Source organism: Eschrichtius robustus, chromosome 20 (genome assembly GCF_028021215.1).
Source record: "Eschrichtius robustus isolate mEscRob2 chromosome 20, mEscRob2.pri, whole genome shotgun sequence".
Lineage (NCBI taxonomy): Eukaryota > Metazoa > Chordata > Mammalia > Artiodactyla > Eschrichtiidae > Eschrichtius > Eschrichtius robustus.
The window spans coordinates 40714485-40844798 of record NC_090843.1 but is presented as its reverse complement, the minus strand read 5'-3'; the positions used below and the strand labels follow the sequence as shown (position 1 = coordinate 40844798).

Genomic DNA, 130314 nt, shown 5'->3' with positions numbered 1-130314 from the left:
GTGCCGTCCATCTCTTCTTCATTCGGAGAAGTGCAACGTACCTTGAATAATCTCAAGAGTCACCTCTCTGAAAACTAACATCCATCGTACTGTGTTGGCACAGACTTTGTGTATGTCTAGTATAGCATTTATCACCTAACCTTGCTTGCTCTATCCACTTACCTACCTCATCTTACTTGATTGATGAGTTTTTACTTTCTAAGGAACCAAGACAGTGTCTGGCACATGATAGTCACTGAATAAACACTATTGGTCCTTCATCATTTTTCCTGAAGAGTATTGTTCTACTGCATCTTAAAACTTAAGCCAATCTGCCTTTATCAGTGAGTTGTTTATATATATATCTCCTTTCTAACAGGCCATAACCTCATCCCCTTTCTTCCCAGGTACATAGCACAATGCTGTGCACTGAGGAGACACTCAGTTCAATTGCTTTTGAAGAGAAACCTAGAAATTCACATTACTTTACTTCCCTTTCTGAGTATCTTGAATAAGTAACCAGTTAATAGAGTCTCAGTTTCTTCTATTTCCAAGTTGGAAATAAGTCCTTATTCAGTTGATACTTATAGAAGAAGCTAAGTAACATTAAGACATTTTCCATCCTTTTACCTCCTGGTATGTTTCTAACAATTTTTGGAGACTTTTTTTCTTAACTTGAATTACAAAATAAGAGTGACGTCCATAGCATAAGACTAGGAATGTAAAATGTTGGTTAGCAGTACAGCAAGCACACTACAAAAAAAAATCTAAAATGACTCATTTGTCCTCTAAAACTACATAGTAAACATGCAGCAAGGTGAGAGTCTAAGTTCTGCAACTTAATATAACCAGTTCTCAGCCACAGTACTATTGTATCTACGACTTGAGCTAGATAAAGAGATTCTGTTTACTTGCTAGATAGAGTTATTCAAAATGCTGTTTGGATTTGTGTCCCATCTTCATTTGCCATACTGACATCCTTGTCTGTGCACCCAAATTCATTACTAAAGTAATGAAAAACTAGTTAACTGGTTTTGCCGACCCGTCTCCATCCTGGCGATCAAATCTGATCTTCCTAAAACAGTGTCACTCCCTAGTATGAAACAATGGGTTATAGTCTACAATTTGTCACCATTTTCAATCACATCTTCCCCTGCTCTGGCTGATCTGGTAAATATTTTACTGACCATGCTTGTTTTTACTTCTGTATTTTATGTTTTCAGACTTTTCTCCTTCCCTCTTAGCAGTCACCCTGCAGCTTCAAATCCTTATCACTATCAAGTTAAATTTAATTTCTGAAACTATAAAAAAGCAAGCTTCTAAACCCATATAATAGCTCTCTTCTCTGTGATGCATTTAGTCTCCTCCCAATTTTATCTTATTACTGTTGAAATTTTTGTGTTAACTTTTTCTACCCAGTGGAATTTTTGTCGTATTTGTTTTTCCCAGTGAGCCAAATGTTTACTTGCCAGATAGAGTTCTTCAAAATGCTATTTGGATTTGTCTCCCACCTCCATTTGGCCAAGTTTAATAAACGTTGATTGACAAGAGAAAGAACTTAGTACTCCTTAAAAGCAAAGTGCTATAGAAACCTATTTTACGAACTGTTGGTTAACTGGGTAGATTACTGAAGAAAGTAATAATCCTAACATTGCATCAAATAATTCCTCAGATGTGAAGCTAGGAAATGCAAATTACTGTTGACCCTTAATGCCAGGGTTAGGGGTGCTGATCCCTCCACGCAGTGTAAAATTTCCAAATAACTACAGTCAGCCCTCTGTATGTGCAGTTACGCATCTGTAGATTCAAACAACCGCGGGTTGTGTAGTACTGTAATACGTACTGAAAAAAACAAACACGTATAAGTGGACCTGTGCAGTTCAAGCCTGTGTTCAAGGGTCAACTGTAACTTAAATGCGAGCCTAAGCCAAGTATAATTGGAAAAGTAAATGTTGCCCCCAAAATCAATCTTGCAAAGTCAAAAAGAAAGTTGTTCTGTTGCAAGATGTGCCACACTTCTCAGTACAGATCTCAAGAATTGATGCCATTGTCTCCTAAAAGAGCAGAGGAGTTCCCTCTCTTGCTGCTTTCTCCTGGGTCTCCTTTTTCCATCTTTCTTACTTAAGCGTGATTCTTAAAGAAGAAGCCTTAAATCCTCTCTGAATTTAGTGGTCCTGTATCAGTGAGAACTTCTACAGATTTCTTGTTGGGATTGAATTATTTTGGTTCTTTTTTATTAGTAGTTATCTATAAAGGCATTCACGTACAGAGTGAAAAAACTGGATAGCATTTCCTTGGTTTGGGAATCTTAACATTACTCCAGGACCCTGACCCTGGTCTTTAGGCTGATCGAGGATCAGCTAGCATAAGCAGTTCTCTCAAAGCCAAGAGACTCAGCAGACATTTAGCAGACACCCACAAGTCTTACAAGCACCCACATTCCTTGTGCCATTAAAAATTCTTCCACCCCTTCATGATCAGCTAAAGACAAAAGCATTCTTGGACTAATTGCATTGTATTTTTGCTTTGCTTTTCTTCAACATACTAAGTGTCACATAATGCATACACTTGCATTTTGCCATTAAGTTGTTGTCTAGTTGTCTCATGTATGTTTTATTTCCCCCAGCTACATGGTAAACTCTTAGAGAGCGAAGACTATGTTTATAACTTTTTGACACTTTTTCCAAGATACTCAGTATGTTAGTACATACACACCTTAATAAATGTTTATGGATAAATAAGTACGTTCATGAAATCCTTGGCAGGTGGACTGCATAGCTTAGATCTGATATGCAGTGTGGTCCTCCAATCAGATTGGGCTTATTTCCAAAGTAGTGACTTCAAGGGTTCATGCCCTTTCTACCTTCTTAATGGAAAATTTGGAGGGAAAAATACAAGGACATAGGACAAATACTTCATCATTCTTAATGGAAGTAGTTGTTTTATGAAGTGCTTTGACTCCTTTTAATTCTCAAATGTTATTAGCCTTATTTTGGGGTTTGAGGAAATAGGCTCAGAGATGTTAAGTGACAGGCCCAGAAATTGAATCTATGTTTTCTAGTGACAAACTCCTGTTTATTTTATTACTACATTGCTTTTCTTTTTTTTTTAAAGACAGCCTTTTTCCAGTGGGGAGGTTGTTGGGGGGAAGAGAAGTCTTTGACCCAAGTGATCACCACCTGTAATGTCCACCTGATGCCACCAGGGTGTCCCATGGTGCTGTCTTTGATCCATGTTCTTATCCGAGTTGATGGGGGCTGTTTCAAAGCTGGTGTTAATCTTGTCAGAGTGGCCATGGCCCAGAGCCCAGCAGCAAGAAAGTGGGTCTTTCCAGTGTGCAGTGCACAGCTAGCATCAGAGAAACTTTTGACCCTCTCTGGTCAGGCTGGCCCCACAGATGGATAGCAGGTCAGACAGTGGCCAGAGCCTGGCCAGTCACTCTTACTAGGCTGCAGCCCCACAGACAGTAGCATAAAAAGATTCTGACAATGGGTAAATGTTTATAAACATGCATTTGTTTTGTTAGCTGAGTATACACTTACAAAAAATTTGTATTAGCAAAATAGATCCGATACACAAAACTGGATTGAATTACTTTACCAGTTTTAAAAGCCAGTGCATGGTGACTTCCCACTTTCCAGTTAGCAGTAACAGTCTAGATTATACTTAGCCCTGAGCATACAGCCTCTTAAGCATTAGTTTTGATATTCAGCAACCCTAGTTGACAATCTTCAGTGTCAAAGCTATCACTTATGTGAGAACCAATGAGGTGCAGTCTCATTTAGTATTAGAGCAAGTAGCCCCTTTAAAATTTTCCTTCCCAGTGCTCTTATAAGCACTTTGTATAAAAGTCTTAACTGTTCTATAATTATTTCTTTTCAAATTTTGATTTTTCTACTGGAGGAGATTCTTAAAAGTATTCCAGTGACTGACTAGTACAGTTCCTGGCGTTTAATAGATGCTTGATAAATATTTGTTTACCGAAATAGGATAATAGTTATGGCACAGTTCTACTCATGAGCCATTTTTCTAAGGAGAGAATCCATATTAGGAGGTCTTTGTTTTGTCTTCAAATTGATTAGAATCCATTATGAACTAGGAAGTTAGTCCCTGGGGTGTCCCGGCTGGCCTTTCAAAACCTTGAATATGTCATTCTAGGTTGGAATTAGCACAGCCTGAATTTGGGCTGTATCTGCTGATTCTCTTTAGGTATCATCCGTGCAATATCTTTAGGACCAGGTGTTTACCAGGGCTCTTAGAGCCACCAGGAGAGACTAAATTAAACTTTACTGATTGGAGCTCTTGGTCTTGGGGGTGCCCTTTTCCCTCTCCCTTCCCTGTTTCCCTAGGTAAGTTTCCATCCCAAAATTCCTGCAGTTTTAAGGTCACTGTGGAACAAATCCCAAACCTACCTCTAGTAGTCAAGGTTTCCTTTCAGTTTTTGCAGCTCTCCTCTGGGGGGATGGCTAAACACAGATTGTAGTACCAACTTGGATCCTTCCATATGCTTTGCTTAAGTGATCAGAGTAACTGATCTTTAGCGAAATGAACTTTTGTATAGGACATATATGGGGGATTCCTAAGGCTTCATGAGTTTTGCTTAAAGGTACTATTTAGGTCCTGGACAAATTACTTTAGGAATAAAAGTTGTCAATTCTGATGCAAACAAAAAAAATCCTCTTGTCCCTGAGAAACATAACTAAGTATAACTAGTCATTTAAATAATAAACTAGTTATTTATTTAATAAATTTAGTTTTAATAAATTGGTCTGAAGATATTCTTCCATATGTGAAGAATAAGCATATTATGCCTTTTCCATCTAAAGTGTAAATCACTAAAAGGCAGAGATAGTGTGTATCACAACCCCCAGGATTCCTGTTTCTGGGATTGCCTTGTACCTGATGCTAAGGGAGCATTTTCAGCGGCTTGAATTGAGTACTTGCCATCTGCTCTCTGAGCATTCGCTGCTGAATGAAAGGGGAGAGAAAGTGAAATGAGAGGTTGGGTGGGGGGGCAAGGAAGCTGGAAAAAAAAGAGGTGGGAGCTGGGGAGTTGGCGGGCACTTATGTAAGGTCAGTAAAACAGAAAGCTAGCAGAGGACAGTGTCAGGCCTTGGGGGTAAAGGGCTAATTCTGTCAACTAATTGAGTAGAGCCATGTGTGCTTTGTTAAAGAGACTAAAATTACTTCAGAGAAAAATCTAGATTCTCTGAATCTGACCCATCTTCCTGTGTACCATAGTAAATTGTTCATCAAGTCAAAATCTAGGAATTGTGGTCCTCTTTCTTCAGGTCTAGCAAAGAGCTTACTGCCACTGCTCAGGCAACCAAGGGTGAAATGCTTCAAGTAGTATTTGTGGATAGCTGGTAAGCTTGATGTTTTATTCCCCAGCTTAAGGAGTAAATGCTGAGTACAGCTGTTGTCCCTGTGTAGAGCTTTAACAACCAGCTTGCCAGGTTCCCTGCACCTGCTTATATGCCTGGATCAGATAAGTGACTGTAGAACTTTAGGCAGCTTCTAGTTCAGAGACTTTGGAGTCAAGAAACATCCTTAAAGAAGCAAATCTCTCTCCTGGAGCCTTAGCCAGATCTTATGCTGTTCTGACCTTGTTTTCCCATCTCTTGGCATTGCTGCCTAGAATGGAGCAGCCTACCTAAAGCTTAGGCTAACTAGTCTTGTGATGTCACATCAGTGTCTTAGGTCACCACTGTTCATGTCCCTCACCCAAGGGACATACTACATAGGTTCCTCAACACTTGTTTCATTATTTCCTGTTTCCTTCACTACAAGGAATGGAGGGATCCTCAGTCGAAGATCATATTGACCCAATGAGGCTTTTTTTTTATCTAGGCCAATGAAAGGGCGAGGAAGGAGCACCAACTCAGAAAGAGGGAGCCATAAGATCTGCATGTATTAATATGGTAACTCTTTGGAGACTTCTGAGAAACAGAATCCTATTTGAACTCTGGACTATCCTCAAGTCTGATAATGAAGAAGAAATTGAAGAGATGTTTCTGTTGGGAGTTTGGGTAAAGAGTATTCACTTGATATATGTATGTTTTTGCCCTGCCCCACTCTTCACAAGAACATTTGGACAGGCATTAACAAGTACTAATTTTTATTTTTTTATTTTTTTTTTGCAAATGAATCATTTTTCTGGTAATGCAGATGGCTACTAGCACAATGCTGTTTAGTGTCATTACATCCCTCTTTTTAACCAGTGGAATATATTTGGGGTGGAGGCTATAACCACTGAAAAGAGCTTTTCCTTTGTACCAAAATAACTGCTTATGTAAGGATTTAATTTATGTTTTTGACTATTAGCATAATGTAACTGAACTAAGCTTTGTAGTTGTTGGTTCAGGCCCATGAAGTTTGCGTGACCTGTTAAGTGGCAACTTTTTTTCAAGCTCAGCCATTACCCTGGACTTGGGGCATCTGAGGGCAGGGAGGAACAGGTGTCCAAAGGAGAAATGTTGGTGCCTGAGAGTATGTTTTCCAGTTGTATTGAATTTCTTACTTGGTGTATTTTTGACCTATCTTAGTTTCTTTCCTTCTTGTGTCCTATGCTGTTTTGCTTGCTATTTGTTGGATGTCCTCTGTCAGCCATTCAGAAGTTGTAAAACGGAAGGTATTTCTACTCAGATGCTTTGTGGAAGAAACTGATAGGTTAAGCATTGATTTCTGGCAGCTTCTTTCAAAAAGAGTTAAGGTGATAAATGTGTTTCCATGGCTTTGGATATGTTTTGGGCGTCGCGTCTTGGGTATATGGCCCTTCTTACAAACAATAGAGTGTTTAAGGACCCTCAACTACCAGTTAAACTAAATGTCTACTAGGAAAATGGGTAGGTTTGTTCCCTGTCCCTTTGTTCTCTGTGACTATGTTCCAGCTGTCAAGGAACTTAAATAGGTATTTAGGAAAAAAAAAAATTCTTCGTTGTTTCCCCTTCCTCACCTTACCAGTTAAAACAGAAATAAACTAGTGATGACACTTTAGGTGGTAGAACTGAAACACAAACCCAGCTTCTGACCACATGGGCCACAGGCAAGTGGCTTAAGCCCTTAGTGTGGGGAGGTGGGGTGGGGAGATTACTTCTGCTTTCCTCCCAGAGAGGCTTGTTTGTGTCTCTTTTTTGGGTGGGGGTGGGGGGGGGTGGGTTGTTGCCTTTGGTCTGGTAGAGTGTGTGTCCATTCTCCCCCATTACACTGAGGCTGGTAATACAGGGTAACATTTCTCCCTGGCCAATGTTTTTGGTATTTCTAAATATTGCAGTCTTGCTTTTTACTAGTAGATCTGTTCATTGTCAGTTCCAGCTTTCTTGCATGAAGAGTTTGTTCATTAACTGCCAATTTGAAGCTGCTTCTAACTAGATAGTCTCTATGGACAGTTTTGGATTTGATTTGGTTTTGGTTTGTTGATTAGTCTTTCTTGGGAAGGGTAATTGACAATAGCAGAGATGGTTTCTATGCCTAGGATTCTGAATCTAATCTTAATCCTTAACGTACTCACAGGATTTTAAAATCCTTTCCAAAATGGGAAGGAAATATCCTGTTACTTTCTAATGTTTGCTAAAAGTTGTCCTTGTAAATGCTGATCTTGGTAGGTTTCTTCCTTTGTCATGTGTCCTTAGCCTTTTGGCCGTTTACCTTAGGGCTCTTCAAAGGAGAGGGGGATGGGGCATGGGGAAAACCTGTTATTTGAGAGAAAGTAAGAAGAACTGGCTCAGAGCTCTTATGCAGAGTTCCTAGCCCCAGAATTAATCTAGAACCTGACTTCAGTAGCACCAATAAAAACATCTACTTAGCACCTGTTATATTCCAGGAAATGTTCTAAGATTTTTATACACATTTCTCATTTAATCCACAGTCCTGTCTCTGTGAGACAGGTATTTATTTTGTCCTCATTCTCCAGATGAGGAAACTGAGGCCCTAAAAGATTTAAGTGACAGGTTATACACACTGGGGCAGGGGAGATGGGAAAGAAGAAACTGAACCGGGTGGGGAGGGAATCTGAATTTTATTTGGATGGATGTAGGCACATATATTTTTTGGGTTAGACACCAGACATTTCAGTTATACATCATATCTGGAGGTAACACCATTGGTTCATTCACTGAAAGTTGTTTACAATAATCAATATGAATTTATTGTCTTCAGACATTGCTAGTGTTTTGATTGGACCCCAGTGTAGTCTGTGGAAGCAGGCTTGAGGAGGGGTTCATTTTGTTTGTGGTTAAGGATTTTTTCTGTCCTAAGAATGGAATCTTTGATCTTCCTAATTTCATTGTATTCCTCAAAACAGTTGGAGCTGATTGTTTTTGAGTACTCATTCCAAACTTTTGGATATTTTCTCTGGAAAATATCCTAAGATTTAAAATTTCATCTGAATTTTAAAAGGTTGTTAATTTTTCTTTTTAAGGGGAAAGAAAAATCGGAGCAATCAGGAATTCTGGTTTCATCTCATGGATAGAGATAAAAATTAGCCATTTACCTCAAGAAAAGTGATACTTCTGAATCCCAGCTCTTCAGTAATGAGAACTGGCCTGTTTTTACTTGACCTCTACTTTGTGGTAGTGGGGAAACCCCTCTCCAGAGGTTGTGAGGAGGATTGCTAGAGAAAGGTTTTCTAGATCCCGGGAAAAGAAGTTCAAGAGAGTGCGGCAATATTGTCAGTAGAAAAATGGTCTTCATCAAGTATTAGTCTTACAATCCTGAAACTTCATTTTCACCACAGTTTGAAAGGCATCAAAGTAGGAGAGGCTATACAGGGAAGGGGAAAGACTGAGGAGATGTATTACAGAGACCTGGAAGTGAATGCGTTAAAACAGGAAAGCAGCAGAGACGTGCATTCATTGAATGAAAACAAAAAGAATACCCAGTGTCCGAGGTCAGAGCAAAAAGGTTTTAGTTTACCTAGTTGATTCCTTAGGTTTACATCTTAGTTCTCTCCTTATCTTGTATGTGTATATAAACTTAGGCTTCCTGAACCATTTTATTTCTCTTTCCAAAAGAGACTAATGGACATTTATAGGAGACATAGGGGCCACTGTAGCAGTTTAGCTGAGGAATGTAATCAGAAACTATTCATCATTTTCTGTCCCCTCCTGTCTTAGGCTGACTCGGTTCCCTGATGTGTTACCTGCTTCTGCCACTGATCCAAACTGCAGAACTTCTCATTCGTTCCCAAGGCCTCCAGGCAGTGTCCAGTAGGGAATCAACTCTAAAAGGAACCAGACCAACGTTTGCCAGCCCCTTCATTCTGGTGACTGAGGGAAGAAAAGTGTGGGAAGGTGGTATATATGTGTAGTCGATGGAAAGGAAACACAGACTGTCAAATTACTATACCTCTTCAGTTTCTTTTACCAATAGAATTCTTCAACCATATTATTTTTTACTGTGTATGTATGGGGGAAGTTGGAGATGGTGACCTTGATTAGAATGTGATTTAAGAGGAATAAATGGAGGGAATGAGATAAGAGACAGTCGGTTATGAAAGAGGTTGAAGTCTTGAAATAATGTGACCATCTGTGGAATTTTTTAAAGCCAGCGTTTGCAAAAATATCACTGATAGAGGCTGCCTCCTCATTTCCCGCCACAGGAGACTTCTTGGACTGGAGGCACTTGTTTAATAACAGCTTGTCTGTGATAGAAAATGTTCAGGGCATCATCATACAAAGTTCCAGTAGCAGTGACGCCTACACGGAAGACTTGGAACTGCAAACAGAGGCTGGGGTCACCTCAGTGACAACTGAAGCTGTCCAACCAGAAGTTCGATTCTTGTTTTGGGGGGTGAGGAAGTAGACTGTACTAAAGCACTAAAACAATTTTTTGTCTGTACTTTCTCTTTAATTAAAAAAAAATATTTTTTTTGGCGGGGAGGGGGGTGTTCGGTAGAATTTCACATCATATCTGGAGTTAAGAAGAGGATGGGGAAGCTCAGCCCTTCACCCAAGAATAACCCAGTAATGACACCTCTACGCGTGGGAAGTGTTTCCCTCCGCACAGGGAGGATCTGAGGCTGCACCCCAGTGGGATTCCCTGCTTGAGTTGGAAGGCCACTCAGAGGTAGATGCGTATCCAGCACGAGTGCGGAAGGTTTCGCTGGGATGAAATACCAGAGGGGAAAGACACTCCAAGTCGAAGGGGCTTCCCCCAGTTTGGAGGTAGGGGCTGTGCTGCGCGAAAGGAACTGAAGAGCCCGGGCGCCACCGTGGCCTGTGCCTTCCGCTGAGGGCCTGAGAGGGACGCGATGCTGCCGGGCACCGGGTCTGAGTCACGGGAGCCGGCCCGGCCGTGCCCAGCGAGCCAGCGCCAGACCCTGGCGTCCTCCATCTTCTCTCCTGAGCTCCCCCTGTTCCAGCTGCCTGAGCCACGGACCGCAGCACCACACACCCCCGCGGGGGGGGACGCCGCGCCCCATCCCCGCCCCCGGCCCCACCCCAGCCCCCGCGCGGGGGCCCTGACCCCACCGCCCGCGGGCACTGGCTGAGCTCCGAGGCGGCGAGCGGGCCGCGGGGACGCTCGGGAGGGGTCCGGGCCACTGGGGGCGGCGGCGGCCGGGTCGGGGCTCCCCCCCCGCCCGCGCTCGCCGCGGCGGTGGTGCGTCCCGGAGGTTACCGGAAGTGGCCGCGCTCGGCGCTGCCATGTTGAGGAGCCGCCGCTGCCGCTGCCGCCGCCGCCGCCGCCGCCGCTTTGTTGTCGCCTCCTCCGCCTGAGGAGGCTCCCCGAGCGGGGGGAGTGGGGAGGAGGGGGGTCGGCCGCTGCAGCCATGGAGGCCAACTGGACCGCGTTCCTGTTCCAGGTACGGGGGGCCCCCCCGGGGGGGACACGGGGGGGACAGGGGGGCCGGGCCCGGGGCTGGCGGGCGGGCGGGCGGGCGGGCGCTCCTCCTCCCCTCCCTCCCGGCTCCGCTCTCCGGCCCGGCCTTAATCCCCCTTTGTTTTTCCGCCCGCCCGCCTCGGCGGAGCGGGGCTGCTGAGGTGAAAGGAGGCGGCCTCACGGGGTGCGGGGAAGAGAGCAGGCCTCGGGGTGACCCCCGGGCCCCCCTAGCGCACACACACACACACACACACACACACACACACACACACACACCCTTCCCTCCCGCCCTGAAGGGGAAGGGAGGAGGCCGGTCGCTGTCACCACCCGCGGCCCAGAGAAAGGAGGGCGCCGGGCCGCTGGATAGCGCGGTCCGCTCGGCCACGGCGCGCCGGGCCCGGGCCCGCACCGTGGGGTGAGGGGGGTCCCCGGGTCCTGCTCACTTCCCCCCCCCCACTTCATCCATCTTTTCGCTCGCTCTCCGTTCTTTTCACCTCCCTGTCCTCTTTTTGTATGTGTGTGTTGACTTTATGACAAGCCCCCCCCCCCCGAGTCCCCGCGAATAGCGGGTATCCTTGGGCTCCCCGCCACTCCCCCTTCCCGCCGCCCCCCTCATGTTTACCCAGTTGGGGGGTGTTGTAAACGTGTATCCCCTCCCCAAACTTTTTCGTTGGATTTACGTGTTTTCATTCCCAAGCCTGTGCCGAGCCTTGGCAGCTGACACCCTCTCCCTCTGTCCAGCTCTCCCGCCGTCCCATTCAGCCCGGGGAATCCCCCGGCCGGGGGTGGGGGGGGGTGGCGGGGGGGCCGGGACTCCGGGAGGCCCCACCTTCTCCTGGGGCGCGTTTCTCTCTCGTCCCACCTCTAGCGTTTCCTCCAACCAAGTGGGGGAGACGGCCAGTGGAGAGAGCAAACAAAGTCCGCTTACAGAGCCCCCAGATGAGTCATTCGTGGGGTGTTGGTCTTCACTTTTTGCAAGAAACTTGAAGGTGACTGTAGCCGATGCGTTGGCAGTCCTCTAGCCCGCCCATCTGAGGTGGGGACCCCTATTTGGAAGACCTAGAACTTATTTTTTCCCCACTTCGTTTCTGTTTGCAAACGAAGCACTTAGTGGGCAGTAGTAATGAGCTCACGGGGAAACTTAGGAACCGGAGGTTAGGAAGCTCGTCACTTTAAGTGCATTCTTCCCGCCTCTCTGAGTTATTTTCCTTCTTTGAATAACTTCGTGAAATCCCAAATGCGTAGCTTGGGCGCTTGAGACCTTTTGGAACTAACCAGGAATGGATGCAGAATTTTCAAAAAAAATCCTCCCAGCCACTGGACCCATCCCAGTGGAGTTAATATAAGGAACTGGATAATTCAAACAGTGCCTACTGTTTAGAGATGGTTTATTGTTTTAAGACATATTCTTTCGAATGTGGTCATTTGATTTTTAAGTAATTGAAATATATTCGGGCTTCTGAAAATTGAACATACCCAAAATTACGGAATTCACTAACTTGGCCCTTATTGTGATCTAGTATTGTTTTAACAAGTGCTTTGATGAGCTTGATAATGTGATAAGTCAACTTAAAAATGCATTGGAAAAAAATGATATATAACTAGCTTGCATCCAGGTTGGTGTAAAGGTGGCAAATGCCCTCTCTAGAAAAAGCTTTCAAATGGTCATTTTAAAATATAGGATTAATGGGCCACTGGAGTGATTTTTCACTTGAGGAATGATTTAGATTAACCATATTAAACGTGCTCTCAATGGAGATTGAAAAAAAAACGAGAGTTCTTTATGTAAAGGAAAACCCTGTAACTAATTTTTGGAAAACTAGTTGAAAAATCTTTTGGAATACTTTTATTATTCTTTTCCTGGGGAAAGCAAATGCCAAGCATTTAATGATCAACTGTTTAATTAGATTTTATATTATTTAATATTTTTCAGCTATTAAAATCTTTTTTCCCACCTGATGGAGAAGTGTGAAAGCTAATATTTGATCCTGGGCTTGGCAATGTGTGCAGTGAAAATTGTTGGAAAACTTATAATTTAGAGCCGAGGACAGTTGAATGGGTAAAGAGAATATTTCAGTCTTTTCTCTGGAAAGGTATGAATAGACTTACTCAGTTCCAGTTTTAAGTAATTTTCACTGGGGAAATGGAGAGTTAAACTCTCTCATTTGTTTCCTGGATCATCCTGTTGAATTTATATTTTAAAACAATTTAATACCTGCTTGCTTTCCAAATAACCTGGTGGAAAGTGAAAGCCATATCTGTTAAAATGTTTGATGGATGATTCTCCTAACAGGACATTCAAGATATGACTCACTGATGCCAGTTTCCTTCAGTACAAAATCTTTTACCCTCTGGCACTGGAGATTTCGTGGTGCCATATTCTACCACCCCGGGTGATGAAATAACATTTCTGTTTTGTTTTTTGCCAGCCCCAGAAGAGGAAAGCTTGGGCAGGGTTAAAAAAGCCTTGCAGTTGAAAGAGATGGGAGATAAAATTAAAACTTTGGTTTGGTGATGCTAGTCAAATAAAAGTCTACCCAGAAGTTATATATTTTTAAAAATCACTTAACTGAAGGCAGGCCATGGTTGTTATTTTACTCTGTCTCTCCCCCAGAGAACAAGTTGGGGAAACCCAGTTCCCCTCTTAGAAGGCTTCATATAGAAGTGTGGGGATCCTAGGAATCCTCAGAGAGTGATTCCCGTAGTGGGCGAGGCATTCTACAGCATTTCACCCGAGAAGCAGGGACCTGGTGTGACCCTCCTGTGAGAGTGAGCTTCAGCAATGCTGTAAAAATACTTTATGTTGCCACAGACATCTGAATTGGTAAAATGGCAGTAAGTGCTTTTAGTACTCCATCGAACTAATGGTTGTTTAGAATTGAAAAATGCCTCTAAACACTATAAGTCTGAACTTTGTCCAGAAGATTTGCTTTCCCTATTATCTGATCTGTTAGCCTTTGAAATTGTATATCTTGAGCTATCTTCAGCTATTAACCGTTTGTATACTATACGGAAGCTTGGGCATCCTACAGCCAGGTTGGAAAGGGGGTACGATTAGAGTCCAAATTCTATAAAGTTTTACTAAAGTCACTTGGGTAGACCCTGACAATTACAGGAGCTCCATAAATTAAATTAAAAGTGGACTGTAATTCAGTATGAGCCCTAAGTCCAGAAAGATACTCATAAGTAAGCACACAATTTCTATGAGTACTTCCAGGACTCAAAGGAAGATTCAGTCAAAATTATTAAATTGAAAGTGGTTAACTCTGGATATGACACCTCCTGATGATTTAGGGAAGTCTGGTTCTAGGCTTAGCTGTTGTGCTGCTATCAAGTAAACATGGAGCTGTGTGTGGTAATGTTCTTGTTCATCAGGAGAGGAGCTCTGTGTGTGTTTGTCTGTCTCTGTATTTTTTTACTTAATGGAATGTAATGTAGAACTTAGATTATAGAGTGAAAAGGGTAAGTAAGTGTCTAGAGTGTCTGAGATGATGGGATGGGCCATTCCTAGGACATTGTATGCTTAAAATATTTAGAACTCTTACCTCTGAGTGCATGTATCCTTTTAGGATGACAAAACTCAAGTATAGGGCCTCGAGCTCACTGTCAAGAGTTTCAAAACTAATGTTGATCAAATACAACATATTAGGAAGAACTATTTCAGGAATTTTTCTCCATCATTTTCTAAATGTTTATCAGTATAGAGGTATGGAGAATTTTGGAAGAATCAAAACCAAGTGAGTAACTACTCATAAATACCAAGAACCTGACCCACAATGAAATTTTGGTTTCAGTGCAGCTAAAGAAAATTTCCAAGCAGTGTCCAGCTCCCAGTTTTGGAGTGGAAAAGCACTTTATAACAGCAACTGTCCAATACTTTAACTAGCCCTACAACTGCTAGAAGAAGATGAAAATGAAAGGAATTTAAATTATTTATAGTTTGTTTTCTCTTATTAGTCTGAGTGTAGGGTTTAAACAACTAGTGTTGCTAAAGGATGCAGACTTCTAGTGTAAGATTAAATGAACTGAGAAACAATTGACAGGTGTTTGCTGGGGGCTGCCTTCACAGATGCCTTCCAGGATGATTAATAGCAGATTCCATTTCAACCAAATCTTTTAGTAGAGTTAAGTGAAAACTTTAAAAGTAAACGTAACCACTAGCATATGTATTCAGAGACCTAGATTCCTTGTATTACTTAGCAACAGCCTCTTTCCTCGGTCACTGAGAGTTTCTGATGGAAGGGGAGAGACATCTATTTTCCTAGGTAAAATAGACAAGTAGATGATTACATGTCTATATGTGTATGTGTGTGAGTGTGTGGCTTGTGCATTACTGCAGTAAGGTACTGTTAAATAGTTAAGTCTGGAGTGTAATTTTTTTGACAAGTTATTTAAACTTGGTTTCAGCACTGACAGACTAACGCAGACTCATTTCATCAGCTGGTATGTCCCTTATGAACCAGGGTGGTGTGTAGTTTAGTCAGCTGTTTGAAAGCAAGATCACTGTCAGCAACTTACTCGCAGAAGTTTTGTGTCTGTGCAGTGATTTTAATGCTTTGTATTGGGAGCTCTGAGAGTAGCTAGGTGGTTGCTGGATCTCTGCTGCAGAGAGTAGCTTACAGGCTCCTTGATTGTTTCTTCTGGTCTCTATTGTCTGGTCTCTATTGTCTGAAGCATGTTGAATTTTGAAGGTCATTGTGAGAGGCTGAATTTCTGAAGTGTAAATGTTTGGTTTTAGGCCCACGAAGCCTCCCATCACCAACAGCAGGCAGCACAGAACAGCTTGCTGCCCCTCCTGAGCTCTGCTGTGGAGCCCCCTGATCAGAAACCATTGCTTCCAATACCAATAACTCAGAAACCTCAGGCTGCTCCAGAAACATTAAAGGATGCCATTGGGATTAAAAAAGAAAAACCCAAAACTTCCTTTGTGTGCACTTACTGCAGTAAAGCTTTCAGGGACAGCTATCACCTGAGGCGCCACGAGTCCTGCCACACAGGCATCAAGTTGGTGTCCCGGCCAAAGAAAACCCCCACCACGGTGGTTCCCCTTATCTCCACCATCGCTGGGGACAGCAGCCGAACTTCGTTGGTCTCAACCATTGCAGGCATCTTGTCAACAGTCACTACATCTTCCTCGGGCACCAACCCCAGCAGCAGTGCCAGCACCACAGCTATGCCCGTGACGCAGTCTGTCAAGAAACCCAGTAAGCCTGTCAAGAAGAACCATGCTTGTGAGATGTGTGGGAAGGCCTTCCGAGATGTGTACCACCTCAATCGGCACAAGCTCTCCCATTCGGACGAAAAGCCCTTCGAGTGTCCTATTTGTAATCAGCGCTTCAAGAGGAAGGACCGGATGACTTACCATGTGAGGTCTCACGAAGGAGGCATCACCAAACCCTATACTTGCAGTGTTTGTGGGAAAGGCTTCTCGAGGTACTGCATTTTGCTTTGCTTTTTTTTCATTATGGTGTCAGTACGATCTCTGTGTGATCTGGAAGGTTTATGTGAGAATAGATATTTGCAGGCCTGTGTTATTAGAGGAGATTGGTGACAGATAAAGTATTACACCTCCAGGTCTAACTCCAGTTTGGTGTGGCTGACAAGTGGTGACATAGTGATTAACTTACTATTTCATTTAAGAAGTGCCTTGGTGGACTCAGGCCTTCTTTCGGCACATCAGTACTTCTTATCACTGCGAAACCATTAGTTTTCAATTCATTTGGGTGGCTGGACATGAGATTCACTGCACAAATCAAAGAAACATATCCTGGAAGTTGGGATGACCTTGGAATCTCTTAAAACTTTTAAGAGAACGTTTTTTTCCATTTTTCTGTGGTTACTAACATTTCACTAATTTTCATTTTTAAAGGCTTTTAAAGTTAATGTAGTAGCAGTTGTCTCTGGCAAGTGTTAGGACTAAACTTTGGGTATTTTGTAATTGTAAAGAATCAAGACCTAATATGATTTGATGTTGACTAGGAGAGAAAATTAACAGGTAAAGGACTAAGACTTTTGTTTATGGTAAGAGAGGTAAGGAGGCTTGCACTGGGGGGTGGGGGAGTTGGTAATTCTGCTAGCTTTCTTTAAAATGTCCCCCACCCATATCTGCCAAGCATGTAAACATCACAGTAAGTAGCATTTCTCTATGTGTGTTCCATTACATCTTCTGTTGAAACTCTCTCTTTCACAGGCCTGACCACTTAAGCTGTCACGTAAAACATGTCCATTCAACAGAAAGACCCTTCAAATGCCAAGTAAGAGTTAAAATGACTTATCCTTAGTGTAGCACTTAATGCACATTATCCAGAAGGTCTGAGCCAGTCAAATCTCACCTTTCTTGAATAGTATTAAAATCACTGACTTGAGTAAATGTGGTCCATTTGAATTCTGGTTTTATAAAATATAAATGACAGCTTCTGTTTCTGTGAGGCAAGATCATTTAAAAATGTAAATGTTGTTTTTGTTAAGCTACATTTCATTTTCCTTGGGCAACAGTATTTATTGTTATAAGAAAAAAAATTTATTGTCTTGCAAAGGTCGTTGTTTATTTGAAATGAATAAATGAATGAAGTGTTTTAAATTAACTTCTGGGCTGATGATTGAGGTTGTTCTAACCGTAATCGAAGAAAATATGAATTTTCTCCCAAATGTTACCCACTTACTGGATTTTTGTCTGCTATCGCCAGATTGGAGCATTCTCTAATGACATAAGTTGTGGTAATGAAAAGGTTAAGAATCTTGCTAAATGAAATGACCGTGTTAGGCGTCAGTAATTCTGGTTTTTTGCTGGAAGTCTTTTTGTGCTCCTTTCAGTTAAATTTGTTAATGACTGATTTTATTAAGTAAGTGATTTGAATTCTAAGAAAAATCCAATTGGAGGAAGGAAGCTAGTGTCATTGAGTGATTACCTGCCATGAGGCCTTGGGCCAGGCTCTTAATTCACCAGTAATTTTGTGAGGTAGGTATTATTTTCATTTTACAGATGAAATAAATTCAGATAGGTTAGCTAACTTGCTGAATATTACATTGTTTAGTGAGTCAGGGAGCTGGATTTAAATCTGGGTTTAACTGACTCTACAGCTCACATCTTTTCACTACTCTGTTGATATTTTTTTTCTTCCCCTCAAAATGTAAGCATACAAAATTCACCAGGTGTTTTATTGTGAGTACAATTCTAGGTAACACATGCAATTAAAATTCAGCTAACTCAGTCTGCTTGCTGACATGAGTAGGGTAATACCTAGAATATAACGTACTTTAAAATGAGTAGAACAGGATAGTCTATATTTAAAAAAAGTTTTCCTCCCTCATGCAGACGTGCACTGCTGCCTTTGCCACCAAAGACAGACTGCGGACACACATGGTACGCCACGAAGGCAAGGTATCCTGTAACATCTGTGGGAAGCTCCTGAGCGCAGCATACATCACCAGCCACTTAAAGACACACGGGCAGAGCCAAAGTATCAACTGTAATACATGTAAACAAGGCATCAGTAAAAGTAGGTGACACTTCAAATTGTATTTCTTTTGCGTTTCAGATTGATGGAACCGAGATTTTTTTCTTTAATATATTGAAGATATTTTCACATGTGTTCTCAGGACTATATTAACGTTCACCTTACTTGTTTCCTCCTGTTACTAAAGTATGCAAACACGCGTCAATGGACGGTGTATATTAGTGTTGGAAATACACTTTATGTACATGTATACAGGCAACAGTGATAAACTCTCCACTAATTTTGCTTTTAATCCTGTACTGTCTACTAATAACGTCCATGTTAGAAGAGCACAGTTTCCCTGCAGCTGTTTTTCAGTGTGTCCCTTCTTCTATGGGGTTTGAATAAAAAGCTTTAGTGTGTTAGGATTGTGGCAGCAGAAGCCATACTAGGAAGCTGCATCTTATGCCAGGCAATTTTAACTGTTGTTATTTAATGTTAGGAAGATTCTCAGGCATGAGTGCCCCCTAACTCCGGATAGTATTAATAACATGTCCTTCATAACCTAAAGGTAAAAGCAGTGTTACATAGTTTTACTTCTCAAACCCAAATCTATAGAGAAAAGGGATAACGTACCCATTTGAATGTTTAAATGCTTTGCTTACCTTAAATTCAGAGTTGAAAAGATAGAATATTCCAGGGACTTGTGGATAAAATTCAATACTTGCATTTACCCAGGCTTTTTTCTAAGATCTCCCTAACCACCAGAAGAAAGTGTTTTCCTAATTCTGTATTCTATTATATATGTACTTCATGCAGCAGAAACATGAGATTCTCAGAATAGGTGGCCAAAAGTGAATGGGAAAGAACGGTTAATGTGTTTCAATCTCATTTGTTTTTGCTTCTTTGTAAGTACATTGGATTTATTATCTAGCATTTGTCAAACTTTGTTAACTTTACAGAAATTTACTTTTAATGTACATCGTTGTGGTCAGGTAACTAAGTATGTTACATATTTTGATGAGCATTAATTATTCCATGCTAATATTACCCAAGTTCCATTCTAAAAGATGCTTGCTTTTTAATGTAGCAAAGAATTCTTTTATGTTGGTTTTCCCTAACTCTCTGGACTTTTAAAATTTATCTATTTTGACCAGTAGAGACACAGCAGCACAAAAGATGTACTGTAGTAAAAAACTATCCGGTCAAATGATAAAGATCATGGAGGCATGAGGAGTCAAAGTATCTAAGTTCGGATTTTGAAAAAATAGCCACACTTTTTCCAGGTAAATCTAGCGTTTCTGTCTTTGTCTTTGGAGCAGCGTGCATGAGTGAAGAGACCAGCAGCCAGAAGCAGCAGCAGCAGCAGCAGCAGCATGTGACGAGCTGGCCAGGGAAGCAGGTAGAGACGCTGAGACTGTGGGAAGAAGCTGTCAAAGCGAGAAAAAAAGGTAAGACGAGGCGTCCAGTGCTCACAGCCTGGCTAGTGTTTTTACCTAGTGTGCAAGTAACAAAGTAAAACAGCCACAGCTTAGAGAATTCAGCTTCGTGGAAACGCTTTTATGCTAGGAAATACCTGGTAAAGTTATTAGCAACAAAGCTTCCAAGCTTCCAAATAAGTTTTTTTTACTAGGAAATAAAAATTCTTAGTACTTCTTGTCAGGTTCTTTCTTCTGACTTAATTTTGTTACACATTTGTAGCCAAATTTGGTCCTTTGCTATGTATGCTCAGAGTTCCTTTTTATGTTCGTTTTTATGTCAACCTCCGTGCATTAAAGGCTCCTTTTTGTGTTTCTACAATAGTCCCACTCTTAAAGGTAGATGAAATATCCTCATGTGTACATAAGTTCATTTTCTTACAACTGTGTTATTTTCTGCTCTTTAGTGTTCTTTCTGAATTGTATTATTTATTACATATTTCAGACTCTGTAATGCTGATGTCTTTTTTTTCTCGGTCTCACCCTTAATCTAATTCAGTCTGTCACTGGGGCTGGCATTAGCTTAACATGTATGTACTTCAGTTGTTAGTGACTTTACTGTAATTGTTACTAAAACTGGGAATGGTTTGCTTTTCTCTCATATATACCTTATAAAGAAGCGGTTGGAGTATCAGTTTTCAGCACTGTTTTTTAACTTAGTAGTTGTAGCTTTGGCTTCTGGACTACTGTGCAGCTATTTCAGTTAAATAATTTTGTCAGTGTATCATCAGCCACAGGACAGATTCCTAAATTCCGTTTTTCCTTCCCCACCCTTGTCATGTCTTACTGTTTTATTTTAAATTCATAAGGAATCCCCTGCATGTAGGCTCTGCTGTAATTCCTTTGCTGTGTAGTTTCTTCCATCCTTTGCGTTCATGTAGTGCAGCTATTCCCTTCCTCAGATCCCTTCTAAACATCCTGTACTTGGAAAAAGATAAAAGGAATAGCTTTTCCATGTATCTACTGGCATTGGAGGAAAAGAATGCAGCAGCTCAGATAGGCTTTCCACTTTGCCTCAGGTGCTGCTTATTCCTGTCTTCCAGATGAATATTTGTCATTATTTTGATAAAATGTTTTGTGATAAGAGAAGGGGTGGAGAATGGCGGGTAGGAGAGAAAAATTTATATGTGTGTATGTGCCGTGATAATTGCATAGTGGGTTGAAAGCATATTATGAAGGATGTTTTGCTCAGAGAAGAAGTAAAAGTGTTTAAGTTACAGAAAGGGATAGGGTTAGATTAAAAAGAAAACGAAGGGGAGGTGGGGAGATGGCACACCCACCAAGTAAGTGAAAGCTTACTTGGTGAAAACAAGAGGAGAATATTTTTAGCATGCTACCATCACCTCAGAAGTGAGTTGGTTTTCTCCCTCATTCTTTTCTTCTGCACTCTTCTGTTTGGTATTGTATTTCAGTGTGCTTGCACAATAAGACTCAGTTGTTTAGCTCATCTTCTGATCTGCATGAAACAAAATGCTATTGTATTCCCATTTGTTGCATGAATCTCTTTGGAAACGACCACTGTTGTTAGAAACTTCTGTGTTCATGTTAGTAAATGTCACGTCTGGGGGGAGGAGAGACTCCTGACCTGAAAACCTGAACTTGAATCAGCACGTCCCTTTTAAATATTGGGCTTAAATAAGGTAATATAAGTTTCCAAACCTGGATGACAATCAGATCACCATCTCAGGAGCTTTTTAGATAGATAAATTTCCCAGGTTCCATCTAAATCTCACAATTGAATTTCCTGGGAAGCAGTTTTTTTCAAAAAACCTCCCTAGATAAATGATTTTGATCATCAGCCAGGTTTGGGAATCCCTGATATAGAGTATGGAACAATGCCAAGGTTACATCATGCTGATCAAGGAAGGGCTGCTCATTGACTCGGGTCCACCTGAGGTGATATGACCATGCGTGGCATGCGGGCAGACCTCCATCTTCAGTCTCAAATGCATTTCTCCGTTTTGACAGCCAAGTCACAGCCAGCACCCCCATCTGTCTTCTTACTGCACTTTTCTGACACACCAGCAGGTGGTGCTGAATTTTGTTGAGGGGTGGTGTAAGGGGTGTCACCTCTGAGGGAAGTTTTCCTTAAGAAGTGCCCAGGCTTTGCTGATAACAAGGACCACGGTCCCCCAACTCACTGCAGGGTCTCCTAGCCTGGCTAGTCCCCCTTGGTCTGGCGGGTGGTGTGTGGAATACGTACAGTTAAATGACACCAGGCATAAAGTAGGTGATTATGTTAGCCTCAGAAAGAGAAGAAGAAACGGGAGTGGGGAGGACAACATAAACCTACTGAGGGATACTTGTTCATTCTAAACAGCGTTAAGAAACAACCAGAAACAACAGGATTATTTAACTAAAATGATTTTCCTAAGACCAAAATAAACAGATGATATTAAAACAGCTTGTTTATCCATCCCTACTTAATGGATTTTTAAAACCTTAACAGAATGTGGCTTCACCTGTGAGAAGGCTTTAGAGTACATAGCATCGAGGACACACACCTCTCTCTGCTAGTTACAGTGTGCCTTGTGAGAAGATTTTTCTGATGATCTGTTATTGTGTAACCATCTGCCCAGCTCTGTGTAAACAAGCTCTTCTAGCCTGGCCTGTGGGTGCTTGGTTCTTCCCGGGAAAGTCTTTAGAATTCAGAGGAACTACATGGAAGTGGTAGTGAGAATACTTAGCCCTACTTGATATCTCTGCCCCCCAGAGTGCCTTGCAGAAATTACCTGATCTTCCAGCATCACTGTGAGGTAGGTAAGTAAATCTAAACTCCAAACCAAAAGCACCAAGGCTAAGCCAGTTGCCTCAGTCTTGTGAAAGGCACAGCATCAGAAAAGAGATCTGCTCTCATGCTGGGATTCCTGGCCCCCAGTCTTGTGCTCAGAAGGATCCTCCCTTCCTGTTGACCACAGGGTAGAAAACTATAATTTAATTTATTAAATGTTTGTCCTTTTTAATTAAAAGAAGTTGATTCAGAAACTGAACTGTGTTCACTGTTTTGAGAATCTAAAGGCCATTTTGTCTTCTTATTTTAGAAGCTGCTAACCTGTGCCAAACCTCCACGGCTGCTACGACACCTGTGACTCTCACTACTCCATTCAATATAACGTCCTCTGTGTCGTCTGGGACTATGTCAAACCCAGTCACAGTGGCAGCTGCAATGAGCATGAGAAGTCCAGTAAATGTTTCAAGTGCAGTTAACATAACCAGCCCAATGAACATAGGGCACCCTGTGACTATAACCAGTCCATTATCCATGACCTCTCCTTTAACACTCACTACCCCAGTCAACCTCCCCACCCCCGTCACTGCCCCAGTGAATATAGCACACCCTGTCACCATCACGTCTCCAATGAACCTGCCCACGCCTATGACTTTAGCTGCCCCTCTCAATATAGCAATGAGGCCTGTAGAGAGCATGCCTTTCTTACCCCAAGCTTTGCCTACATCACCACCTTGGTAAACAGTATTATAAAATCAAAATATGGGTTAAAGTAAATATTTACCAGCAACTTTTAGTTTATTAAAGCAAAAAGTAAACCATGAAATTGGGAGATTTATTACATTAGTTAATAATAGTGTAGTAGCATTATTCTCCAATTTGGCTGGGATCGTTCAAAGTAGGGTGTGTATGTCACGTATCACTGGACCACTTTAGTTTAATCAGAAATTCCTTTTAGCTGACAGCATTGCTTAAGCAGGATAGTAGTTGGCAAGATGAAACGCCGGAATTAAAACCAATCATAATAAAACAAAACCCATTTCAAAATTAAAAAGCAGCATTACTGTTTCTGATCCCAAGAAATCATTTTATTCTGAACACTAGCAGAACTCTTCTCCCCATATATACAAGGTGGATGGCTGATCTTAACCTGTTCTAAATCCACGGATTGAGAGCTAGTGTAAAATTGTCTGTGTTTATTGTTTTTATGAGTAAATACATGCATTGTCATAATAAAATGCATTTCAGAGAATATGCATTTTACCTTTGGGAATATGTTAATTTCAGGCAGCATTCCCTATGGGAAAGGTGATACCAGCTCTGATATGCAAAGCATATGATAATTTATCATTCTATCTTCAACATATAATAGGGATTGTGACCTGATATTTGGAGATGTAAATATTGCTCAGCATACTAATCCTGATGGAATATAGCATTGTAGTTGACTTTTTTAAAAAATTTAAAAAAAAAAACAAACAAAATATACTCATTGTGTTTTGGTAAGAAAAGGCCGCAGCTGACAGAGGAGAAGTCAAGTGTGCGGACAGGCAGACTCCTAACAAACAGAGGCCAATGGGACTCCTATCCAGGGGTCAAGGAGTACTTTGGAACAGTTAAAATATATTGCTTTAATTGGAAGACGCTGGAGGCACTGGGATGTGATATGCCCCTCTCTCTCCCAATCAGAGTCTGTTGATATTTCAACAGGGAAAGGTGTGTTAGTTGCTCACTAGAGTTTATGTCTTATATTAAATTGTATACAGTTTTTATTCTAACCACTAACTAGGTAGTATGCCCCTTCAGAACAAGCAGAGTGTATCTTTTTTTTAATTTCTCCTTCTGTTTCTTAATCAAGTATTGTGCAGATTTGTTCAACTTTGTAAATATGGACATCACTTTTTTTTCTTTGAGAAAACACTTGTATCAGCTTTGTCGGGTTTTCAGGGAGACAGCTGTCTGCACTCCCTGCAGAAATCCAGCAATGATTGTGCACGTTAAGACATGTGCTTTTTATTTCTTAGCAGGATGTTTTATCTCTGTACATAAAGTAGAAACCAAAAGCTAGGGAGACAGATACTCTTTACACCATCATGCCACACATTAATGTTTTTAAAGCATTGTGTTTTGAAAAAAAGTTACTAAAACCAAGACGCTGTGATTTTTTTTTTTAAGTTGCAATATGTTTTTGGGTTTTTTTCCTTTTTTTAATCTTGCAGTTAAGAGAAATGGACATTAGTTGTGTTAATCTTGCAGAATGTTTGCAGGACTGACTATCAAACTGGATGACTTCCATTTATACCCCACTGTGTCAGTTCAAGCATCAAAATACCTTGCATCTGAGGCAGACTTCCTACATCAGGGACAGGTATCTGTGTGTCATTATACAAAACAGTTCGAGGGGGTTGAACTACGTAGTAAAAAAAATGAAATAAATAGTACTTAGTGTAAAATAATTTTATAAATGATCTTTTGTACTTTAGGACATTAAATTGTACAACTTTTGTATATATAAAAGCTTAGGAACTTTCTGTTTAGCAGGAAGGCAACACATTCCTACACTTTTAATGTATATGTTTGTTATAATGTCCATGTAAACATGCCCTATGTTTGTGCCTTTTAATTAGTTTGTCTCAATAAACAAAATGTAGAGAAAAATATGTAGCTATGACTTTGTTACAACTGTTCCTATCCACAGTACCAAAATGGTTTGTTTTTAATATGTAGAGCATTATGTGTGGACTACTGGAAGGACTCGTGTAGGGAAGGCCCAGGCGTGGCCCTGCTGAGGCCTGGATTGGGCAGGTCGTGGCCACATTTGGAGGAAGCCAACGTTTCCTGGCATGCAGCCCCAGGACCGGGTTCTGGCTCTGCCTGCTGGGACCTGCCGTCTCTCTCTGGCTGGGCTGGCAATCACAATCCTCTATGATTGAGACGGCCCCGGCTTCCTCCACAATGGCCCAAGGAGCAGTCCTCAGTGGGGGCAGGTGTGGACCCTACCCCCAGGCTAGAGTGTGGTCGTCAGAACCCTGAAAGTATTAGTTCTTTAAAAAAAAAAAAAAAAAAAAAGATAAATACTAGGAATGATTGCTTTATCAATTCATTGTATAATAAACAGGAGTGAGGCTTCATTGTGTATGACTTCAGTTAAAATGATATTTTGTATGCATTCTTTATTCACCTTAAGCTTGTCTGCAATAATAAACCCATGTCGTGTCTTCTTTTTGGGAGGGAGAGAGTTGGCAGGCTGGGGGTGGCAGTGGGCCACTGAAAGCAGGGGCCGAGTAGGTTGTGTGGTGAAATTCTCCTGTCTTGGAACTGGAATTGAGTTTTGATGCTGATGAACTGATTCAACCAAGTGTTGAAGGCACGACGGCCACCGCTCACGAAAAAAGCAGAGAGTTTGTTTTTCTCTTCTGGTTGTAACCTGGTTGAGAGCTTCCCCTTTATCAGATTGGCAGCTAAACAGTTGTATTAGATCATCCTCAAATCTGACATCCAGCCTGTTACGCTCTAGGGCTCGCTGCTTGGCCTACATTTGCCTTTTATTGTGTATCCATTTCCCTCCTAAGGTGTGCTCCTAAACGAAGGTTTCTATGTAAGCAGATGGATGATTTTTCCTGTCAATACCAGCACTGTATTACTAACATGCAAAAACTGCAGATTTATTTTGACAAATTAAAGTTAACCGGTCACAAATGTTATGATGGATTGCTTAATACCTCAGAAGCTTCACCATTTCGCCATGATGATAGAGACATTTTTGAAGCACTGCTTCTCCAGGTGTACACATCTTGATATTGGGCTGGAGAGAGAGGGAAGGACTAACGTCAGGCCAGTTTGACCACTGAGAAGGGAGAGTAGAAATGCACCAGACTGGCTGCAGTAAGAGAAGTAACCTCCACCAGTCAGCTTGAGTAAAGCCCAGAGCAGGTGGGTTTCAAACATTTCTTTGCATGCTCTAAATCCAGTTTCTTTACTTGAAAAGGGTTTTAGGCCAGGTTGCCTACCCATTTATGTTCGACTAGATTCATCAGATGTCTACTGAGTACCAACAATGTGCCAGGCACTGTTAGGCGCTGAAGGGCATACAAAGGTGATTAAGACATGGTTGCTGCCTCCAAGGAGGCTAAGAGAGAGATGACAAGTACCCGAGTGACAGTACCACCAGACAGCACATCAAGATGGATCTGACACCAGTTTTAAAAAAGTTTTGGGTACCTACATCTGTTTCATATATAATTGAGGCTTTCTAAACTTCCTCTGATAATTGCTTTCGTCTCTTTATTGACTCAGTGAAAACAGCTGGAGGAAGAGTTCCTTATGTTGCTTTTGTCTGGAATGGGAAGTGTTATTTCACTGAGTTGCTAGTTAACAGTCCTGGCTGTCCAGGTGTTTCCACTCTTCTCAAGGGGCCCTGCTGTTTGGTCCTCTCTGGAGAGACCTGGGTTCGGGATGTAGAGGGGATGGTGGAGGTTTTCCCTGTAGTATCCTCAAGTATCGTTGCATGGAATGGTAATCACTTTCCCCTCCCAGGCTTAATCTGGCCTTCAGTCCTGCACTCTTTCCTCTCTAAAGAGTCTTGTAGCCTGAAAGAATGCCATCTGTCCCCATTTGGGCCTATAAATCTCCCCCACAACTGATCTGACCCTGGCAGATTACTGGATAATCTCTCCCTGTCTTGTAAAAGTAGGGGCCAGGCAGATCAGTGCATTATGGTTCACGGCTGAATACTGACTGAGTTTGTGCATTGATCTAGACTCCAGCTTCTCTTGGCTGCTCACTTTTGGGCAATCAAAGGCCCATGTAGTTCCCAAGAAAGGAATGGAGGGAGGGTCAAGGGCTCTGCTTTGGATCTTTGTGTGATCTAGCCCTCCCCTTGGGCCAGCCCATCAGGGGTTGACTAGTTAGCTCTCTTCTTCCCAAGACAGGCACTTGACCCAGATCTTGGCCTTGGACCATGAGGGTCAAGTATTCTTTCCTTTACAAAAACTGCCCTGTCATGGTAAGGGAATGGAGTTTCACACTTCAGATTCTGTATCACCACTGACTTGCATCATAGTTTCAGAAATTTTCTTCATCCCTGATGATCTTTAAGTTGACATCCCACCTCCTTCCCAACTGTTAAATATCTCTTTGAAGAGTACATAGAAGAAGAAGAACTTAAAGTCACTCTTCTTATTGGAGTAAATCCTTTCTGATGTATATAACTACCAACCATGCAAGAAGAATTCTCTTGGATGTTTTGGTAAATTTATATTGTTTATGGAGTTTTCTCAAAGTGAGGTCCACCTGCATTTGGCTGTGTCAGCCCTTTCACCTGAATGTCATTTTTTCCTAAATACACCTATAAAGAGCCTGGGCAAGAACTAATAGGCTAACAATGGACATTTGAGGACAACTTCTCATTCTGCCAGTGAGCGATTCCTTTGGCACAGCAGCTAGAGAGGACAAGGAGACCAAGGGAAATGGAAGGGACATGCCCTTCTAGTGACTGGTCCAGCAGCTCTGTCTGGCAGTCAGTGCCCAGGTCCAAGGCTGGGAGGAGTAATGTGCCAATTCCAGAGGCTGCTCATGGAGAGGGGAGCCAGCCTCAGAGACTGGGACAGGAAGCTAAGTCTTTGTCAACCTCAGGGGCAATTGGGGGCCACCAAAGCCGTGGTTCTTACAGAGTCAGCCTAAATCCACTCAGAGATCAGGCTTGAAGGAGCCTGGATCCCCAAGGCCCTTGGTCGTGAGCCAAGAAATTCCTAGCTTTGTTAATGGTGGGAAAGGAGCCAGAGAGAAATTAGCTTTGCTTATGAGGTGAGGGAGAGAAGGGAAAGGGGGAATTTGGAGGTTAGAAAGAGGCCCAGGGAAGGGGGAGAGAGAGAGACTTTGGAGAAATTGTCCTTGTGCTTCCTGTGGTGTCATCTCCACCCTGTCCCCCTCCCCTTTCCATGCATCTGCCCCGCGCTGGACATGATTACTCAGAGGACCCTGAGACAGGCTGCTAGTCTAAGCCAGCTGTGATGATTTCAGCTCCAGTCAATGGGCAGAAAAGAAGACATGCTCTTCTTAGCCAGAAAAAGAACAAAACCAGTAGCTGAAGAAACAGGCAAGATTCAGGTGATTAGTAGGGAATCCCCACCTGTGGTGGGGACCCAGGAGCCACTTCCAGCTGAGGAGGTAGGGGTTCCCCCTTCCTGAAATCCTAGAGCTTCATCCCAAGAGAGTAGGCCTAGACTCCAGGGTGGCCTGTCCCACACAACTGAAGTTCTGCCACTTTGCCAACACCAGAAAACTGTGACTGTCAAGGATGTCTGAGGGAGAAGACTGGGGAGAGGGTGGAGTTGTGGAAAGAGGAAGGAGATAGAACCTTTGTATATTCTGTCCCTTAGGCCTAGAATGTCCTCCCCCAAGCAACCCTCCAACACATTTTCTCTGTTGTGAACCACTAGATATCCTTCAAAGTCTAATTAAAATGTTGTTCCCCCCGAAGCCTTCCCTGTAACTTTTAGGCAGTTGGTTCATTCCTCCTTGGTATACAGGCAGAATTGGGAGATACCCAAATAAAGTGGAGGTAGTCCAGGGCCCCGCAGAAGGGAGGCTAGTTCCTAAGTCGGACTGTATATTCCAAATGTTTTGCCACATCCCCTAAATCTCTGGTTCCAAATTAGTGGGACCACTGCAACCTGCTGCTGACTTGCCCTTGTATCAATGAGTCCCAATGTTCAGGAAGCCCGAAACACAAGGCACCAAGTACCAAGGCCAGAAACAGCAGCAACAGGTAAGTGAGGCCCCCAGAAGATCCAGAGCAGGGCAAGACCTGGCATAAGGGACAGCTGGGAGGTGCTGTAATACAGGGTTGCAATTAAGAGCAGGGGCTTGGAATCTGACAGGCTGGGGTGTAAATCCAGGCTATGCCAGTTGGAACTGTGTGTCCTCGGGCAAGATACGTAACCTCTCTGGCCTCAGTTTCCTCAGCTGTAAAGCAAGGATGATAATAGTTCCAACCTAGTAAAGTTTTTGAAGATCTAATTCATTTAAAGTGCTTAGTACAGAGCCTGATACAGAGGAAGGAGCCTCAGATTCAATATACCCACCCCCCTCCACCTGGTCCTCCTATACCCTATGTAGTAACAGCAACATCAATTCCCTCAGAGGCACCAACTGTGTTCTCCAAAAGAGCAAAGGAGCTGATTGCCTTCCTTCATGGCTTCCCCATCTCAGACGCTGAGATTCTGAGGATCGGCATCCAGCATGGGAGCCAGAACCTCATCTCGGGAAGGAGAAATTCAGATGGGAGACACATCTGACCAGCAGCTAATTGAAGGCTGCCCAATATGTGGCAGGGAGGGCTCAAGTTACACCGAGGTAATAGTCACCAGGTTGGGAGACATGGAAAATGTCAGGATATGTGCCTATCAGAGAAGTCGTTCCATCTCACGGCATTCCCCAACATGCACTATATCCAGAGAAGTCGCCTGTACAGTTTCCCTCTGCAATCTCACCATCCTGACAGAGTTAGTTCTTATAGCTTGCTGCTAGCCTGGCACGGGCCTGACCTCCTTCCTTCCCAAGAGGAAAGGGAGCGCCACCACCTACCCAGGCAGGATGTCGGCGAGAAGCCTGACATGACATACTTCTCAGACCTGCTCGCTCCGAAATCAGCCCTCATCAGCTCCACCTGTTTTCCCGAAGGCGTCCTGGACTCGGCGCTCTGAGAGAGGAGCCCCGCAGGGCGCGCGACAAATGTGGGTTTTGTCAGGGCTGGGTCAGTCAACCTACTACGGTGCCCAAACTGCCAGGCCTAACATCCGATGCCCTCCACCGTTTGGCCAAATCTACTTCGCCTGCCTCGTCTCCGCGGTCCGCGCCCCCGACCCCGTCCAGGGTAGACTAGGGTTAGAGCGGAGGCAAACAAACAACTCTGGGCGTGTCAGCCCCGCCCCGACTAGAGCATTGCGGAGCCGAGATTGGTTGATGTCTCCTGCGTTCTGATTGGTCGGGTGCGGGTGCTCATTCAGAGGGAGCGTTGCTCCACTCCCGCTGAAGTTTACTCCAATGCTGCTTCACTTTCTACACTCTGCACAGTAGTCGTGCACATTCTATGTAAATAGATAAAATTAAGTTCTATGATGTGCCTCCCAATATAGTGTTGGCCCCCTGAAGGATGGCCGAATCTGTCAGTTTATTGTATTCTATTTCCAAATCACACACGTGCCGGTGAATGGACAGAAGCTGCAGGAGAGCTGTGTTTTGCCTCTCGGGGTGAGGCTACGGCTTATCGTGGGATGCGGCTTATCCCGGGATGCCGTTTGCTGGGTTAGCTTTACAGAAGAGCCATTTTCCCAGCACCGATCCTTTCTATCATCTACACTTATATTTCACATTTCCTTGCCTTCTGTCATGCTGTTCCATATGGTAGGAATGCTTTTCCTTCTCATTCACTTTTTTTTTTTTTTTTTTTTTTATAATGTGGTTAAATATTCCTGCTCACTAGCTCCTCTGGAGAAAAAGCTGATTGCAGGGCTTGGCAGGGAAAACAGGGAAAGTGAACCTGGAAGAGTTATGAAAAACTTTTTATTTGGAAATAATTTCAAACTTACAAAAAGTTGCAAAAATGAAAATAATGCAAGAGACATCCATATACTCTACCCACATTCACCTATTGCTAACATTTTATCCCTTGCTTAATCACATATGGGCTCTCTCTTTCTATATAATTTTTTTTTTCCGAACCATTCCATGGTTTTTTTTATACATCATGGACCTTACCCCTAAGTACTTCTGTGTATATTTCCTAAAAATAAAGATAAGCTCTTACACCACAGTCGAGTTATTAACTTTCTACATTTACACTTATATAATACTTTTATTTAATTTACCATCCATATTCCAATTATGATCTGATTATGTCCTTGAGAGCATCTTCACGCCCAGGACAAGGCCTAGTCTAGGGTCAGGTGTTGCGTTTAGTTGCTGTATTTCTTTAGTCTCCCTAAATCTGGACCATTTATATAGCTGGCTGTTTTTAAAAAATTACAGACCCCTGCTTTTTTTTTTTAATATAACATTCTTCATTTTGTGTTTGTCTGATGTTCTCCGTGATTAAATTGAGATTATGCATTCTCAGCTGGAATACTGCTGAGGCAATGTGTCCTCAGGATGTCATATCTAGAGGCACATGACGGCCCTCTGTGCCTCATAGGTGATGTTACTTTAGATCACTCAGTCAAGACATTGCCTAGTTTCTCCATCATATAATTACTGTTTTCCCCCTTGCAACTAATAAGAAGTCTGTGGGGAAACACTTTAAGACCATTCAAATATCCTGCTCCTCATCAAAATTTCCCTCTAGATTTAGCATCTATTGAAGGTCTGATCCAGTCTTTATGGTGATGGTGGAAACATCTCTGCACAAGGAAGTCAGGATGGGAATGTATCAAAGAAGATGGGAATGTATCAAAAGAACACAGGAGCCAGCAAATGGCCAAATCCGGAACAATCTAAGCATAAAAATAAATAATGATAATAATAAATTATAAGCTCTTGGGAATTCCCTGGTGGTCCAGTGGCTAGGACTTGGCGCTTTCACTGCCATGGCCCGGGTTCAACCCCTGGTCCGGGAACTAAGATCCTGCAAGCTGTGTAGTGCAGCCAACAACAACAACAAAAAAATTATAAGCTCTTGAAGGAAAGGAAGGATCCATGAAGACATAAGTAAATGAATTAGTGTATCCTGCTGCTCCTTTAATTCTCAGTTCCGCTTTCTGGGGAAGCAGCCCTGCAGTGGCAGCTGTGCCCCTTAATGCTGTCACACCAGCTGTGCTGCTCCTTTGACCAGCCACCACCAGGTGACAGTTCCCTGACTAGGGAATGGAGCTGAACTGAGCCCTGGGCTCTACCTCCCCCTACCCCAAAGGGAGCAGGCCTGGCAGCCTCAAGTGTGGGACCTGGGCTGAAGGTCTGGACCCCAGGAACCCAGTCCTGTTAGGGTTGTCTTGCCCCGAGGGGCTCAGTCCTGCTCCTTGGGGAGAGGTTTCTATCTTCCTTTTTAAAGAGACACCTGGGGGCTTCCCTGGTGGCTTCCCTGGTGGCGCAGTGGTTGAGAACCTGCCTGCCAATGCAGGGGACACGGGTTCGAGCCCTGGTCTGGGAAGATCCCACATGCCGCGGAACAGCTGGGCCCGTGAGCCGCAATTACTGAGTTTGCGCGTCTGGAGCCTGTGCTCCGCAGCAAGAGAGGCCGCGATAGTGAGAGGCCCACGCACCGCGATGAAGAGTGGCCCCCGCTCGCCACAACTAGAGAAAGCCCTCGCACAGAAACGAAGACCCAACACAGCCATAAATAAATAAATAAATAATAAAAATAAAGGAATCCCTTAAAAAAAAAAAAAAAAAGAGACACCTGGTGAGTGAAATCTCCCTCAAAGATGTCACTCAGCCCTTTAGGGTCCTCCACCCACCACCCTGGAACTAGCTGTGGTATAACCCCAGGGAGGCTCTTCCACTGAAGAATAAGACATTTTTGCCATTTCTCCTATTGCCCAGAACCTGGCTCAGGGGCTGAGGAAGTAGTGCCAGCTCCCTCTCCTTCCTTTCCTGGCCGTTTACTGGTGCAACAGAGGTTCCCTCGCCCGAAGCACGAAGGAGCCCTCCCCAGAACTGCAAGGTCCAAAGGCTCCTTCTCCACCTGTGACCCTGCTTCCCAAGTCCCTCAGGAATATGCATCCTGCCCCACCCCCAACCTCCTCCATGGATCTTCGTCACTGGAGAGAATCAGCTCTGAACATCTGGATGAAACTGATCGCAGGCAGACCTCCTTGGAATTAAAAGAATGACAATAAGTAGAACAGGCATTATTCATTAAGTGTATTAGAGTGACGAGGAACAGACTTTGCAGCCAGACCACCTGAGTTCCTCTCCTGCCTCTGCGAAGAAACTTGGGCAAGTTACGTAATCTCTCTGTGCCTCAGTTTCCTAGTCTGTAAACAGGGCCTAATGGTAGTACCTAGCACAGGGCCGTTGAGGAGTAAATGAGTTAACAATGTAAATGTTAACTGGTATTATGGGTTTAATTTATAATTATTATAATTGTTATCTCCAGGGGTATAGTGAAGTGCATGGGCTCTGGAGTCACAGGCTGGGTCTGTGTCTTGGTTCTATCACTTATTGCTGGACCTTGGGAACACTTTTGACCTCCCTGTGTCTCAGTTTCCACATCTGTAAAACAGAAATGGTAATAACGCCTGCCCCTTGGTGTTTTTCTGAAGGCTAAATGAGCTAAAATGTGCAAAAATACTTAAAACAGGGCTAGACATTGTAAACGTTCAAGAAAATTTATCATTTATTATTATTATTTTTAACCTAGTGGGGAGAAAGGTGATATTCTTATCATCATTTTAGAGATGAGGGACTCAGAGAGGTTAAGTAATTCACCCAAGGTCACCCAGCTTGTAAATGGATACAGCTGAGATTTATTTGTACCCTGGTCTGACTGGCACGAAGGTCTGGGCGCTTAGCCACTATGCTATACTTAGGGGGTTTAGAGGGAGTTTAGGAGGAAGAAGGAATCTGCTGCTTCAAGCTGGGATTGCACATTTAACCTCTGTGAATGTTTAACTCCAGGCTGGCTTTCCCCAGGAGCTGGTCTGGTGCAGGACCAGGGGACCTCACTGCCTCAAACTCTTGGCATTGTCAAGAAAATAAAAATAAATGTTAATATTCTCTTTTTAAATTCAAGCTTGTGCCTGCTCCGCAGATTCTTTAGTGTGGTGTTCCGGACCATCCACTGTCACGCCCTCCTCACCTTTCCAGCTTCATTTTGCTATGTTACCCACCACCCACCCTGCACTCTGGCCACAGTGGATATTTACCCACATCCAAATATGCCTCAACATTCCCTCCTCCGTGCCTTTGCTTATGCTGTGCTCCCAGATGGGAATGCCTTTATCCCCAGTTAAAATCTTTTTCATCTCCTGCCTCTTTTGCACAGCGCAAAAACCAGCTTTTCAAAGGTGCTCTCTCTGACCGGTCCTCCATGAGAATTAACCTTTTCCATCCTGGGCATCCCCAGAGCCCTCTGCTTACACCTTGATTTTAGTAAGTGTCACACTCTGCCTTGTATTATTTTGCTAGCTGCTCTGTATCCACCTTGCCCTTAGATCTGGAGGCGGGGTGAAGAGGGGCTACATATTGTTCATCTTTGGGGTCTCAGTATGAGTACACAGGAAGTCAACAAAAATGGTCATACAACTGGATTGAAATAACCTAAGTTAGACAAAGTTACGGAGGAAAGTTACTTATATTTAACTTTCCTCTTTGCAGTCATATATAATGATTTTGGGGGGCGGGGGCCACACTGCTCAGCACGTGGGATCTGAGTTCCCCCACCAGGGTTCTGCCAGGGATTGAACCCGTGCCCGCTGCAGTTGGAAGCGTGGAGTCTTAACCACTGGACTGCCAGGGAAGTCCCCATACATAATGATCTTGAAAGCTATATATATATATATATATATGTGTGTGTGTGTGTGTGTGTATATATATATATGATTATAAAGGAATGTATGTTCAGTGTGTAGGAAGTTTGGAAAATCTGGGAAAATACTAAAAACACTAACAGTAAAAGTTATCTATAAAACCCTCATCCAACAGTTGTTAACATGTTGGCATGTTTTTTTCTATGTTTATAACTAACTAAATAAAAATTACTAAATTGCCTCACATTGCATATACTGTTTTGTAGCCTTCCTTTCCCATAACATATTTTGAATATTTTAATAGATATTTAATATTCTTTAAAAACAACTTTAATGGTTGCACAGAGTTCCATTTATCTACACCTAATCTCCACCCCACCACCTTGTACAGGACAAGCTGACAGCCTCTGAACAGAAAGGCAGGACCCCTGGAGCCTTACAAACAGTTACCAATGAAGGGAAGACACATGGTTTTTGTAAGGGCAAACCAGGCATGTCTCACCACCTGTCAGAAGTCAGTTCTTTGGCAAATATTTACTCACTCATGGAGCCAGCCAGGCCTCGGGCTGGGAGGTGCGGGCACTGAGACAGAAGACACCCCCTACCTCCCAGGAGCTCGTTCAGAGACCAACTACAATACCATGCGCTTTATAGAGGCTGGCAGGATGGACAAAGGGACGGCATGGGAACAGTTTGTTACGCAAGGGCAAGAGGGTTCAAAGGAAGTGCCACAGGCGTGACATTGGCAGGGGCACTCTGGGAAAGGGTAAGGGTCCCAGGGAATCCTCCTCTCAGGTGGGAGTCAGACTGGCAATCCCACAGGCATCCATTTACTGTCCTAGAAGGGGGTCACTTACTCATTTGGGGGGGCCACTGTTTCCACGCTTCACCCATGTGTTCTTTCAAAACCCCAAAGTGAAATTACCAGTTCTTTAAAAGTTTCCTCTGAGTTTCTTAGTCAAATCAGTGAAGATGGAGCAAGGGATAGGATGACGCAGATTATCTGGATGTTTACCCCACTTCCTTTCCCACTTTGGGCCTTGTTAAGCTGCCTTTGGTGGTTCGAGGAGGGGAGGGGGTCCCCTGATGGCTGGGACCATGTGGTTGCTTCCAAAACCTCAGCCACACGCTCTTGTCACCATTCAGGCCTGCCATTTGTCCTCGCTGGGGAACTCCCCAAGGGAAATGTCCTGTTGGGGGAAGGGCCTCCCTAAGGCATTTAAATTTCATTCTCCCAGCCCTGGGGAGTCACCCACATCTTTTCAACAAGGCAGAGACATCACCAGTCTATGCTTTAGAAAATAACTGCAAGCATTGAGGAGGACCGATTGAAAGGCAGGGGACCTGGTGGCCTGAGCACTGGGAATGCAGAGGGGAAAGAGTCCAGAGAAATTCAGTAGTAAGCCCAAGTTTACTTAGGGGTGTGAACGTGGGAGAGGAGAAAGGCAGTGTGTGAAGTTGGTGGCTTGAGTGAATGGGATGTGCCCTCTCCCAGGACAGAGTATTCTGGCACAGGAGATGCATAGATGAAGGGCTCCAGACCAGCCATGCTGAAGGCGAGGCAGTTGTGGTGCAGCTTGTCCAATCAGGAGTTCAAGAGAGGGGGCGGGTGCAGGAATGGGCCATCAACACACTATTATACCAATACCAGCACTTATTGAACATTTAAGGTGCTAGGCACTGTTCTGGGCACTTCACGTGTGAATTTGTTTAATTCTCAGCACAATCTTTTGAGGTAGGCACTGTTGTGAGCCCCAAATACAAATCAGGAAACAGGCACAGAGGGAGTTAAGTAACCTGCCCAGAGTCACGCAGCAGCAGGTGGCGCGGTCAGGGCTTGGTACCCACTCTGCTCTCTTCCCTCCGTGAGAGCATCCTGGGAATTGCAGGATTTATGGAAAAGTGAAGAGGACTGTGCCCTGGCAAAGCCCCTGAGGCAGGCAGAGCTGAAGTAATGAAGGAGTTGGTGGGAATTCCCTGGCGGTCCAGTGGTTAGGACTCGGCGCTCTCCCTGCCGAGGGCCCAGGTTCAATCCCTGGTCGGGGAACTAAAATCCCACAAGCCATGTGGTGTGGCCAAAAGGAGAAAAAAATGAAGGCGTTTGTAGGAAAATCAAGAGGATAGGAGGCCTTGGGGGTGAGAGTCCCCTCAGGGAGGAGTTAACGGCATCCCAGGTGACAGGCGGGCCCAAGGGTGAGGTGGGGAGGAGGCCGGTGGGTTGAAATGACTGGGAGCCACTGGTGCCTCCTATGGAAAGGTGTCTCTGTTATGATGGGGAAGAAAGCTGGATTTCGAGGATTGAATGGGGACTGAGGAAGCAGAGAGATTATGTAAGGTTGGTTTCTTCTTAGAGGAAGCCTCCTGATGAGTGGGCAAGAGAGAAATAGGGCAATGGTCTGAGGGTAGGGCAGGGTTGGGGTAAGGGTGTCTTACCAGGGCACATTCTGTAGTGTTTGTGGGTATGAAGCGGGGCGGGCTGCGGGGCGGGGGGAGGAAAGAAAGAACTGGTAGAGTTTCCTGAGGCAGGCAGGAGCGTTGGGCTTGAAAGCAAAGGGACATCTCAAGCTCTGAGATGAGCAGAGACAAGAGGGGCCCGAACCAGGGTAGAGCCAGGGAAACAAAGGATGGGGAGAGTGAGGAGGAAGGAACAGGACCCCATAACCAATAGATTGCAGGGGAAGGGACACTTCGGACTGAGGTTTCCAGCTATGAAGCCGGGGTTGGGGTGGGGGAGGCTTGGGAAGGAAATGCTCTGGACCTCTTGCCTCCTTGCATTTGGGGTGTCCAAGGGACCTGCAGGTGGAAAGCCTCTGTAGGCAGCTGGGTGTGAGGGGCTGGAGCCCAGGAGGGTGGGCTGGCCTGGGGTCCTGGGGAGCATTCAGCTCAGATGCAGTGGTGGGAGCAAGCGAGGTTACCCAGTGGGGTGTGAGAGGCAGGGAAGGAGTCTGAGGAAAAGCTTCCAGGAGGACAGCCCGGAGAGGAAGAGTATATTACCAACGCCTAAGAAGTGTTCTTCAAGGAAGAGCGTCCATTACGGTGATCGGTTTCATTTGAGGACTATATGAGTGATACATGAAAAGATTTTGTGAGCACTGGCCTCCCAGTGTAAACAGCGAAATCTCCAAGTTTGCAGGTGCATTTTCCCAGCTCCAAAATGCCAAGGTGACAGGGAGAGGAACTGCAGAGGGATCTTGCAAGTAAGCAGAAAAGTGACAGATGAACTGCACTGTGGGCAAGTGTAACATAATCTAGTGAGGAGGATAAATCCTGAGCTCTCGGTTACCACTTTGGGAAAGGAGACAGGAGTCAGCACGGAGGCATGGGTCAGTCCCTCCAGATTAAGGGTCTTTAACCTGGGGTCTAGGGACCACCTCCTGGAGTTTCAAGGGCCCCCAAAACTGAATGTACCACCAAGTGAAGGGGCCTGGGGACGGGTGGGTGGGAGAAAGGAGATCCCCGGGAGGGGGCTGGGAAACTGTCCCTGGAGCTCAACTCCGCACGCTAGTTACTGCTGGGCCTTCCCAGAGGCTGTGGTTCTGAGGTTTCTCCCTCTCCCAGGTTCCCAACCTGCTGAAGAAGCTTACCCTCGACATGCAAATGATGGAAACACATGGGTGTCTGGGGCACTCTGGCTCGTGGTTTTTACCTTCAGATGTCTCTGTGGCTGAGCACGTTGATTTGTCTCAGCCGGCTAGGGGACTGCAAGCCCTCAGGGGAGGAGGGGAGAGGGAGCTGTTCCCTAAGATCTGTACCCAGATGGGCAAGTGGGTCTCTAAGGCACGCTTATCCAGGAGGAGGGTGCAGGCCTTGGCAAGCTGTCTGGGGGCAGTGCTGGAACTGCATTCTGGCCTTCGTCAGCCTCAGATCCCTTCCTTAGGTAGCTCCTCTTCAAAACTGGATGCTTGGCAGGTCGCCCACCACCTGACCCACCCTACCCAGCCCCCAGTTGGAGTCTGAAACTAAACCATGTGGAAAAGAAGAGCCAAAGTTGATTTCCCATTTATTAAACAAGCTCTTCTGTGGGAGATCTCAGGGCTCAGACGCCCCTGAAGTGACCTGGTATGTTTGAGAGGAGATGGGGAGATGGCAGGTGGTATCTGATGGTGTGAATGGGTACTACTTTGATTTCTTGACCTCCTCCCCACCATCTCCTTTGACCTCAGCCTTTTATTTTGTTTACTTTCCTGAGCCCTTACTCCCGGGGTGCCTCCGTCCCCTCCACTACAGCTGTCCCAGGTCCCAGATGCGCGTCCACATTCTGCACCCTCTCGGGCAGTCCGTCTCTTAGGTCTCCCCCGCCCCCAGCCGAGGTCTCTGGTCTCCCTCCTGGCGTCGCTCCCCGAGCAGGGTGGGGCAGGACGCCCCGCACCCACTCTGCCCGGGACCGAGACTCCCCGCTCACGCCTTCCGGCCCGCCAGCCGGGAGTCCTCGCGGCTGCTGCGGGGGTCCGGCGGGGATCCGCCTCGTCTTGGCCTGGCAGCCCCCGGCCCCCGCGACTGCGTTACTGGCGGACCCCGATACCGCTTCCCTCCTGTCTCCGAGGGGTCTGTATCGGAGAGGGTCTGGGGGCCGCCGCCCGGCCCGCGCTCGGCCCGCAGTCCCGCTCCTCCCCGCGTAGCCCCACTTGCGGCCCCGCGGCGGCCGCGCAGGGACAGCTGCATTTCGCGCCGCCCGCCGCTAGGAAGCCGGCCGCGCCTCGCTTTCCCCGCCTCCCGCGCCCCAGCCGCGCCGCCGCGCCCGGCCCGCCGCCGCCGCCGCCGCCGCCGCGCCCCTCCCCCAGCCCCCGGCCCCTCCGGCCCGCGGGGAGCGGACGCGCGCGCGGCTGCTCGGTAAGACCTCCCTTCGCTCCCCGCCGGCGCCGCCCGGCCCGCGCGCGGCCCCGACCCGGCCCGGCCCCACCTTCCCGGGCCCGGTCGCCGAGGCGCCGCCGGGAGGGCCGGGCGGGCGCGAGTTTGATTCCCTGGGCGGCCGCCGCGCCTGCCGGGAGCCCGCGCCGCCCCAGCCTCGTGCGGCGGGTCCGGCCCCGCATCCTTCCCGAGCCGCCGCCTCCTCCCGGGCCGCGGGCGCGCGGGGCGAGCGGGCACCTGGGGGCTGGGAGCGGGGCGCGCGGGGAGAGGGGTGGTCGCGGGCGGGCAGCGCGGGGAAAGCGAGCGAGGCCTCGGCGAGCCGGCGCCGCCCGGAGCCCCTTCCCCGGCCGCTCCCCCTTGTGTGTATGGGCGCCCCTCCCCGCTTGGCCCGGGCCGGGGTTGGGGGGTCGCTGGCTGCTCGGCGACGGCTGGCGGGTGGTGGGGGTGGGGGGCGGGGGGCGCCTGCCGGGGCCAGAGCTCCTTTTAGGAAAAGGGGAGGTTCGCTTCCTGTCCCCGCCGATGTCACAGGTCGGCTCAGCTTTTTCTGGTTCCACCCGGTCCCCTGGGAGCTGCATCTCTCGTGGCTCGGCCAGGGAAAGTTCACCAGGCACTGTCCCCGCCCCTGCTCCCCCCCTCCACCTCCGGTCCTACATGCCCGGGGCTCTAAGCTCCAGGGGGTTGGTGTCGGCGCTAATTCTTTATTTCCTCTTCATTTTCTGGTTGCATTGTTGTCTTACACCTAGCATGGGCTTGCCCGTTTCTTTTCCCGTTAAAAGAAGTTTTAGTTCCAAGAAATTTATACTGAAATGAAATTCCTGGAGAGGAATTTGATTTAAGCGGAGGGAGGTTTTAGATTTTCCTTGTTGTGGTGAGAGTGGAGGGTGACTGGGAATTTATTAAGTTGTGCTAGAGGTGATACAGGATACAAGACCTTCTCACTCCCCACCTGACCCTCAGGCAGGAGCATCGCTGAGCACGGGGAGGAAGCCTTCCTGTTAGTTATCCTGCAGCACCCTGAGCCACCGGCTCGGGAGAAGGGACTCAGGGAGGTGCTTGGGCCTCTCATTCCTTTTCTTTGCCAGGCATGCTCATCTTTACAGCCTGGGTGGAGCTGGCCACGTGTGCCTGAAGGAGGTGAGGGACACCAGGAATTCTCTCATGAAGGAAGTTGTCTCACCATGAAATTTGGCCCCCTTGGGATCAGGTGTGAAATGGGTCCCTTTCTGTTGTTGGCAGTCGAGGCCTTTGGAACCTCAGTTTGAATGGAGGATGGCATCCCTGGGCTGGAGAGAGAAACCTGGCTCAGGTCACCAGGAAGCTGGAGGGTGTGTGTGGGACCCCACCCCAGTTCACTTTCTGCAGCTGGAAAGAGCAGGAGACAGGGGATCAGGAGTGGGGCCTCGGGCCTGGGCACATCCTTAAATAGGAGAGAGACCTTGGGCAGCTAGGATGGTCTAGGGATGATGATATGACGGGGTTGGGGGGGGGAGGGGCTTGGGGCCAGAGTTGGGGTTATGGGTCCCTTTGAGAATCTGGTGACAACTCTAACTCCCCCCTCCCTCCCTCTGACACGTGCATGTGTGTAAGGACACATTATGTATGCAGTATCTGAAGGTCACTGTGCCCCTTGGAACTGGGGCCCCTGTTGAGACCCCTGATCTAGAGTCTGTGGTCCAGCCTAGGCCATTCAGAACAGTTCCCTCCTTTGTGTCGGGTCAGTGAATAGTCCCAGGGTGCGGAGAGCAGACCTCTCAAGAGGGCTTTTCTCATGACCTGCCGATGCAACTTTGGGCTGTGGCCATGGAGACCTGGAAACTCTGGACCAGATCCCAGCTCCCTACAGCTAGCCAGAGGATGGGGGCCAATGGGGTGGCCCTTCTCCAGGGGCTGATTTTGCTGTCTATGTGGTGAGAAGGTTCTGGGCACTAACTGGGCCAGGGCCACAGAACTGTTGATTTAGAGGTAAATACAGGGACTAGGGTGAGGGATGGATATTCTGGTGTTTCAACAGAATAGGAGCCAGGTGCTTTAATAGCCCCAGCTCATTCTTGGGGCCACGGGGTTGAGGTGGGAGAAGGTGCTTCAGTGGAGAGTGTAAGTGTGAAAGACAATCCTCCTTTTGAGGAGGTCTTCGGGCAGAGTTGTTCAAGGCCAGGATCGAGGTATTGTAGGTTCCTTAGATCCTTCTGGACTAGGCAAGTCGGGGCCAGAGGGAATGGCTGTCACCATCCCCAGTGCACCCCCAAGGAGACCTGGCCTGCCTTTTCTTTCTTAGCCAAAGCTCACTGGGCCCTGGGCTGCTGCTCAGGTGTTGGTGGCATTTATACTTGTTGGGGATCTGGAAGAGCCTTTAGTAGGGCCTGCTGTCTGTGACTTCTCTGCTTGGTATTGAGAAGCCCTTCTTAGGTTCAAGTGCCCCCAGACAATGGTAGTTCAGATTTTTTCTTTGCCTAGCAAGCAGTGTTGAGCATGTAGTAGCACTCAGACTAGTTTGTTCCTTCAGAGCTTCCTACATTGACTTTGCCCTGATGGATTTCCCCAATCCTGGCAATAAGCAACATAGGCAAGTGTATTCTGGAGCCTTGGGGGGCGAGAAGCTGGGAGTCAGACAGGGATCACCTCTGACTATACAAGGTGGCCTGGAGGAAGTGATGTCTCCGTTTTGTTGGCTCTTAGACTTAACGGGAAGTGAGAACCATGAAGGGCTTTGGAGACACTGTGGTCCAGTGGTCACTGACGTGGAACTTGGAAGTTGTGTTGGTGGGATGTAAGGGTCCCGTTGTGGTGACTAGAGATTCACATACATCGGTGGCCAGGGCTTATCTGTCGGCGGCTGCACCGGCTGCCACAGGTTGGTGAGTTTAGAATGCTGGTTGTGTCGGCTCACTCAGTTCTTCTCTGATGCTCTCTGCTTTTAACCTCCCAGTAGGCATCTCTGATGTGTCAGAGTAATATAATGGACTCCTAATAATGCAGCTATAGCTCTTATCTTTAAAACAGGTCATAAATGATAAATAGAGTAACAATGCCTGTCAACATAAACTCCCTTTTCATAAAATGTGAAATGCACTGAGGAATGATTGGTGGGATGAAAACTTTCCAAATCCTTCTAACCTTCACCCCCAGGAGGCAATCCGGCCACTCTGTGCCCATTTCCATAATAGCTTAGTGGTTTAGAATGCAGGATCTGAAGTTACATACATATCCCCAGTTGCAATTCCAGCTCTCCATCTTACTCTATGACTTTGTAGATGCTTCAGTTTCTCAGCGTTAGAAAAAATGAAAGGAGATCTATGCCAGACAGAAGGTATTATTATTATTATTATTTCTTCACTTGGGTGCTAATGTTCTGAGGCTTCTTATTGCTAAGGAAGATCTTTGGTAAAAACTAGAGGCTGAGGCTGGCTTTTGGAGGGGTGGGATGGGGTAGGGTGAGGCTTAAATTTTGAGCAGAGGGGAGATGAGGAGCTGAAATGTCAAGGGATGACAGAGAAACATAGTTGGGGGCAGAATGACTCGGCGTTCTTAGCCCTGCTGTGGAACCAACTCTTCTCCCTTCTCTTTGGAGAATTTGCCCTCTAAACTGGTGAGGGTGGGGTGGGGGGAGGATCATAATCAGTAAAAAGGGTTGAATGGCTTTTTATTTTTATTTATTTTTTTATTTTTTTAAAGTCTTTTCTTTTTTTAACTTTTTTTCTTTTCTTTCTTTCTTTATTTTATTTATTTATTTTTGGCTGCATTGGGTCTTCATTGCTGCGTGTGGGCTTTCTCTAGTTGTGGCGAGCGGGGGCTACTCTTTGTTGAGGTGCGCAGGCTTCTCATTGCCATGGCTTCTCTTGTTGCGGAGCACTGGCTCTAGGCACACCGGCTTCAGTAGTTGTGGCGCACGGGCTTAGTTGCTCCGCAGCATGTGGGATCTTCCCGGACCAGGGCTCGAACCCATGTCCCCTGCATTGGCAGGTGGATTCTTAACCACTGCGCCACCAGGGAAGCCCGAATGGCTTTTTATATTAATGCTAATATTGGTCCTGGAGGAACGGGCAGAAGGGGCCTGGAGGAAGGGGGTCTAGTGGGGGGAGGGCAGGCCCAATGTCAGTCAAGAGTGGAAGCTGCCAGGGGCAGGTCAGGGGTTCTGTGAAGCAATAGGCTTGGGAAATAATAATTCCAGCTCTCACTGAGCACTTGCTGTGGGTCAGACCCTGTTGCAAGTGCTTCTCGTGGATCAGCTTATTTCATCCTCACAAGATCCTATGAGATATTATATCTATTTTTCAGTGAAGAAACGGAGATATAAAGAGGTTAAATAACTTGACCAAGGTCACATGGCTAGAGACTGGCAGAGCCAGGATTTGAACCCAAGAGGCCTGGCTAGAGAGCTTACATCTTTAGAGAAAGTCTCAGAGAGACCCCTACTGAACCAAGGGCTGAGAGGTGGGGATGCTGGGTGGGGGGATTGGAGGGGTTACGTGCTCTTGGTGAAGGGATGATAATGCAACATTCAAGTATCACTGGGACGTGCCTGGAGGGTTCAGCCTAGCACAGCCTACTGAGAACCACTGGCTAAGTGCCAGACACTCTCCTGGGGCCTGACCCTGAGTACAAAGGTCACTAAGACATGACCCCTGCCTGGGAGATGGCTATAGTCTAGTTGGGGGGATAAACACGTCAGCCTAGAACTCCAGCTGCCATGGCAAATGCTGCACTGAGGCGAAGCGCTGAAGAAGGGGATGCTTTTCCAGCCAGAAGAGGAGCTGGGACAGGGAGGGCTTCCTGCAGGAGGGGGCACTTGAGCTGAGTGAGGGTAAAGGTGGCTGCTGCCCCATGGGCTTTTTTTTTTTTAATTAATTTGGTTGTATTTCTTTGTTTTTTTTTTAAAATTTATTTATTTATGGCTGTGTTGGGACTTCGTTTCTGTGCGAGGGCTTTCTCTAGTTGCGGCAAGCGGGGTCCACTCTTCATCGCGGTGCGCGGGCCTCTCACTATCGCGGCTTCTCTTGTCGCGGAGCACAGGCTCCAGATGCGCAGGCTCAGCAATTGTGGCTCACGGGCCTAGTTGCTCCGCGGCATGTGGGATCCTCCCAGACCAGGGCTCGAACCCGTGTCCCCTGCATTGGCAGGCAGACCCTCAACCGCTGCGCCACCAGGGAAGCCCCCCATGGGCTTTTGATCTGACCACAGAGTATATCGTTCTCCCACTCTGTGAATTCTGAGTAGAACCGAGGGTCAAATTTTCTGGATCCTGCAACACCCTTGCCTTATTTGGCTACCTTGATGCTTTTGTGGTTTTTAAAGTCACCTCCTATACAGCCTGCAGTGAACATGCTGAAGAAGAAATAAAAATCTTGTAAGAGTTGTTGCTCAGAACACAGTGATTCGCTCTTGTCTGTCCGTACTTAGAAGCAGAACCAGAGGCAAATGAATGTAAACTGCAGAGGAAGGACTCGAATAAGGTCTCAGGACAGTGTTGCAGATAGGATGTGAGATGTGAGAACAAGTGACTCACAGGAGCGGAGGGGAATGGCCATCCCCGAAGGTCTTCAGCAATGGGAACAAGTTCCATTTGTCTCTGTGGTTTAAGAGGTTTCTTCTGGAGACGGGAAGATGGAGTAGAGGCCCCTCGAGATCTGTGTCAGCTCAGCAGCAGGAGGGGAAAAGGAGCTGGAATTTTTGAGCTAGAATGTTGCTCAAATCTGGCTTCACCCCTCATTTTACCATTGAAGTGACTGAAGAATGCCCATCACCGTACGTGGCTCATTCATTCATTAATGAGCCAAGACACAAACCACATCTGCCCAACAGCTGTGTGCTGGCCTGTGTCAATCCCTGTCAGAGGGGATGCATTCTGGGGGCACTCCGCAGCCCTAATGGATGGAGTCCACGCCTCGTGAAGAGGGCTGCAGGAGACCTGCAAGTAGTTGACCGCTTGTTTGGCTGTTGGCACTAGAGAAAAGCTTCAGCTCCTACTCACAAGATGTTTCTGAGAATGACCCAGTCGGAGCTAGCGGTCATCTTATTCACCCTCCTGGCCCAGCACCTAGATGAGCTTCAGGCATACCTACGGGGCCTTCAGTAAACTTTGTTGAATGAAGAGTAAATAGCAGACGATCCACAAGTTATTACTCTTTTACCAAACACTTGTTGGGCCAGTGCATTTACCATTTCAATTCTGTTTTGCCCAAGCCAACAACTGAATCATTACATGATGCCCCCAGCAACAGAGAAAGGCATCCAAAAGCATGCTGGGGGCAAGAATGATGAACAGAACAGTTTGGGATTTTTCTCAAAATGTATAATTCTTTGAAAGGGTTTCAAGGGCAGACATTATGTTCATTTATGATGACTTGCTCTTTTTGTTTGTTTGTTGTAGTTGTTGTTTTTGTTCCCAGCATGAAAGTAAAGGCTGCATTTTTTGAATTTAGGAAAAGCATGTGGTCTAGCCATCTAAGCTGCATAGCAAGCAAGATGGCTGCAGAGATCTCCGAAGGGAGCAAGGCTTGCTCTCAGAAGAGAATCTGCTTAAGAATGAGCCAAACATGAACCGATGCTGGAAAATGAATTTAAAATACTGGGTGGTGAACTTTACTTCCTGGGGTGAATATAAATTAACTTGTGCAAATTAAAGAAAAGCAGCAGCAGCAGAAAACCCTGTGGAGGATCTCTTGCTTCCTCCTGCCTATTCATTAAGGAAGCATCGAGTTTTAGCAGGCACCTGCAGAACTCTGTTTTTCCCGGCGACCAACACGCTAGATCTGGAGCTCTGAGGAGAAGATTCTTTGTGGTCGTGTAGGGTGATCAGGCGTAGGAAATGATTTCACTTCGTTCAGGTCTGAGATTAGTTTCGGTTTCAGGCTGTACCAGGAGCCGAGTGAGAGAGAGAGAGAGAGAGAGAGAGCACGCGCGGGAGCTAGGGCGAGTGAGAGAAGTGAGCTGGGAGAGTCTCACCATTGGCTGCCACTAGTGGCAAGGTGGGTGGGCAGGGAACTCCTGTGCTGAGCAGGGAGAGGAGGAAGATGAATCAGAGATGGAGTCGGGGAAGGCGGCCATTGAGCATGTGTGTGTCTATGGGCTGGGAGGCAGCGTATGAAGGAAGATATCAGCAGGTGTGCACAGGCAAAACCCCGCACAATTACAGGACTACTGAGCTGGGAGGTTGTAGGGAAGCTGTAAAACACGGATTACCTGGATGAGGTGGGTTTGCCATGAGCAGGTGCAGAGCTGAGAGGTAAGCCAGGTGTAAGTGTGCCACGAGGCCTACACACACCTTGTACCAGTATCCTTGAAACTTGCGTCTTCTTGCATTTGAGTTTCCTTAAAAAAAAAAAAAAAAAAAAGACCAATGAAGGTTTGAGAGCTGATAGTTGAGAACTTGCAGACCTTTGCAAGTTGGAGCATCTTCTAAGACGCTGTCTTCAAGCTGTCGTTTTTCCTGAGACGGTTTGGGGCCAGTCTGGTGGTTTCACAGGGTATCATTATCCTAGAAAATCAGCACTTTTCCTCCCCTGACCGGATCTGGGTGAGGCAGACACAGATGTTTCATCCCACCTTAGCAGTGCTAGAGCATCATTGCATTTTATTCCTCGAAGTCAGAAATTCATTTTATTTCTAAAAGAGAGAATCACTGAATTTCAAAGCCAGAAAGGATTTCGAAGATCATCCAGACGGCCCCTAGAGGAATTTGTGGTCCTGGGTCATTAAGCACCTTGAAAAGAACTATGGTATGTAGTTAAGAACTGCAAGTCAGACTGCCTGTGTTTGAATCCACCCTTGCTAGTTGCTGCTGTGTTCTTGGGGCAAGTTGCTCAAGCTCTCTGAGTCTTAGCTTCCTGACCCATACGATGGGAGTAATAATATCCCCTAATGGTTGCTAATGAGGATCACTTATTAAGCCCTTAGCACGTGCTTGGCAAATCGTAAGTTCTCAGTAAATGTTAGCTGCTGCTACTGCTGCTGCTGCTGTTATTATTATTGTTATTATCATCATTTCATGAAATCACGTGGCTAGTTAGTGGTAGAGCCAGGGCTCCAGTGCTAAACTCTTTTTATTCCTAGTTCTCTCCAGCGTGGCCATAAGATGATTTCATCACCGTCTTGAAATACACAAAGAGCACTGATGAAAGTACTTGTGTAGAAATCTTCTAATGAATGAATGTTCATAATAGAGCTGGAAGAAATGGGCTCAATCCATGTATTAGATATAGTTAGACTTTGGGCATGAGGGCATATGTTTCCCAAATAATCTGTGTCCACAAACATCCTTTACTAGTGTTCAGAGGTTTCCTAAATGCCAGAATGGTTACCTCTGCTGGAAAGGTTGGGGTGTTTCTCAATATTTTTGTTGAGCTCTCCTCAAAGTGGAAACATCCATATCAATGAGCTGTGGTGGCAAGCAGGCTTTTGGGTGTAATGGAAATATTTCTGTAGCCTGGCTGCTATTTATCAAGGGTGAAGACAGTGCATGTTTTGAAAAGACTACAGGCTTGGTGGAAGTCTACATGTCTTAGGCCAGGCCTGCACAAATGCCTTCCCAAATGATTTGCACTGACCTTTTTTGCAAATTGCTGACAGCCTGGGAGCCTCCCGAGGGAGCCTGAACTATTGTTGAGGTGGGTGTGATCCTGGGCCTTGAGGGGTCTTTTGACACCTTTGGTGAGGTGGTACAAGGCCGTTTTGGTATATTTTCTTGGAATATGAAAACAAATGGAAATTAATTTCGTTTGGCAAATCCTGCAACATCCCCTTGAGTTACTGCCACTCTCTGGGGCTTATAGAATTGAAATCTGGTTTTCATGCTGATTCATGGGACTTCTCAAATTTCCACGCCTGAGGAAGGGAGCGTGTTAAAGTGTGAAATTTCTGAGTGTGCGATTTGGAGTCCAAGATGAGAGATCCAGGCTGAGCTCTGCCATGTATGGACTGTGTCATCTGTGTTGTTCTGAGCAGATCACTTAATTTCTTAATTTGTACTTTTCTTGAGGTTAATCTATTATTTTTTTTTAAAAGATTGATTGATTGATTGATTGCTATGTTGGGTCTTCATTTCTGCGCTAGGGCTTTCTCCAGTTGCGGCAAGCACGGGCCACTCTTCATCGCGGTGCGCGGGCCTCTCACCATCGTGGCCTCTCTTGTTGCGGAGCACAGGCTCCAGATGCGCAGGCTCAGCAGTCGTGGCTCACGGGCCTAGTTGCTCCGCAGCATGTGGGATCCTCCCAGACCAGGGCTCGAACCCGTGTCCCCTGCGTTAGCAGGCAGATTCTCAACCACTGTGCCACCAGGGAAGCCTGAGGTTAATCTATTATTGTACCCCGGCAACAAATGGCTTTTGAACACATCTGTTAACTAGAGCTCTTAATAATAATCCCTATTGCACTAGATGGTTGTGATGGTCTAATAATGATAACATTTTTATTATGTATTTATTGCATGCCAGTCACCATCCTATACATTTTGGGGGTATATATTTATTTACTCAGCTCCGTATGAGTATAGTATTATTTACCACTTTCCATATGAGGAGACGGAGGCTCAGAGGGTTAAGTCAACGTGCCCAAGGTCACACAATTAGGTAACTGAGGAGCTGGGATCTGAACTCAGAAAGCCAGGCTGCTGAGTCTGTAGACGGTGTTTCCAAGAGGGCTTTGCTGTTGTGTTGTACTCCTTACTCCTTGACTGTTCCTCTTCTTATTTGACAAGCTGAGGGAGGGATAAGCTGAGCCTGGAGGTAGATTAAGTGTACAGATCACAGTGTTGGAAAGAATGAGGAGATGGAGCATATGAGAGCTTTTTTTGGAGTTATAGGGAAACAGCTGTTTCTAAGTTTGGGACAGAGCTGAAGAGAGCCGACAGGGACAGAGAAGGACATTTTCTGGGTGGACTTTTACTCCCTGCCGTGATGGGCTGCGCTGTGGATTTACGGGCCATGTGTCTCTTTGCTCTCCTATCACATTTTATTTGGAAGCCTGTCTTTACATCCCAACTCAGCCCTCAGCTGTGACAGCTTCAGAAACTTAGAACTAACTGCCATGGATACAGATCGCAAATTCTTGAGACATGAAAGGCAAGGTGAAGGATGGGCTTTTTAGTGGAAGTTCTTCTTTGTTATTGCATTTCTGTGAAATGCATATGGGGGTGAGCCATGGAGTGGCTGGTGTTCAAAGGAGAGAGAATTGGGAACTTGGGTGACTTCCTTTCTTCTCATGAGTTGACTTAAGAGAATGAATCATCCTATTAGCTTTCATCTTGCAAAAGAAGAAAGAAAAGAAAGCACGAGTGAGTGAGATGGCATTTGACTGAAACCAGAGGCCTTCTGTGTGGGTATCCCAAGGTAGAGGCCGGGCCGACACACAGGGTCTTGGTGGCTCGAGCCAAGGGTGAGATTCCCCCAGGGGCTTTGGGAAGGGCTCCCAGCTTTGTGCCACTGCCACCTCCAGCCCTCTCCATCCCCGTGAGGCTCTGGGGAAGGAATAGGCCTTAAGGGGAAGTAAATTGGGGGGTGTGTCATTTTTAAATGGCAAACCACTGGTGAAATTCATACATAGCAGTGATAATTTTGAAGATAATAATGTAAAAATTCATACATACAACTAGACAGTGCAAACATAGTTTTTGACCTTTAGGGACGTGAATGGCCACTTGGACTCCACCCCGTGAAGGGGGGTGGGGCCCTCCCGGGTGGGGCCCTCCCTGTGCTAACACCTGATTCCCCTGGGACATCTTTGGGGACATCTTGTTCTCTTTAGAACTCAGATAGGAGCCTTCCAGGTGTGAGTAGTCCCTGTCTGCCCCGCCTCACCCAGAAGCCACCCTGTTTGTCTCTGAGTTTGTGAGGAAGCTGAGGGGCACATCCTTTTCTGAGCCACTCTTTGTGACCTTTCTGTGGACTGTCATTTGGATTGTGAGCCGAGGCTGGAGTCCCCAGAGGAATTCGAAGTCCACCTGGGAGGGAGGGATTGCAAGAAAACTCCCTCAGATCAGCCCCCTGGAAGCCCAGTTTAGGAATGGTGATAGGGCAGCTGTGTTTTCAGACACCCTCTGGCTTCATGGCGAACTTTCCCCAGAGCGGTTGCTTTTCTCCGCCAGGCCCCGCTGCCCCCATTTTGCCTCGTTTTCCTTCTTGCCCCAGCCATCAGCAGTAGCTACTGTTAACAGCTCCCATGTGTAAGAGGACTCACTCGTTTCAAGCATTTCACTTCAGTCATTTAATTTAGTCCTGTACCAAACTATGAGCCAAGGATTATTGTCTTTTTAGATGTGGGAACCAAGGCTGAGGGCTACGGGGTAAAGTGACGTGCCTAAGTAATACAGCCACTTACTGAGTGGGATGTGGTTTTTTTTTTAAACTTTATTGTAAAAATTTTCAAATATACTCCAAACTTAGAGAGGCTAGTACAGTACATTCCCACCGACCCATCACCAAACTTCTTCGCTCCTTGTGGAGAAGCCCCTGCTCCAGTGCTTCTGGGGCTGCGGCACAGAGCAGACACCTTTGTGTGAATTAGAAGAAGGGACCCTTTCTTCAGGGTATGCAGCTTGGTAAGCAGAGCGTAGGCTGGATTCCAGCCCCATTTGCCCCTTTGGATGGGCACCTTGTGCAGTGAACAGCCCGCACAACTGTATGTGGTGGCCCCTACCTGCCTCACTGCTCTCCTCATCTAGCTTTTGGCAGAAAGAGACAGAGTGATGATTTCTCTGGTTGGCCCTCAACTACATGGGGTCAGGGGAAAAAAGCTCAGGTGTTGGGGACTTTGGGGGCTAAAATAAATTAAACAGGGGTGTAATTCCCAGAGGAGATAACTCTTGCTGCAGAGGAGGGTGAGGGCAGATGAGCTGTGTCTTTTGCTGCTGTTTTCTACCAGCCACCTGCTCTCTTGATGACTCCTCCTTGATGCCTTCTCCCCTCTGTTCTGTGCCCAGGGCAAGGGAGGCACTTGTGTGTGGCCGCATGGCCGGCAGGAGGGGAGCTGGTAGAGCCCAGGGTATGAAAACCTGGTGCGAACTCAGCCTTGGCTGCTACCCTCCTGGAGTCGCTGGGACAAGCTGTCTTTGCCTCCTGGAAGCTTACCTTTTCTTGGGGCTCAGTTTAGCCAGTGGCTGGGTGGGAGGTCCTGCTTTCACACCTGTAGGACTGCACGTTTTAGTCCCAAGGTAGGGCCTGTGGGTCACCGGATAGGGAGCATCTTGAGGAGAGGGATTGGGTCTTTTTCACTACTGTGCTCTTGGCTGTATGTACGTGTTACAGCATCTAGACTTGGTGTTCTAGAAATATTTGTTGAACAAATGAATGTTAGACAAACAAATACAGCATCCTGCAGACCAGAGAAATGTGCTGAAGGGCCCCGGTTGAATGATTCGTGTGTTTCAGCCAGGAGAGAAGCTAGATTGTGCTACAGTAATAATCAAACCCTGACATCCCAGTGGCTTGACACCATCTAGGGTTCATTTGTGCTCATGGAAAGTCTGACGTGGGTTAGACAGCCCTCCCCCACCTGTAGCCACACCATCTGGAATATGGGGCCATCACAGTTCCCCAGCCCCTGGCTTTTAACTGCCTTAGCAAGGAACTGACACCTGTTACTTCTGTGTGTATTTAATTTGGCCAGAACTAGTCACATGGCTCCAACCTAACTGCAAAGGAGGCTGGGAAATGTAGAGGGGCAAAGGGTTGTCTTCATGGTTTCAAAGGAGAGGATTTTGTATTTCTTGTCTCTGGCTTTAATCCACTGGAGTGCCTCCAGCCTAATCACTTATCCTCAGTTATCTTTTTTTTTTTTTTTTTTTTAACACTAACAAGAAGGGAGCACCTGCCACTTTCTTTAATCCAAGGAAGGAGGCAAGAGATGGCACTGAAGGAGAGTCACATCGCAGGGATTTTAACCTCTCCTTTACTACATTTTGGTCATGTGATATTCTTTTAGTCACTCCACCTTTGTGAGCCTCTTTCCTCATCTGCAAAAGGAGGATAATTATCCACCCATCTGTTAGTTCAGACTCTACTGATTGCAAGTAACAGAAACCAGCTTGAGCTATTTGAAGCCACAGCGGAATGGAGGAATCAAGGGCAGGAAATACGGCTGGCCTCCCAAGTGCCTGGAACCGCAGGATGCCACTGCGTCTGTGGATGTGTGCCAGATGTCATGGGTCCTCGGCCCCCAAATATACCCATCCTCCTTCCAGTAACCATCAGACTGAATTGTATCTCAGAACCTTGATTCAAATTCCTGAGGAAAGAATCTGATTGTTCCTTTGTGTCAGCTGTCTCCTGCTGGTCCAAGCAGTGAAGGATCAGGAACACATGGTCATTGGTACCACCTGGCTTGGGGGCTTTCCCCTGTGAATGGGGGTGGGAGCAGTCCTCAGAAAGGTGCTGGTGCTTACCTAGTTCAAGGGTTGTCGAGTTGATTGGATAATGTCTGTAAGAGAGCTTTGAGAACTATAAAGTGCTGCATAAATATGAGCTGGCGGGGTGGTGTGGGATTTCTCGTTAGGAATCTTGGAGATCGCACTGTCCTGAAGGGGGGTGGGAGAGATTATAATGCTGTGGGAGAGGATTTAAGTTTTGGTGGAGGCAGGGGAGCTGTTTATTGGAAGGTCACGGAGCAGAGACTGGAGGGAGTGGACAGGACTAGCATGGGGCATTGCCAGGGGTCAAGCTACGTTTATAGGCCATTAGACCGTAACATTGTAAAAGAGGGAGTACTTTGAGTGTGCTTTCACCTGTGTAAATACGGATGCCTCGGTAGTTGAAACTGTGATTGTGGAAAGGATGTTAGCCCAGATTATGGCATTTCAGTCCTCGTCCGACACTGCCCCAGTGGGCTGTGTGACGATGAGCAAGGCTCTTCCACCTCTTTGGGCTGAGTTAGTTCTGCTCCTTGAGGATGCTGTGTGCGGCATATGCATAGGCCATGTAACGTGGGGATTCCGGCTTGGAGTCTGGAATGAGACAGCTGGGTGTGAATCCGCCTTCTTCACTTGCTAGCTATATGACCTGGGGACATTTCCTAACCTCCTCCAGTCTGTTTCCTCACTTGTGAAATGAGGATATGCATAGTACCTACCTCATTAGGTTATTGTGAGGGTTATATGAAATGAAAGCTCAGTAAAATATTAGCTAATATGATTAACGAAAGCCAAAGCTGGCCGATGCCAGGGACCTGTGGCCGTGTGGTAACACTGTGTGCTCCAGGCCTCTTGAGTCAGAGTGAACAAGAGGACTGTGGGGAGGGAGGGTGGGAAGCTGGAGGGGGCTGGGCATCGCCCACTAGAGGCAGTCTAGGGGGCTGATGCTCAGGGCTTTCTAGTAATTCAGTTCCTCCCTGGAGGCCTGCGCCCTCCTCCCGACCTGCAGCCGCTTCCCAGCCCTGGCGCTGGGTGGGCGGTTGGCTGGATTCTGGAAGTTCATTGACCCCTTCCCTGCAGTCCTGGGAGGCCCTGGGTCTCAAACCAGATACAGGTTTGGGATTAAAGTGCTTCCCGTGGTGAAACTGCAGATCCTGGCGAGTTAAAAAATAAATGAAGAAACCCTTCCGACCACAGAGCAATTTGAGGGCTGAATTATTCAGAGGCCCCGCTCCCTCTGGCTTCTCGGAGCGGGGGCGGGGGTGGTGGTGGTGGGAGGGACCGGGAGGAACATGGGTCTGGCGAGGCTGGAGCTGCCCGGCTGCCGCCGTCAGGCCCGGGGTCCCGGCGGCCCGCGGCTTCAGGCCGAGGTCGAGCCCGAGCCGGCCCCTCCCGACCTCCCCGGCCGCTGGGCCCCGGGCACGGCGAGAATGAATGACAGAAAGAGGTCGTGCGGGTCCCTGTCCCTGTGAGCGGACGGCCGGGCGGGGAGGCGCCGCCGGCCTGCTCCCGGGGAAGCCTTAATCCCCTTTCGTCCCCTTTAGGAGGATGTTTTCTGATTTGAGGAAAATCGGCGCTTCCAGCAGCTGCGGGGTGCAGGAGAGGGGTGTCGGGGGCCCGCGGGGGCCCCGGGGAGGGGGTCAGGACGGGTGTCCCGGCGCTGCGCCGGCTCCGGGCTGCCAGGAGGACCGTGGCCATGGCAACGCCGGCCGGGCTGCGGTCAACACGGGCTTTCAAAGGGGGCCTTGTTCCCTGTGGGAGCCCTTCAGTTCCAGCCAACGGGCTTTTCAGACCCGGGGAGGAAAGGGGGGCAGCGGGGAGGGGGTGGCCTGTTGGTGAGGAAGTGTCACTCCGGGTCCCCCCCTCCCCCGCCCCCGGGCTTGTTTCCTGGAGGCCCCAGTTTCCACAGCTCCTGCTTCTGGAGAATGAAAAGAAACGTAAGCATGAGGAATGTGTTCAGTCTCCAGGCAACAGGGTGTGTGTGTCTGTGTGTAATTGAGGGGAGGGAAGGAAGCTTGGAGAAAAAAAAAAAATCACTATCCTGCTGGCATCCTAGAATGGAAGGCCTCGGTGTCCTAGACCAGCGGTCCCCAACCTTTTTGGCACCAGGGACCGGTTTTGTGGAAGGCAGTTTTTCCACAGACGGTTGGGGGGGTTGGGGGATGGTTCAGGCGGTCGTGCGAGCGATGGGGAGCCGCAGATGAAGCTCCGCCGTCTCGCCCGCCACTCACCTCCTGCTGTGCCGCCTGGTGCCTAACAGGCCGTGGATGGCTACCGATCCGCGGCCCAGGGGTTGCGGACCCCTGCCCTAGACGGATTTTAGCAAGCTAGCCAGGGCCACCTGAAGCAGATCTTTAAGACTCACTCATCCTTTGGGCAATGAATACCAAATGAGAAAATATCAGAGAAAATACTAAGTCATTCATTAAGTGTAATGTAACCAAATGGCAATTTATATTCTTATGTATTAGCCAGTGAATTTTAGTGAGAAAGCTGATCTTGGGAGCTTGAATAGCCTTTGCTGTCTTTGGGGGAGCTTGGCCGCTGGATTTCCCTCCCTTCATTTTGTCTTTAACTCAAGTATAAAAATTGGGAAGAATGGCATGTCTGCTCTCTAAGCACCTATATCACTTTTAAGGTATTCTCTATACATTTGTTAATGAATGTGTGAATGATGAATGCATTTCCACTTAGGGCGGCTAGGGGTTAATAGATCAGATCTTCTCCCTTGACACTCCATCCCTCTTTGGCCTTGTCCGAAGAGGTGGCCAGCAGGGGCAGCCTCAGGTGTGGGGAGATGGGGAGGCAGGACATGAACTTGACTACATCAGTTAACTGTTAACACTGGCCAGGCCTCTGTCAATCAGCTCTCCAGATCCCCCTGGGGATCCTTGAGCGAGGTGTGGGGAAAGATCCTAACCTTTCCAGCTCAGAAAGTAGCTGATTCTGGGCCTGCATTTATTTTCAGGTCACCGTCAGCCTGAGGAAAACCGTGTTCAATCAGGCAGACTGGAGTTTCTACTGCTGCTGCTGCCCCCATTCTGGTCAAGAAAAGTGGGGGATCAATAAACTTGAGTATACATAGGTGGGCGTCTTGGCCATTTAGCAAATGGTCCTCACACCCACAGGAGGGCATGAAGGGGGGCTCATTCAGAGGTTGGACACTGAGACCAAAATCAGGTGGCTGCGTTCTCATCGGCCCCCATCTCCTCTGTCCCCTCCTGCTTTTGAGGTTTGGAGGTTGTAGATTCTCCTTGTCATCTACTATTGCATCTGGGGGAGATGGTGCCATTTGAAGTGGCTTCTTCCTTTGAAGTGGGGGTGGAGAGGGCTCAAGAACTTTCCAGACTCTTCTGATTAGCATAAAATAGACACTGCGTGGAGCATTGTCTGGAGCTTTGTGGAGAGAGGGGAAGAAAAGATGTAGTTCATGCTTCTGGAGAGAGTCAGTCTTAATGGATGAGTCAGCCAGCACATTAAAGCAACATTAGGGCCTGTAGAGTGACAGACATTCTTGTTTACGTATAGAATCTTAGACCAGAATCAGAATGTGTGTGGGGTGGGACCCAGGCATGGGTGAGTTTTAGAAGCTCCCCAGGTGTTTCTCATGCACAGCCAGGGTTTCCGGCCATTCCTCCAGTACAGTGTTCGCAAATGGGGATGATTTTGTCCCCTGGGAGACATTGGCAGTGTCTGGGGACGTTTTTGGCTATCACAATTAGGGGTGGTAGTACTACTGACATTGGTGAGAGCATCTTGTACGGAAATAGCACATGGCAGGGTTTGGAGGTAGGAGAATGTTGTTTGCTTTCGCAAAAAAGAAGGAGCCTCGTGGTTTCATGAGAGTCAGCTGAGATCCGGAGTTGGTTTTTTCAGCCTGATTTTCCCCAGAGTTGGGTCTGTGTCTTGTCCAGACACTTTTGGTTCGGATGTCAAGCCCCTCTGACTGTGTTTGCTGTGTGTGTCAGTAGCCCTCAGGCCTTTCTGCGCCCTGTTGTGAGCCAAGTCAAGGAGCCCCTGTCAGGTACCATCGGCCTCAAGTTCCCAGCCCCACCCTCGGGCTGACTTTCCCTAAGTCCATGCGTATGTGAAAGCTACTGTGCAGAAGCTCGCCTTCCCTCTGGCTCCAGGAAGACGCAGTGCCCCTTGCCTTAGTTAATGGCTTGGCTTCATGGCCCCTTCGGTCATTTATTCCCTACTTCTTAGAGAAGAGTGAGGAAGTGTCCCTCGTCTTTCGTGTCCATCATGATACCTGACACGTGGCAGTTGCCCCATAAATATTTTTGAATGAAAGAGTGAATCCCTGAATGAGTGGGAGATCTGAGCATTTTACTGTGAATTGCCCCTTTAATAAGTACATAGTCCTTCAGTCCTTGGGCCATAAGTTGAATTAGGAGAGAGAGATTGGTAATAAGGAGGAAAGTCTCTACGGTCAAGAACTTCCAGGGAATAGGACAGGTAACCTGAAGGAAGTGGGAACCATTTCCCCTTGGAGTTCCCCTGCTCGTGGCCCTTTCTGGCCACGGGAGTGGCCACTGAGGAGCCATTTCTGCCCTCCTGGGATGACCCAAACACGCGTGTGTGGTAATCCTCCCAGGGCATCAGCGTCCGAGATCCAGCTGCAGGGTGGCATGAGCAGAGCTGAGGCAGGAAGCACAGTTTAATCAGAATACCTCCTCTTCTCGGGTCTGGTTATAGGTAGCAAATGCTTCAGAGCCGCTCTTCTCTGCCCTTAAGGCCTTGTTTCTGCAACTCCGGAAAAAAGGGCCCCTGGTGTCCCAGGCTCAGGTTGGGGTGGGAAAGGTGTGTTGCTAGGGCTGCCTGTGATGGGAACCCGGTCCCATGCAGGGCCTTCTGCCCCCTCACAGAAAGTCCCGGGGGGAGGGCCTGTTCTTGGGCCCTTTGCTGGGCTCTGGCTGGCTTTGTCCGGTGGAGTTTCTGGAACCAGCCTTATCTGTCCCTGTGTGATGTGCAGTTAGAAACTTGCTCCTCGAAGTCGGGTCCCCAGACCAGCAGCACCCACGGCACCTGGTTAGAAATGGAGAGTCTTGGGCCCCACCTTGGGCTGCCCAAGTCAGTCTGCATTTTAACAAGATGCCCAGGTGGTTTGTGGGCACGTAAAAGCCTGAGGAGTGCCTTGCTAGAAGACTGCTCGCTGAGGGGGGCAACTGAGGGGGTGGCCTCATTTGAGTGGCATAGATGCCCGTCTTTGCAGAGCGCTTTAGGACAGTGCTTCTCAAACTCTGAGGTGAAGGACAGGTGGTTTATTTCATTCTTTTGGGGACGGATATGTGGCCCGATGAGCATGACCCTCTGCACAAGTCTTAACTGGTCTATATGCTTTCCCTGTTCAAAGAGACAAGTCTGCCGTCGCGTGCTTGAATGTGGTAGCAATATCAAATTGCTAGAAACGTCTCTAAATCCTTACTCTCTTTTCCTGTGCTTATCTTGCCAAGGACCCACGACTAACAGATCCTGAATGGTCTGCAGACCTGCTTTAAGTGGCCCTGGTCTAGGGCCCCATCTTTGGCTCAGATAGACTTGGGTTTGAATCCTGGCTCTGTCACTGAACTTGCTGTGTGTTCTTGGGCAGCTGTTTAGCCTCTCTGAGTCTTAATTTTGTCATCTGTAAGTCGGAGATAATAATGCCTCTGCCTCATAGGGTTGGAGTTAGGGTTAAATGAGGCAAGCGTGGGTGAAGCACAGAACGCGTGCTTGATAATACTGGCTGTCAGCTGTGGGTAGCAGCAGTATTGTTACTGTTTGCTGTCTTGGAGCATCTGAAAATGAGGACAGTGGCTCCACTTAAGGAATACCATTGCTCTTAGATAGACAACTGTCTTTAAAAGTGTAGCAAATTAGTTTGGAACAGAGACTTTCTTCCCCCTGTGAATTTCTGATAGTTTGGGGCTGCTGGTAATGTATTTTCCTCTATGTGAATCCAAGCAAAACCAAGGATCAGAATTGGGACAATGTTGGAACTTGTTTTGCAGCAGTGGAAAGAAGTAATAAGCAGTGGGTAGGAAAGCCCTTTCACCCGCAGGGCCGGACTGCTAACTCTTCCCTCTCCTCGCCCACAGTGTATCTCTTGGATACCCTCTCCCAAGCAGGCCGGGTGGATTTTCAGTGCTAAGTTGCCTAATTCTAAACTGCCAGTGCATCGTCTCTTTGCGGAGAAATTCAGCTTCCCTCTTGGATGTTTCATCAGAACAGGGAGGTGAAGTGAAAAAGTAGAGGACTCAAGTTAGAAGATCTGTGTTCTGGAGTCAACTTAGCAAGCACTGATTGGGGTATCACCTCACTGGCCCATGTTTGTTAAGCTCTTTTTGGGTTCCAGACCCCTCTGATAATCTAAAGAGAACTTTGACACCCTCCTTCACCCTGAAGAGTGTATGCACACCCAAACACATTAAACTGTGCATTTGATGTCGTTGGGGGGAGATCCCTGGACCTCATCAAAATCTCAAGGACCCTTGGCTAAGAAGCTCCACAAGGCTTGTTACTAGTGTACTAGAATATCCAAGTGGCACGTTTTGGAGTCAGAGTGCGGGGGTCTGAATCGTTCCTCTGCTGCTTGCTGGCTTGTTGAACTTGGGTAAATTAATTATCTCCTCTAAGCCTCAGTTTCCCCATCTATAAAGTCGGGACAAGGATAGTACTTACCTCATAGGGTAGTTGTGAAAGTAGATGAGGTAATATTTGTCAAATGCCTGTGTTGCATTATTACTGTTTAGCTTACAGAATGCCCCGTTGCCCTCTGGAGGAATCCCACCTTGGTAGCAAGAACTTGTGCTGTGCTTATTTGAGAGCAAACAGTATTTGGACTGAGACCATGAGGCTTTCCTTTGGGTGGGTGGGGAGTGGCCCCCTGACATACCTCTGGGAAATTTGGAAAGTTGGGCAGCTTTGGAGCAAGGCTCCTAGAAGCCCTCGCGGCCCAGCTGCTCCCATTCAGTAATTTCCATGTGCCATTGTTGGTTTTGGCTCCAGGCTGGAGATCCCTGCCTCTGGAGCTTCCCTGAAACTAGACGCCCGACCCAGAGCAGCAAGGAGGAGGGGAAGGAAGAACAGAGAAGCAGACTTTTTTTTCTCTCCTTAATTAACTCTGGCTCTTTTGCTCCCTGGGCTTTTGGGCTCTCGCAGCCCCAGCAATTAGTGGGAGTGTTAACTGGGGTCAGGGCAGAGGCCGGCCTTCAGGGAACTCCCGGGGACAGTACTGGGGAGAAGGAAGTGCCTCTCAGGCAGGAATGAGGGCTTTGCCTCTGGCCGCCTGGGCCACTGCCCCCTTTTAGCTGAGCCACCCCCAGTTCCAGCCCCAAGTTCGAGCTCAGCTGTCCCGGGAGAATAGCGAGGAGCTAAAGGATTCCAAACCTCGGCCCCCACCTACCGGGCCTTAATTACATCAACGCACAAAGCCGGGGTGGCTGCTCAGCCTGTCCTGGTGAACAATCGCATCCTGTTCTCACGGCCTGTTTTCCCCCAGCTGCCCCTCTCTTTCATCTCGGCCTCTTTCCCAGGGACGCGGGGCTCGTTCCCAGGAGGCCAGAATCTGGGTTCTAACCTTCTTACTTCTTCCCTAGTCTCGCTGGTTTTGTTTACTCCTTTCTCCCTTTCCCTTTCCCCTCCTATGTTCCTGAGGCAGCCCCATCCAGTCCTGTGTGTGGGTGAAAGGTGTGAAAAAAAATGCATGTGTCTGTTTTTGCTTCTAATTTGCATGTTGTCATGAGAGAGAAGCAAAATGCCCCCACTTTATAATGACGCCCCACTAGTCATAATGACACCTTCCATTTGTTTAGAATTTGATAGTCTTAGAAATACCATCGCATGCGTTTCTCGTGGATCCGCACACGTTTTGATGCAGTAGCGAGGATGGGTACCGCTTACACCTAATTTAGGGGAGTGAAGCGGCTTGGCACCAGCCCCATGGCTAGGAAGCCACAGAACAGGGACAAAACCCGGGTCTGGACCCGGGCCCTTCCTACCCCCTTGGCTTCCTGAGTGTGGGCCTTTTTCAGTCCACCCCAGGGTCTCAGCAGAAACGCCTTGGGCAGGAGGACGTCCAGGGCCGCCCCCACCCCGCCCCCCGTCAGTGATGGTGAACTTGAGCTCCTTGCCGGATGAGCTGTGAGTGCGAGTGAGGGGCCCCTGAGAACTGGCATTTCTGGTCTCTCCACTTGACTCTGCCCCTTCCCCAGCTTCAAGGGACAAGGACATCAATTTTTTCCTATTTTACTGTTGCTATTCCAGATACTTAGGTCTTTAAAAGCTCCAGAGGGCTTCCCTGGTGGCGCAGTGGTTAAGAATCCTCCTGCCAACGCAGGGGACATGGGTTCGAGCCCTGGTCCGGGAAGATTCCCACATGCCACGGAGCAGCTAAGCCCGTGCGCCACAACTACTGAGCCTGCGTGCCACAACTACTGAAGCCTGCGCGCCTAGAGCCCGTGCTCTGCAGCAGGAGAAGCCACCGCAATGAGAAGCCCGCGCACTGCAATGAAGAGTAACCCCTGCTCGCTGCAACTAGAGAAAGCCCACGAGCAGCAACGAAGACCCAACGCAGCCAAAAGTTAAAAAAAAAAAAAATCTCCAGAGAAGGAGCTTCTCTAGTCCTGTCCACATTCCAGTGTCTCCTGGCCCTGGCCCGCAGCCCAGGCAACTGACCCTGTGATTGGGACGTCTCAGTAAGCAGGACGTGTGGAAGCCGCTTTCTGGACCTGGGCTTCCCTGCCCAGTTGGGTGACAGGCCTGCAGCCCAGTCACAAGGCAGCAAAGCACAGGCGGCTGGGTGACTGTCGGGCCCCTGGGAGGATCTTTGCTTGCAGAACCCGGCCTGGTTCAGGCGGCACAGCCCCTGTAATTAGTGTTGTTTTGGCGACAGCTGGTGCCGTTCCTTCACTTTAAACCTCTTCCCTCCTTCACATTTGCACAGGGCTTAGGGACCTGACATTCCCCCTCCCGCCGGCATTCCCAGGAGGCTCCTGAGCCCCGTATGGTGAAGCTCGGCTCTCTTCTGTCCTTGTGCTGGTGGGGCTTTGCAGCACAGGCAGGAATCCTCGTCGGCCGGGAGTCTCGAGGGACACTGGAGCCTGCAGTGGCAGCTGTCTGCTGCCCCCAGCCTGGGGCAGAGCACCTGACTGCACTCTTTCGGTAGGCGCCTTTCACCAGAGACCTTTAGAGTGCTTTAAGGGTTAAGGGGCTTTTTGTTATGTTCCCTGGAGAATTCCAGCCCCTTGGGAAGGGTCCCCCACTGGCCCAGGTCTGAGCACCATAGCCCCGTGGCCTTGGACTGCAGACGTGCCTGTTCCGTCTCATTGTGGTGAGCTGCCTCGCCTGGGCTATGCCGTCTCCGCAAGTCTTCATCCTGACTCCTCAGACACACGGACTTTAGTCAGAATGTGCTCCTCTTGTAAATCAACTGTCCTTCAATTAAAAAAAAAAAAAAAAAAAAAAGAATGTGCTCCTTTGGCCCCTGTGTAGTTTACATTCTACATTACATTCCAGAAAAACTGGAAAATGCTTAATTTCCAACAAAAATGATCATTCTGATCATTTAAATAGTGCCACCAATAACATTTGATTGTATTTCCCTCTGTTCTTTATTTTAATATGCATAGATTCTTAAAAAAATTAGTTGTAATCTTACTGATTACATACTTCTGTATGTAGCTTTTTCATGTAACACTGTAGAATGAGCATTCTTAATGAAATGGTGTGGTTTTAAAACATTTTCAGTGGCTACACTGTTGCTTCCTTGTGCATTCCCTGTTGTTCCCCCCACCTCCAGCTTGTCTTTACTTTAAGCCTCAGAACTTCACGGAGCTGGATGGTCAGGAGCCACTGTCGGGGTTGTATGGGTGTAATATTAATCCAGAGCTGCCAGGGTGCTGGGAGGAGGGGCCTGGGGCCTGATGGGACAGAGGCTCCCAGCATGGCCTCTTTGGCCCTTGGTGCCGTCGTCCTTGAACGGCCCCTGGCTGTTTCAGGAAGCCTCCGTGACTTATGCAGGGGTGAGGCGATGGGGCACAGGTTCAGGTTGGCCCTCAGGACCCATGGGTGCATAAGTTGAGTTTCATTTCCAGCCTTGGGCCTGGCATGGTGGCCCAGGTGCCAGGAACATGCAGCTGTGGCTCAGCTCTGTCTCCTTCCTTGAGCTGTTGGGTTTTTGGACCCTAGCTGTATCCCACAGCCAGGCCTTCCCCTGAAGGCTCCTGTACTCACCCTGGAGTCGTCAGGTGCATTTCACCCTCCCCTCGAGGGCCTGGGGACCGCAGGGGTCTGGGCTTAGCCACCTGAACGTCAGGACAGACACCAACCTTTTCTCCCAGTATCTCTTAACTACACTTCTGATGAAGATAATGATTAATAACAATGCTAACAAGCATCAGCCTTTGTTCTTGGAGACCCAAAGCCACTTTCAGTTCTGTTGATTTACACCCTTTTCCCTTTCTTGTGAAAGGGTAAGTTGAGGCATCGAGAGATTTAAGAGTTTTGAGCATGGCTTCCGATCCTGACTCTGTCCTCTGTAAGTTCCGTTACTTATCCACTGAGCCTCAGTCTCCTCATGTGTACAATGAAAGCAGTGATGCCTGACTTGCAAAGTTGACGTGAGGATCAAATTAGCGTATTTCTGTAAACTTCTCTGGCACATAATAGGTGCCCAGTCAGTGGTGTGTTGTTGATGTTGTTTAGGGTCACAAAATGCACCACCCTCAAAGCCGGAGGGACTTGCCCATCCAGCCCCTTCCCAGCTCATGTTTCCCTGGAGTCCCTTCAACTGTGCACTTACCTAGCCAGCTCCAGGCAGGAAGCTTTCCTGCTTGGCTGATCAGAGGAGGCAGGCTGACCAGAGGTGCAGTTGTTTTCAGCTCCTTCTGGATGGGACATGGTGCCAGGTCGGGCCATGCCCTCCTACACCCCGCCAATCTGAGTGAAAGTAACTAGGACCCTTTCCTTCTGGCTTTTGTCTTAGATGGTGTTGAGAAGGCAACTCCACGGGAATGCAGGATGCGGTGTCATGATTAACTTGCTAGTGTGCCTTTGTGGCCACGCTTGTCTGCAGGCTCTTGCTAGACCACCCCTCCCCGCCTCACCCACCACCGCCAAAAAACAACAACATGAAGCCAAAGAGAGAGTCATCAGAGGACAAGTTCTGGTTCTGGGTCCTTGTGCCCCAGTCTGAGGGCATATAGTTGGCTGTCTACTTCCAGGAGGCAGTGAGCTCTAGCCTGGCTAGACAGAGCCGGCCTTTGAGACTTCCAGAGAATAATCTTAAAAACTTGCCAGCCATCTGCCCAAGACCTTGAGTTTTGGGTGCCATTCCTCCTGAGGCCATGAACCACAGCACTGGCATCACGTGGGGGCTAGTTGAAAATGCAGAATCTCAGGCCTCATGCTAACCCTACTGAGTCAGAACTTGCATTTTAGCAAGACCCCTAGGAGATTCGTGTGCACATTAAAGGTTGAGAAGCAAGGATTTAGAGCACAGTTCTCAATCACAGGTGCACGTTAGAATCACCTGGAGAGCTGGAAAAAAATGTACGGATTCCCTCGGGCCTAATCCACTCCACTGAATCAGAATCACTGGGGATAAGATCTGGGCACGGGTATTTTTATAAAAGGAAAAAACTTTTCCTTAGGTGATTCTAATGTGTGACTGGAGTGGAGAACTGATTTAGACAGACCTCTGTCTTTGGGATGGATGGTCCTGAATGAGATGATCATGATGGTAATAGTTGCTATTTACTGAGCTCCTACTCTGCATGAAAGGCCTTATTCTTATCTAGAATCTTCTTTTTAAACCCGAAAGGTGCCGGTTCTCTCACTGTCTTGCATATGAGAAAACTGAGGCTCGGAGAGGTGAAGTTAGGTGCCTAAGGCCATGTAAGTATATTGGGGCTGGAACTGCCTGCCTGGAGGCTTCTTTTGCCATTACTTCACTGTAGCTGAAGCTCATAATGGTTTCGAAGGGCCTGGTTCTCACTGGAAAATCTGACAGGGGATTCTTTTCTGGCTCAGTTTCAATGATACCTTCAGACTGTGTGGTTTTAGGATCATTCAGTTTGAGGAAAAGCACAGCAGCTTTTAGTCTTCAGATCTGTGTGTCTCTCAGAATGAGGGGACAAGTTGCAAAGGAATGATGGAAAAATCTTAAGGAAAAGGAGGTATTTCCAAAGGTCTTAGAGAACCCGACCCAGCTCTATTTATTTTAAGCTAGCTTTGTGTGTTTGAGCGAGTGCCTTTATCCCTGTGGACCCAGACTCCACCCCTCCCCCGAGACAAGCTAGGGGAGAACTTGCTGCTCTTTCCAGTTCTAAGATAAAAGTGGGGAAACTAAGGCCTCGGCCAGAGTGAGCCAAACTGTGGACCCTCAGAGCAGCTGGGAGGCAGCGCCGGGGCCGGGGCCGTGTGTGGGGAGGCATGGAAAGCACACAGAGGGGAGCATCTGTGCCCCAACACAGCATCCCCGAGTCCTGAGCCTGCAGAGAAACCCAGAGAGGAGCAAAGAGAATGGGCAAGATGCTGAGAAACAGCCCTTTCTTTCTGTGTTTTGAACCACGTCCAAACCTAACTTTTAAGTTCGAATAAGGATTTGAAAATCAGCCTGGGGCTCCCACGGACTCTAAATCCAGGTTGCTGTGTGTGTCTTCCTTATAAAGTCATGGACTGTCTGTGTTTGGGGAATGGAATGAGTGAGGGGGAATGTTTCACTGCTTTCTTTCGTCGCTTTTCCTTTCAAGAAACACAGCACCCTGCCCTTCACACGGGCCTCTGGTGCATTTCGCTGCGCGGTTGGTCCCTGCACCCATGCTGTGGGGCTTGGAAGGGTGCGTGGGGTGACCCCCCTTTATAGTGGGGGAAACACAGGCCCACAGATGCCAAGTGAGAGCCCTGCTGTCCCGAGGCAAATTAGGGGCAGAGCCTGGCCTTGAATCCAAGTCTTATGACTACAAGCCCAGCAACCCTTTTCTTCTACCAACACTTCCCTAGGGACCCCCTTCCTGGCCTTCCGGGGAACTGTCATTCTTTTTTTGAAAAATTGTGTAACCAATAAACAACTCCATTCTTTTTATTAAAAATTTCAAATAATACAAATGGCCTGGGACTTCCCTGGTGGTCCAGAGGCTAAGACTCCATGCTCCCAAGGCAGGGGGCCCGGGTTCGATCCCTGGTCAGGGAACTAGATCCCACATGCTGCGACTAAGAGTCCACATGCCGTAACTAAAGATCCCGCGTGCCACAACTAAGACCCGGTGCCGCCAAATAAATAAATAAATAAATATTAAAAACGAAAAAAATAAACAAATGGCCCCCCGCTTCCACCACCCCTTCTCCCCATCCCATACCACTCCTCAGAGGTAACCACTGATGAGTGTTTGACATGAGTCCTCCCAGCCCTTTTTAAAATATGCCTTTTGCATGTGTCACTGATGGATTATTGTAACCCCTAAGCACCTTGCTTGCTTTACTTGCCAGCTGTGTGTGTGCACGTGTGGAGAAAGCAAACATTCTATTATTACCTTCAGCAAGATAAAACCAGGTTGTAAATCAGCTGGACTGGTGGTCTAGAGCAGGGGTTCTCCAACGGGGATGTGCATGGGAATCAACCGTAGATGTTGCTAGAATGCAGATTCTGATTCAGTAGGTATGGAGTAGGCCCTGGGATCCTGCATTTCTAATAAGGTCCCAGTTGGTGCAGATGCTGCCAGTCAGAGGCCGCACTTTGAATAGGGAGGGTTTAGAGCAAGGCCTCTGGAACTGAACAGACCCACTGGGCCTTTAATCTCTAGCCGACTGAGCTGGGCAAGTGTGTAAGCTTTCTGTGCTTATAAATCGAGGAATAAGAATGACACCTTACCAATAGGATTGATGTGAAGACAAAATGAACTGGGGCCTGTGAAGCACCTAGTCCAGTGCCTGGCACATAGTAAGTGCTCAGTAAGTATCAGTTATTAGTATCATCTGGAGACAGAGACCATCAAGTTGTCCAAGCCAAACAGAAAACACTTGCTGGTTGGCTACTATTTGGTGCTGTTCGTGCCGTGCACTTCTCCATTATTCATTTAATGTTACCATCATCACATCAGGTTTTTTTTTTTTTTTTTTGGCTGTGTTGGGTCTTCATTGCTGCGCGCGGGCTTTTCTCTAGTTGCGGAGAGCGGGGGCTACTCTTCATTGTGGTGCACGGGCTTCTCATTGAGGTGGCTTCTCTTGTTGCGGAGCACAGGCTCTAGGTGCACGGGCTTCAGTAGTTGTGGCTCGCAGGCTCTAGAGCGCAGGCTCAGTAGTTGTGGCGCACGGGCTTAGTTGCTCTGCAGCATGTGGGATCTTCCCGGGCCAGGGCTCGAACCCATGTCCCCTGCATTGGCAGGTGGATTCTTAACTACTGCGCCACCAGGGAAGCCCCACATCAGGATTTTTAATATGTCTCATATGGTATTATTCCCATTTGCTTATGGGGAAACTGAGTCTCAGGGAGTTTGGGTGTCTTAACCAGATCCACACAGCTAAGAAGTAGCAGAAATAAACTTACACCCTGGGTCCAGGTCGAATGCTTGTCATATGCACTGCAGCTGCTTTCTCTTGAGAACCTATTACTTTCATGGCCCAGTGGGTGGAGTGGAAGCTACAGCCTCTGAGTGTGGCTCCAGGGAAGTAAAGACACAGGCTTCAAACTTTTTTTGCTCCCACACCTGCCAAAAGAATTTTGAAAAACTGTATCTCCTTACACATTTAAAAATTCACATAGAAAATTTTTTTCTCATAACTTTAAGCAGAGCGTATTTCCAGGCTTATTTTGTCAAAGCCTAGAATGGCAAACTCAGCCCACACAGTTATGGAAAATGTCTGCCGTAATTCCTAACTGGCAAAGCTGGACCTCGTTGTTAGACCGTCAGCCAAATCATGCTTTGTGTTGGAAAAACTCTGACTCCATTTTTTGATTCAAATAAATGTGTTAAACAGGTGTCCCTGTGTCAGCTTCCTTCCTTCCTAATTCTAAAATAAACAGATGGGTAGATAAGCTAGAGAAGGTCTTGGTAAAATAAGGCCAGCTCCCTTCTCAATGTCCATCCTCAGGAGACTCCTCCCAGGAATGCTGCATTCTTGAGTTGTCCCTTTGTTTGGTGGCTTTTACCAGGGCAAAGCACCAGGGTAAAGTTGGGGTGGCTGGAGGAATGGGCCTTTCTTCAGGGAAGTGTTGAGGAGGGCCACCTCGAAAGAGAGCTGGTGGGTTCCGATGGTTCCCAGCACATTGTGGAAGGACACCATGGGGAAGTGGAGGTTTTGGAAATTGATTCCCTGAAGGCCAACCATGTCAGGAAGTCCCCGAGTTTCCCAGGTGTACCTTGGTGGGCAGACCACTGAACCAGATGCCTCCTAGGCTTTTGCTCTGTGAACGTCACGTTGCTCAACCCAGAGCCTGTGGATCTCTGTGAATCTTTGGAGCTGGGACTGAGCCTGTTCCCCCCGTGGGCTCCCTGGTGACAACCCTGGACCTTGCCCCACGTTTCTTCCCCGTTCCTCTCTCTCAGCGAGGTAGTGGGGGACTTACACTATACTGATGAATGGCAGAGAGGTAAACTGAGGCCCAGACCCAGTGAGTGACTTAATGGCCACAGAGCGGTCCACGTACCCCACCAGGAAAGCTGGCTGGCCTTCCCAGCGGAGGTATCACAAGTCAAACAAGCCTTGGGTGTGTCAGGAGAGCTGGTCCTCAGAGTCCATCCCCCGCTTCAGTGCAACTCGCTTGCATTCTCTCCTCCTCGGCATCTCTGTCTGTGAAATGGGCTGATGTGGCAGGCATTTAGCCTAGTGTTCACAGGCTTTGAAGTTGGGCAGACTTGTATCTGAATCCTGGCTCTGCTACTTACTAGCTGCGTCACCTTGGGCAAGTTACTTACCTCTCTGTGCCTGTCTCCACATGGGTAAATGGGAATAAGAATAATGTCTCCCTCATGGGGTGGTTGAGGAGATACAGGAGACAATGGCTAGTTAGCATGCTCAGGAAATATTCTTGCTGTTGCTACGCTTGTTTCTTGTTCCTCGTAGGAATTATGAAAAAGACCCAGTGGAGTGAAGGCCTGGTTGAGACTCTCCAAGGGCAGGGCATCCCTCCCCAGGATGGCAAGCACATTCAAAGAGATGCTTCATAAATGTCACCTGATAAAGGGTGACACCCCTACCACCTGCTGAGCCTGCTGCTGGCCTCCTGCCTTCCTGCTGCCCCAGGGCACAAGGCTGCCCCTTACTGCTCCCTGCTTTTCCTCGCAGCCTGATGGCTCTGGGGCCACCCCGTGGGGACCTGTTGGACACTCTGCTGCCCGCCTCCTGTGCTGTGCCCTTCCTGGGGGACGGGACACAGGCACTCGAGCTCTCTTGCCTTCTGTTTGAAAGCTGCCCTGGCTCGATTTCTTGAGGGCTTCTCCCGGCAAATGTTTTAGAAGCACAGTCTTGTCTCCACCCTTCTATGCCTTCCCCTTAGGAATTTTGTCATCTTTTCTAACAAACTTTCAGCTGGAAGTTACTCCCTTCTCCTCCTCCTCCTCTGGCCCACAGAAGTAAATAATGAAACAAAGCAAAGCTCCAGTCTACCTTGGGCTCTGGCCCTTTCAAGGAATCCCTTTGTCAAGCAAAGAATCCTTTTGTAAAGTGAATAATGATTCACTTTGGACTTCAGTTTGGGTTTTTTTTGTTCAGGGTCTTTCTCAAGAGTGGGGGCCAGGCTAATTTGTAGGCTGGGGGCTGGGGGGATGGGCGCTGCCTCCCTCTCTACCTACTGAAAGGGCTCCCGGTTTGGCTGCTGCTGTTCTGGTTACCTGTAATCCTTCCGATGTCTTCCTGTCAGGGCTCTGGCCCGACAACATGGATCACACTGGCCCAGAAGGTGGTGACGGTTTGTGTTTCTCGCTCTGTTTTGTTCCCTTGCTTCGCCCATCGCGTCTCCATGGAAACAGGCGCAGCCTTTATGTTGCCTTTGCTTTGGGCAAATTGATGCCTGCCGACTGGGGATTTTTCTTTGCTCTCCACCCTCTTCCCCTCTTTGGGATCAAAGGGGAAGGTGGGGACCGCACAGGAAGACTTGCAGTGGCCTGGAGCTCCCAGGTTGGGGGAGCCATAGTCAGTCCTCCAGCTGGGGACCCGTGCCTGGGCCCGGCCTGTGTGGTGGAGCCTCGTGCGTCATGAGGCCATGGGTGGAGCGAGTGCGCCATGATTTATAGACACTCAGCCCCCTCGGGCCCCACCCCCCACCCCCATACTCGCAGAGGCAGCTGCTGGCCACTTGGGGCGGGAGGCTGGTGGGAGAGCTGGCACCTGCTGATCCTCTGGCAGGAACTTTGCACGAGGCCTTTAACCTTTCCAGGCCTTGGTTTCTCCGGGGAGGGTGGAGACATTTTGAACCTCTTTGATACTGTGACCCCTTTTACCTTAAGGAAGCCCCACATCTGGGTAAACTGCAAAATCATTGTCATATGATTGTTCTATGGTAAATAGTAAATTCTGTGTTTGACTCAAACCAGTGAGTTGCCTGGTTTGAAATTAAAGTTCAGAATTGGGAGCCTCTCTTTAGACTAGACTGAGCATTTTGCATGTGATCCAGGCTCCCAGGTGCCCCCTCCTCCTGCCCAGGGTGTCCTGCATTCCCGGGCTGATCACGGCAGGGAGACTGCTGTTCCAGGCCAAGGCAAAAGTGTTGGCCTGAGCAGCCCAGGGCAGGGCAACAGCAGATCTGCTCTGTGTCCTCACGGACCTCCCAGCAGCTCAGTAGCGAGTAGGCGAGGATGGCCCAGGCAGGACCGGGCTTCCTGAGCAGTTTTCTGCCTGAGCGGGTTGCCAGCCACACTTCCTGTGGTCATCTCGGGCACTGCTGGCTTGACAAGCTATGTTATCCAACAGGCGAAACAGTAGGCTTTTATCACTCAGTACCACGCTCGTGCCAGCTTTACTCACTGGTCAAATACGCCACCTCCACGCTTCATTTCAATATCGGAACTCTCCACCCATCTGCTTGTCAAATTTAGCAAAGGATGTGTTTAACCTCAGATTTGTGTTGTCCAAAAGCCTCCCTTGAGACTGGAGCTGGAGCCAAGATGTCTGAGGGGAACTCCGAGTGTGTCAGGTGATGCTCTCGTGGTGATAGAGGTCAGGCGGTCCAGTCTCCTGCTGCAGAACAGGCACTTGCTGGAGTGATGCACTGTTCGGGGGTCTCTCCTGGGAAGTGCTCTTTCTAACACCTCTTTACAGTCAAGAAAGTTTCTTCTGGAGTCTCACCTAAATCCCATTTTATTTGGTCTGTCTTTAAGAAAGAGAACAGAGAGCAAGTAGCCTTAATGCTTTACCCAAAGACCCGTACAGCTCTACTCAGCCTTGGCCAAACACACCTGATTTGGGAGGGTCGCCTCCCTGCTCTCTCTTGTTCCAGCAGAACAATGCCCGAGTTTCCTGTTGGTAAGACAAGGAGAGTGGCAGCTGCCTCATTGGGTTGGTGTGAAAATTAAATCCCGTGGGGACGCACGTCACCAAGTGCCTGGCGTATGGTCCATTTTCCATCATTCCGGTTAACTCTGAATGCATTTTCTTTCCTGCCTACTTTTATGCCACCCAGGGTCCCTGCTTTTCCTCATAGCCGCTCCTGAACGAAGCCCCCTGGGCTGGTGGGACATCCTCTCACTGGCCCAGAGCAAAAAGGCCCTGGATGGCACCATCCCTGTCCCTGTTTCTAAACTGACCTCCAGGAGCTCCCAGTTGGGACTGCCAACTCCCGGGCTCTCCCAGGGGCTGCAGCAGGGTCCCTGGTACCTCACTGAGAGAGGCCTTCACCAATTGGCCCGTGGACAGCAGCCTGAATCTCTGCTTTGTCCGAAGGGTGACCCCCAAGCCACAGGAGCAAGGACTGCAGAGGGAGCTATTTTTTCCAGGTTTTACTCTTTTTTCTTTTCCCTTTGAACCACAGGTACCATGGCAGAGTGGTTGAGAGCAGCGACTCTGGAGCCAAACTGCCTGGGTTCTCACTCAGCTCTGCCACCGTGGCCGCCCTTCCCTCCCTGTGTCTCAGGCTTCTCTGTGGCACATAGGCAGCGCTAAAGAAAATATTTGCTATAATTTCCCTAGAGTTTTGAAAAGTGTGCCATTGTTTGATTTAAAATTTCCTCCCCTCCCTTTCTCCTGATCAGCATAAATATACAGGCAGACCTCAGAGATGTTGTAGGTTCGGTTCCAGACCGCCGCAATAAAGTGAATATCGCAGCAAAGTGAGTCACACACGTTTTTTGGTTTCCTAGTGCATATAAAAATTATGTTTACACTATACTGTGGTCTATTAAGTCTGTAACAGCATTATGTCTTAAAAAAAACAATGTACATGCCTTAATTAAAAAATACTTCACTGAGAAAAAAATGCTAAGCATCATCTGAGCCTTCAGCCAGTCACAGTAGTAACATCAAAGATCACTGATCACAGATCACCATCTCAAATATAATAATAATGAAAAAGTTTGAAATATGGTGAGAATTACCAAAATGTGACACCGAGACACAAACTGAGCAAGTGCTGTTGGAAAAATGGCACCAATAGACTTGCTCGTTGCAGGGTTGCCACAAACCTTCAATTTGTAAAAAACTCAGGTGAATGGCAATGAAACGAGGTCTGCCTGTACATATTGCTTACCTGCTTTATGCTGGGCCCTGAACTAGGCGTTGGGGACAGAGAGCTGAATGAGACCAAAAAATGCGTGCTCTGTCAGGGCCACCAGCTGGCACATTGGTAACTTTGATATCATGTGACTAGTGCTGCCATTTTGATGGTGCAGCAAGAATCTAACAGGCCCAGGCCATGTGGGGGAGAACCAAGGAGTGCATCTGGGAAGGCTTCCTGGAGGAGGAGGTCTGTGTTCTGAATCCTAAAATTGCAGTTGGTCAGGGTGGGGCTGTTAGGGCCGAGGCGTTAAGAGCGCAGGACTAGGGAAAAGTGCTGGGATGGTATGGTGGCCAGAGGAAGGAGCAGCCCAGGACTCAGCCACACGTGGCTGAAGCAGCAGGTCCCTAGAGGATTGGTCAATCTGTGTGCAAAGGAGGTTATCTCCTCTCCAGGATCAGATTTCTGGAGTGGGGAACAGAAAGGAAGGGCACCTCAATACTGACATTCCTTCTCGCCTCCAGCTTGTCTCTGAGCTCCCTTGATGTTTTCCCTGCAGCCACTGTCCCTCCCTCCCCCTCTTTGAGATAATGATTTGCCACTCACCTCTGAGATAGTGTATCTATCCCAGATACACTGGGAGGGGCCCAGAATACCCCTGAGCCTCTTTGACTTGCTTGGGGTTTGGGGGACAAGGATTGTGTGCACCTCAGGAGATTCTGGTTCAGTAGAGGGTCCTGGACCTTTGCCTTTCAGAAGCTCCCTGAGATCCTGCTGCACCCCTCCACCTGAGAATCCTGGCTTCAGGGATGCCCGAGTACCTTTAGGGTTTCCGCACCCCTCCACCTGAGAATCCTGGCTTCAGGGATGCCCGAGTACCTTTAGGGTTTCCGCACCCCTCCACCTGAGAATCCTGGCTTCAGGGATGCCCGAGTACCTTTAGGGTTTCCACACTGAGGCGCTGATGGATCTTCCCTGCCCAGTCTCCTTGCACTTACTCTTACTTTTACGAAGTGGCATTGTTGTTGTTTGTTTTAAATCTCTCCTTTTATTCTTCCGACAGTGATCTCTATCATCTTGTTTTTTGGCTTTACTACTTTTTAAAAGGTATTATTAGATAGGGAAACTGGGGCACAAGGAAGTAAACGTTGTCCAAGGTCATGGAGAAGCCAGAACCTGCCTTACAGAGTCCACGGTGTCTTCAGCCTGCTGAATGTCTTGCTGGGCAGAGGGCCTAAGGGTCCCGAGCCCCGGGTGTTTGAAGAAGCGGGGAAGGGGGTCTGCTCCTCAGACACCGTAGTGTTTTCTTGCCTCCCTCTGCTGGGTTCCAGGCTGGCACAATCACGACCATTGTTCCCAGTTGCTCTGCCCGCCTGCCTGGACCATCTGTTCTCCTAACAATATCTACCCATAAATCCTGTCCCCGACTCCAGGGTGGCTTCGCTGGGGGACAACGAAGCCTGTGACCGGCAGCCAAGCTTTTCCCATGGCTGCACGAGGGTGCGTCCACACCTGTGTGTGCTTACTGGCGGCACCAACACCTGCCTCTCAGGCCAAGGTTGTGTGTGCGCAGCGGTCTCCAGGGCTGCAGTTGGAAGGGCTCCTCACAGAGCCCTTTCTGCTGTAACCCACGCTACTGTAAATCTTGTTCTTTATGAAAAGAGATTTTTATCTTGTGTATCCTGGCATACAGTAGGTCCTCCCTAAGTGTTTTTTGCCTGCCAGTGAATGAATGAGTGAATAATTAGAAGCCCATGTGTAAATGTCACTGGGGTGTCTGTGAATGAAACAGACCCAGTTTGCCTGGTACATGCAGAACACTCCCTGGGTGGCATGGGGGCGCTGAAGAAGCATCCCTCCCTGAGTCTGCCCTGAGGAGCTGGTCTGATAGAGGGAGACAGCAAATGATGAGGTGCCACCTTGCCCGTCATTCCGGCCACTCAGTGCTCTCTCCCCTCTTCCAGGCCACCAGACCGCTTTGAGTGCTGTGGCCGATCTGGAAGAGCAGAGGGGGATCAATATTGGCCGAAGTTTCCAGAGACTGCCTCATGGAAAAGGGGAACCTGAGAGGCTCTTGAAAGCTGGACAGGCCTTGTTTATGAGGACAGAGGAGAGGTGCAGACGGCTGTGCTCTGTGGTCCCTGAACCAGTGGCATTGGGGGTAGGGCCCAGCAGTGTGTGTTTGACAAGCCCTGCAGGTGACCCTGATGCTCACTGAGTGTGGTGACAGCTGATGCAGAAAAAGGAAGGGGTCTGATCTTTACACAAGAGACTGAGGAGCTGGGAAGTGACCTGGCGCGTTTTAGATGAGTTCTTCTTTTGGCAGCACAGAGAAGAGACAGGAAGGAGACAGGCTGACCAGCCAGGAGGCATCAAGGGAAGCAGGCTTGGGGTGCAGAGGATCCCAGCTGGGTTGGTGGTGGCCGTGGGAGCAGACAGCAAAGCCAAGTGTCCTATGACAGGAGAGTAGACAAGCCTGGTCACAGATTTGATCTCGTGCCACACTTTCAGAGCACTCTTTTCTTGAAAATGTTTAAAAATGATTTGTCCCCTATCACATTGTTATATGCTAATTGTGGAAAATACAAGAAAGAAAAAGGGGGGTACAGAATTCCACCACCATCCAGGACAACTATTGATACATTGGAGTATTTCCTTCTACTCCTTTTTCCTATGCATCTTTCCTTTATGTAGTTGAAAGCATACCATATGTATCAGTTTGCATCCTGCATCCTTTGCTTAACAAAATAGCGTAAGCATTTCCTGATGTGCTTTGAGGCTGTCTCTTTTTGTTGTTGACAGGAGGGCCATAAGATGGGCAGGGTGGCACTGGTAAGGAAGCAGTTACTAAGGCTCAGGGAGAAAAGGAAACTTGTTCCATGAACTTCAGATAGTAGGGAAGTCTGAAGTTAAACAGCCTGGGTTGTTCAGCTCATAAATTACAAGGAAAAAAAGGGATGAAGGGGGAACCTGTAGATTAAAATAGACTTTAAAGACAATGTGCAAGACTTAAGTATAGTGTTCAGGCATGCACATTTGAGGGTTAAGAAATGCAAGGAAGTGATTACCATGCAAACAGTTTGTGGCACGTGGAGAGGGTTTTGGAGCACCTGGCAGAGTTTCATTTCTTGACATGAGTGGTTGAAAGGTGTTTGCCTTATGATAATTCATTCAACTTACATGTATTTTGTGCAGTTTTCTGTATCTGTTTTATTTTTTAAAAAAGGTTGAAAGGAAACAGGAGCTTGCTCAAGGATCTGTGTGGCAGAGTCAGGACCAGAACCCCTGTTCACCGGTCCTCCCTTGGGCTTCATTTCCAACTGTTCCCACCCTTTGTGGGTTGTCTGCTCACCCACCTCCCAGCCCCTAGCTCCCAATCTGCAGCTTGCAGGAAAAACTGCAGATTTACAGCTCATTTTGGTTGACTTTCAGGGCCAAGCTGAGACAGCCTGGGGGGAGAACAGGGATTCCCCTTTGACTCAAATGGGGAAATTCTTGAGGAGATCAGTTAAGTCAGGAGTGAAGCTGTCTTAGCCGTTTCTATCATTGTGTGCGGTGTTGTGTGTTGCAGAGGCAGGAGGTGCCTTGACAATTTCTCTCTCTCTGGTTAGTTCAAAGATACAGGCTCAAGCACCCAGGCTTCTGTGTGCTTTCAGACTCCCTTTTCATTCATTTCCTTAGTCTGGCGCATTGGGTTCCTGGAAACAAATGTTTTTTTTTTCTTTAATAAGCACTATCCCTCCCATACCCCATCACCACACACCCTGCCTCAGCTGCCCTTTTCCTCTGACTCCTTCCCAGAAGCCCAAGGAGGCAATGCAAGGGCCACCATGGGGCACACCCAGGAGAGGGGACAATGGATGAGCCCTGCCGATGCTAAGCACCCCCTTCGTCCTGGCAGGGCAAGCGGGAGAGACTTTTCTGAATCAGGTCCTTGAGCCCAGGGCCCTGCTGGTTCTGAAACCAGACTTGGGCTCCTAGCTGGATTCCTGCTTCTCCCTGCCTGGGTGTCAAGTTTCACCACGGGAACTGGGCCAAAGCTTTGATCTTGGATGAGGCCAAGGACACCAGTGGGGAGTGGGCCTAGTACTCACCCTAGCTCTGCCTGCCCAGGAGAAGGGGGTCTTTGCACTTGCCTGCCCTTCCCAGAAGGTTGTGGAAGGGCTTTTCTGTTGGGGATCAATTGTCCACAGTCCTTGGTCCCCCCCAGATCATTGTAATGAAGCCCCCCAATTACGGTACACCAGGACTTCATGCTGCTGAGGAGGAGGGCTCCCCTTAGGTTCTGGAACAGCACTGTCTGATAGAACTTCCTGTGATGTTGGAAATGTTCTAATATACGTGCTGTTCAACGTGATGGCCATTGAACACTTGAAATGTGGTCGCGCGACCGAGGAACCGATTTTAAATTTTATTTAATTTTAAATAATTAAAATTTAAATTTATCTGGCCACACGTGACTAGTGGCTACCTTCTTGGGCAGTACAGTTCTGGAAGGAGCGGGTGTCTGAGAAGGCTATACTGCCAGCTCCCCTCTTGCCTCTGCGCACACATACACACATTACACATTTCAGGAAGGCCCTGGATACAATGTCCTTTTTTAAAATAATTAATTAATTAATTAATTTTTGGCTGCGTTGGGTCTTTGTTGCTGCGCGCGGGCTTTCTCTAGTTGTGGCGAGTGGGGGCTACCCTTCATTGCAGTGCGCGGGCTTCTCATTGCGGTGGCTTCTCTTGTTGCAGAGCACGGGCTCTAGGCATGGGGGCTTTAGTAGCTGTGGCCCGCTGGCTCAGTAGTTGTGGCTCACGGGCTCTAGAGCACAGGCTCAGTAGTTGTGGCACACGGGCTTAGTTGCTCCGTGGCATGTGGGATCTTCCTGGGCCAGGGCTCGAACCTATGTCCCCTGCACTGGCAGGCGGATTCTTAACCACTGTGCCACCAGGGAAGTCCCTATAGTGATAATATTGTTATGAACACTGGTGTTCAAATGTCTGCATCTCTGCCTTCAGTTCTTTTGGGAATATACCTGGGAGTGGAACTGCTGGATCATATGGTAATTCTGTGTTTAACTTTTCAAGGAACCACCAAACTGTTTTCCACAGCGGCCGTACATTTTATGTTGCAGTGTACCTTTTAAAATAATTCTTAATTTTTAACTACAAAAACAATGCATGTTTGTTGTAAAAACTTCAAAGGATGCAGAGGTACCTGAAGTAACGATGCAACCCTCCCTTTTAGACAACTGCTACTTAGTGTTTGGTGTGTATCCACTTGGACCCCTCCCTGTACATCTCCAGATATACAAGCATACACTCAGACATTTCAGCAAAAGTAGTGCACGGGACACCTGGCCCTGCCACTTGGTTTTTTTCCATGTCATCCCATGTTGCACCTGAAGTTCTCGACTGTGTGCCTCTCTGTTCTGTGGATGCACCTTGTATCATGTATCGGTTCCTGGGTAGTGAGAGACAATTCTCACAAACCCTATGCACTCACAGCTTCGCACATGTTGGCTGCCAGAGCTGACCTTGGCACTTGGGAGGCCATGCAGCCCAGAACCACCTTCCCCATCAGTCTCAGCTTTTCCCAAGTTGCTCTACGCTTGGGGCAGCTAAACTAGCTGAGCTGTGTTTTGTGAAGGAGGGCCTCCCACCTGGCCTTATCGAGCTGCAGCCTGGCGTGGTACACCCTCCCCTCTGGGAATTCTGGGAATCAGCCTCCTTTGAAGTGAGGAAGTAACTTAGAGCTGGGCAGAGAGGTGAGCTGCTGCTGGAGAGAGAGAGAGAGTCCAGACTCTCGCAGCATGGGGCGGGCGGGGTTTCTCTTCGGGGCTCTGAGAAGGAGCCTGTGGGACCATCAAGGCGTGCTGTGCCCTCACACACTTGGAAAGACCCAGCTTAGGCCTGGCAAGAGGCCACCTTTCAAGCCAGGGACCAGCCTATCTTTTGCCAGCACCTTTTTCTGCAGAGCCCCAGGCAGCTGGTGGGAGAGTACAAAGAGGCCTGGAAAATCCACAAACTGCATAATCAGCCCCTGCATCTTGGACGCTTGACTCTGTTTATTGCTTCCTGTCCCCAAAAGCCCTTTACAAACAGAGGGGCTTTCAGGGGGGTGAGCTGGACCTGGTGGGTGGCCTGCCCCTGCCAGACGTCCCACAACTCTGGGAGCCGGCAGCTTCCCTAAACAAGTCCACTTTCCTTTCCACTTCTCTCTGCCACCCCCAAAGGGAACAGGGGGTTGTCCGAGAGTGTGAGAGGGCCCTAACTGACAAAGGACAAGGGTCTCATTTCTACCAATTTCCTTGAAGGCCTGGAGGTTAAGCTCTAATGAGGTGCAGGAGGGGAGCAGGGTAAAACCTTAGCCTCTGACTGACCCCTGTGAGGTGGGGAGGGGAGCAGGGGGTCTGTTCCCTGGGATCTAGGGATGGTCCTGTTCCAAGGGCAGTGGGACTCGCTCAAAGCTGTTTTCTTGTTTGTATTACATTTTTTTTTTCTTTTTGGCCATGCTGCGCGACTTGCGGGATCTTAGTTCCCTAACCAGGAACTGAACCCGCGTCCTTGGCAGTGAGAGTTCAGAGTCCTAACCACTGGACCGCCAGGGAAATTCCCTGTATTACATTTTTTTTAAACAAATTTATTTATTTTTTATTTACTTATTTTTGGCTGTGTTGGGTCTTCGTTGCTGCGCGTGGGCTTTCTCTAGTTGCGGCGAGCAGGAGCTACTCTTCATTGCGGTGCACGTGCTTCTCACTGCGGTGGCTTCTCTTGTTGCGGAGCACAGGCTCTAGGCATGCAGGCTCAGTAGTTGTGGCACTCGGGCTCAGTAGCTGTGGCTCGCGGGCTCTAGAGCACAGGCTCAGTAGTTGTGGCACTCGGGCTCAGTAGCTGTGGCTCGCGGGCTCTAGAGCGCAGACTCAGTACTCGTGGCGCACGAGCTTAGTTGCTCCGCGGCATGTGGGATCTTCCCGGACCAGGGCTCGAACCCGTGTCCCCTGCCTTTGCAGGTGGATTCTCAACCACTGCACCACCAGGGAAGCCCCTGTATTACATTTTTATAAACAGGTTTCTCCTTGTTGACTGACTTTTCTCCCTTCCCTTCCTCTCACCTCCCCAACCTTCATCCACCCTGTCCCAGAATTAACTAATTCACTTCAAAGCGTTTCCCACCACTGCTGGTGGCTGAGATGTGACTCTTTCAGGGAAGAGCTACAGCCCTGAGACGTTCACCTGGACACTCACGGCTGGGGGTGCCCGTGAGGGCTGTTTGCTGTGCTTTCCTTGCATCTGGGAGACATGGGCAGGGTGGGTGTGGGGGGCACATGGTTGGAAGAGGGATGCTGTGTTTTGGGAAGAGGGGCATGTAGGAAAGCAGTCGCCCAGAGCTGGGGCTGCCCCTTCCAGCCAGACGTGGGGCGAACTGTCCCTCTCCGACCCGGGGCTCCCGCTGTGGTCGGGCCGGGGTCGGAGGCCTGAGTTCCCACCCTCCCTCTGCTGCCTGTGTGCATCCTCCCTTTGCTTGGCGTCCCTGACTTAGAAGCCGATTGACCACATAGCCCTGATTTACCCCTGTTGAAAGGCCTCTCTGATATAAAAAGCAGAGGGGATGAGTTGGCCTGTGCTCTCTGTGTGGACCTGCCGTATGTGAGGGTTGTGGGTCTGCTTGTACTTTTCCGCAGGGGCTGTCTAAGCAGACTTTCCACGTGGGACCTCTGTGTGTCTGAGCCTGTGCATTTGGTTGTGCAATTCTGATCCTGCCCCACCCTCCCAGCTCCTTCCTGAAAGTGAAATGCTACAGTCCTTGCTCAAGAACAAAGGCTTGAGCTCAGCCCTGCATGTTAATGATTTTCAAGTGTGGCCACTTCCTCCTGCTGGGCCTGACTCACTCAGCTGCTGCCCGCTGTGGTTGGGATGGAAACCCAACTTGAAGAGCCCAGGGACGGACAGGGGGGCCCTGCTGGGGGTGGGAGCCGGAGCCTGGCAGGGTCCTGTTGGCCCTGGGACCCCTGTGGCAGAGGAGGCGTATGGCAGGACCGGCCTGCTCAGCTCTGAGCTGGGGTGCACCCCCTTCTTTTCTGTCTCCCTGCTCCTGGCCAATCCATGCAGCCGCTTCTCTCCTGCCCCAGGGTGACCCCACGTTCCCAACCCTTCTGGAGCCTCAGTTTCCCTTTGTGCCCCATGCAGAGATCAGAGGCTCCCCATTATAAGTGGGGTGACAGTGCAGTGAGTGGTTGGGAACATGGGCTTTGCGGTAGAATCCTGACTTAGCCGCTTGTTATTTAATTCCTCTGTGCCTCAGTTTCCCCATCTGCAAGATAACACCTCTTACCTCGAAGGGTTGTTGCTAGGATTCCATGGAGGTGAAGTGCCCAGCATGGTGCCAGCTGAGCCCCTGCTCTCGGGGAACAGGCCCAGCCTAGAGCCTGGCTTGTGGAACTCGCCCCCGGCACTGGAAACTGTCAAGTGCTGTGCACATGTAAAGCACAGTCATTTGAGGAAAGTCATCACGTTCAGAGTGAGAGAATGATCTATTTCAGGGTTTTTAAACGGCTGGGATCAGCAGACCTTGGCTACAATTCACAGATGTTTCCCACTGTGGAAGCTGGGTTTTCACTCTTGCCTTTCCTGTCGGTCTTTCCTCTTTGGTTATTTTGCACACGCACACGGGTTCCCCCTTTGTGCCACACCAAGGGGGCATGAATCCGAATTCACCCCGTGTCTGTGGGCTGTGGGTCTGAAAAGCACCACGGCTCCTCTGGCAAAGATTCATAAACCTTGAAGGATGAGTCAGTCCTGTTTGCCACCAGCAAGAAGTGCTTGAGCACTAGCTGAATACCTCGTGTTTTAACTGTGCTCATCAAGGAGCCATGGGACTAAGGAGTGTCCAGCTGCTTTGGAAAGGTCCCAGCAATTGCTGGACTGTCCCCATTGTCGCCTCATACCCCTTAAGTCTGGGTGACTTGCAACCCATTTGTAGGCTGGGGCCATTCCGGCTACAGCCTCTCTCCGACCCAGCCCTCGTGCCCATCCCACACTGGAAGGAAGGGAGTGCAGGGTCCACACATCCCCGGCTGGCAGCTTCCCTGGGAGGGACAGAGCGGCCACGAGTTTGGGCTTGTGGGGCGATTTGGCAGAGCATTTGTTTGATGACTGTTGATTAAGCCCAGGTGTGTGGGCCTAATGTTTACAGAATCCTGATTGGCTCAGGCTGGAATGAAAAAAATGGATATTCAGGGGAGTAGGGAGGTGGCATGGATAATCCAAAAGCCATTTGTTCAGGGCTTGGAGCCAGAGATAAGGTATTTTTGCCGATCTCCCTAAATCAGCCAGATAGGAATTCTTTTTAATGTGTGCCTACGGTGTACATCGGCTGCTCCAGGGACTGAACAGTCATGAAACTCAGCTCAGACAGCTGTGGACCATCTGGGGACTCAGGGCAGACACAGAGGATGCCAAGAATGAAAGGGATCTTGAAGATCATTTAGTCCTCCTTGCCCATTTTTCAGATGGGTACCTGAAGGCTCAGGCAGCAAAATGACTTGCTCAAGGTCACTTGGCCGGTCAGTGATGGAGCTAAAGTCAGAATCTGGGGCTCCAAACTGCATCGCTCTGCAAGGTAGTGGTCCTCACACTTTACTGGACATCCAAAAGATCTGGGGAACTTGTTAACATACAGATTCCCAGGCTGTATCCCCAGAAATTCTGATTTCATAGTGGGGAGAAGAATATATGTCCTTAGCAAACCCCTCAGAGGAGTCTGGTGAAGGTGGTCTCCACCATCCTCTGAGCTACACTGCTATAATGCAAAGGGCATTTGCTTTTAGACTGATAGAAAAGCACATTTGCACTTCCCAAAGCCACGTGAGCAGGCCGGTAGCAGTGCCGGGAACAGGCAGAGATGCAAACAGCTCTGGTTAAACCTAGGCTTTAAAGCAGGTTGCAAGAAACTGGTGTTGTCAGAAGACTTGACAGCACGCTGGTTTCTTTCCTGTGAGGCCGTGCAATTTGGATGTGGTGCAGCCCTGGACGACCTTTAGGTCACACATGACGACTCCTTGTCCCTATCTGTAAAATGGCTCTGATAACGGTAGAAGGTAATAATCTGCAGTTCTAGATTATCGTGAGGATTAACACAGTGCACGGGAAACACAGCCCAGCACTCAGTAAATGGCAGGTTCTCTGATTACTAATTGCTGGGGGGGAGGGAGGGGAGGGCAGGCCTCTGCTTAATGTCTTTATGGAATGGATTTCTGCTGAGGATGTCATTTGAGGACAAGGGTTCTGTTTCTGTAGCTAAAGAAAGGGTACAGGTCCTTCCAGCCCTGTGGGACTGGGAAGCAGCCAACCCCTTCTGCAGAGGTGTCGTCATGGTTTGTACCTAGCTTGGTGGTGCCTTTCTCTGGCTCTGATCCGTCCCCCACCCCAACTCATGTCCTTGCATCTCTGGGAGGTTTCGGTGATGGGGAAGGTCAGACTGAATAGGGACTCTTTCTCTCCATTTTCTAGGGATGGAGACTGAGGCCCCCTGGAGGCAAAGAAGGCTGGTTCTAGGACCGCCAGGAGCTCCTGCCCCTTCCCCTGACTGTCAGATTTGAGGGCCAGGGCTACCAGCCCCAGCGGGCCTGCAGCCCTCCTTACACTCCCATCTGGGAGTTGGTTCTGCAGGGAACCAGGAAGCTGATGCCTTGGCCAGGGTGTGCCGCTTCCCAGTTCTGGTTCTGGACAGATTTGCTGCAAATCAGGTCAGCCTGACCTCACCCCTCACCACTGATGCACCTGACGCTGTAAAAACCATTCTGGGCACATTTGGGGAAGAGAGAGAGGGATCAGGGCCTCATCTGGCCCTGCTGTCAGCCTAGCGAAGGGACGGGCTTGCAGGGTGGGCCGTGGGAAGGCTGAGGGTGCGGTCAGTGCACGTTAGCGTGTGTGTAGGACAGTCTGGCTGGAAGAACACAGCTTCCAAGTTGGGTGAAGAGAGGAGTGGACTGAGTGCCTGGGCTGGGCGGGAGGGTTCAGGAAAACCTAAAGGAGGGGAGCGTGGCCCCTGGCTGTGAGGGCCTGCGGCATCTGTAGCACCTGCCGCGCAGTGAAGGCTTTGAGGGAGCTGGTGTATGTGGCACACGCAGGTGCATGAGCTGTGAGTTGCTGCGCTGGGGTGCACGCCCACACGGGGACAGGGCGCTGGCCCAGGACGCCCCAATCTGGGTTCAGATCCCAGCTCTGTGGCCACTGAGCTCTGACCTCAGGCAACACACACCATCTGGCAGGGAGAGCATGGGGTTTCTTCCTGAGGGCATATGTGGGCACGTGGGTACTGGAGTTGAGCAGTGTGGGTGAGGGAGGGCCACAGGTGGGGAGGGATGCCTAGCCCAGCGGTGGCAGAGGAGGGGCGCGGGGGAGGGAGCAGCCTGTGGCTGGGGAGAGTAGGGGGCCTGGTAAGTGGCTCTAAACAATCCCATCTGCTGTCTGGGCCGGGTGGAATTTCTGATGGTGTCCAGGCTGCCTGCCTGAGGGGGGTGATGGCCCTCCAGCTGCAGCTGCCTCCTGCTGTTTGAAGCTGGGCCCCTCCCCAAGCCCCTGCTCCCCAGCCTGGGGCCTGCATTCCCCAGCTGCTATAGGAGGCACTTCTGAGAAGGGCACTCGGTGAGCCTGCGCTCCTGCTGCCCAGCCCGGAAGCCCCTCCCCGGGGGCAGGCCCCTGTCAAACTAGCGCAGCCCCCAGCAACAGCGGGAGCTCCACGCAGGGGTCCCAGAGCACCCCAGCCTGAGGTCCTGGAGGCCCCTGAGAAGAGCCTTCATGCTGCACACTCTCCCCGCTCAGGGCCAGATTCAAGATCATAACCCCAGGGGCTTGCCTGGTGGCGCAGTGGTTAAGAATCCGCCCGCCAATGCAGGGGACACGGGTTCGAGCCCTGGTCCGGGAAGATCCACATGCCGCGGAGCAACTAAGCCCATGTGCTGCAACTACTGAGCCTGTGCTCTAGAGCCTGTGAGCCACAACTGAGCCCACGTGCCACAACTACTGAAGCCTGCGCGCCTAGAGCCCGTGCTCCGCAACAAGAGAAGCCACCGCAATGAGAAGCCCGCGCACTGCAACAAAGAGTAGCCTCCGCTCGCTGCAACTAGAGAAAGCCCGCCAGCAGCAACGAAGACCCAACGCAGCCAAAAAAAAAAAAAAAAAAAAAAAAAGATCATAACCCCAGGCCTGACTCCTGGGCCAGGCTCTAGACACAGGCAGTCTTACTGACAGCTGCCCCGACTGAGAGAACGTGATCCCCCTCAGGAACCTGTCTGAGGAGATACAGGTGTCCCCGTTCTACACATGAGGAAACGCACTCAGAGATGTTCCACTCACCCAAGCAGCAGTGATCAGGATGGAAGCCGGGGTTAGCCCGGAGCTCAAACCCACCCTTAACCACTGTGCTCTTACCCCAGACACAGCGCTGGTAAAAACCAACTTGTGGTTTCCCCTCCACGGGGAGCTTCCTGGCTAGACCCCACCCCACTGCGCGGCTCCGGTGGGCCCTCCACACTGTGGTCTGACCTCTGAAACAGCTGTGGCATCAGCCATCACCTTGCCCACCGGGAACCTTTGTGTACCCTGCAACCCTACCAGGAGCTAGCCGGGGCCCTGGCCCTGAGGCTGAGGCTCTGGAAGCACGTGCGAGGCAGGACTGGGGAGGGCTTTCCAAATAGTCCGGGTAGGAAGGATGGAGTTGGGATTCTAAGGATTACAAAAGTTTTAAAGCCCTGGAGGCTCTGTGCTTTTAAGATTTTTTTTCTATCATCATTCAGTTGTTTTTGGTTTGGTTTGATTTGGTTTTTTAAAATCAGAGAACAGTATAAGACGGAGGTTAAGAAGAGCATGGACTCTGGGGACAGATTGTTTGGATTCACGTTTTGGCTCTGTCACTGACTGTGTGACCCTACATAAGTTATTTAAACTCTCTGAGTCTTAGTTTCCTCATCTGCAAAATGAGTATGATACTTGCTTTACTGTGGGGCTTTGATGAGATAATGCATGCCACGTGCTTAGAAAGTGTGTGGCACATAGTATGTGCTCATAGATATTTGCTATGACTATTATTAAAAAGTAATTCATGTCAATTGTAGATAATATGCATATGCAAAGAGAATATAGAAAATCACTGGCAGAGCTATCATTTTGATATTCTTTATAGGTTATCTGCTTATTTTATAATTTTTAAATTAATGAACATGAATCAAAATTTAAAAGATACAAAAGGATTTACAGAGAAAAGTTTCCATGATCTGTCTCTTATGACCTAATTCTCCCCAGTGGAAGCCTATATTATCAGTTTCTTATGAATCCTTTCAGAGCCCTTTCCCTCACCCTCTCCATATGTAGACATACACATACCATAATGCACTATAGTATAGAGACTATACTTACTTTTCTGTGCCTTGCATTGTTCCCCTAAGCAATAGGTCTTGGGCATAGAGACATACAGAGATGCCTCATTTCTGTTTACCATTGTATAGTGTTCCATTAAATATGTTACATGAATTCCATAGAAGTGGAATTCATGGAACAGTGGGTGGGTGCAAAGTGTGTGCTAGTGTGGGGTAAGGGGACAGGAGTTGGGACTTCTGTTCCCAGGACCCTCCTCTGCTCTGAGCACCCCTCCCTAATCTTGGTTCCTTGGCCTGGACTCCCTGGGCATGCTCAGATACTGAATTACGTGGCATCACTGACTGACCACCCGTCCCAGAGGCCCAGAGACATCTCCTGTTTCTGCCCAGACTTCAGGGCTCAGCACCAGACCATGCAGGCCCAGCCTGTGGAGGGGCCTTCAGCTTAACTGCCTGAAGGACATGCCCGGGGAGGGGCAGCTGGCCCCTCTTTGCCAAGGAGCTGGACCTGGGTCAGCAAGAGCTCATGCCTGGAGCCAGCCCAGCCTCACTGCCTTGCACCTGAGCTGCCAGTGCCCCCTTCTCCCAGTTTGGGCCATTGCACTTGGTCCCAGGTACAAACACATTCCTGCCAGCCCAGAGGGGCTCCCCAAGGCTGCAGCCCCTGGGTGGGGCAGCGGGGAGCAGCTTTCCCTCTGTCAGCTGAGGTCTGATCTCCTCCCAGGCACCTGGGTTGAGTGTCTTGGCTGAGCTGGTAATGCTTGTTGATGGAGAGAGGGATTGTTGTAGAAATAGTCCCAACCAGTTCAGGTAGAGATGGAAAACAGTTGGTTGCCCAGGCAACTGACAACCTTGACGGAGTAGAGAAAAGGTATTTGTGAGGAAACTGCCATGGTTCTGTCTTTCCTTCTGGTAGGCTTTGCCTAGACTCCTTCCTCCTCCCTTCTTCCCTGGACATGAGCATCAGGCACCCCCAGCCTCTCCAGGGGCAACTCTGCCCCGTTAGGAGTCAATTCAGTTCACAGTTACTGAGTTCTTGCTGTGTGCCTGGCTCTATGCTCAGCTTCGGGAATGCAGAAAGGGGGTCAGGCCTGACGGATTAAGAGTGTCAGATCTGGAGTCAGATCAGTTGGCTGCTTAGCTGTGTGACCTTGAACAAATTCCTCGACTCCTCTGTGCCTCATTTTTCTATCTATAAAGTGGAAATAGCATTAGTAATATGTACCTCTTAGGGCTGTAGAGAGGATGAAAAGAGTTATTAACATGCATAAGGCACTTGGAATAGTGGTTGGTACATAAAGAAGCAGGCGATAAGTGTTATGTTAGCATTATTGCTATTATTACCATCATTCTACCAAGATGAGCCGAACAAATGACATGTTACTCATGCCTGAGGAGCTTCATCTTGGCTCTTTTCAACTGGAAGGCAGAGTTGACTTCTCAGCCCTTTTACAGCAGCCAAGCCCAATGTCTGGGCCTCAGGAACAAAGATGAACAATGGTGTCCTTAGAACTGAATCTCTGGGGCCAGTCCTTTCATAGGGTAGGGACCTTATTAATTTCCTTTGAAACTTCTTGCCCTAATCCACACCCAACAGCCCCCATCAGCTATAGACCTTCCCACAGAAGTTGAAGCAAGAGAGAGAAAAATTAGGAAAGAAAATATCTTTTTTTCGGTGTTTTTCTTCTATAGATTTTTAAAAGATATTACTGGGGTAGGTGGATTTCTTTTCTGCCCCAGCCTTAGATTGGACTAATTGATGGGGGATGGCCCAGAGAGGTAAGTGGCTAACCCAAGGTCACACAGCCGGGCATGGCAGAACTGAGTCTGCCTCTCCCTCTCTTCCTCCTCCTCTTCTCTTAGGTCCAATAAGGCCTCCTTTTCCCGATGGCCGTGCCCGAGGGTCCTCTCTGCCCTTCCTGACACCCCCCCCCGCCCCCGGGAGTGGGCACAGGTGCGGCTGCCCAGCAGCTCCCGGTGCCTCGGGAATGAGGCCGGCTTTGTTGCGGCCCCAGCAGCTGTGGCCGTTTGAGTTTCCATTAAGCCGTTTCCGCGCCTTGGTCTGGAGCAGGAGGCTCGGCATTTAAAGGTCACCCGGCTTTTGAAGCTGCAGTGACATTAATAGCTTGGGAAGAAAACAAGACTGTGCGGGGACCGGAGGACAAGGCGCCTCTGTCAGGGCTGCCCCCCGCCCCCCCTCCCCCGCTGGGTGCTCACGCGCATACACACACACTTACACACTCGGACACACACACACACACAGACCCTGACAGCCTCTCTCTGTCTCTTGTCCCGCCCTCCTTTCTCCCCTTTTGGGGCCTCTCCAGCTCAGAAGCCAAGAAGCTCAGGCAGACTTCCCTGTGCCCTGCCCCCATCACGTCTGAGGTGACAATTGGACATGGATGCAGCTGCCCCAGGCCCAGCAGCCTCTCCATTAACACTGCCATTACCCACTTGAGGTTTCCCCAGGACTTAACCATGGTTACACAAGCATCCCAGGGGTCATATGACCTCATTCTGGCCCTGCTGGCTTTTGCAGCCTGGATTCCTAATGAGACAAAATAAGCCTGGGCCTGGTCTTCTCATACGGGAAATGAAAGGGCTGGCAAGCAGGGTGTATCTTGCTTGCCAGTTCTAATCACTTGGTAGTGGCTTGCCCAGAGTGCTGGGTTGAAAAGGCTTCTGAGGCTGTGTGGGTTCCATAGGACAATACCTAGATGGATTAGTGATGCCTGCCAAGGACACAGGATATAAATTAGTGGCGTGTGTGCCTTGTATTTCGCACCTTGGGAATAAATTATTTTGAAACTCTTCCAGTCTTGGATTCTAAGATCCCTGGAGTGGCTGGGTGGCTCCTCTTCCTTTTAGTCAGCCTGAGAGTGGGGGTGGGGCTGCTTTTTGAGTTCTTGGAGAGAAGCTGATCTGTATTGCCCTTTCCTGGGAGCAGCTGTGGCCTGAGCCCTGGGACACCACCTAGTGGCCTGGAGTGGTAGTGCCATTGGGCTGGGCCCAGATCTTATGCAAGAAGGGACAGCGAGTCCCTCTGCAGGCTGTGATCACAGCAATTACAGATAGATCACAAGACCCGGTCTGTCCCTGTCCCTGGGAGTTTTCAGAGGAGGGAGCCTGGGGTGTGCAGGGACAGAGCTGGCCTCGGGTAGTCACTCCAGAAGAATGGGGATGGGGGGGCCATGCAGAGAAGTGCTGGCAATTGGGACCTCTGGCCTCCCAGCCCCATAACTTCCTCCTGAGGCCTCCTCTTCTAACCCCCACCTTTTGGGGTTGAGTCCTGGTCCTCCTGGGAGGCAGCAGAGTATCAATTCAGGTGTTGGAGGGGGTCGACCTCCTGCCCGCTGGAGCTGTCGCTGGCTTGGAAAGAAGACCAGCAGACCAGCCTTGTGTGCCAGGGAGGAGGCCCTCAGGCCAGGTGGCAGAGGGCTCAGGCACCTTAACCGTGTCACTGAGCAGCCTTGGCCTTGGTCGCTTCATCTGTGAAGCGGGGTAATAATGCACACCCTGTATAAATGATAGGTTTGTTGTGAGGACTAAATGAGAATGCAGAGAAGACAGGGCTTCACAGGGAAATGAAGAAAGCACCCCGTCCCCACCGTTAATATGAGCCGGAGAAGGAAGAGAGGGGAAGGGAACCCACAGTTGCTGCGCCTCAACTTCTTTCCTTCCCTTCCTTACTTATCCGCCTGATAAGTTACGTTGGAGCTGCTGTTGGACACCCATGTGGAGGCAGCAGGTCGGCTGTGCAAATGTGGAGTTGAAGGGCGTGTTCCCGGGAGACCTCAGGGCGAGAGACATGTGGGAGCCAATATTCGGCGTGTAGACAGTATTAAAGCTGTGGGACTGGATAAGATCACTCAAGGTTTGAGTATAGCTCAGGAAAAGGGCCAAGACCTGGGCCGGAGACCGCACCAACCTGTCTCGTTGGGTGCTTCCTATGCTGAGGCACCCGTATAAATTGTCACAACACCCCTTCCACGTAGGTATGATCCCAACTTTGACAGACGAGGAAGCTGAGGTTCAGAGAAATGAAGTAATTTCTCCAAGTCACACAGCCTTACCAGGCCCAGGCAGAATGGGAATCCATTCTGGCTCCTGGGCTCTCACATCCCCCATGTGGGCCCTACCTGGCCCTGCAGGAGACTGGCTGGGATGACCTTGGACAAAGTCGGGAGAATGACTCTCCAACTCTCAGGCAGCTGGCCCACCTCCCTGGGCCAGGCTGGGAGTGACTCAGGCCTTGGCTGTCTACGCACGCTTGGAGGGAAGCTTGGCTGTCTGCCGCCCCTGCCAGGCCTGGATTCCTTTCTGGGGAGGCGGAAGGCCTGGCTCCCTGGGACCTGGGGGAGGACAGGTGTGGGGTTTCTGCTTCCCAATCCCCAGGTTGCTCACTACCTGTGAGTTCAGGAGAGCCTCTGAGTCTGCCTCCAAGATGTCTAATGGGCTCAGCAGGTTAGATTCACTTCCCTTTTCAGAAGTCAGGGGTTATCTCCCTCTGTTTCCCTGCCAGTGCCCAGCAGCCAGGGTTCAGAGAGGCAGCGGAGTGATTTCCCCAAGGTCACAGAGCCAGTTCTGGGGCAGAGCCAACAGACCCCCTCCCTGCCCTCCCTCCCCCAGTGCCGTCTGGGTCACATTTCCTCTGCTGGAATGTCAGCCAGGCTGTGCCGTCTCCTGAGCCATTCTGAGGTTCCTCGGCTCCTAGCCCTGCAAACCTGACTTGGCATTTTTGGCTCTTAGGAAATGGGTTCCTAATTCTGGCTTCTCTACACACTGGCTGTGTGACTTTGTACAAGTTACCTAACTTCTCTGAACTGGTTTCCACAGCTATAAAGTGGGGACAATAACATCTATCTCTGGAGTTGTAAAAAAAGATTAAATGTGAAAGCGCCTGGCACAAGCTCGTACACCTAAGCTGCCTGCTTCATTTTTTCATGTGTTTTAAATTTTTTTTCATTTGAGCTGTGCCGGTTGTAGAAGGCAGCCTGGCACGGATGACTCTGACCCTGAGGACAGTCCTTCTCCCTGCTCCCAGCCACGCTGGCCAAACCTCAGCCCTGGCCTCAGCCTCTGCACTTGAGCTCAGCGAGGGCTGGGGAGATGGTCCTCTGAGAAGTGGGGGCCCTCACAGCGGCCCCTCCTGGTGTTAATTGTAGGCAGCCTGGCTTTGGGAGTCCGTGGGTCCTTGCAGAGTCCTATGAAAATGGCATTTCTCTACACTGAATCCTGTTTCCCATTACCGTTTCTGAGCCACTTTCTCCTCATCCACAGAAACGCTCCCTGATGGAAAAGTCAAGGCTTTACCGCTCCTGCTCTGTGTCCTGGGCATCTCCTCTGGTCCTGGGTCTCGTCTCTTCATCTGTAATGTGGAGCAGGCTGTAGAGTTGTCGGCCGTTTTCATGTCGCGGCAGACACACAACGTGCTCTTTTTCAAGGCTTTGCACCTGGGGTAAATGGAAGCAGCTGCTGCGGCCCAGCCTCCCCTGGGGCCGTGAGGATCAGTATCTCCTTCCCGAGGGCTGACAGAATTTCGGGGGTTGATGCTGGGGAAGGATTGCCTAGAATCCCCCGCCCCATCCACTCCAGGAGCAGCTTGGCTGGCATACCAACTGCCCCTGGCTCTCTGCCGGCCTTGTGGGGCAGTGGGAACAACAGTCACGCAGCTAACCACGTTCCAGGCACTGTGCTGAGGATTATCCTGTTTAATTCTCATGGAAGCCCCATTCGTATAGGTGAGGGATTGGGCACAGAGAGGACAGGGGACGGGTACCAGGTCCCACAGCTGGAGCGGCAGAGCAGGAGTTGCAGCCTGGGGCTGAATCAGGGCACTTACTTAAATGGTAGGAGGGCAAGAAGGTTTCTTGGGGGCTTCCCGACACTCAGGCCCGGGGCCCGAGGGACCTGTAAAGAGGGCTGTTAATGGGGAAAACGTGGACCCCATCATCTTCCATCTTCCTCTGTCAGGGGTGGATCAGGTCCTGGCCTCTTTCTCCAAGGGGCTGCCCTTGGCAAAGTGAGGGCCAGGTCCCTCAACCTCTCTTACGAAATTACTCGAGGGGGAGGGCGAAGGTGGTGAAGGTGGCCGACTCCAGAGGCGTTAGCACAAGGCACTGACCCCCATGTGTGATGACACCAGGACAGGAGATTGCAGCCCAGGGCACGGCTTCTGGGGCCTCCTGGCCCTGAGGTCCTTGTTAGAAGCCTCAGGGCAAGTTTCCAGAACGCAGGACAAAGGCAGACACCAGGGTGGAGCCCCACTTCGGAGGGTGTTTTGGCAGCATCCTCTGACCTTACAGTGTGTCAGGGCGGGTGGAAGGTGTGGGTGAGGGGAGTTGGGGTGTCTAAAGCCAGCTGCGGGAGGCCACGTCACACTTGACTCCCCTCCCGTGTTCATCCTCATAACACATTTCTTGGACTGATCATTTGAGGTCACTCCTCTGTGCTTCCTTGTGCACTGGCTTTGGCCTCTCTGAGCTGTGACTCGCTCATCTGGGAAGCGATGGGGTGGAGGAGGTTGGATAATAAATCATACTTCACCCAGTCATCAGAATGCTACTCAGGCATTAAAGACCACAAAGGAGATCTCTATGTTCTGACATGAGAAGATGGCTACAATCAATAAGTGGAAAAAAGGAAGTTGCATAGTAGAATTTATGGTCTGATCACATTTCAGTAAAATGAATTCATACATATGGTAGTATGTGCATAGATAAATGTATCTGCATGTAGATATTCCAGTGTTAAGAGGTTTTCTCTGGGGGTGGGGGGGGGATTATAGTTTTGTAACATCAGTGTCCGGAGGCTGCATGGGGCCCATGTGCTTCTAGTTTCCTGCCCTTGAACACAGCCCGCCTCCCTGGGACTAGGCAGACACCCACCCAGCAAGCCCCAGAGCATGAGCCCCGGACAATTTCCACGTCCCTCAAAGGAGGTGGAGGTTTGAAGGAGATAAGAATCTCAGCATGGTGACACTGGAAGGCACTGGGGGACAGTATGAAGCCCCATTTTTACCTGTGAGGGGACTAACCTTTAGGGACAGAAGGAATCAGTGGTAGTGATGTGTCTTCTGGCCTCAGGGTGAGGGAGGGCGCTTCCGCTGCACCTTCCACACCCTCTGGTCTGATCTTCCTTTCATCATCAGTTAACTGTGGAGATCATGGCAAGGAAGATCATCATGCTGATTTGCTCACACCAGCTTTTCTCTATCATCTGTTAAGATGATGACCCCAAGTACTAGAAAAGGACTTAAGAATATCCTTTGCTGGAACAGTCCCTTAAAAATAAAGCTGCCGCTTTTCTACAATTAGCAAAATTACCGTACATCCTGGGATAAGCATGAGGAAGTCCGAACTTGTTGTTTTTAGACACATTCAACTCTCAGTTACCTGCACTAGCAGAAGTGCTACCTTGGAAGTGATTTACAGGCCTGGTTCTGAGTGGGCTGCACCGTGTTCTGCTGCAGATTTACTGGAGCTCTGCACAAGTGGATGCCATGATGGTGGGGCCCTGAGGTGAGGGAGCTAAGGAAAGCAGAGACTGGATGGGGCTGGAGACCAGAGGGGGAGGACATGGCCTATACAGAGCCCCTCCTGCCCCAGTCAAGTCTCTAGGAGTCCTTGGCAGTGTGTGCAGTGGTTGAGACCAGTGGCTCAGGGGCCATAGTGCTGGGTTCAAATCCCCGCCTCGTCCACTTTCTCAGGTCTGTGCCTCTGCATAAGGGGGATAATAGCACCTGCCTCATAGTGGTGTCAGGATGTAAGCCCTTACTAACTGGTAAAGAGCTGTGACCGCAGCTGGAGAGAAAGCAGAAAGAAGCTGTTCCCCCGTGGGCTTGGCGGGGGTCGCCCGAGTTCGTTGCATTCTGCCCCTGACTCTTGTCTCCCTCGGTTTCAGGTGGGATGGTCCGTGGAGCCGGACCCAGGATGCTCCCGGGGTGTGGATGACCAGCCGCCCAACCCCGCACGGCCCAGGCCCGGATGCCGCGCCCTTGTCTCCTGACCCGGGGACCCCGCCCGTCGCGGGACTGAGCTTCCCGAAGCCGCCGAGCGAGCGGCGACGGCACAGGGACCCGGGGGAAGGGGCTCGGCGCCGGCGGGAAACATTTTCCCCCAGCGGCTCGGCAAGATGACCAGCCTGTTCCGCCGGAGCGGCGGCGGCGGCGGGGGCGGCGGCGGGGGCGGCTCGGCGGCGGCGCGCGGGGCTGGGGGCAGCGCGGCCGCCTCGCAGGAGCTCAACAACAGCCGGCCCGCCCGCCAGGTGCGCCGCCTCGAGTTCAACCAGGCCATGGACGACTTCAAGACCATGTTCCCCAACATGGATTACGACATCATCGAGTGCGTGCTGCGTGCCAACAGCGGCGCCGTGGACGCCACCATCGACCAGCTGCTGCAGATGAACCTGGAGGCGGGTGGCGGCAGCGTCTACGAGGACAGCTCGGACTCGGAGGACAGCATCCCCCCGGAGGTAGGGGCACGGCCCCGATGATTCCCAGGAGCTCCAACAACTGTTTGAACCTCTTAGAGGACTTGGGTTATACTCCTGTCTGGGTTCTACCTAGCAAGCAGCCTTATTTCTCCCAGGGAAACGTACCCAAGTCAGCCCGTGGCCTTAATTTATGGGCAAAAATCATGCGGTCACTAAACAACACTGAGCACTACGCTGGGGCTGTGCCAGGCACGGTACTAGACCCTGGGTCAGGGGTCATCAGAATGAAGGAGCCTGTTCACAATGTAGACACCTGGCCCCCACCGCAACGTCGCGAACCCCACTTCCAGGCTGGAGCTCTCTGGTCTGTATTTTCTGAACTTCCAGGTACCCGCTAAGGCCAAGTCAGAGTTTCTGCCCTCACAGAGTTCACAGTCCAGTGAGGACTAGAGGCAGGTGTCAGGCAATGGCAGCCCGGAGGGGTGAGCGCTAGGATGGGAGAGATGAAAGCAGCAGAGAGGAAGGGATGGCTTCCCAGAGGAAGAGTGAAGAGTGAGGGAAAGGTGTGTGGGCAGAGGGAACGGCTTGTGCAAAGGCTCAGGGGTGAAATAGAGCAGGAGTCGTTAGGGAAATGGCAGCAGGACCTTCTGTCAGGATCCTAGAGTGAGCAGAGACCAGGAGGCCTTGCGGCTGAGAAAGAGTGTGGTGTGTTCTGGAGCGCAGGGACCCGTGCAAGAGAGCTTGCGAGTTCAGTTCCTCTGACCGAGGCGCGAGCGATACCCAAGCAGTTCCCTCCTCTCTCCAGGAAGGTGGCTGAGGGCGAAGGGACCACCCCACTGCATCAAGGCCCACTTGCTGGGTGTGGCCAGGCCTCCTCGGCCCCTCCAAGAGCTCAGTAGATGTCTGAGCCCCCAGTCTCAGCAGGACCTGCAGTGCTGGGTGCAGAAGGGGCACTCAGAGTCTTTCAACGAGAGGGTCACTGCCCACAGGGGCATCTGGGACATGCAGCCACGGACAGGACGGAAGGACCCAGCAGATCGGATTCAGCTCTGTTCTTCACTGAGTCCCAGCCTGGGCCAGGCACCATCCTACATGCTTTAGGTGTATCATCTCTTCGAATCTTCATAAACTTTGTGAGGTGGCGTTATTATTACCCCCGTTTACAGTGGGAAACCTAGACCCAGATGTGGTCTCAGAGTCCTTCTCAACACAGCCCTGCAGGTGGCCATTCTCCGTTAATCAGCGTCCTCCTGCAGGGCAAAGCCCGCTTGCTCTTCCTCCTATAGGGCTGCTGCCTGGGAGTTCTCCCTCCGGATGGAGGAGAAGCTCTGTGGGCAATGGCATCTGGCTCATCCCTGTGTCACGTGCAGCACCCCGGACAGTCACTGCACATAGCAGGCACTCGGGGAGTATTTGTTGAATGAATGAATGTTGCTGCTGTCTGTGCACGGCTTTCTTTAGTCTCTTTCCCTGGGAGAGCACTCCTTGGCTCTGCCTGGATTAGCCAGTGGAGGGAGTTTTGGAAAAACCAGATCTTCTTTGTGAAAGGGAGGTGTGTGTATGTGTGTGCAGATACATCCTTTAAGCGTGAGCTGGAAGGAAAGTTCTCTGCAAACGCTGACCCCTTCCACAGTCTCATTTGTTCTGACCGTCTGGCAGGTAGGATCATATTTCCTTCTCTGTTCCGTGGCACCCACAGCCCTGTGACCCTCCGCAAAGCTTGCCTGATGCCCTAGATGGGCCTGCACTGTGTGCACTTCTGTTTTCCCAAGAATCTTGCTTTCCAGATTGAGCCCCTTCTCAGCACCCCTCCTTGGCTGTTTCCCCAACCCCCCATCTTTGGAGCTCTGCGTGGGCCCATCGGCAGGCGGTTCCTGAGCCCGCGGAAAGTGCTGCGGAAAATTTATGAGCAGCAGCTGGGCTGACGATAACTGCTGACTGGAGAAAGCCCCCTCTCTGGGGGCTGATGGATGGTGGGCTGGCCCGAGGGGTGTCCTTGCCACAGAGAAATATCTCCTGTCAGATAAATGGCCCAGACCTTGGCCCCCAGAGCACCTGGCAGGCATCCATCACCCACATGGAGTTAAGCCAGGAAGCCACAGAACCAAAAACTTCAGCACCTTTAGAGCCAGAAGAACAGCCTCACTGTGGCTGGTGGGGGAGGGGGCGGGGCGGGGCGGGGCGGGCGGGGTGGGGAGACCAGAAACATGGCTGGGGTTACTTCTCCCTGGAGACTGGGGATCAGCCTTTCCGGAGCGTGCCTGGCCTGCTGTCTGCCTCCTTGGTGTTTCCTCATTCTGCTCCAGGAGCCTCTGATGAGCGTCTGGCTCCTGTAGCCCCAGGAGGCCACGCTGAGGACCAGGAGCGGCTGAGAGGGGAGGAAAGCCCCCCTGCGTGGCTGTGGAGGCCCGATCTCTCTGAACCTGAGGGGCGGCCGCTATGGGCCCCAGTCAGAGGAGCCCCAAGCGGCTTCCTTCTGGGAGAAATTCCTCCTGAGCCTTCCCCTCCTCGCCCGTCTCGCGCAGACCGGCTTCGGTGGGGGGGGGGGGGACGGTCCAGGCCAGCCACTGAGGGGGAGGGGCTCAGCCTACAGGCCCCAGCGTGGAACCTGTCCCTTAGAGCGGTTGTGTGCCGGGCACCGGAGGTTGCGCAGGTGTGTGCCAGTGAGCAGGGCTGGAGTTGACAGTGTTCTCTCTCTCTCTCTTTTACTTGTGGAAATTTGGGGTAAGGAGAGCAGTGGCCCGAGAAGCAGCTGCATTCTTCTTTTTCTGCAAAAGCATCTGTTTAAGTACTTTCTGCCTCAAAGGAAAGAACGTTAGTGCATTCCAGAGCAGGAGGCCTCCTTGGGTCAGGCTGGCTGTGTGTGTACAAAGCATGGCAGTGTGTGTGTGCTGGTGGTATAGTGGAGAGCACAGCTGCCTTCCAAAGCACGGCAGTGTGTGTGTGTGTGTGTGCGTGTGTGTGCACTTACTCACCCACCTGCCCACCCGCTGTGTGGTGTCCCTTTGAGACTGGGTGCCTGGGCATGGCTGGGCTCGGGCAGAGATGTGCAGAGGCATCTTAGCAGTGATTTCTGCAAATTCACTTGGGGTTCAATTTGTGGGCCAGTTGACAGCCTCTGAACCCTTCCCACGTTCTTTGGTCTTGGAGGAGATGGGCACAGAGCTGGAGAGGAGGGCGCGGGGGTGGGGTTGTGTGACCTGGGCTCTCCAGGTTGGAGAGGAGGAAGCCTGCTCCAGACGCCTTTGCAGAAGGGTTCAGGTCAGTCCATATGGCAGGAAGCCTGGCCTTTGCCCAGCCTTGGCCTCTCCTGCCCCTTTTTCTGGCTCCTGGATGAGGAGAGGAGGCCAAGAAAGAGCCTGGGCTCTCCCTTTGCTGCTGTCTGCCCTGAGAATCCAACCTGGGTGTGCAGGCATTGTGTCTGAAGGAGGCATTCTTGCTGTAGAGACCACATCTAAGTTAAAGACTCGGTTCTAGAAACTGTGTGGCTCTTGCCATGTTAATCAGTCAGCCTGGGCCTCAGTTTCCTCATCTGTAAAATGGGGGTAATGATCCATAGCCTACTTTGCCAAGTTGTTTGAGCTTAAGGTGAGATAATCGATGTGGAAGTACTTTGAGAGAGGGTAGGAATGATGTTAAAGTTATTTATCAAAAGTAACACAGGGACAGAAGAGTCCATGAGTCACACATATGCAGCTCGGTGAAGTTTCATCAGCACCTGGATCAAGAAACATCAACACACAGATGGAGGTGTGCTTTATATTTCTTAAAGAATTATGTACCCTAAAGGAATTTGTAGGGACAGATGAGTTTTACTTAAGAGTTCACAGATGTTTTTGCTTCCTCTACATCACTTTGTATGTGATTGTTTTTTTGATTTCTATTAAAGGTTTAATTTTAGTCATAGTCTTGACAGATGATATAAAATCATCTAGATAAATATTATTATATTTAATATACTATATAAGTTATTTTGCTAGCTGAGTCCAGGAAGAGACAGTAATGGTAGAACTCTAGTTTTCAAATAAGTATAGAAAATCAAAAATGGAAATTGAATCATGTTTCAGTTCTGACAATAAATTCAAATTTTGTACAAATCAAAAAAAAAAAAAAGAAACATCAACAGAGCCTGGAATCCCCATTGTGCCCCTTCTTAGCCTTCCCCACCCCCAGAGGTCACACTGCTCCAACTGCAATCCCAGTGAATTTGTTTTGCCTGTTTTATCCCCCCAAATATTTATTTATTTATTTCTTTATTTGGTTGCGCCGGGTCTTAGTCACGGCAGGCGGGCTCCTTAGTTGCGGCTCGCCGGCTCCTTAGTTGAGACACTTGGGCTCCTTAGTTGTTGCCTGCGAGCTCTTAGTTGTGGCATGCATGTGGGATCTAGCTCGAACCCAGGCCCCCTGCATTGGGAGCGTGGAGTCCTGACCACTGTGCCGCCAGGGAAGTCCCGTGTTTTGCCTGGTTTTGAACCTTACTTGGATGGCTAATGCTGCATGGAGCGTTCCTCTGGGGAGAAGTGCTTTCACGTCTGCTGTGTATGTTGGAATCGTGGGCTCAGGAGTAGCCCATGTGCTGAGCGTTAGTACAGGAAACCAAATGGTTTTGCAGAGTGCTGGTTATATCACTTTACACTCCCACCAGCAGCAGCAGAGTTCCCTTACTACACATCCTCGCCCACACTTGATTTTGTCTAAATGTTATTTAAATTCAAGGAAGGATTGTTAATATTTCTTTCTTTGTCGTCTCTGATACAGATTTTGGAAAGGACCTTGGAACCTGATAGCTCTGATGAGGAGCCCCCGCCTGTGTACTCCCCTCCAGCCTACCACATGCACATGTTCGACAGGCCTTACCCTCTGGCTCCCCCCACTCCACCTCCCCGGTAAGAATCCATCTCCTCTCAGAACGCAAGGCAATGGGGAAGGGGATCAGGGGTTGGGATTGAGTACAAACACAGTGGGAAACTTGACTGGACCCTTCAGTATACTATTCCACCAAGAACAGGCTTCTACTGCAGCAAGAGGCATTTTAGCTAGATACCAAAGAGAACTTTCAAACTGTAAGGATTGCAAGAGCAGACATCCACTAAATTCCTGCTCCAGACTAGGTGCTATGCTGAACACCGGACAGGACATAGAGATAAACGACGCTCAGCCTTTGCTTTCTGGAAGTTTATAGTCAAGGGAGATGCAGAGTGGGGATGCCAAGCACGTGGAATGTGTACTGACACTTCCCCTCCTGAGCCCATGGCAAACATTACTAATTGGTCACTGTGCTCTTTCCTGCGAAGTTGAGACAGAACCCCAGAGTCCTCCTCAAAACAGCACTCCCAGACAGTCATCAGTAATTGATGGAATGGATTTCTATTTGCTATCCCTGTTCTAGGGATGTTGTGGGGATTTTTAAGCAATGGGAGCAAGTAAGTCTCTTTTTCTGGGGTAATTCGATAATTGGAAGCAGAAGAGTTAGGTCCCTGGAGACTTCGTCCAGATCAGGGACTCTGTAATTTGGAAGTTTAAAATGAAGCTGGTTGCCAGCTGGGTCCCTGGGTCTCTGAAGTGCTTGTTTTTCTGGGCTGTGTGTTCGAGGAGGGCCGTTGGAGCCCAGGTGCCTCTTTTTCCTGGAGCTGCTGGTCCTGAGACTAACTCAGGCCTGGGGTGGGGAGGGGTGGGGGGACAGGATAGGACGGGGAACTTGTTCCAGTGGCTCTTCCCTTCTGGGGATCTTGGGAGCCCCAGACAGTGGTGGTGGAGAACTCTGTGATCATACAGGTATAGATGATAATAACACCTACCATTTACTAAGTGCCCTTCAAATGCCTGAAACTGACAAGGTTCTTTACCTACGCCATCGCATTCAAACCATCTAACAATTTGTGAGGTAGGCACTGTTGTCATCCTCATTTTACAGATGAGGAAACTGAGCCTCAGAGAGGTTTCATAACTTCCCTAAGACTACAGAGCTGGGATTTGAAGCCAGGTCATTTCTGACTCCAAAGCCAACAAATGCTCTTCCCTGCTGTGTCCTGTCATCCCCCTAATGAGAAAAACCTCTGTGATTGCAGCTCAGGGAGCTGATAGAGGCCCAGAAAGTTATGGGGGGGAGGAGGAAGCATTGTTTCGAGTTAGGGACAGGAGCAGAGCTGAGGTCCTCCATCACAAGTGATACCAGAGGCTGTAATGGGACAAAGCAGGGGGTAAGTGGATAGGTCTGGGTGAGATCTTGGCAGGACTTGCAGCCCAGGATGGGTCATGATGCCCAGGGCTAAATGATTTTCCTTTGACATTTTTTTAATATCCCAAGATGCTTTTGCAAAAAGTTCAGTTTCTATTAGGCAGAATAGTTCTACCTATTTTTTCAGAAGGGAAAACTGAGCCCATAAGAGACAGAATCCCATTGTAAACCTGGCATGGATATCCTGGCTGCATCCTCCCTCCCCTCCTCTGGGTATGGTGGGGTGAAGTAGGGCAGGGGTAGTGTAGCCCAGTGATGGGAGCCCCAGTTGGGGGCAAAATGACCTCAGCACTAGACCAAGGCTCAGGAGGTCTTGCTCATACCTTTAGACAAGTTACTGCCCTTGCCTCAGGTTCAGGGGCCTGACCCGGAAATGAAGTCTTCGCTGGCCTGGGGGTGGATACAGGGAAGAGAACTTAGTTGTGAAGTCAGACAGAGGCAGAGTGTTCTCCCCACCCCGCCTCCTTTAGCTGCCTAACTTCTGATTCTTGAGGTGCCTTTGGCTCACTGCTTAACCTCTCTGAGCTTCATTTGCCTCATCTGTGAAATGGGAATACTAATCCCCACCTCAGCACTCTTGTGAGGGTTGAATGAGATGTTGTGTGCGGGGCCCTTAGCACAATGCCGGATATGAACCAGACCTGTCACCAGCGCTTTACTGCTCCCTCCTGCCCCTGGCTGCACAGTGGGCCTCTGGGGTCAGCTCTGACAGTAAACATTGAGACGAGGGGTAAGGCGGCCCTCAGAGCCCAGTGCTCAGAAGAGGCAGGGCCAGCCTCTGAGCACGTGCCCCTTTGCCCCGGGATGGCCCTGCTAGGCCCAGATCCACCCCCAGCCCATTTCCAGGGCCTCATTCAGTCTCACCATCCAGGACATGCATTTCCAGCGTTTATGGAGTCACCTGAAGCATGCAGGTGCTGAACCATGTGTGATACAGAGATGAACACAGCCCCGCCTTGACCTCCCAAGGAGATCAGGGTCTGGGGGAGGCACAGACGCGCGGCAGGGTACAGGGAAGGCAGCCTAGAGGAACTGATGTCCAAGCAGTGACCTGGTAAAGCGGAGGACAGTAGGGCGTTCCGGGCAAAGGAAACAGCATGTGCAAGGGCCTGGAGGCAGGAAAGAGGGCACCATCTGAGGGAACTCCAGGAAGTATGGAATGGCTGGGTGAGGCTGGAGGGGTGAGAAGATCATGGAAGCCCTTGAGGGTCCTCCAAGGAGCTTTGACCTTATCCTCCAGCCAGGGGTTTAAGCTGGAGAGTGACGGGGTAAGGTTAGTGTTTGAGGAATCTCTCTCTGGCTGCTGGGGGCAATCAGATTCGAGTGGGGGGGTTGGGGGCAGGAATGGCCTGGCTCCCTTCTGCCACCTCCAGTCCCTGGGGTGCCTTTGAGAGTGAAGATGGAAGAGGGTTGGGGAGCTGGCCCTGCTGGGGCGCAGAGAGGCAGGCTGATCCCAGGGGAGCATGCCTGGAATGCCAGGATTCCTGGGCCCAGGTTTTCTCAGGATGATCTGTGTGTTCCAGGACAGGCCTGACCCCATCTGGGCCTCCATGTCTAGTCTTTACCAAAAATCTTGCCTGGAAGTCTTGTTGCTGAAATCCTTCTGGGCTCTGATATTCTTTGGGTAAGCCTGGGGGTCTGATGGGGCATGCAGTTCTAGTTCTGGGGTCCGGAGGCAGAGGCTCTGGGCCAGGAGAGCCTCCCCAGCCTTCTCTCTCCTTCCCCTCGCCCAGCCTGTCCTTTCCTGAATGAAAGACAGGCTCTGAAGCCCAGAGGCGCCCCTCCTCACAGGCCACCTGCTGTTCTTCCATTGAAATTACAGCCTTGGAAGTTTTTTATTTGCCTCTCAGCTCATTTCTGACATTCCTTTCTGACCACAGTGGAGTTGCCTGGGCCGCCTGTGCTCAGGGTCCCCCTGGCTCTCACAGCTGTGGGCTGACCTCATCTCAGCCGGTTCCAGGGCAGGGGGCTGGGCCTGCCCCTGCTCCAGGACCGCGGGCCCAGCAGCGAGGGACACTCAGCCTCCTGCTCCCCGTCCCCCTCCCGACTTGGGTTCTCAGTAACAAATGGCTAGAGGGGTCCAGCTGCAACTCCGGGGCTCTCTCTCCATGGCTTTCCTGGGTAGCTGTGGGTGTGATTGAGTTGGGGTGGGCACCGATGTCCCAGATGAAGACCCTGAAGCTGGAGGAAGGGTGCCGGGGTCGACCAAAGAAGGTCCTCGAGTCCCAGAGGGATGGGGTATCCACCCCCTTGACTCTCTGGCCCTTGGAGAAAAATGAAGCCGCCAACAGTGATAGGAGGTGGATGAGCGATGGAGAAGGAAAGGCGCCCAGGAATGGGAGTCCCGGGCTCTAATGCAGGCTCTTCTCAGGACCATTCCCGCATCTGTACAGCGAGAGGGGCCCTGGGGTTCCTTGGCTCCTGTCTGAGCGCTGAGCTCCCACCAGGCACTTAGCGGCTTGTTATCCTGTCTGCTGCCGCCCCCGCCCTTCCCCCTGGGCAGCCAGGCCACCCGCCCAAAATAGAAAAGGAAAGGAAGTTATTTCCATAGTCAGGGGCAGCCCGGAAAAGCTCCCCTCCAGTGAGGGGGCGGGCGGGATTCCTGGAGCTTGAGACCAAATCAGAGCCAGGCCCGAGAGAGAGTGGCTCCCGGCCCTCGGCTGCCTTCTCTGTGTGTCATTTCCCTGATTCAGCAGAACACGTGTCCTGCGGTTGCCACGCTGCAGGCTGCCGAGGAGCTGTGGGGAGCTCCTGGCCAGGCCCCAGGCCGCCCTCAGGCCAGGACGGCAGGGCGGGAGGCCGGGGGTCAGGGAGGCCACGTGCCATGGTCTCCTTCCTCTCCTCTCCACCTCGCTGTTGGCCTCTGCCTTGGCCCAGGAGAGCGGTTCCCCAGCGCCACTTGGAACAAGGACCCTTCCAATCCCACACCTCCATGTGCCTTTTCAGCACGTTGTTCAAGACAGCCTCCCGAGGGGCTCCCACGCACCTGGGCAGGGAGACAGCAGCTGGTAGGAGACTGAGCCCCAGAGGGGACAGGGTCTCACCCAGAACCACGTGGCTGGCTTGTGGCTGCGCCAGAACTGGAGCCTAGATCCGCTTACCCTCTGGGGATCCTGGTGTCCCCATGTTCCCCAACCCTAGCAAACCAGCACTGGGGCGGGCTGGGCTGCTGGCAGCTCTGTGTCTGTTCACTCGGAGCACGCCTGGCACTCAGCAGCCAGGAGGAGCTCGCGTCATGCTAGATGCTAGGGATAGAAGCATGAAGGGCCATGACCGCCATCCATGTCAAAATCCACAACGCTCAACATGAGCGCCGGCAACACAGAGCTCTCTAGGCCCAGAGACCTTGAAGGCGCTGAGTAGTTGAACATCCAGTGCAGTGGAGCCCAGGCCCAGAGGCTGGGGGTCAGCCGAAGCCTGGTTGAGAAGGGGAGCTAGCGTGCTGGGCCTTTGTGCCAGGGGCGGCGGAGGCCACGGGAGGCTCTCCAGCAGGAGTGCCAGTCTGAGCAGGATCTTGGTGTGATGGGCCAGGACACCTGTGTTTGGGCCTGACTGTTCCCTCATCATCACCTCTCGCCCTGCAGCATCGACGTGCTGGGCTCCGCGCCCCCTTCCGGCCAGAGGCGCTATCGGAACTGGAACCCCCCACTGCTAGGCAACCTCCCCGAAGACTTTCTCCGCATCCTGCCCCAGCAGCTGGACAGCATACAGGTAACGGAGGATTCCGCCGCCCCTGGCCTGTGCAGCAGCTCTGCTTGCCCACACCGTTCATGCCAGCCAGCGTCACTCCCTGCTGTTTAAGCCCAGGCGGAGATATTTCTGTTGCCCTGGGTTTGTAGGGAAAGAACACTGAACCACAAGCCTCATTTCCTGTCTGGGCCTGGAGGTTTCCTCTTCTACCCAGGGAGGTGACAGTCCTGAGGACGCTCCCTGGCTGCAGCCATCACCCCAGGCTGGAGGGAGGTGGGCAGGGGCGGGGGGTGGGGAGCTGTCAACGGCAGAGGACCAGAGCACCTTCCTTTCCTCCCCTGGGAAAGGGCCAGGGTGCTTCTCCCCAGAGGCTGGCCCTTTGCAAGCGGTCTCCCCTGAGACAGCTTAGACAGGGAGAGCTTTGAGTTTGGGGACCCTGAGCAGTTCGCAGATCACTCTTCAGGACTATTCAGGTTTTGATAAAGGAAGGGGGGGGGGTCCAAGGTGGAGGAGGTGGGGAGTAGTTTTTAAGCCCTGGCTGCTTCCTCAGCAGAGAGCGCTCTGGCCTGTTAAGTTAGATAGGAGGTGCTGGCCGCAGGGTGCGGCCACAGCATCCTGGGAAGGACACGTGTACCCCCAGGTGCGCGTGGATGTTTGTGCAGCGCGCGTCCTTGTGAGTAGGCGGTCCACATGCTCGCTCCCTTCCTCAGGCTAACTCCGGGGGCTCCAAGCCTGCGAGCACAGAGGGAGACCGGCCCCTCACGGCCGGGCCCGGACCCCGGGACCAGGAGAACCGCTGGAAGCAATACCTGGAGGACGAGAGGATCGCGCTCTTCCTGCAGAACGAGGAGTTCATGAAGGAGCTGCAGCGCAACCGCGATTTCCTCCTCGCCCTGGAGAGAGGTGGTGCCCCGGGTGGGGCGTTGCGGCCGCTGCTCCGTGGCTAAGGAGGGGCTGATGTTGGCTTTAGCCTTGGGGCTCAGGAGAGGCACTGAGCTGGAGGTCAACTGAGCTGTTGAGTTATTCTGGTGGGAGCCCCAGAATTCTGCCAACAGGGACCTGAGTCCCCAGCCACCCCTTCCCTCCTCTGGAACTCAGAGAGAGAGAGGGGTGCCCTTCCCTTGCTCCCCTGCCTGTCTGCTCTGTGCCAGGCACTGGCTTCGGCACCATGTGTCTGGAGCTCCAGGAATAGAGTGATTGGGTCCGTGGGTGCCAGAGAGGGTGCCTCCCTGAGCAGAGGACGTTAGAGCAGGGGCTCTTGAGTTTTTTGGGTGTTTGAGTTGTCCTTGGGCCCAGCACTCTACTCTCCCCAGCCTGGCTGCCTTCCCCCTTCAGGGTGGGAGTGTTTGACGGGGGTACAGCGAGGGGCCTGTGGGAGAGGGGTATGTGTGTGTGCGTGCGTGTGTGTGCCTGACTGTGTTTTGGGGGAGGGAGCACAGTGTGCAGGGAAAAGTCTGGCCTGAGACACAGGAGGCCCAAGGCTGGTCCCAGCTCTGCATTAAAGGTGCTGGGGGTCTCGGGGTCTTTCCTTTTAAATGAAGGGCTGGACTATCCGATTTCCCAGGGACCTTCTAATTTTGGCATTCTGACACTGCAGGTGGTTGTCAGGGCAGTAGTTTCTGTATCTTTGAGGGTTCTGGTTCTTTGAGAGCCCGTAGGTGTCTTGTGTGCACATATTCCGTGTGTGCGTGTGTGTGCATGTGTGTGTGTGTGATTCTGGGGATTTGGCCTCTAACAACCTCCTGCATCTCAGCGCAGGCTGCCCCTGGGTGGGAGCTAACTTCCCTGACCAGAATGTGCTCCTTTTCCAGATCGATTGAAATACGAGTCCCAGAAATCTACATCCAGCAGCGTAGCTGTGGGAAATGACTTTGACTTTCCCGCTCCTGTCCCAGGTAACCTTGCCTTCCTAAGAGAGAGGCCTGGAGGGTGTAGGGGGCTCACACCCTAGCTGTGGTTTGCATATTTGGAGTTTGGGGGTAGGCTGAGGAAACAGGCTGGTGGGGAGGTTTCTCCTTCTTCTCCATACTCGCCAAGAGGGAGATGGCCCCTCCACTCAGCAGCCCTGGGTTCTTACCAACCCAGCGGCTGCTGCAACCCACACCCGGGACTGGCCAACGGGCTGGCTGAACTCCTTGGAGGTGCCTGGAGCACGGGCAAGAAGGGGACACACCACACCACGTAATGTCCCACGGGGTGTCGGAGGTGGGGTGGCAAGGGACTCAGAGACTGGGTCACTGCCCCGGGGGAGCTTATGGTTTTACTGGGAACGAACACTGGAGATGCATCCAAGAAACAGGCAGAATGAAGCAGCAAGGCTGAGGACACACTTGTTAATTATGGCAAAAACATGTTGGCGGGGAAGGGCAGGATCAATCTGGGAAGAGTTCATTCATTCATTCATTCATTCAGTAGCTGGGGAATATCTGCCACAGGCCAGGTTCTGCCTTAGTGTTGGAGGAATAGAATTGGAAGCTTCATGTCCAAGCTGGTGAGAAGCAAGAATTGCCTCAGTGGCTGAAGGAGGGCCAGGGGTGGACAGCAGGCTGCTGGGCTGCACGGACGAGGGTCAAGCTGGAGCTGGGGACACCCTGAAGGCCCCGGTTCCATGCTCGACATCTGGACTCTGCCTGTGTGTGTGCACAGTGGCCCCTGGTCAGCCAGTGCCCGCCACACACACACAGGCTGCCCGCCTCAGAGGAAGAATCCGCAGCTCTTGCCCGAAACAGATCTTACATCGCGTGGTAGAATGGGGGAGGGGGGCAGAAGGATGGGGAGCTCAGCTGATCCCAGCTTGAAGAGAGAAAATCCTGTCGAACTGATTCATAAGCGACAGGCTGGGAGCTTAGGTCCCACCAGATATGCATCTGGGGGTTTAACAGCAGCCTCTTGTCCTTGATCCCAAATTAACCATAGACACCGGGACCGCTGAGGTGGATCAGAGTGACTCACAGGGACTTAGCAGGCAAGGTGACTCGGGATTAGCGTGGGAGCTTTAGAAGGGCAGTGAGGGACCCAAGTGGGTGCTGAGTGAACGGGGAGACTCGGCGCACCATGTCGGGATGCAGGCAGGCTGGCCACGTGCTGGTGAATGTTTAACAGCCTGTCGGGGTGCAGGGGGAGCCCCAGTGCTTAGCATCTGGTAGCTTCCATGGTGCAAACACTCCCATCCTGGCTGATTTCAAGCTACCAAAGGGCCTTCCCGGAATGCAGAGTGGTCAGAGGAGCGGACAGTTGGGAGCCTGCGGGAGCTGGCCCTCCACACGTACAGACCAGACCACTGACTCTTTTTACAGAAAAGGGGAGAGTGAGGCTTGGGTGGGGAAAGAAATGCCCCTTGAACCCCGGTGTCCTCCTTGCTTTAAGCTCCCTCCCGGTTAGGGCAGAAGCCTTCTCTTTGCTCCCTTCCTCAAGTGGAAGGGTGGGCTGAGCCCCTGTCCTGTGGGGACAGCCCTGACCCACCTCCCCGGGCCTTGGGCAGCCACTGGCCCTCAGAGGTGTCTTCCGCCTTCCAGGAACCAGCGACAACAACCCCGCTGTGTCTGAAGATGCCTTATTCAGGGACAAGTTGAAACACATGGGAAAATGTGAGTCCAGCCCACGCCCCCTCCCCAGCTCTTCTAACACAGGCCTGTGGCCTCCTGGGAGGGAGGGAGCCACCCGGAATTTTAATGCAGCTGACTCTTGGTGAACCAAAGTGACATTTTAATCACGGGCTGGCTCCCTCAGCTTTCCTGCCTCACTTCCCTGTGCAGCTGAGTCTGGATACAAATTAAGTTTTAAATCCTCTTGAGCCATCTGTCTGCAGAAAAATAATAATGTGCCGGACACCGCGCCCCCCTGCCCCTCGCCGTTTTAGAGTTCACATTCTCTGTGGCTTGAGGGGGCTTGGCCGGGCCGGGCCTGAGTGGGGAGGCCCAAGCTAAGTCCACGTTCTGTGGGTGGGCGGTCCACCGGGTCAGTGGCCCCTTCCCACAAAGTCCTGCCAGCCGGGTCACGCCTTCCCCTCCACCCTACCCGCCAGACACACAACCATGCATGAATGAGGCTGCCATCCTTTCAGGCTCCATTTCAGAGAAAATCTCGGATTAGTCATGGAAATCCCAGAACCAACCCTGGAGGTGGAGAGGGGAGAAGGGGAGGTGGCAGGAAGAAAGCCAAGATGCGAAGCCGTCTGTCACAGCTGGGGAAGGAGGAATACCCCGATCTCAGCTGCTGGCTGCGGTCCCTGGCCAGGCTCTCGGTGGCCTGTGCTGCCTCTGCCGGCCGACCCGGGATGGCAGCCTCACTCCGCCAGGGCACCAGCCTGACCCCGGTCTGCGATTGCTGTCACCTCTTCCCCTCCCCCACCAGCCTGCCCACCTGCCCCAGTCCTGGGGGGCAGCTACCTGCTGCTCTGGCTGCCGGCTCACAGGTCTCTCTGCCCCTAGCCACCCAGAGGAAGCTGTTTGAACTGGCCAGGGCCTTCTCGGAGAAGACCAAGATGAGGAAGTCAAAGAGGAAACACTTGTTGAAGCATCAGTCGTATCCTTTCCAGCCTGGCACTGGGTGGCAGCGGTGGATGCTAAGGGTGCTGAAAACCCTGGGCTGGACTCCCTGAGGCTGCGTCCTCCCCCGGAGTGGGACCGGGCCGTGTGACTCTCCCCTCTCCTGCCGTGGACCCTGCTGCCAGCCTGGCGCTGCCCTATCTCTTGACGCCAATGTTGACCCCCATCACCAGGCATGGGGAACAGGCCAGTGTAGGCCCCCTGTAGGCTCAGAAGTTGTCCTACCACTTTTTAACTTTTTGTTTGGGGTAATCTGCATCGTGAGAGAAAACTTCGTCCTTCCGTGGAAATCAGCAAACCTTTTCCTAATTTCTTTTTTTTTTTTTTTTATAAATGTATTTATTTTATTCATTTTTGGCTGCGTTGGGTCTTCGTTGCTGCACGCGGGTTTTTGTCTAGTCGCGGAGAGCGGGGGCCACTCTTCGTTGCCGTGCGCGGCCTTCTCACTGCGGTGGCTTCTCTTGTTGCAGAGCACGGGCTCTAGGTGCGCGGGCTTCAGTAGTTGTGGCTTGCGGGCTCCAGAGCGCAGGCTCTGCAGTTATGGAGCACGGGCTTAGCTGCCCCACGGCATGTGGGATCTTCCTGGACCAGGGCCCGAACCTGTGTCCCCTGCTTTGGCAGGCGGATTCTTAACCACTGTGCCACCAGGGAAGCACCCCTAATTTCTTAAGTTGGATTGATCCACAGACCTTTCCACCTCCTCATTTCATGTGTTGGCCCTGCCTTCTCACTCTTAGTTCCTCCAGTAAAAATATGGTTTTCCACAATTTTACCCAGACTTCCATCCATGCTTGTCAAACAGGGCCCAGGATATTATTATAGAAGCTGAGCAGCCAAAGGAGAACAGGGAGAAGGTTCCTTCTCTGTCCCTAGAGATGGGAGCCGGGTGAGAGAGTCAGGGCCTGGCTGCTCAGGTGACCCCAAGAAAAGGAGCCTGCGGGAGGTACTGGGGAGTTTGGGGGGATAAGGCTGGTGCGGTGAAGGCCTCCTGAGCTTGGAGCGGGGGTAGAAGTCCAGGGACAGGGAGTGCCCACCCACCCCTGGGACAGTTTTCCTGAATGGCCCGGCAGACTGGGGGCTGCGGCATCAACAGCCAATCTCCTGGACGACGTGGAGGGCCACACTTGTGGTGAGGCGGGGAGGGCAGGGAAGTCGAGGCTCTGAGTTGCCTGTGATGGGTGGTCCTCCAAGAGGAGGGCCTGGGTATTTCACAGGTGAACCCAGACTGTAAAGGAGGGGACACCCAACCTGGGGGACATATCAGGGTTGGTGGGCAGGTGACCCAAGGAAATGGGTCCCCCCACCCGCTTGGTCCATATTGCCTCTCCCTTCCACTCCTGAAAGGGGCCCAGCCACATCTCCACCTAAATCTTTACCTGGAGCACAAAGTGCCGAGTGCTGTTTCTGGGGAATAGTCTCTGGGGTGTGAGGGGACAGACAGGCCCACCCACATGGAAGGGCCTCCCCTTGAGAACCAAGCGCTGGGCAGTTTCAGTGTCTGGGGCCCAGAGGCCTTTCAGCGTTCATTCAGTCCCTCCCAAAGGCATGTGGGCCAGCAGACACTGCCTCAGACCTTCCCAGGCCCACAGCTGAACCCTCATCCTCAGGCCTCAGAGCAGAGGAGCCCTTTGATGGTCAGGAGACATCCAGAAACAAGGGCTAGAAGGGCCTTGGAGGTCATCTGGACAGTCCAACTTCCCCATCTCATTTTATAGATGAGGAAACTGAGGGAAGAACTTGTCCAAGGCCTCAGGGCTCATCGATAGAGACAGAGCAGCAGCCAGGGGTCCTAACCCCGCACCATGCCCAGTTGCCCCTCACCAGACCCACGCATCGCCCCCGGGGATCAGCGTGTGCCCTTGGCAAACAAGGGTGGAGAGAGTGGGGTGAGCTGTCTTGCCCAGCCTGGGGGACGTGCCTGAGTGAGGCCCTGCAGGGTGGAGGGTGAGGTGCTTTCCTCTGCTTTTCAGACGAAGACTTCCGGGGAAGGCGACAGGAGGTGCCCAAGGTGGAGGAAGCACTAAGGGAAGGACGGTAAGAGGTAAGGCGCAGGACTGCCCTGCCCCACACCCCAGCTGTCTTCCCCGAGGTCCAGAGGCATCAGGCTCAGGCAACTAGATGGCGCAGGTCCGGGGTTTTTTCCCTTGTTGTTATGGCGGGGGACGTGTGCATGGGGGAACTCGTGTTTTGCATTATTTATTCATTTGACAAAAGATAATCACACCTGCCTGTGCCAGATGCTAGGAACAGGAAAAGAAAAATCAGCTTTGACCTTGAATAGTTTACAGCACAGTTGAGAAGAGAGTCCAGGATACACACAGCACACTAAGAACAATTTAAGAAAAACTGAGATGGCCTCACCCGGCCATGTCCACACAGAACTCTGCCATTGCCTCTTGGGTTTTGGTGGTGGGGAAGATGAGGGAGCGGCCCCTCTCAAGACAGCTCTGTTTCTGGCTGGAGCCATGGGCCTCCAGGCTGCTTTTCCTCCTCTTTCCCTGTGCATCCCTGGGGAAGAAACAGGGAACGTCAACACCTCCTCCAGGGCTCAGGGGAACCTGCCCCTCTTCCAGCCCCTCCCCCATCAGGAAGCTGCCTGCCTACCCTGCCCCCAGCCGCTGTCCTGGTCCCAGTGGTCAGCTATCTACAGGGCTTTCTTGAGCTCATGGTGTGGCAGGTATGGCTGTTTCAGGCTATGGAGAAATACTTGCTACCCTCAGGGTAGCTGTAGTGGAGGGGAGAGACCAGGGTGGGGAGGACACAGCCAGGAGGAGTACAGGCACCCTCTCCTCTCAGCCTGGGCGGCTGGCCTTCACATCACCTCTGGTTGAGTCGCCACCCTCCACCAGGCCCTTCCAGACCTCTTCTGTTCTCTCAGGCTCTTCTCACCCATGTTGCTGCACCCATGCTTCCCAGGTATCCAGAATGCTGAAATAAAGCCAGCCGGGGGGAGGACCCCCGCCTCCCCAGTGTCGCTGCCACCTCCTTCCCACTGTTCCCCCGGGAAACGTGCTGGCCCAAAGCCACCCCTTATCAGGACCTTCCTTATCATTTCTTTCTTTCCTGAATCTTCCAGCTTTTCCCTTTCCAGCTCCTTCCTCAAGTCTACATCCTCCTCGTCCCATCTTAAAAACCAAGAGTCCTCAATATTTTCCATCATCACCCAGTTTGCAGAAAAGTGCATCCTCCTTCACCCATTGCCAGCTGGCCGCCCCCCCACCCCCGCCACCCCCAGATTGACTCAAGATCACCTGCCAGGTCCTGGGCCTTTTCCTGTTCCGCATCCTCTGGTGCTGTCTCTGCACGCCGTGCCCATCGTCTCCCTTGAAACTGCCCTCCCTTGGCTCCTGTGGCCCCAGGAATCCTGGATCCCCTTTCTCTCTGCCGTGGATTCTCTGTGCGCTTTTGGGCTCCCGTTGCTCCTTCCACTCCCTCAATCCCCGCTCTCCCCGTAGCTCTGGGCTTGACCCTCTTCAAAGCCTCCTTACTCCCTCTCCCTAGCGGTGCCACCAGCTTCTCTTACAGCATCAGCAATACTTATGCACAGTTGGCTCCCAAATCTGAATCTCCATCTTAGTTCTCCAGATCCACTCCATAGCCCCAGCTGTGCCCACGATGGTCTTTCTAGCCCTGGCTGTAAACTCGCTGAAAGCTAGACAGTCCCACTTCTGATGTCCCCAGTTCATTTCTCTTCCTTATTCCTTGCATCACTGCCCTGGCAGACTCTCATCACCTGGTTAACAGCTGCTGGTCTCTTCACTGCCCCTGCTCTGTTCACCCATCACCAGGACACCACTTTAGTTCCATTTCTCCCTTGCTCTCTGAATGGGTCTTCCAAGTGAAGGCTCCTCAGCTTGGTGCGGGGATCCCACCAAATTCTGATCCCATTTTACTTTTCTGCCCCTACAGGTGCCCTTGGTGTAGCTCAGCTGGGCTACCGCTGTATCACAGAACAGGCCAGGCACCCAGGCACACCTCTCGGCCCTTCACAGACAGCTGCTTCACCACCCACCCCCCCCACTCCATCTCTAGCTGCCACAGTCCCTGGTGTTTTGCAAGTTGGAATGTTTCTAGGAGCTTGGATTGGTGGGTGTGGCCGCAGGCAGAGTTCCAAGGCTGACATAGAGTCCCTGGGGGAAGGAGAAGGCTCCTGTCTTTAGAAGCTTCTGCCCAGAACCATCTCTCCAGGAACCAGTGGTGAGGAAAGACCCCTGGGCTCCACTGAAAAAGACTTCTCCCATCCCTTTTTCCTGCCAGATGGCAGCAGTTTCTCCTCGCCGGAGACCATCTGACCCGGTAGAGGCAGCCAGAGAGCAAACCGGCCCTCCGCTGAAGAGCCCAGCTGCAGCCGGACGGATGGTGCTTGAGTTCTGAGGCCCAGTGGTTCTCCGGCCACAGTCCAGCCCAGCCACTGCCACTGCCACTTCCCAAGGGACTTAGAACTTCCAAGTTGCATGCTGTCATTGGAGGAAGGGCCTGAGGGTGGAGGCAACAGCCAACCACAGTCCCTTTTGTAGCCAGGCTGTTCTATGGGGAACGAGTGGAAATGTAGGATCTAACCCCTCTTCTTAAAAAAAAAAAAAAAAAACACCCAGAAAACTGTCAAACGTTGGAGTACCCAAAAGGGGAGGGTGATCCTACCAGAGGCTCGTTGGCCTGAAGGTGGAGCCCCTGCCCTCGTCTTGCCCTGGTCTCTCCTGTCGGGCCACAGACACTGCCTGATCCCCTACCCCCATCCCCAGCTCCCTTCTGGGCACCTAGGGTCCTTTATTCCCATGGCCTTCTGCATCTCAGTCTTTCCCCAGGGGTGCTGGTCCTTGGCACACCCCTGCACGGAGCTCTGGGTGAGAGAGCCCTGGGCAGTCACTCGGGCCCGCTCTGAGGAGTGATGGGCCACGGCAGAGAGGTATCTGCTGAGTACCCTGCCTGGGCCCCTCGGGCTGCCTCTGTTAGGGGCTGGCAAGGGCCCCCAGCAGGGATGGGGAGGCTGGCCACCCCGGAGCTGGCGGATTCTAGCTAGGCAGGGGTAGTCTTTACTCTGACAGAAGACAAAAGTCAGTTCTGGATGGGATCCTGTAGTCCCACGACACTGGGGGCTCCAGGGGCTCTGACTCCCCAGTTGGCCTAGAAGTTCTGCTGTCATTAAGGGTGGGCAGCGGCCAGTTCCTTAGTAACCCTGAGCAGATGCAGGACTGAGGGGCAAGAAGGAGAGGCTGCCAGCCGGGCCAGAGCCCCTGGGGCAGAAGGGCTTGCTGGGTGCCCCTTGCCAAGAGTGAGAAGGCAAATGGCCAGGAGGAAAACAAGGGTCCTACGAACCTGACCCGGCACCAACCACTGCCAACGGGAGGGAGGGAGGGAGGAAGGGAGGAAGGGAGGGGCAGCCCGGCTTCTGTGGCCCAGCTGGAGATGGGAAGGCGCCGACCTCGGGAGAACCGGGGAGCCAGGGCAGGCGCGAGGCTAGGGCCCGAGCGGGTAGCCAGCCCAGCGGCACAGCGGTGGGGCGGTGGGAGCAGGCGCCAAGCCTGGCGGGCCACCTCGAGATAATGAGGGCGTGGCGGGCTCCCCGAGGTGCCGGAGGGGGGACCCTGCCCCAGCTCAGCATCCCGAGGGAGTGCGGAAGTGCTGCCGCCCTCCCATCCCCACCGCCCCGCAAGGGCCCCTGATGACCGGGCACAGCAGAGGGGGAGCGCCAGTCGCCCCCCACCCCACCCCCCCGTCTGTGTGTGTGGCTTTGTCAGTTTTCTTGTTTTTGTTTTTTCTCCTACGTGTGGGTTTTTTCTTGGAGCAGTTTCATAGGAATTCGTGTAATAAAGACTTGGTGTTCTCTTGGTGCTCTGACGTGGCGGCGCGTGGGCTGACCCTCCTCGTCTCCTCCCCCTCCCCCCGGCACCCCGCGCCCGCCGGCCGCCTGCCTGGCCCAGCTGCCGTGCACGCGGGGCCCCGGGGCTCGGCATCCCCGCAGCGCCCCTCAGGTGGCACCTGTGCCGCACCGCAGCCTCGCCCACCTGCTGGCGCTGCCCGCCTTCCTGTTTGCTGGGAAAGTAAACCGCTTGCTGACAGGCCAGGGAAACACCAGTCTGTTGCGAGAGCTCCAGCCGGTCACCTTCCTAAATAAACAGAAAGCTGCCGGAATAACGTCTCGCCTGGAGCTGCGGGGATGTGTAGTCTCAGGCTTCAAAGGGCCCGCAGACATCTTCCAGTTCAAACCTCTCTCGCTTTCCCTACTCCCAGGCTTCGGTGAACTACCTCCCGCGCCAGGGAGCTCACTGCCAAAGGAGGAGGCTGATGCCCTTTTCAGACAGGGCGGTTTTCAAGGTTAAAAAGTTCTTCCTGGTGTTGAGCTGTGGGCCTCCTTGTGGCTTCAACCCACACAACTTGTTCCTGGGCTCCGAGTCACCCAGGCCAAGTCACTGCTCTTCCCCTGATGCCATGTTTTTTTGTTTGTTTTTGTTTTGAATATTTATTTATTTATTTTATCATTTATTTGGCTGCACCGGGTCCTAGTCACGGCACGTGGGATCTTCGTGGTGGCATGAGGGATCCTTACTTGCAGCACGTGAACTCTTAGTTGCAGCGTGTGGGATCTAGTTCCCTGACCAGGGATCGAAGCTGGGCCCCTTGCCTTGGGAGCATGGAGTCTTAGCCACTGGACCACCAGGGAAGTCCCCCCCCCTCCCCATGCTATGTTTGAGTTCAGTGGCCTTTCTCCTTCTGGATAAACAATGCAGGTTCTTCCTGCCTCCCCTACAAAAATGTTCTGCCCCCACCCCTGCCCTGCCCCCAGCCCAGGTAGACCGAGGTGGGCTTGTAAATTGACGTACCTGGACATCTGCTGATGTTCCAGACCTGGTGTTTGGACCTCAGCAACCCAAGATTATCCTCTCAGCCCTGCTCTGTGCATTCTTTACTGACAGCTGTTGATCAGTGTAAATCCCCCCACCGCCAGCGTAGCACCAGCACCTGGGACCTTGTTAGAAATGCCAGTTCTCAACCCCACCCCAAACTGAGTCAGAAACTCTGGGGGTGCAGCCCAGCAGCCTGTGCTTCTGCTATGCACTGAAGTTCGGGAGCCATGGTGCTAGGCCAGTACCTAGTACTGGCTGCAGAGTAGAATGACCAGAGTAGTTTTAAAAGTCTTGATGCTCAGTACCCTACACCAATTTAATCAGCAGTTATAGGTTGGTTTCTTTGAAAGTGCCTCAGGTAATTCAAGTTCACACTCAAGTTTGCAATCAAGTTTGAGGACCAATACACTAAGCAGTCTGTTAGGTGTTTCGTATTAGCGCAATTAATCTTGCCCAATAATGGCCACTTTACAGGTGATGAAATGACAATTCAGAAAGGTTAAGTAACTTACCTAACAGCTAGCAAGGTGTGAAGTCAGAAAAGGGGCCAGGGCTGCCTGACTTCAAAACCTGTGCTCCGTCCTCTATATCCCTGCTGCTCAAAGTGTGCTCTAGGGACCAGCAGCATTGGCATCGCTCGTGAGCTTATTAGAATGCATGTTACCAGGCCCTACTCCAGACCTCCTGAATCCGAACCTGGGGTGTATTGGAACAAGCCTTCCAGATGATTCTGATACGTTTGAGAACCACAGTTCTACTACCTTGCTACTCAAAGTTTGGTCTGCGGACCAGCGGCATCTTGATATCCGGGAGCTTGTTAGAAACAGAATTTCCGGCTCTGCTCCAGACCTACTGAACCAGAATGTGCATTTTTAAAAAGTCCTCAGTTGTCTTGTATGCACAATAAGGCTTGAGAATCACTGGTTCTCAAACTTGCTGCACGCTGGAATCATCTCTGATGCTTGGGTCCCATTCCCAGAGATTCTGGTTTAATTGATTTGGGATTTAGCCTGGGAATCAGATTGTAAAAGCTCCTCAGGTGGGCTTCCCTGTTGGCGCAGTGGTTAAGAATCCACCTGCCAATGCAGGAGACACGGGTTCGAGCCCTGGTCTGGGAAGATCCCACATGCCGTGGAGCAACTAAGCCCATGCGCCACAACTACTGAGCCTGCACTCTAGAGCCCACGAGCCACAACTACTGAGCCCACGCGCCACAACTACTGAAGCCTGTGCGCCTAGAGCGCGTGCTCCGCAACAAAAGAAGCCACCGCAATGAGAAGCCTGCGCACCACAACGAAGAGTAGCCCCCGCTCGCCACAACTAGAGAAAGCCCGCGCGCAGCAAGGAAGACCCGACGCAGCCAATACATACATACATATATACATAAATAAATAAAATTTATTAAAAGCTCCTCAGGTGATTCTAATATGCGGCAAAGTTTGAGCACCACTCACTATTATGCCTATTAGTGTAGATGAGGCTGAAGGTGACTGGAACCAGAGAGGTGGGTGTGGGGAAAGAAGGCAAAGAAAGCTTACCAGGTCCAACGGGAGTGCAGAAGATGAAGCCCCTGCTCCATGATGAGTCCCTCCCAGTTGAACAGTGTGTAGAGGACCCAGGAAGGAGTCAGGCTGAGTCAGGTGACTGCCTCAGCCACCCACCCTCACACCGTGCTCATCTGCAAGTCCTGGGCTCTTGGTATCCACAAGGTGATACTTGCAGATTTACCTTCTGCAAAAATGCTGAGCTAGGCTAACTGAAGTCTGGTCCAGCCAATGCCCCTCCCCCTTTGTATGCTTTGGTGACCTCAGGGCTCAGTCCCAGCTTGAGAGGAGCTCATGGGTCTGGGGAATGCTGTGCCCAGAAGAACTGGCCTGGTTATTACCATGCTGGGGTCTCAACCCTCCCTCTGTTCTCCTGAAGCAACTGGTAAGGGGTTGAGGTTGGAGGAAACACAGGAGAGCTTGGTTTGAAGCAGGCAGGTAAGGTGTGGGACGATGACGCTGAGAGCTGCTTATCAGTGCTTACTGTATGTCAGTCACTTTTCTGGGGTGCTTTACAAACATTATTTTATCCCACAACTATTATATGAAATCAGTATTTATACTCCCATTTCCCAGATCAGGAAACTGAGGCCCAGAGATGTTAAGGTCCTTACTCAGTATCATCACCGTCAGTAAGCGGTAGTACCTGAATTTGAACCCAGGCAGCTGAACTCCAGAGCTGGTGCCTAAACACTAAGCTATATATTGGGGTGGGGGGAACAGGTGATAAGACTTAGAACCCCTGCATAAATGCAAGTTGTAGAGCACGGAAAGGTCCACCTGCTTAAAAACATCTTCAACAGCTTGCCCGGAAGTCACCTATTAGCATTCTTTATCTGATTTCAAAAACAATCTCTTAGCATTTCCATTAAATGGCAAATATGCTACTGAGAGACGCACATGAACCCCTTTTGCCCATGATCACAGCATAGATTAATATTCGTTGGATTAGTTGGCTAGACCAGCTGGAGAAAGATTTGGAAGTTTCTGGAGTTGATGGTGGGATGAGGGGGGGCGGGTTGGGGTGTTGAAGGGGGCTGTGTAGATCTACTGCCACCTGGTGGTGATCTCTCAGAAGTGGCAGTTGCTGGTCACCAAGAGGCCCAAACACCATGTTCCCCGAAGGAAGACCCGAGCACCTGTGTGGCCTGAAGCCAGACAGAGGAAGTTCGCTCTGTTCACATGGTCTTCTGTTTGGTAAAATTTTCAAAGCAAGGATATTTTTGTACCTTTTTTCTTAAAAGGGCCATTGAGATTACATAAGCTTCAGGCCCCACAAAACCAGCATCTACCTGGCCTGTCATTTCTATAAAGAGTCACAGTTCTTTATCAGGCCAGGAGGATTATTCCAGGGACTCTGCAGGGAGGAGTTGTGAAGCTCAGTACAAACTCAGCACGAGCCTGCCTTGCTCTGACCTTGCCATTCAAAGCGTGGTCTGGGGATACAGTGACCGACTGTTCTGGTTTTCCAGGACTGAGTGGTTTCCTGGGATGTGGAACTTTCAATGCTAAAACCAGGAAAGCCCGTGGCAAACTTGGGTGAGTCAATTACTCTGTCTGCACACCAGCAGTGCTGGCGTCAGCCTGGAAGTTTTTTTAGAATGCAGTTTCAGCCCTCACCCCAGAACTACTGGGTCAGAATCTGCATTTTCCAAGAACCCCATGAGCTTCAGGTACACATTAAAGATGGAGGGCTCTGCCTCCCCCAAGAAAAGAAGGGCCTACCCCAGCCCTGAAATGTGTGCCTGCAAGGGTCTCATCTTCTGCTGGGAAAACTCCACAGCGTGATTCCCACTGGACTTTAATTCTGATAACAAAAGGCCAGACCTAGCTGGCTCCTGTTTCCTTGGCTACAACAGGAGCCACAGTGATACAGACCACCCAGGGCAGGTAGGCACAAAGTGCTTCTCTCTCCTCTGCCTGAACTGGATTCTCCTTGGGGGCAAGGCTGCTGTTTGCTGAAGAAATGAATGGGCAGTCATGTGAAAATGCCTTGAGGGAATTCCCTGGTGGTCCAGTGGATAGGATTCCACATTTTCGCTGCTGAGGGCCTGCGTTCAATCCCTGAAAAAAGAAAGAAAGAAAGAAAGAAAGAAAATGCCTTGAAAATTGTTAGATGAGATTTAATTGTAGGTGTGATTGAATACATTGTGATCTGTTGCTCTTAGGCATGGAATGGTCAGAAATTGTTATCATCATTACTCCTATTTATTGAGCAATTACTATACACCAGGCACAGTTTTGAGCACTCTACAAGTATTAACCCACTGGTACTAACTACACTGGTTAACTATAGGTATTAACAAGGCTATGTGGTGGGTGCTATGATGATGCCCATTTCACAGAAGACAAGCTGAGGCCCAGAGGTTTATAAAAGGGATCTATCCTATCAGTGAGGCACAGAGGACAGCCAGAACGGGAAGTGACCAGGGGCCTGATGGGGTGGAGGATTGCTTCCATTCAACCACAGCTTTCTCCGTATGGGTGTATCCAGGGAAGGCCTCCAGGAAGGAAGGCAGCAAAGGAGGGCTGAGGTCACTGCATCCTCATTTGCTCTAACTTGGTTTTATTTCTCCATGCTGTTCAACTAGAAAATTCTTTCTATGAGCCAGCTCTGGGCCAAGCACCAGGCTGGGTGTGGGGAGGCAGAGATAAGAGTCCTGGCTGCTGCCTCAAAGAGGCCCAGCTAGACAGACTCAGACAAGCAGACAGTTACAACAGCAGGCCCGCAAAGTGAGAGAGAGAGAAGCTGAGGGAGCGAGCAGGTCCCGGGGGCACATGCATGCAGCCTGGCTGAGTGTGTGCTGGGGCTGAAGCGCCTTCCCGACTGACTGTTGAAAGGAAGTGGAGGTGTGGGCCTCCAGGGAGGGAGGGTCTGGGCCAGGGGACAAACAGCATGGAGGTGAGAGGGGGCACTCCTGCCTCTTCCTTGAAGACCCCCCCCCCCTCCGTGCCCTTCCTCTTCTTGGGCCCTGTCCTGTGGCTTGAATATATATTACTGCTTTCCTCCCCTTTTAAAGCAACATCTAACTGCTCTCTGGTCCTGGCTCTCTGCCAAAGGCGAGTAGCAGTATTCATGATTTCATCAGCATGCTGGGGGGTTCACTTGCCAAAGCTCTTCTGCTATTGGAGATGCTCTTGTTCTTTTTGTCAGACAGACTCCTGGGCACTAATTACAAAGATGTGGGCAGACTGTAGGGAAGCTGCAAGGGTTGGCCTAGACCCTACGGGTGGTACAGAGGGGCACAGTTGGCCGTCTCTAGGCCTGAAGAGAAGGGAGGAGACTGGAACCTGGGGAGAGAGCTGGGTGTGAAGAGGCCGCCCTGCAGATCTAAGACTTTACGGTCCTGGATTGTATAGGGAGGAGGGGTGGGAATGACTTCTGTCTCCTCCTTCTTCCCAGTCCCCGGCCAATGCCTCCCATTGGCGAAACAGAGGGCAAGGGGCTGGAGGATGCAGTCCTAGAAGTCAGCCTCCGGGGGGCGGAAGCAGAGCTGGGTGAAGAAGGGCACAGAGTGGGTGTGGCTCTGGGCAGGCAAATGGAAGCTATTCACTGCCAGTTCTTATTGATCAATGTTGTGGGCTGAATGGTGTCCCTCCAAAATCCATACATTGAGGTCCTAACCCCCAGTACCTCAGGATGTGACTGTGTTTGGAGATAGCATCTTTAAAGAGGTATTTAAGTAAAAATGAGGTCATTAGTTTGGGCCCAAATCCAATATGACTGGAGTCATAAGAAGAGGACATGGACACACACAGAGGGAAGACCGTGTGAAGACACACGGAGAAGACAGCCATCTACAAACCGGGGAGAGAGGCCTCTGAAGAAACTAGCCCTGCCAACACCTTGATCTCTGCCTGACTTCCAGCCTCCAGAACTGTGAGACAATAGATTTCTGTTGTTTAAGCCATTCAGTCTGTGGTATTTTGTTATGGCAGCCCTAGCTACCCAATAGTCAATAAGCTATTCAGCACGGAACTTATCAATTATGCATTTGCCTCTCTGTCTCCCCCTCTGGACAGCCAGCTTCTCCAGGACTCAGCACAGGGTCAGGTAGGTGCCGAAATGTTTGTGGGATGAATGGATCATTTAGCAAGAAAATAAAACATTAAGGCGATCTATGAAATATCATCAAAATGGTGCAGTCTCAGGTGGCAATCAGTGGATTACAGGACACAACAGCAGAAGTGATGCTGTAACAGCCACTAGACTTGCCCGTTACAAGCACTTACTATGTGATAGGCACTGTGATGCGTGCTTTACATGAATGATCGCTTTTACTCTGACAATGAGCAGACACTGCCAGATGTTACATAGGGAAAGAGAGGCTTGAAAAGTTACATAAGTGCCCAAGATGACAGGATTAGTGGGCACATCTACAGTGTGATCCAGTGGGACAAAATGGGGCGAAGCGGTAGTGTGGAAGGAATATGACCTTCTGGAGAGTTTACAAGCTCTATTCCTTTATCTGTAAGATTGTCAGGACATGATCTATGGCCTCAGGTAGCTGAACTATTGAAGGAGATAATCCAGGTCCCTGGTGCGGTGCATGGCATGAGTGCATCAGCTTCTTGCAGCTTTGAGAGACCCGGGTGAGAAGACAGAAAACCTCTACTGTCCATTCTGCCGGCCCCCAGCTCCCTCCTACGTGATGAATGACTGCTCCCTGGGATGCAACTTCCTGTTGCAGGTTGAGGGTTCCCAATCCATCTTTGCTCCCACATCTCCATGGTTCCTTACACTACCCACCAACGTTCCGTTCTCAGTCACAGAAGCATGAAATAGGATGCTGGAGGGGAAACTTGAAAGGCTCAGAAGAGGAAGGGACTTCCCCAAGAAGATCTAGAGAGAAAACTGCCACCTTGCAATTCCTCCCCCATCGAGCGTTTGGGTCTTTGGCTCCCCTCCCTGAACTTGGAATAAGCCCTTCCAATTCTTTAGCAGCGGTAACTGGGTAACAGCAGTGGCCTACAGGGCAGGCCTGAGTGGGAGAAGGGAAGTGTGTCTGTGGTCTGGGCTGGCAGCTAGTTCTTACTTGGACGGAATTAGAAACTTGTTTTGAAGCCTGGGAAGACTATATTTAGCTGCGAGTATGTTTGCTCTCCCTAGAGCAAAGTCTTGTAGACCTGCCTAGGACTCCACGCTTGGCCCAGCGGCCAGAGCTGTGCTCTCTCTTCCCTGCTCCAGAGGGTCCTGAGGCAGCAGTGAAACCCACCTGTCGGCCCTCGGCCTCAGATCACCCTGTCCCCTGCCCCTGGGGCCAGTTCTGCCTGACTTCCTCAGCCCATCAGTCTCCAGCCAGAGGCATGGCTGAGGAGGCATTGTGGGGTCCTAGAAAGTGCCCAGGTGGGGCTGCAAGCCTGGCTCTGTCAGTTACCTATCAGACAAGTTACTTCACCCCCTGTGGCCTCACATTCTCATCTATAATGGGGATAACAGCAGCCAGTTGTGGGTAGGTGTGTGGATTCGGTGAGAGAACACAAGCAAGCGTTAACTGCTCGTCAGACATCCCCCCTCCACCTCACCAGCCTCCCAGAGAGCAGGGAGGACTCTGGGATGACTTGACACTCTTCCTTGATGACAAAGATAATGGGCTCCCGGAAGATATTGTGTGTGTATGTGATTCAGAACATTTCACTGGATTAAACAGTTCAAAAATGAATACAAACTCTTCACAGGTCAAACTCTGAGGGGTACATAAAGAAAAAAAAATTCTCCCTTCCCCTCCTGCAATCTCACTGGAGATGATCAATGTTCACAGCCGTGGGTGCCTTTCCACATAGTTTCTATCCTCATACAAACACGTCTAAAAGATTTCTTTTTTCTTTCTATTAAAGACGCTTCTCTGCAATTTCATTTAACAATAAGTCGTGGGCATTCATCTAGGTCAATACGTATGGATCTAGCTCGTTCATTTCAATAGCTGCATAGGACTCCATAGATTATATGAAGCATAATTTTCCAGCCATCTCCCATTCAATGGATGGGAGGGTGCATTACAAACAATGCTGCAATGACGCTCTCTGCACAAATATCCTCATGAAATTGTGTTTTAATTTCTATGGGGTACTTTACCCAAAGTATGACTGTTGGGCCAAAAGGTTATCCTGAGAGGATACTTCCCCAGATTATTGAGTTTCCTTCCCGGAATTTGTTTGTTCCGGACACTTTCACTTTTCAAGCTCAAAGGAACAGCTAGCTAGCGACGCCTCCCGGGGAGAAAACACTAGCTGCCCGCAGCATCCCTATTAGAGCGCATGCAGGTGGCGCTCCAGGGCCAAAGGGTTTAGTGGGGAGCGCTAACCAGTAGGAGACGGAGGACAGAGGCTTGGGCTCTAGGGTGACCCTGGGCAGGCGACGTTCCTCCCTGGACCTCAGTTTCCTTCCGCGCAGTCTTTGACTCCAACCCAAATTAGGGGCAGCCCGGACCTAGAGCTGGTGACCTCTTATCTCTGCCTTACGAATTCCTAGACTAGTTGGCTCTCCCAGGACGTAGGCTGCGCCTCCCTCCTCCCTCCCCATCATCTTCCCTCCGCACGACCCCGTCTTCTCGGGCGGAGTTGGCTCAGTAAGGCTAGAAAGGGTAAAGCAACCACCACAATTAACCCCTCCCCTGGATCGGTCATTTATTGCTTCTGCCGGGCTTTGGCTCGCTCCCTCCCTGGAGGCTCGGCTATCGAGTGCTCCTGTCTGAACCTGGCATGTAGCCGATGGCGTGCCGATGCGGCCATCCTTTGCTTCTGCCTGGCTCCGCCCTCCCGTTGGGGCCGGGGCGGTAGCCCAGAGATCCGCGGCTCGGGCCGCGACTTACAGTCACTTTTCCTGTTGCGGGCGCTTCCGGTTCCGGTACGAGGAGCCGCACGGGATCCGAGGCGCCGGGCATGGCGGGGAGCCGCCTGGAAACCGTGGGGAGCATTTTCTCGCGGTGCGTGCTCGGAGCCGGGGTGGGCCGAGGGCGCCTCTCCTTCTTACGCCGTTTCTTGGGTGGGTCTGAGTCCGGCCAGGCCTCTCTCGTGCTCTCTCCTGTTTCTGAAGAATTGTGCTTGACTGCGTCACCCCTTGAATTTCTTAGCTCTCACGTTCAAGATCGCACCTCTCCGCTCCCCGAGTGGAGGTCTCTAGGAAGAGGATGGGAGGAAGGGGCTGATGGGCCTGGCGGGACCGTCTTTGCATTTTCCTTGACGGGACGGGGATGGGGCGAGGGGGGGTGGGACGCACATAAGAAGGTGGAAGGATTAACTCCCGAGCACTGTTAGGTTGGTTTGGAATGATGGAAACATCTTACCCGTAGGTAGGGGACCTCCTGCTCTGCCTTCCTTCCGGTTGTCTTCCGGACTCTGTGACCCCCGCCGGTGTCCCAGGCTGCGGCTACACTGATTCTCTGACTGACCTTGGTTCTTTTTTTAAAATTAATTAATTAATTTATTTTTGGCTGCAGTGGGTCTTCTTGCTGTGCGCTGGCTTTTTTCTAGTTGCGGCGAGCGGGGGCTGTTCTTCGTTGTGGTGCGCGGGCTTCACATTGCGGTGGCTTCTCTTGTTGGCGGAGCACGGGCTCTAGGCGCCCGGGCTTCAGTAGTGTGGCACGTGGGCTCAGTAGTTGTGGCACACGGGCTTAGTTGCTCCGTGGCACGTGGGATCTTCCCGGACCAGGGCTCGAACGGGTGTCTCCTTCATTGGCAGGCGGATTCTTAACCACTGTGCCACCAGGGAAGCCCTCTGACCTTCGTTCTTTACCCTTCCTTCAGGACGCGGGACCTGATTCGGGCTGGTGTGTTGAAGGAGAAGCCCCTCTGGTTTGACATATATAATGCCTTCCCCCCACTGAGGGAGCCAGTCTTCCGAAGGCCCCGCTTGCGATACGGCAAAGCTAAAGCTCACATCCAGGATATCTTCTACCACGAGGATCGGATTAGAGCGTGAGTGCCGGGCCCGTATGGTAGACCGGAGGCTGCAGAACTTGAGAAGGAAAGGTTTAGCCAGCAGTCTGGCAACTTAAATAGGAATTGAGTCTGGGCTTGCTCTGTGGAGCCCCGGTCTTGTCTATCTAGCCGGATTAGGGAATCAGAGCCCCTCCCCCATGTGAGAGAAGCAGAAGTTCAGAGAAGTAGAATCTGGAGCCCAGCAACTGACTGATCATTGCAATGATAGCTACCTGTTTCTGCACATCTGTTTGGTGGCTGGCACCGTGCTAAGCCCTTAACCAGCGTTAATCTCATTTAGGTCTTACTTCAGCCCTGCAAGGTCGGTATCCTCGTCTGCATTTTAGTCATGAGAACAATGAGGCTCAAGGTCAACTTACTGGGAATTCACTGACAAAGCCCTTTCCCTCAAATACGGATGTCAGTTAGTTTTTAGTATCCAGAGTGTGTGCAGTTTCTTTTCTCTTTAAGTGTTAAGATCAGAGATTGTGCCTAATTGAAATTAATACATATCCCTTATTCTTACCCCTATTCCTGGATGTAAGAAAACAATTTATAAAGTCATTTTCTCTATTGAGGTCCAGGCACCTTTCACTTGAGGAATCTTTTTTTTTTTTTTCCTCCCACAACACTCCTTTGAGGTAGGAGAACAAGTATGTTCTGGCTGTACTTGGAAATTTTCAGAGATCTTTGGGGCATTAAATACTTTTTCAGTACTTTTCTGCTCAGGTCCATTGCATGCTCTCGGTCAGGATGCTTTCAAGGTCATTTACACATTAAAATCATTTGTGCTTCTACTGTGTGCGTAGCAGTGGAACTGGGTGATGGTCACTGGAGAATGTGGAATATTTTACTGCTTCCTCTTTTATTGCTGTTAAGGCCAAAATAATAACACCTTATACTTAAATAGTTTTTTGAACCTTTATCTTTTGGGCTTTTTTTTTTTTTTTTTTGGTGTTTTTAATATTTTTAAGAACTTATAACAAGAAAATAAATTTCAGGTTTATCAAAACCTAAATGTAAAAAGTGAAGTCGTAAAAGTTCTAGAAGAAACTATGGGATAATTTAAAAAATAATCTCAGTGGTAAAAGCCTACCTAAGCATGATATAAAAACCCAGAAGCCGTAGATGAAAATATTAAAATTTCTGCACACAAAAACTACCGTAAGCAAAATCAAAAGTCAGGTGATATACTGGGAAAAAATTTTGCAACATGTATGACAGAGGGCTAATTTCCTGTTTATATTGCTATAAAGTTTGCTTATGAGTCAATAAGAGAAAGACCAAAAGGAAAAATAGGCAAAGAACGTGGACAGGTCACAGAAAAGGAAATTCATTTGCTTTTAAACATGAAAAGATGTTCAACCTGTTTCATAAGAAAAGCAAAACTACAATGAATTATAATATTTCACCTGTCAAATGGACAAAGATCAAAAAGTCGGAAGATATAATTAGGTGCGGGTATGGAGAAATAGGCGGTCTCCTGCCTTCCCGGTGTGGGTATAAGTTGGCACAGCCCATTTGGCAAGCATTCTGGCAATTTGCAAGGCCAAATTACAAAGGCACATACCTTGACCCAGCAATGCCATTTTTATGAAATTATTCCACAGGCTTATTTGCACGATACACTAAGAAATATAGATAAAGGTAATCATTGCAACACTGTCTAAAGTAGCAAAGGACTGGAAACAATCTACGTGCCCTGATTTGAAATGATCTCTGAGAAATATTAAGTAAAAAGGCAAGATGTGTTTACTATCCTTGGGGTTAAACAGTGTGGCTGGGGACAGGGAATGATAGATGCGTGTTTGGCTGTATAGTGATAGAACATTCCTGGGTGGATACACAAGAAGCGGGTTAGTGTTGCTTAAGGGGAGGGGAACTGGGAGTTCAGGGTGCAGAGGTGAGGAGGAGTGTTACTTTTCACTGGATACCTTTCTGTAACATTTGATGTATTTACCATGTGCATGCATTGCTTATTTAAAACGAACAAAAAAGGTCTGTAGGTCACCTTATACTCAATTCCTCAGGGCCCAGCAGTTATTCTTCCCTCCATTCTTGGCCATGATCTATACCTGGAGATTTATATGGTGTTGTTTTGTACTTCCTAGGAAATTTTATTCAACCTATGGATCTGGTCAAAAAGCTTTTGATCTGTTCAATCCAAACTTCAAGTCTACCTGTCAACGGTAAGCCATTCCACAAGTCTTTGGTTACCTTTCTTTTTTTAGGATTTAATTGTCAATTTGAGGAGTTTTGTTGCATTCCACTTGAGGAAAAAGATGTTCCTATAGGAAGATCTCTTTTTTTTTAAATTAACTCTTTTTTCTTTTTTTAAACCATAGGTCCTTATTGGTTATCTGTTTTAAATAGAGCAGTGTGTACGTGTTAATCCCAGACTCCCCAGGAAGTTCTCTTAAGGGAATACTCGGGACTGTGTAATAGCATGTCTTGACAACTCTGAACATACAGACTGAAGATGTGACTGCTTGGAATTCTAGGTTTGTGGAGAAGTACATTGAGCTACAGAAACTTGGAGAAACAGATGAAGAGAAGTTATTTGTGGAAGCAGGGAAGGCTTTATTGGCAGAAGGTGTCATTTTAAGACGAGTAGGAGAAGCAAGGACTGTGAGTATTTTATTAGCAAAACTGTTACTAGGATTGGTTGTCTGTCAGAGGTTAAAGGAAGGCTTGGTTTTCTTTCCCCAACCGTGGCTCCAGGTCAAATACTGTTAGATTGAATAGACTAGAAATATTTTGTGGTAAGGACTGCTGCTTGGAACAAGTGAGTTGTCATGAGGGCTTTTAAAATCGTGGTTCTGTAGAGACTTTTACCATGTTTATTATTTGTTGTAATCAAATTTGACCTGAGATATTCATGTTAGATTTTTGAGTCAGTGATAGAATGTGCTAGTCATATAGCTTCAGCTGATTAATTGAGTGAAAGTCATAACATCTGTGTGACGTACTTATATCTGGTCTTTTAAGCAACAGGATGGTAGTCACATTACCTGGAAATCTGAACCCATGGGTGTCGAGCCCCAGACTGCGTTGGAGAACCAGTCTCTGAAAGAAGATCCACAAGCCCAGCATTTGGGGGCACCTGGAGAACAGTCGACAGGCCTCTCACCTCCCTGAAGAACTTGTATGCTGTGTATACTGACATCCAAACTGGATTCACTACATGAACGTTGTACTATTTTTAACAGTTGAACTGTGTAAATGTTTCTTGATCTCTAAGGCATCATGTTTGCCTTCTTTTGGTTCCCACTTCTAGGTTGTCGTAAAGCTCTGTATCATGGTTTGAAGAAGCAGTTATGTGAACTTTTATGTTAGGGCGGTATTAAACAAAGAATTCCTTGGCGCTTATAAAGTAAATTTACTTTAAAATTGTAAATAGCATAAGGAAACCTTTGTAAGTATCGTTTGAATGGGACTCATTCTGAGTAGGTTTGCTTGGAGTTTTGTGTTCACGTTTGATTCTCTGGTATGTTTCTCTTCTCTTCATCCATCAGACTTTTACTTGCACATCAGGTGTGGTTCCCTGGCCAACTGTGTCTGCAGCTAATCTTTGTACTTTTTGCTTGAGAGGCCAGGCTGACTTGTGCTTTGCAGTAAGCATGAGGACCTATCCTTGATGATGGACCAAGGCCAAAACTATGACTTTAATCTCATGGATTGAGTGCTGGAGATGGTTAGCATAGACCTGCAGGTAGTAGGCTGCTCAGGGAAGATTTGTTGAGTGAATGAATGATTACATCCCGCTGAAGACTGAATTCAGATGACTTCTCTGTAGGTAACTGGGTTGCCAAGAGGGATGACGCTCTTCACCGGCGTCCCCCTTCCTCCCTGGTGTCAGGGTGTGCTTACGAGTTTTTACCGACTCTCCTGCTTTCTTCATTTCCTTATCTTTTACTGAATAAATAAAACACCCTTCAGCTATTAGTTTTCAGCTATCAGTAATTTGCTGCTCCAGAAACTTCTTACTTTAAAACTTGTGTAACTTTTCCCCCCTGTTCCTGTGTGCAGTCTCTTCTGTCTCCTGGCATGTCAAGGGTGGGGCCCACACCCCGCAGACTGTACACCTTGCACATGGTGCTCAGGTAATGGAAGGTCAGTGAGTACATGAGGCAAAAGCCATTCTCAGCCATGCGGCTTCTCCCCGCCACCTTTATCACTGTTGTACAATTCCTCTTGTTTAGGGAATGCTTTACATTTAGATGGGGAAGTAAATTACATCCATTCGACATTAGGCAACCACTGGGTGCCGGATACTGGGCCTGGCCTTGGGAGGAAGACTTCGGCAGGTGGAGGGGTTGGCTCTGTCTCAGAGGAACGATCGTGGCTCCCTCATGCTCAGAAACCTCATCTTTCTGGGATTTAAAAGGTGGTTTCTTTGTCAGAGTAATGAAAACGTTTAAAAAAATTATTTGTTGCATAATTAAAAAGTTAGACATGCTCATGGTTCAGAATTTGAAGGTGAAAAGTCAAATCTCCTTTCCACTCCTGTCCCCTGGCCCTCCCATTTTCCCTTCCGTGGGGCCACCACTATCACCTTTCCAGAAATAATTTTGAGTGTGTACAGGGGGACACAACGTATACTGTTCTGTACCTTGTTTTCCAGTTAATGTCTCAGAGATTCTTCGTATGGACGCGTAGCAAACCTTGAGGTTGAACCTCAGTGATCAAAACATAGTCAAAGGGAACGTCATTGTGAGCGGCTGGGTGGCGGGTGCCAGTTCACACACAGCCGGGTTGGGCGGCACGATACGAGGAGAGGTCTGCGTGCTGGGGGGCTGGGTTGGGAGCGTGCTCCCGCCTTCCCTGTCCCCAACCCCGAGCCAGAGAGAGAACCCAGGAGCCCCAGCACCCCAAATAGAAGGATCCCTGAACAGCCACCCCCCTCCCCACTGGCAGCTGCTAGGGCGGTGGGTGACCAACGTCTAGGCTTCTGAGAAAGCCAGGATGGGAAATCTTTAAAAAGAAAAAAATAAAACATTGTCAAAGGTGTGAT

General features: G+C 50.0%; 3 protein-coding genes and 1 long non-coding RNA gene across 13 annotated transcripts; all 4 read left to right on the top strand.

Annotated features, from left to right (window-relative positions):
• Nucleotides 1-5042: 5042 nt before the first annotated feature.
• LOC137754912 (uncharacterized) lies at nt 5043-9816 on the top strand. Its single transcript, XR_011071940.1, has 2 exons — nt 5043-6008; nt 9093-9816. It is a non-coding gene; the product is annotated as an uncharacterized lncRNA (long non-coding RNA).
• Nucleotides 9817-10482: 666 nt separating this feature from the next.
• On the top strand, nt 10483-26138 carry VEZF1 (vascular endothelial zinc finger 1). 5 transcript variants are annotated; one of them, XM_068529931.1, is made up of 6 exons: nt 10483-10780; nt 15536-16230; nt 16988-17051; nt 18095-18296; nt 19553-19684; nt 22753-26138. In XM_068529931.1, the coding sequence occupies exons 1-6, from the start codon at nt 10748-10750 to the stop codon at nt 23178-23180; spliced, it is 1554 nt and encodes a 517-aa protein (XP_068386032.1). In that variant the 5' UTR covers nt 10483-10747; the 3' UTR covers nt 23181-26138. The 5 variants fall into 5 exon arrangements, with proteins under 5 accessions (XP_068386032.1, XP_068386034.1, XP_068386033.1 ...); XM_068529933.1 differs by having other exon boundaries at nt 10484-10780; nt 18113-18296; XM_068529932.1 differs by having other exon boundaries at nt 10485-10780; nt 19556-19684.
• Nucleotides 26139-39355: 13217 nt separating this feature from the next.
• On the top strand, nt 39356-114829 carry CUEDC1 (CUE domain containing 1). Of its 6 annotated transcripts, XM_068530712.1 has the most exons (12): nt 39682-39733; nt 64890-64963; nt 93986-94555; nt 99275-99402; nt 104339-104465; nt 105155-105347; nt 106256-106339; nt 107960-108031; nt 108875-108968; nt 110062-110120; nt 110962-111025; nt 113249-114829. In XM_068530712.1, exons 3-12 carry the CDS (start codon nt 94217-94219, stop codon nt 113289-113291), a joined length of 1203 nt encoding a protein of 400 aa, XP_068386813.1. In that variant the 5' UTR covers nt 39682-39733; nt 64890-64963; nt 93986-94216; the 3' UTR covers nt 113292-114829. The 6 variants fall into 6 exon arrangements, with proteins under 6 accessions (XP_068386814.1, XP_068386811.1, XP_068386815.1 ...); XM_068530713.1 differs by lacking the exons at nt 39682-39733; nt 64890-64963 and adding an exon at nt 39356-39448; XM_068530710.1 differs by lacking the exon at nt 64890-64963 and having other exon boundaries at nt 39659-39733.
• A 9312-nt stretch (nt 114830-124141) lies between these two features.
• On the top strand, nt 124142-129245 carry MRPS23 (mitochondrial ribosomal protein S23). The gene is made up of 5 exons (XM_068531013.1): nt 124142-124306; nt 125127-125297; nt 127412-127489; nt 127802-127928; nt 128289-129245. Exons 1-5 carry the CDS (start codon nt 124263-124265, stop codon nt 128436-128438), a joined length of 570 nt encoding a protein of 189 aa, XP_068387114.1. The 5' UTR covers nt 124142-124262; the 3' UTR covers nt 128439-129245.
• Nucleotides 129246-130314: the final 1069 nt, after the last annotated feature.

What these genes read in the sequence shown, in the direction of transcription:
- VEZF1 (XM_068529931.1), top strand. Translation starts at nt 10,748, where the DNA reads ATGGAGGCCAACTGGACCGCGTTCCTGTTCCAG. An exon ending in GGACCGCGTTCCTGTTCCAG is followed by an intron (nt 10,781 to 15,535) that starts GTACGGGGGGCC and finishes GTTTGGTTTTAG; the next exon opens with GCCCACGAAGCCTCCCATCA. An exon ending in TGTCAAAGCGAGAAAAAAAG is followed by an intron (nt 19,685 to 22,752) that starts GTAAGACGAGGC and finishes TTCTTATTTTAG; the next exon opens with AAGCTGCTAACCTGTGCCAA.
- CUEDC1 (XM_068530713.1), top strand. Translation starts at nt 94,217, where the DNA reads ATGACCAGCCTGTTCCGCCGGAGCGGCGGCGGCGGCGGGGGCGGCGGC. An exon ending in AGCAGCTGGACAGCATACAG is followed by an intron (nt 104,466 to 105,154) that starts GTAACGGAGGAT and finishes TCCCTTCCTCAG; the next exon opens with GCTAACTCCGGGGGCTCCAA. An exon ending in CCTCCTCGCCCTGGAGAGAG is followed by an intron (nt 105,348 to 106,255) that starts GTGGTGCCCCGG and finishes CTCCTTTTCCAG; the next exon opens with ATCGATTGAAATACGAGTCC.
- MRPS23 (XM_068531013.1), top strand. Translation starts at nt 124,263, where the DNA reads ATGGCGGGGAGCCGCCTGGAAACCGTGGGGAGCATTTTCTCGCG. An exon ending in GTGGGGAGCATTTTCTCGCG is followed by an intron (nt 124,307 to 125,126) that starts GTGCGTGCTCGG and finishes CCCTTCCTTCAG; the next exon opens with GACGCGGGACCTGATTCGGG. An exon ending in GAGTAGGAGAAGCAAGGACT is followed by an intron (nt 127,929 to 128,288) that starts GTGAGTATTTTA and finishes TGGTCTTTTAAG; the next exon opens with CAACAGGATGGTAGTCACAT.